We start from the raw sequence: 144179 nt of genomic DNA on the forward strand, positions 1-144179 counted from the left end.
AATACATTTAAAAAAAAAAAAAAACCTTTATGAAAAAACCATTACATGGGACCAATTTTTCTAATCGCCCGTAAAAAGGAATACTACTAGACTACCTAAAACAGTGAGGGGGAAGTCACTCGCAAATATATAAAAAAAATTATACCGTAAAAACATGGAGGTGATATATTATTGGCCGGTACTGTATACATAGTTGTGTAGAAATCTAGAAATAATACCATCATAATACGACATCGGTACTGCAATATACTGGGACTTTTTTTATGAATCTTATACAATATTTAAATAATTCATAAATATTTATTTCAATTCAAATCATTTAATATTTAATTCGTAGAAACATATGCATATATGTTTAGTTAATACTACAGTTTGCAACTATTTAGTTACGATCAATGTATTTCTGTGACTGTTTCTGTTTTATCTCCTTAATAAATTAATTTTGTGACTAGCCACTTTTTGTGACTTGAAATCACAGACAAGATTAAATACGTGTCGAAAATAATATTAATATTTAGCAGCTTAAGCTTAGTGAGGGATATAAAAACAAAGATAAGTTTCTGTTAACAGTTAGATAGACATGAGTCCCCGGCAAGCTCGGCCGAATTGCATCTTCCCATACAAACGTAGTTCCGCTCTCATTTTAAAATTACGTGTTGGATTGTAATGAAACTTTGCACATACAATGACATGAGGTATATCTAGGTCTGTAATTAGTTTATATAGCTCCAGTTTATAAAACTAACGAAATAGAGCAAAAGCAAGTTTTGTATGAAAAACTTAAATACGCTGTATTTTTTTAACTATGGTATCTGAAGCTACATAAACTTCTAGAGAAAATCCAAAAGGCCTTTTTGAGATTTCTGTACAAAAAAAGATATGGGTACTACCCCTTTTTGTACCCAACAAAATTCTTACTAGGCTGCCTTGGATATAATTCTCTAGAGGTAAGGCGCAACAACATCTTGCTGACTACGGCTTGTCGCATATTGCGCGGTGACTCGGACTGCCCGGAACTGGTAGCTGGAGTCTTGAGGTTGTACGTCCCGGATATTCCTCGAGTCTGCTTGAGGCCGCGAACGCGTCCACTATTGGCTGTGCCGGCAGCGCACAGTATCGCACAGAAACTCGCCACTCCTCCGCGCGTTATCGCTGCTCAATGCACTCCTGACATCAGCACCAGAGTGCGACTTGTTTGCGTGGAGATGGGCGAATGTGTGCCAGGAGTGTCTGAGGTTTTGTGAGATGAAGGATGATAGGCTTTCCAGCACTTGCATTTGACTTGACTATTTGTATTTTACTTTATATATATTTTGTATTTGTAATTTGTATACCTGTAACTAGTTTAATTATTCGGTGTATTGGCCTATGCTGTGATGCCGTGTAAATAATTTAAATAAATAATAAACTAATTACAGACATAGATATACCTTATGCTATTGTAAGTACAAAGTTTCAGAGCAATCTAGCTAGTCGTTATAAAATGAGAGCGGAACTACGTTTGTATGGAGAACCGAGCTTGCCGGGGACCCTTAACATAAGGACCAATTTTTCCTGGCCTGTTTTATCTATAAATAAAAAGCCTGTAGTATATTGCAGTCTCAACAAGCACCTTCCCGAGACGCTACTATATAACACGAACTAACACCTGCTAAAGCCACATTACAACAACAATACACCGCGTTCACGTTAAATTAAACTTCTTAGTTTTAACTAAAGGCACCCTTGAATATAATATAGACGTGGGTGCATGATATAAACTCAGCTGTAAAAAATGCATGGCCACTTTATAAATGAATTCCATTCTTTACCCATCACGAAAAATGATGCGGAGCTGAAGCCAATGTAAGAGGAACACCAAGCGGATGCTGCCCTTGCCCGTGTCATGGGATGCACGCAGAGGCAGCACAGGCTATTGAGTGGCGGGTTTTAGTGTCACGCGGACCGTCCGTGCGGATCGCTCCGCACCGCCAAATTGTATGAGACAGTTGTCCACACGGACGTTCGTCCGCGTGAACCACTATAAAACGCTTCCTGAACTTAACACATATTGGTCCGGTGCGGAGCAATTCACACGGACGGTCCGCGTGACACTAAAACTCGCCCAAAAAAGCGATGGGCTAAATACTAAGTTAAATTTTTGTTCTTATTATTATGGACATTATTGTGTCCATGCACTTTTGCAGCGGGGCGATAAACGTCAGGTTACGATGGGCAGGGTGCAGATACTGACATTCTAAGTTTGAGTAGCCTTGACCCTCTTTGATTATATTTCGTCATCTATAACCAATGGGCATGGTAAAAATATTGAAATGGATTGTTAAGACAATGATTATATCGATTGATGATCGAGATTTTTTTCGGTATAAAGTTTGTCACGCATTTGTGACAAACGATCCTCGACTTTATTAAGTACAAGAATAAGTATAAAACTAAAAACGCACAAGTATCAACAGAGAATTGCGTTCCAATTTATACTTATAATCAGGGTGCCCAGTTCAAAAAACTAGACAGTAAGATCGTGAACCACAAACGCATATAAACAGAACTCTACAACAAAGATGGCGGCAGACAACGCCGGTAAACGGTGCGCGTACAAATTTGATATGACACTGTAAATTCGTCACTTACGGAACTCCCATAGGCTCTTGATACGATATAAAAAATATGCGATAGGAATGTTGGCAAAGGTTCAGCACATCTGACTGTTTGATTGAACAATCCGACCAAAAAATGCGTAGAAAAAAAGGTTATTTACGCCTGTCGTCTTCGTTGACATTTTGTTGTGTTGGGATCAGCGACACTTAAATACAGATGTAGTGCATAATTTTCTTCCATTGTATTTTCTCAGAAACGTTCGTATTTGTCATGCTGCTTCAGTCAACCTCAGTAGTTTTTGTACCGAGACTGAGTGAAATAGCAAGACACGTTCGTACGTTTCCGTGGACGATGGAAAATAATTATGCACTACATCTATACATAATAAGATTTAAAAAAAGTTGGATATGTATCAACTCGTTTCTATCTCGAAATAAAAGAAAGGAAAAAGGATTTTTTTTCAATCATTTTCAATCTCAAATAATACGTCAAATATATTATGCTGTAGAAGTACCGATTTTGAACATTTACAACAGGGAAGAGAGAAATAATTAGACGAGTACAGTAAAAGTACTGTGTTCGAAATTGACACGTAAAGTCAGAGATGATGAACCTTTTTCACCAACTATACCTGTAATAACATTTGTGACGTACCACATTGTCGCTTGTCGATAAGGTTGATTTCAAATTGAAGCTTTATGGAAATAGCTCCTTATTGACAACCGACAATAAGTACCCTTTTGGTTGAGAATGGCACATATACCTACATTAGAATGCCTGACACAAACACATTTAACATTTGTCGATTTATTTCCACCTAATTTTTTAATGCAATACTGTAATGCACTTTATAAAAAAATATTATATATCAGTATAAATAAATAATTGAATTAGCCTCATGCATGAAGTTTATATTTGAACGAAATATGTTTTATTCGCATGTTTGTTACCGTTATATCATGTTACAAATGCATTTCCGTTTTTAAATTACCATTTAATTACTTAAAATTATAAATAAAAAGTACAAAAATTTGCCCGCGAAAAGCTAGCGAGCGAAACGCTCGAAACGCCACGTGACGTCACGCGTTCGACAGATTAGTGTCATTAGTAGCAAACGTCAGTTGGGCCGCCCAACGTGTGACGTCATCACGCTCTGTCGAATTCGCGCCAAAATGTATGAGCGTTTCAACCGCTCAAAAATTTTCAACATTTTAAATATTTTTTAATAAAATAATGTTAAGGTTTACAAAAGTATTTTTATCTTTTCCGGTGTTCCAACGATATAAATTTTGAATCCAAAAATAAAAATAAATTCATGCATGGAGCTAATTAATTGAATTGAAAACAATAAATTGATAATTATTTCTTACAAGTCAAATCAAAAATAAATCTAGAGTATTAAGTGCATTTTATTAGTCTGATGGCGATTTCGCAAACTAAAATACTTTTAGGCTGCATCAAACCATTAAAATTATTAGTCTAAAAAGCTTTCAAAAAGTACAGCACATAATTTCTTATAAAGATTATATATTGCAAACAATTCACTTATAAACTACATTATTTAACAAAATGTCAACGAAATCGATATCATGAATACAACAAGTCGCTCAATAAAAGCTAAAGAAATGGCGTTTGAAAAATCACTCAGTAATTTTACATAATACAAAAATATTCATTTATTAGTTTACTAGGGTCAATTGATTGTCTTACGACCTTTTAATATTAAAACGACAGACAATAAATCTATTTTAGAACCAAATATGGAATTTGTTCAAAACTACTTGAGCACTTATCAGTGCCAATATAATCTCATTTCACGAACCTAAAAATGCATTGATTGTATAAGATGACCAAAGTATAAGAAAAAGAGAGTTTGACAGCTAAAATAAATGGCGCTGTATGGTTCCATCTTGTAACTGAATTGACAACCGTCAACTATTGACATATAGGGACCGTGCGCGTTGGAGGGTCTGCCATCTTGTGGCCTGAATCGGAACCATAAACATGTACATCACATGTACATTGGCACTTCACGCCAAAGCAAGTGCTGCCATTTTGTGGGCTACTTTGGAAGCATAAACTACGTATTTACGCCTCGCGCCAAAAATCTGACGTCTCCTGTGCTGCCCCCTACAGTTTATGCACGCTCCCTATAGTAACCGATAATGTAGGGAGCCGTTCAAGGGAGCGCCATCAACATTAGCTGTTAAATTCTAAATACGAATTTGCCTTAGGCGTTACTCATCATACAATCAATAAATCTAAGGATCTAAAATAATATATCAAAATAATCTGACGCAATTATATAACTATAAAAGCAACCTCAGCCCGTCATCACATTTGTGTCGTTTAACTTCAAACTCGGGTAAATCTATACCTCTTAGGAAATTATTACCCTATTACCTTTTCTTAACCTTTTGGACAATGACGGATATATCCGCACCGTAGGTCCAACGCCAAAGACGGATTAATCCGTTACGAACCACAGAGCAACATAGACCTACGTGCATATGCATAAAATTCAGTTTCAGTTTTAACACTTCGGTGACGTGGCGTCCGAGTGACAGCTTTTGTGTTTGACACGGCGTCGAAAAGGTTAATACCAAAATGGCATAATCTGACAGTTGGATTTACCCGAGTTTGACGTTAAGCGACTCATTTTCTCTTGAATATAAAAGATACAACATAAAAAATATGCATAGTTAGATTTCATTAGCAAGCCCTGGTAAAAAAACTTTACTTATCTTTTAGAAAGAAAGCTTAAAACCTAAGTAGCTGCGAGTGTACAATCAATCGACCTAACTATACAACTATGTGTAAAGATTTAGGCTCTGATGTGGGATTTTACAACACAGATTTATATACTCTCTATACACATAACATGTACGTACATTCGTTTAGCGACTTATCTACGTATAGAACGAATTATCTCAAATGATTTTTTCGCCCAAACCCTAAGCTGTTTAACAAAAGGCAAAGGAAACGTCCGTTTAAAAGGCAATTTTAGCGTTCTACATTTAAGGTTCAAATTCAGATAACAGCATTCGGAGTTAACACGTTTTGGGTAATGTAGGAAGAATATTCGGAGATAGCAAAAAGCTGTTACATAAATTTGAGCCCTATGTGTAGCACGCTAAAATTGCCTTTGAAACGGGCGTGATCCTTTTCACTAATGTGAAATGAGGTAGCCACCGCGGTGCACAAAAGAAACGATGCTTTTTGTTTAACGGCGTAGGGTTTAGGCGAAAAAATCATTTGAGATAATTCATACTATATGAGCTGAACAATAGTTTTTTTTTAATAATATAAGGGGAATTGCGAGTGCGTCACCGGCCTTTAAGGTGGGAGTACGCTTTTTTCTTGAAGTTTTGGAGGTCGTATCGGTCCGGAAATACCGCAAGCGACAGTCAACTATTGGTGTAAGTTGACAGGCTATAAAAAATAGGCTTATATCTTTGACATTTTTGGTGTGAAATTCGCTTTGCACATTGACCACTCGTACAACTGGTTTTTCATGCAATTTTGAATAATCATAAAATTTATAATAATATGAATTGCTAGGCGGACACGTATAGATGCATTTTTTACTATAATTCCACTAGTAGGCCCATATCACCAGATAAATGCTTGTCGAAAATGTAAGGACAGTTTTCTTTTGTTATTAGGACGGAAATACACGTGAAAACGGTGATCAGTTTAAATTTCGTGCAGATTTGAACGGCATGAACGTGCCGAGAGCTTTTAACCAGATCTGGACGCACCTTTATGAAGCAACATGTTGAAAAGTATGGGCAGTGCAAGAAGCCGATATGTTACTTTTTAAGACATTCAAACTCAGTAACTTAAAGTTACCTTAATAAGTCACTATACGAATGTATGGAATCGACGCTAAATGTGCTAAGCACATTCCTATATAGAATCTGAAGTGCAAATACAACTACATACTTAACCACATCGAGATCATTTCTTCTTAACAGTCGAGCTACTTGTACAAGTACTCGAGCGAGTCTGCACTCCATCTTTCTTTAGAAGACTCACCCCAAACGCGGGACATTTCTTTCTTAATGCTTTGATTTTGTATAGTTTATTCCCTTGGGAGTTGGTAGTCTCTTCGAAATTTTCAGGAGTGACATCGGCAGTTATAATAGAATTCGAAATGCAGTCCATAGGTTCTGGACTGCTGGATTTATCCCGTTTTCGCCTAAACCTGAAAGGAGTTTCCAAGGAATCGGCAGATATGTTGGTGACATTCGTATCACTGGAAGACAGGTCTTGCGTGGACTCCAAACTGCTTTTACCCACATTATTCTTCGGCAGTTTTTTCCTTGAACTAGAATTCGAGCGCAAGATTAATTTCTTTCTCGAATTCACGTTAGTTGGCGTCGTTTTGGCGGCAACAGCTTTAAGATTCGGTTCTGATGGTAAGCGATTTTTGCCGTTCAAATGACAATTCTCTGTTAAAGCGGATAAGGTTGAAGTTACATTGCTGAGTGTGTTTACAACTGTGGCTTCGTTATTGGTTATTTTTGTGACAGTTTTTCTTGTGAATGTTTTTAGGGGGCTCGTTCCATGAGCGTAGCCTGTCGGTCGCGCGAGGTTGGCTCGCTGGCCGTGGAAGCTGCTTTTGCCAGTGAATTGGGCTTTGACACCGGAGATTTTAGCTTGAGAATTGGCACTTCTGCTTGGCGGGAAAGTTGAAGTTTTAGCTGCGTAGTGGGACTTGAGGGTGGAGTTGAGTATCCTTGGCTGTGCTGTCTTTAGGTTAGTGTTAGCCGCGTTCCTGATATTGTTAGTGGGAAGCATGTAGTTCATTTTGGGCGTGAAGACGGTCTTAGTGGGCAGCATGGCGGTGGCGGTAGTCTTGTATTTGCCGATTACCGCTGTGACGTTGTTTTCGGAGTCTGTTTCATTTGCGTTGAGGGCGTTTGCGTTATCGAGCTGAAAATAAAGAAATATAATGTCACTATTTGTTTATGAGACATTGAATTTTTGAAGTTATAATTTACTGTAAATAAGGCCGTTTGTAGACTTTTATTAAGTGATTGAATTGAAAAAAAAATCGGTAACACTGTAAACAGGGACATTAGACAGTTGATATAGATGGCGCTGTACGGCTCCATACAATATGCGGTAATCCGGGTTGGTATAAGTTGACGATTCCATATGGCGCCGCGATCTAATTCAGCTGTCAATCACTAGGCATTTTTCTTAGTCAATATAACTCTTCTGAAATCAATAACTGTTCACTGCGTATGTATAATACGTACTACTCCCCAAAATCTTCTACCTAAAGTCATCAGTATATCAAAAGTAGCTACAGTCACCAAAAAACGCTTTTTTATTTTTCGACGTTTCCTTAGTTCACCGCAGACCGTTCGTTAAATCCCAGGTAGCAAAGTGACGTCAGCGCCGTCATAATGACGTAATTATGGCGTCATAATGACGTATAAATGCTGTTAGGGATGTGAAGTTGCCCTTGTAACGTGAATTTCCTTACCTTGTTATTGGTATTGTTATTATGCAGAATAGTCTGTAGGGAGACCGGTTTCTCCTCGGGCGGCAGGTCGCAGTAGACGCCGCGCGTGTAGACGGGGCACGCTGCGACGTGATGCCGGCGACGATACGCCTCGCCCTCGGCGTGCATTCGGGGTTGGACGCTGGAAATGGGTTGTAAATTATGTTGCGAAATCTAGTTGATGACATCCAGTTTACTCTAGGACCCCACTGGAGCAGAGTTGCCTAGGACAGGCAGCACTGAAAGGAGTTGGAAGAGGCCTATGCCAACAGGCACACCGCACCACACTAAACAATTAAATATCTAAATTTGTATTTACAAGTGCCTCTTATATGGTATAGAGGCTTATTTAATTTAATTTAATCTTAGTAGTTTCAAAATCAGAACTAAGACAATATTTTCAGTAGATTTTGCATAAGTCTGTAATGCGATGTTATATTTTAGTAGATGCGCGTTAACGATATAATTCGCCATTGGAGTGCGCGCAGCGAAAATAATCAAGAAGTGGGCAGGATTTTTACTCAAAGGCATCCCATATGTAACAAACTAACACCCCCAAAAAAGTTGTCTGTTGCCAACAAGATATGCCTTTGCAATAAGGTTAACGAATTGGCATTTAACAAAGTGGACGATGGTACTCACTTCTCGAGGAACCACTGTTGGTGGCCGATGACGGAGCCCGGGCGACACACCCGCAGCCACGCGATGGCTTCCCGGGCTGTAAAGCCATGATGCTTCATCATGTAGCATGCTATCAAGGTTCCCGTCCGACCTAAGCCCGCTGTAAAAGAAAAAAAAATGAAAAATATAAAACTCCGAGGTCACCAACTCTTCTGTAAGTTTGATTTAATCCTAGATTGCTGAAAACTAACCTCTAGACCCTACAGCAATATCGCATTTAAGAGACGAGACTTGAAGGCTTTGGCATTTTAATGTTCTGGGAGTCGAGGGTATAATTCGCTCAATACAATTGAAATAAATACGAATAGGACATACATTAGTAAATTGACCACAATCAACTTTAACACCAGCAATAACGCAAAACCTTTCATCATGATAACACTTAATGAGAGCCAGTATAAAATAGCGTCACGAATTACACTTATATGTTAATTTAATGTCATTCCTTCAAATCACAAGCATTTGCAGTAAAAACTTTTTGTTCAGTAGCACAATAGTAATAGTTCCTATAGAATTGTCTATTTTTAGAATACCTAAAACTAACCTTTACAGTGCACAGCAACAGCACCTTTCGCAGCTTCAGATATCCGTATAAACCGATTCACAATGAGATCTGAAGGCACAGATCCATCCACAAAAAACAGCTCTCTATGCTCAAAACCATGCGCCGTGAATTGCCGCGCATCGTACGACTTCTTATTCAGTCGCACGATCGTCGTGACGTTGTGACGACGGAAGTAGTCGTGGTAGTGCTCGGGGCTGTGGAGGGGGTAGCCGCGGTCGAGCCGTGAGCGGTGGTTGGGGCCGGAGAACGCGAGCATCTTGCCGGGGACTATCCAGTTTAGGTCGCCGTTTTCCACTTTCTGGAAATGGAGTTTATATTATTTTATTTTATTTTCTTTATTGAAAAAAAAAAAACCGATACAGGCCAGTAACAATACACAGATAAGATTATGAAATGATAATTTTAGCATGCATCCTAACACAATTCCCACTAGGAGTTCAGACATTAATTTTAGGACAGCGTTGTATACGGAACTTAAACCATTTCGTACATACATACATACATACATATAATGACGCCTATTTCCCGGAGGGGTAGGCAGAGATCACGGATTTCCACTTGCTACGATCCTGGCATACCTCTTTCGCTTCCTTCACTTTCATAACATTCCTCATACACGCATGCCGGTTTAGGGTGCTCTTGACCTGGCTTTTCTTCAGGATTTCCCCGATCTGATCAGAGAAAGTCCGCCGAGGTCTGCCCCTTACAACTCCCGTTTCTACCTCTCCCTTATACACTCTCTTTGTCAGCCTTCTTTCACTCATTCTTTCCACGTGTCCAAACCATCTCAACATACCTTTCTCAATTTTTGTCACTACATCTTCGTTCAGTCCACACTTTTCCCTTATCACACTGTTCCTAATTCTATCTTGTAATCTCACACCAAACACACTTCTCAACGCTCTCATTTCCACTGCATTCACTTGGCTCTGATGCCTCTTCTGCCATACCCAACTTTCGCTACCATACATAAGTGTAGGCACCAACACCCCTCTATGCACAGCCAACCGTGCTTTTTGCGATACCTTCTGGCTGCTCATAAAAACGTTAAGTGCCCCATTCACGCGATTTCCAGCATTCACTCTCCTTTCAATGTCTTTATCATGCTTACCGTCCCTAGTGAACAAGGTTCCCAGATACACAAACTCTTTCACTTGTTCTACTCTTTCTTGACCAATCAAAATTTCACAATTTGTCATATATTCTTCCTTTTCAATTGTAGTATCTATAACTAGAGATTCAGCTCATAACATACCAGGAAAATTAGCAAGATTTTGCTAAATTAACATTCTAAACTATGACTCACTCGCTCTAATAACTCGAAGTATTTAATCTCCGCGTCTAAATCCGCCGCATTATCTCAGGTAGGTATTCTAACCATTTTCATACAAAGGAGAGCTTAGTTACAATATGTTGACAACATTCAAATTGAAACATTCTTGTTCTATATTCAGTGCTTAAGGCCCAGTAAATTTGCGTTCTTCTCTCACTCTCACTGAACGTAAGCGATCTGGATGTGTGTGCCCGGGAACGCGCATATCATGTTTTTTTAATTTAGATTTTTTGTATAACATTTATATAAAATAAAAACCTACAAGTGCGAGTCGGACCCGCCCACCGAGGGTTCCGTACATTTTAGTATTTGTTGTCATAGCGGCAACAGAAATACATCATCTGTGACAACTGTCTAGCTACCACGGTTCATGAGATACAACTTGGTGTCAGACAGACAGACGGACGGACAGTGGAGTCTTGGTAATAGGGTCCCGTTTTTACCCTTTGGGTACGGAACCCTAAAAAGGTAATCGATAAGTTCCCTCAAACATAAATGATATTGCCGATTTTTTTAAGCAAATTTCATATTTTTAGCTTTTGTACAAAATTTGTTACCAATTTTTAAAGTGTATTTTGGACCTATGTTCGTGATTTTTTCTATCGAGCGGCAAAAACTCAGGATTTGAATTGATAAAATCACTTGAGATTGGCCTCAAGATTGCTTATTAAATTTTTGGCAGCAGTATTGTGATTTAAAATAGCGCTACAACTTTTCTAAAACTGCTCTCTGAACCAACGGCACCTTAAACGAAATAAGAAGGCAATCTAGGGCATGCATGTGCAATACAGCACGCACCTAATATGCGGCCTCCAAAACATGCACTACTTTTATATCCCAATTATCAAATATCAAGTGTTTCAAGACGATTTTATGTTTCCCTTGCTTGACTAGAAGGATATAACCAAACGGGATAGCCATTACCAGGGAAAATAGTCGGCCAATGGTCATACACAATGTATGGACTGACGTTTATCTGACATGGCTATTTTTACGTTACGTATACATTTGACGTTCCCCTCCCCCGCAAAAATCGGAAGACTTTTTTGTACAGAAAATTACAGTCTCCGTCTCCGTTTGGTTATATCCCCCTAGCTTGACTAGGTAAACTAGGTTATATCAACTAGTCTCAACTAAGACCTTAAAACGTTAACGTTAACTCACCTCATAGAATAAATACTGGTCCGCATCGAAATGATCAAAATGGAAGAACCCAGCGTCATGGGCCACCTTTATGCCGTGAAGGACGTCCACCAGTGATATGTCGAAGAGTGGAGGGCCTCCGGAAGCGTCACGGAAGTTCAGTAGGGACCATTCTGATCCGTCCGTTAGCTGCTTGTAGACTGCACCGGGGGACCCGTTTTGGTATATTATCTGGGAATTATAAAGATAGTTTTACATTAAAAAATAATCTTTAAAAAAAAGTAAAACCGACTTCAAACGGGAAAAAATAAAATATTATCTCGTTTTATATGCGCTAGCAAACTGATACGTTTGAAGTCGGTGCCAAGTCAAATCTTAAAAGCGTCAAGTTACCTTCAAACCGAATGCCAACCCTGGTATAGTTTGATAAGAACAAAAGAACCAGTATTGTAACTATATAGCTGGGCCCCGACTTCAAACGTATCAGTTTGCTAACGCATATAAAACGAGATAATATTTTATTTTTTCCCGTTTGAAGTAGGTTTTACTTTTTTTTTAAAGATTAATTTTATTTATCCATTTTTAGTGTTTCATCTGTCTGGCCAAACTGTCACTAAACATTTTTGCAGTTTGGGTAAGTTTCAAGTTTCAAGGTCTGGATCTAAGCTGTCAAGATTTGAGGAGTTGGGCCTCATGGAACCCATCATCAGAACTAGACCTTAACACAAATGCTCCTTTAGAACTTACTGGTGCTTAACAAATATAACCTGTAAGCCCGCAGGAGATTTTCACAAATAAAACAATAACGAAGAGGACTTAAATCGCCAAAATTTAAATATGCGTTGTTAAAGAGGCCCGTTCTGGTCATCATCAGTTCCACTTCATCAAATGGTACTGTTTTGGATGAAAGTGCTTGGTTTGTTGATGAAAATACTAACACCGATATATGTATGCCTATGAGACTTGAGGAGTTCCCTGGATTACTAATGGATCCCATCATCAGAACTGGGTTTTGACAAAAACGGGACCAACTTGGGACTATACAAATTCAAACAAAAAAACAAGTTTCCAAATCGGTTCATCAATGACGGAGTTATGAGGTAACATACATACAAAAAAAATATATACGGTCGAATTGATAACCTCCTCCTTTTTTGAAGTCGGTTAAAAAAAATAAACAAGAGTTCGCCTTCAAAACAAACTAAAGTCTATGCAAAAAGTACCAAATAAAACGGCACTTTTACATACTTGGAATGGGTCACAAAATATATAACAGGTTACCGGCGAATATAATTGCATGTAAAGACAAGAATAATGTTTTTAAAAAAAACCTAAAAGCTTTTCTTACCGAGAAAGCATATTACTCTATTATAGAATTTTTGACTGAATTACCTAATTAAGATTTACTGCATGACATAACCCTGTTTTGACTATTATTGTTTTTCTGTGATATTATGATTAGCGTGTATTTTTATTGAATTTGTATGCCAATAGGCACGACATAGTGATACTGAAATATGTATTTAACATTTTGTAACTTACCTATGTTGAACAAATAAATCTTTGAATCTTTGAAAAAAAAAAAACAAAAAAAAAAAAGATGTTATTAAGGTTAATTGGGGTCCAGACTGTAATATTACCAGTGTAATTGTATACAATCTTAGACTCTAGCTAACCAAACCATTTATTTGTGCTTCTTTAATGAATCCAATACGGAATGTCTCTATTTAGCTAGCAAATTTTCTTAAATACATGTACCTGGTAGGCGCCACAGCTGCGCACATAGCGAACATTGAAATTAATATATCTGTGTATATATTCCGACCAATCCAAAGATTGAGAATGAATGTTCATCAAATCAAACAGAATTTCTCTTCCCGTCTAACCACCCAACCCAGTAGTTATAATAATGCTTTATTACAAAGTGCCTATTATTCTCATACCCTTTCATCATAAATCACAGACTAAAACATTGAAATTAATATATCTGTGTATATATTCCGACCAATCCAAAGATTGAGAATGAATGTTCATCAAATCAAACAGAATTTCTCTTCCCGTCTAACCACCCAACCCAGTAGTTATAATAATGCTTTATTACAAAGTGCCTATTATTCTCATACCCTTTCATCATAAATCACAGACTAATAAATAGCTCTTGAAAATAACAACTGTAATTAATAACAAGTGTGGTGTGTGTAGTTGTAGCTGTGTGTTGTTGTGTAATCACATAAAACGTACACCAATTAGCACGCATATATTACTTCCTAAATTGCACATTAGGGCAATCAAGGAACGACCCATTTAAACAAACGCGTCCATACATCTACCCCGTACTGAAACGCATAGCATTTTAATTGATAAATTTCTTATACGTTAAAGCCAAAACAGAACCGACCTTGGACGAGAATTTCAATTACAAAAGGACGTATGTTTATAGCAAAAACTGATCCTTTTCGACATTTGTCTAATGTGAATGTAATTGTCTACGAACAATGCATTCCCACGCGCCACCATTATCCAATAAACAGCGAATAGAGAGAAACGAGACGGTATAGGTAACGCTCGTGACATCCATGAAAACCAATCGAGTCTACACCCTACTTAGTTACTTTAAAGCTGAATTTTGATTGGACTTGGATATAAGCCTGCTACTCGATCCGATTAATACCTTGCGTCGTTTGGTTTAAAGTGTAATTTACTTTGGCGATAGGTTTTTAAATATTTATTGGAACTAATACTAACGTTGACATGTCGCCGTCACGGCCTGTTTTTCGATCAGATCTGCCTGATCGGGCCTCTAGAGTCTAGATGAATATAAAATGTATGCATGTATGGTATACATATGTCATGTGTAAGTACCTGATAGCTCCCAATAAGGTACGCGGCGTTGAGCCTAAGCGTCTCATTGTTGCTCGTATAAAACACGATTTTTTTCTTTGGGTTCTTCTCCAGTTCCTCGGTGAGCTTGTTGCAAAACTGGTACAAATGGCACAGGTGATAAGGTCCAAAGTCGAAGTAGAAGTTCTCGTACTGGATGTCATCTTCTATGTGGAAGTACTTGCTGTTTCTGGTGGGCTTGGGTTTGTAGCCCGTTTTTAGGGTTGCGAAGTAGAGTCTATCTGGAACGAAAGATGTTGGGTTAGTGTATGAGAAATTAGTGTTCATGCCAAGAAGAATAACATCAAATGTATAGTACTGTATTGTATACAGGCTTTTTTTTTATAGTAACTTATCGAGCTTACGTTTAAAAGAGAAGTCTACTGCCCCAGGATTCATCACAACGCTGCGATTCGGTGCAGTTCTATCAGTTTTTGGATATAATGTAACAGACGGTTATTGAACATGGTGGGGCAGGGGGCAGTCTATAGGTACTGTCAGAACGGTATTATTCCACACTTTTTGTAGCTAGGAGCTTAAAATCCTTATGTAGCCTAAAGTACACGAACGAACGAAGGATTAAAGGATGACGCATTATCCGTACTGAATCAAATGCCCAGCTCGCTTATCTAAAGTATAAACTAACTTAATATTGTGTCAGTAACGTCTTTGAGCCATCATCATGATAATTTTAAGAGCCTGGCTCTTGTCGGGGAGTAATCGCCATTCCGTTCTTCCGTTTGCCACTGTTTTGAGTTCCTGATACGTCATTACTTTGACTTTCTCTTTAGCTTGATCCAAAAACGCACGTCTCGGTCTTCCTCTGCCTCTATTTTTTTCTATTCCCCCTTCAATTATAGTGGACCTAACAATATGTGGACTTATGTCTGTAATAAATAAATTCATTCATTCATCCACAGTCTTTATGTAAGCATCGTGCCGTACCAGGTGCCGCAAACATATTTCCTCTTCTGTTTTAAATAATTTCCAGCTCATACCTATCAAACCTACCGTTCTTTTCCATATCCATGTATTTGATAATCTACATTTAGATAATGATAACTTTGCCATGTACCAAAGTGGGGTACAGACTCAAAAGTATGACTGTGACAAATTACTATAGCATGTATTATACAGCCAATGAAAAACACGCCAAGCCAAGCGTACATAATCCTACTACGGTCTGCTCACATCAGCGTTAATAATACAATACGGATTACAAGCTGAACAGCTTCAGTTCACTAGTTTTGAGTTATTAGACCTAGTTACATAATAAATTGTTATTTACGGCCCGGGCGAGGGGCGAGGTTTGCTCAAGGTTTGCTGAAATAATAAGGCTTTCCTGATTCGTAAATGACTATTCAGCCTTGAAGTACGGTAAGGTAGGCAGTGTTGATTTTGAGTTCACAGCGTTGGTAATGTCCGTTGGTAACTTTGCACCGACTTTTAGTTATTTGATATGTTTCCGATATGATACTGATCTGTCAGTGTCAAAGGTGACATTTCTTCAACCAAAAACGTCAGTTTTGACACTGACAGATCAGTATCATATCGGAAACATATCAAATAACAAAAACTCAAATTAGCCTGACAATGGAAGTACGACGATAACTTTGTATTGTCCTAACAAAAATGTATGAAATTTAGTAAGGATCTTAGGAATCTGTTCAGGACTATCCCTCCCAAATTTTACGAGTTTTTGTCAACGTTTTAAAAAGTTTACAATAAAAACAGAACATTTTTATGTCCAACCACAAATACAGTGTGACAGTGCCATTATAAAGTCATCATATTTTTATAGTAATTTTGCTTTTAGGGTAATACTTTCACACTTTTTAATTGCAAATTCTGTACAGGGTTAGCTTAGCTGGATATTGTCAGATATATGCAATACACACAAATTGATGTAACTATAACAAATCACGTTTAATACAGAATCTTAAAGAAAAAAATAAAGCATTCAAGTTATTGAATAGCTGTTGGATGTCTGGGGCCAATTTCTCGAACGATAATAGTCTAATATTATTAGTGTTGTCATGGCAACCCATACGATTTGACAGTTCGTGGACTAATAATATAAGTCTAATACCATTTAATAACCTAGTATCGGAGGCCAAGATCCACTTCGGGTCGCTGAGCCAGCGAAGTAAGTAAGTAAGTAGTAAGTAATACCATAGAGTAACTTATACTAGAGTGGTAGTGGTACTGTCATAGTAAATTTTGTAACCCCAGTAAATTCACTGCCATCTGTCGACACACTTTGAAACTAAAAATGAAGATTTATAAAAATACGATAAAATGTATTTAAATATAGATAAATGATATTTTTATTTGCATTAATTATTTTTATGATTTTGACCCATGTTCTGTCACTGATATGCGTTAAAATTGTTAAATAACAAACGAAACCGTCAACGCCATCTATACGACAGATGGCCAAAACTAGTAGCGCCCTCTGAACGAGAATCAAATTTTCTTGATTTTCGAGGCACGTTTTTTCCTTAGACTGTATCCATCTATTACGGAGTTATATCTATCTTTGGTAATACCGTTTGAGAAATGGGCCCCTGGAAAAGGTTGATAGCGATTTTCTGTTAATTAATCCCTCAGTTATGGATTTGCGCTAACTAGACTTAATTGTGTAACAGTTTAATAACTAAAATTAGACTAAATGGACTAAAAACAGTTAATCGACATCGGACAAAAATATTTTTGTCGAGATTCAAGACTACTCCAAACTCTCAATTCACCTATTTTAATTATCTGTAGAAGTGTAAGAGCTCCAAGATATCTACACAAAGCTGTGTATTTCTTTATGAGCTCATTAACAGTTGTATTTTCACCTTCTTCAGTATATTTTATGCCGTCGAGTGTGCCTTGCTTGCTTGCATAGAAATCCGATTATCAGTAATATATCAAATTGAATATCGAAATTTATAAGAACTTTAAGCCAAATTTTTTTTTAATTTTCAACCCGACCCAGACGATAACCACGTAAACGGCATTTTGAAAGCAGACGGCCGAAGAAAAATTCCTTATGGAGCATAAAATATATGCAAATACTCGCATAATATTGCAATAGCTAGGACAGTCACCTTCCTTTACTACATATTCTATAGGTTTTCCATGCCTGCTTTATACTTTTATAGTAGTATCTTTTCATACTGATATTGAAATCAAATTATTTTATTATTTCATATTTATTCAACATTACATGTCATGTGCATTACAAAAGATGTTAGTTACAGGTATTTGGTATCTAAAGACATAAGATTTTGTTGACGCATAAAGCCTAGACCGTTAAATGAAACTAAAACTTAATTATTGTTGGTGTAAAATCAAAATCAATAGCTGATGCAAGCGAAATCACTGCAATTCTGCTTTTTATTACACTGTTTCTCGTGAAATAATAGTATTGAAGAAATAAAATCTTGTACGGTCGTATCTTCTTTACTGCAAATAGTGTAGGATTTTATTCTGTGAAAACAAGTTTATATCCACATATAAGGCCTTACTGTTTTTTAAAGTGTTTTTACAGAAATAAAACGAATGCATCATATAAAAAAAAGGTTTGGAGATAAGAATTCGAAATATAAAATGACGATGACAGTTTTCTGTTTATTATATTAGGATTTAAAATCTAATATTCAAATTTATCTCTTGTAGGTAGGTATAACCCGATTCATTACTTTTCATTTCATGTACATTAAATTGGATTATGTTTCGCACAGGGACCGGACAACCCTTTCCGCGATAAAACCCTTTCAATGGGCGACACTTAAACACGGCTAACACATTGAAAGACTTTCCCTTTTGAACTGCAAGCCCATTCATACCCTTACCTTTGACTAACCCTTACCAAAAAGCTAACCAAAAATAAGGCTAGCCCTTAATAAGGGTTACCCTTATCTTTAAGCGCTTTTTATAAAGGTTTCCCTTTGCGTGAAAGAGACAGGATTAGTATATATCTACGGTAGTGTATGAAAAGGAAAGAAAATACGTGCCTAGTCAAAGAACGCCGCCGTCGCCGCCGACGATCGCTCGGATTCGTAATGTGTGCTTTATGAACAAGGTAGACGACTTAAATTAGCACGCTTATATACTAAAAGGGAAGCCCTTTATAAGGCTAACCCTTATAAGCAATATGCAAGGTGTTGGTGAGCGGATGATAAGGGTTTTGTAAGGGTATTGGGCTACCGATTACTCAAATGTGGTAGTTTTATATAAGGGTTTTTAAAAGCAAAACAAAGGGTTTCGTCTGGAAAAGGGTATGGTGAGTTAAGCCTTATGCAATACCCTTATAAAACCCCGATAAGGGATAGCGGGCCGGTCCCTGGTTTCGCATGCCACAAGGCTGTTATCCTTTTTAATACACGTTTGCAATCCTAAAGTGATTTATCGTTATTGGATTATATTTACGACAAGACCTAACTCGGGTCTGGATATTTTAGTAATAAATATTTAGATAGGATGCTAGTTAGAGGATATTGTCGGAAAGTTAGGAGCATTGAGGCCGTTGGATAGTGTAAGGTCTGACCAGCAGCCATAAGCGAGAAGCGAGTAGCGGTAATTATTGCGTAAATATGTATCTTTTTCTATCTGAAAATCTTTATTAATACAACAAAATACATTATTTATTTATATAAAAATAATTCCGGGGTACATGGCCATAAAGGGGTCCACTGACTATCAGTCCGCCGGACGATATCGGCCTGTCAGTTAGAACAAAAATTTGACAGTTCCGAACAGCTGAAAGGCCGATATCGTCCGGCGGACTGATAGTCAGTGGACCCCTTTAGATAAGGGCCTACCTGTTATCTATTATCGTGGTCTAGTATACCCTACACAAGCCTTAGTGAACTTACTGTAGGGCTAGGTCGATTAAAGATTTTCCCATGATATGTTTATATTATTTATTCATTTACTATTACATATTTAAAGTTTTTAGACAAGGGGCCCGTTCATCAAAAGCTTGTAGCTTGTAATACAAGTGGAAGTCCCTTTTTGACAGTTTTAATTAGAAAGGGACTTCCACTTGTATTACAAGCTACAAGCTTTTGAGAAACGGGCCCTAGATCTACATCACGTGCGTTTTCTGCGCTAATAAGGAAATAAACGATGGCTACTCGCTGTATCGCCGCCAGTTAGACAACAGCCTGAAAGTTAGCAGCACTCGGTAAACTTATAACAAGCTGCGGTAAACAATAACTGTAGATGCATCAACACGAAACTGTGTTTTTAACGAAGTTTGAAGAGGGAGATTGCTTTTATACGATTTGAAATAAACATGAGATTCAAATTAAAACACAGCAAAGAAAATTGCGCATTACTAACAGACGTAAATAAAATCCAGGGGCTTGAGAGGTGTCAACGTAAACAACTTTATATCATTTAATGTACCCGCGCTCAAATAACTTACCTACTTATAACTATTTATAGCAATTAGTTTAATGTTTTACCATCTTACTGCTGTTACACGACCTTCATTTTGTTTCGACATCGAATTTAGACGAACTTTAGCCCCTAAGGCACAGGTCCTTACCTAGTTTAGGGGTCAAAAGTCTGACCTCTCCATACTGTCATGTTTGTACCTCTGTCATGCTTAGATACCCTTGTGTACTTGTTTATTATGTAACGTGCTCTTTATGTACAATAAAAATATTTATTTAGTTATTAATGCTACTTACATCCGCGGTGGCAGCATGGTTCCATTTTTATCGCCTATTACTATGCCTGCCACTTTCGCACTTACATACTTGATAGAACGAGACAGGCATGGTGACAGGTGATAAAAATGCGACTGTGCTACGGCCGCTGAATCATGTTGTTCAAGTCAGATAAGTAAGATAAGTTACACGATCTACATGCAGTCATAAATGTTCTCAAATAATAATATAAGTAATAATATTTCAGCCTATATACGCCCCACTGCTGGGCACAGCACAGGCCTCCTCTCACGCACGAGAGGGATTGGGCTATAGTCCCCACGCTAGCCCAATGCGGTTGGGGACTTCGCATACACCTTTGAATTTCTCAATATTTTTGGGGTTCCGTACCCAAAGGGTAAAAACGGGACCCTATTACTAAGACTCCGCTGTCCGTCTGTCTGTCTGTCACCAGGCTGTATCTCATGAACCGTGATAGCTAGACAGTTGAAATTTTCACAGATGATGTATTTCTGTTACCGCTATAACAACAAATACTAAAAAGTACAGAACCCTCGGTGCGACTCGCACTTGGCCGGTTTCTTTTTTATTTGCTTTCACATGTTTCACATGCCTGCGTCTTCTTTTTTAGTAGTTCGCATTTATCTAAACATTACCTCACTTGAATATCAATTAAAACAAAATTCTAGGGGGAAAAAAATACCATCAACATATTACTACATAGTATAAAACAAAGTCGCTTCCTGCTGTCTGTCTGTCCCTATGTATGCTTAGATCTTTAAAACTACGCAACGGATTTTGATGCGTTTTCTTTCAATCAATCAATCAATCAAATATATTTATTTGTATAAATAAGGGTACAAAACAGGTGGTATACAAAGTTTTCATTATCATTCCTTATTTTACCATAGTCGGGCGTACAAATATTCAATACCTAAATTTAACTTAACTATTACCCATAGAGCTATGTGTACATACATGCATTGTTATAATCTATATGGCACAATTTTAAACATTTAAAAATTATTGAAAATGAAATTGATAATTAATGTCCTACTTGGTAATATTATGAATTTAAAATTATTAATTTAATTATAAATAAATACGATTATCATGCTTACAAGTCACAATTTTCCAAAAACTCATCAATAGAATAATAGCAATTTTCCATTAAATGTCTATACAATTTCCTTTTAAATAAATTAATTGGTAGTTCCTTAAAACTATCAAGTAAGACAATTAAATATTTGTATTGCCATTCCTTAGACATTCTTCTTAGGAAGTGAAAGATTTGTTGTCGGCATGAAAAGTTTATTCCTATAAGCACCTCGTTTTGATGTCATAGTAATTGTTTTAAAGCAAGACAGGTTTTCCCTAACCAAAATACAAATTTCGTATATGTACATGGCGGGTAATGCTTTAAATAGATAGAGTGATTCAAGAGGAAGGTTTATATGTATAATACATCAGCATTGCACCCGTGCGAAGCCGGGGCGGGTCGTACTTCATAATATAAAAAAACAAATAGATATTCGTGCCCAGCACACAGCGCCCAATGTTAAGTTAAGGGCAAAAAGTAAGTAAGTAAATAGTTCTTTATTTCACCAATATCAATACATCTTACATGTAAAATTACAACGGAAAAAAAGGAAAAGTGGACTACGACTGATTGCGACCACTATAACTAATCATAAATGATTGTAGGACAGGGTCAACTAAGTCCTTGAGGGCCCGTCCCAGTATCCCAATTAACATGTAAACACAGGTGGGGTATCTGTGTATGTATATGAGTTATAATTGTATGTTTTACTAGTATTTTACAAGCTTTTATTTACCTGCAATGTATGTGTTTCGGGTCAAATCTTACAAGCTAAATTAGACCCACTTCCCATTATTCGAATGAGTTGAAACTTCACATACATACATATATGTAAGTTGAGAGAATAATTACATTACATAATTAATACAAAATTAAATAACTAACCTATAAAACTTAAAAACTAAAAATAAATAAAACTAATTTTAAAATAAATAACTAAAAATTATTCCCCTTGGTGCCGTAGATGCTGGCAGCATTTCCTCGCTGTATCGCAATGCTAACTCTTTGTGCGAGGAAGCTGCCAGCTCTACGATCACCGGTGACGTCTACTGTTCTTTTGGACAATTCCTTAAATAGTGTAGACGCGTTCGGACCCCAATAGTTGAGAGACAATGTAATATTATGAGACCATAAGACCGGGCCGGCCGGCCGAAGACCTGATCACCCTGAGCGACGAAGCCAATAAAGTCGCTAACTGATCTTTGTGTACATCTTTAATTACTTAAATGATTATGTATGCCATACGATTAAATAAATGAGACCATAGAGCTAGGCTAATGATAGACACAGTATGTGGCTATAGGCACTAGTTATTTATATCATTAGTCGCCTGTTGAAAGAAAAAAACAGGCAGCGATAAAAGCTCGTATCAAAAATATCATTTTCGACAAAATATATTTATTTTCTGTTACTTCGATTTTTGCTTTACCAAGTTCCTAGAGATCCGGTAGAAATCGCTTATAAGCGATAAGGTGGCCGGTTGTTTAACGATAAAACACTTTCCATTTTTGGATTTAATTTAGTGAAAATGTAAGAAAACGGATATATGGAAAATTTAATACGAATGATCAGTTTTAACTTTTTACTGCTCTTGAGTATATTTGGGCTGTTATAAAGCAACAGCTGCATAAATTTCCATATTTAAATTAACATTAGTTATAAAATTTGCATGTCTTTTTTCATACATTTTCTTAGATACCTTAGATTTCTCGGCACTGAATGACTTGAATACCATATTCAAGTAAATTCAAGTGCATACACTATACACTTACATATCGCGTGAAGTGCATGAACTATCCAACTTATCGCGCGAAAATGTACAATAGGTGTCTTTCAGAAGGCCAAGGCCGCCTATCCAAGTATAACTTGTGTTAGAATACTTAGAATAGTAACTTATCCGCGTGAAATGCCCAACACCAGAGACAGATAAAAAATAGATTGCTGGTCTCTTGAATTCAATGAATAATAAATGTGCCATTTTCAATCAAAAGGGTACTTATTGTCGGTTGTCAATAAAGCGCTATTTCCATACAGCTTCAATTTGAAATCAACCTTACTGACAAGCGACAATGTGGTACCTTTTGGTTGAAAATGTCACAAATACGCACAAACATCGGTAAGCTTTTTCACGAACTAATGATCAGTCCGTAGCGTAACTGCCGGTTGAGGACTCTCTTTTATTATAAAATCTTGCAGATATATTTATTGTAACTAACTTTAGTCCACCAAAAATCAAGTAGCAAATACCAGGGTGCCTAGCCAAGATACCAATCGTGTACGCCCCGTAGCGAACGAAACGCTAATGTCTCTGTCGCACTAATATGGAAGAGTGATAGAGAGAGATTACCGTTTCGTTCTCTACGGAGCGAACAATTGGCATCTTGGCTTGGCACCCAGATGATAATCCGTAATCTGTACGACCTAGGGAACAGGGCTCGGAACCGGTTTCTTTGAAAAACCCGAAATAGCAAAATAATTTTAATTATTTTATGCTCTTTCTCTTTACGTAGGACTGAATCATGTATTTAGGTACCTAACAACTTCGTTGTTCAGTTAAAAATCAAATAATAAACCAAAGAACGAAATAGAACGTAATAATACTGGTATTTTTTGTATGAAGAAAAAACCGGTTACGAGCCTTGCTAGGGAATGAGTGTCGCGATGTGCGCTATTACTAATGAAGTGATGTAATTATATTGGTAGTCTTTATTATACAATCGTCCGTGGACTTACGAGTTACGACTGAAATAGAACAAACCGCCCACGCGATAAGGGCGGTCCGGCCATAAGGCTTGCATGTTGTGTGATGTAATACGTTGTGATGTTAGGTACAAATGGTTTAAATGTCTTGGGGTTCAAACTTTTTACTTTGTTTCGCTCCGCTTTTGTAGACACATTTTAATATGAGCATATTAAATACAATAGTTTGTAACAATAAAAAAGAGACGAAGTTAGGAGAGAAGTGGTATGAATTCGAGTGTCGAATTTAAATTTAAAAGAGAAAGAGTTAAACTTGACTCGGTTAATACTCGTAAGTCCTAAATATTTCCAATACTTACATAATTCTGAAGCTTGGATCAAATTAATTTCACTCCAACCCAAACTAAGACTGCTATGAATTTTAATGTCTCTAATAGGTATTTTTATCTAAATGAGAGAAGAAAATCTTCGGATTCATACAATTCTTTATAAATTTTACATTTAGAAAATATGGTGTTGACCGTATACAATTGTGGCAAGGAACGATGCAATGCTTGCATGTAGTAAAAGGGGTATATATAAAGCTATAAATGCCCTCTATTCCGCACTTGCTACGGTGTAGCTTTAGCGCCTTGGGCCAAGTAGGAGCACACCAGCGATTTTCTAACAACCATCTCACTGTTAAACATATTGACTGTATAATAAAAGCCCCTACTTATATATCGCATACTAAATCTGCCACTACTCTTAGAAAACCTCCACAAAGCAACCTCACCATCACGAACCGTCACACTTAAAGGAATGTCTCATATCACGAAGGCGGGGTACATGCGGAATCTAGACTAACACCCTATAATAACAAACATGATTGCCGACGTCGTGAAATAAAATATACCTATATAAACTTGAAAAATTATATATAAGATAAGATTAAGGGTAAATAAGAGCGATTACAGCAGCAGCTAAGCCTTAGGGAGCTTGGTTCGCTGTCATAATTTTTAGAATGTATATACTTTGTGTTAATAAATAAATGAAAAAAAAAAAAAAACATTTTCTTTATAGATAGACCCATATTACACATAAATCTATTTTCCAAAAGTTATTATTGAATGGGCTACACCTGATACAAATTACATCCCCAAACTCAAATCCCCATATCAATCACATTTTGGCCATGATCACCTTTAGTCACGCATGGATTCGGTTTGTCATTCATCGATGAACTCGTATCAAATCAAAACCGATTCGAATCACCGTAAATCCGCACTAAAACCATAAACTATGGGATTAGTTCTATAGGTCTTCCGTGTAACTGAGGCGGATGGTACGAATAAGAAGTTAAGACGAACGAAAGAGAAGGATTCGTGCGAAATCGCCGTTTCATGTAATAAACCTAGTCCTCATTTTCCTTTCTGGATATTGACATTATTATTGAAAATATTTTGCCACAATTTGATGTATATCAGCCACCAGCTACGTTTGATTTTTTTCGAATGGAAAAGGAAAATGGGGACTACGTATGTATGTAATAATGCGTATAAACCAGTTTTAGTACCAAAGTTCGGCTACATTCTACTACAAAATCAACGCGCAACTTCTTTCTCAACCGCCTGAGATACGTGATAGACCTTTACGTAACAGCAACACTTAACATATTCAGTGCCAGTGACCCGCTAGGCGGGTTCTCTGCTCGTAGGCGCTTTTCGCTACATATGGGTTTCCCCGTGTTATCGACTACGGATGTAGCGCGTAGCTCGCGCTGGTAGTGAATGCATTAACAGTTTCGACAACAGACAACTAGTAGAGAGAATCTCTGTAGGTTACGTACTGTACTACTACTCTGTCAGAGATTAGCTGGCGCAAGGTCATTAAGGTTTAAGGTGTTTACTTATTGTGGACATAACGTAATAAAAAGACATCAGATATATTGCGCACTAAAACTATCAAGGACAGAAAGATATAGTGGAGTAGGTCATTTTAATAGCCACCTTTAATTAATTATTTTTACGTCCTGTTTTTATTTTCTAGATGAACAGCAAATGACTATTTTTCTTAATGAAGCAATAGGTAATTTTGATTGGTGTTTTTTTAGCGTTTGTGAACTATTTTTAAGTGACTTCGAAGAAAAAATATGTTCCTTGATTTCTCGAAGATGACTGGATCGAATTGGAAAACTCTTTTGTTTGAAAACATACAGATGTAGTCATTGTCTTCCATCGTATTTTCTGGGAAACGTTCGTATTTGTAATGCTAGTTCAGTCAATGTCAGTACTTTTTGTAACGAGACTGACTGAAATAGCAAGACACGTTCGTATGTTTCCGTGAAAATACGATGGAAAATTATTATGCACTACATCTGTACATCACTTCGGTTCATTTCACATGACGTCCGGTGTGGCTTGGCCTAAATTTGTTAGAACGCAACGTTAGCGTCAGTCCATATGTCCTCGGATTCCTTTCAAATCACGACGCCGACGGTTGCGACTTGAACCAGACTGCTTGTCTAGTACGTTCAACGCGTGGGTTTACAATTTACATCTTAAATGTCATGGGCACGTTAAAATTTAACAAATTTATTTATTAACTACTAATATTTGCCTGCGTCCTCGCCCTGCGCCCACGACAGAAGCCGGTGAACTGCCCCTTACCGTACCTACTCGTAAAAACTAACTTTAACAATAATTTACTCACATTAGATGGGAGTAGCAAAACGGGCTCTATCGCTCTTGCATATTCGAGCGATAGAAATGCGAATAGGGAAATTCGATTTTCGTTTTCTCTGCTATTACTACTCTAATTTCTGATGACTATTCAGGTTCACCCCTAGCCGAACGAGCAGTGCCATTTGCGAGATGCGTTATCGTTAATCCTATACAGTTAAGTATGTACAAAAATATTTAATCAGGCCCAACGCCGTGGCAAATGTACAGATACGTATAATACAAATAACTGAAAAGCTATAATGGGTGGCATTAAAAGCCGCACGCCCATCGCCCGCCCTTGCGCCACACCTCACTTTGCATGTTGGTATTGTTATGTATTCTTAACCGAGGCGCGAGGCCAAAAGTTTTGGGTAAACCATAGTAAAATGAGATTGTAGTTTGTAGGAAATATCGAAGTTAGTCAATAACAGTAAAGCCGGGAATCCAGGCTGTTCTTGCTTTAAATATACAATTATAAATGAGTAATAATGCAATATGAATGACATTTAACCAAAGTTTTTGTTTATTATCATAATTTATTTAGCAATTTCCTAGTTCAATAATGTATTATCGGGGCTGTCCACGGATAGTGCAGTTCTATGTCTTAAGCACACGGTCAGGTATTATACAGATAGGAAAACCGCCATTACGCCTGTTTCCTCGATTTGTCCAAGGCATTTGATCGAGTCAATTATGATCTGCTTTGGCAAAAACTAAGTGAGACAGGTATACCGAGGGAGTGTGTGGGACTGTTTAGGCACTGGTACAGCAATCAGATAAACCAGGTCAGGTGGGCGAGCAGTTTATCCAGTGAGTATAGGCTTGAATGTGGGGTAAGACAGGGCGGTATCACCTCACCGAAGCTCTTCAACCTATACATCAACGAGCTGATAGTCGGGCTGAGTGGCATGCATGCTGGGTGCTATGTGGGTGGCACTTGTGTCAACAGCCTAAGTTATGCCGATGACATGGTGCTACTGAGCCCGTCTGTCAGTGCACTGGAGCAGCTGCTTGCCCACTGCGAAGCCTACGCCTTGACCCATGGACTAGAGTACAACACCAAAAAGAGTGAGGTGATGATATTTAAGGCGGGTAAAATCAAGCCATACTATGTACCACCTATTTTGTTGAACTCTAGCCCATTGCAAGTTGTGGACAAGGTTAAATACCTGGGACACGTTCTCACGAGCGACCTAAAGGATGATTTAGACTTAGAAAGGGAGCGCAGGGCGTTGGCGGTTCGGAGTAATATGATTACCCGCAGGTTTGCTCGTTGCTCACATGATGTAAAAATCACACTATTTAAATCATACTGTCAATCCTTGTACACGAGCAGCCTGTGGGTCCGGTACACGAAACGAGCATACAACGCCTTGCGCGTACAGTACAACAATTCTTTTAGAATGCTGATGGGACTGCCCAGCAGGTGCTCTGCATCGGGCATGTTTGTGGCAGCTCGCACGGATGGTTTTGAGACTATATTACGTAAAAATATAGTCTCATTACTAAGTCGTGTGAGATGTAGTCCCAACAGCATTCTAAGAGAAATTGCCGATAGGTTTGATTGTCCGATCCTCAAGCACTGGACCGAGCAAATTAAAAGTGTATTTCAATTTATAATATAAGTAGGTACCTATTGTATTAAATACTAACACTAGGTTAAGATTTCGCTTGTAGTACTAACACTCTATGGATGCATTTGTCCGAAATAAAGAAAATTTATTATTATTATTTGTAAATAGTTCAGTACCTAGTATTAAGATTGTTGCAGTACCCTAACGGGGTATCATGTACCTACTTCAAAATGTTTTGTACCATCCTCTGTAATGAACATGATCGCAATAAAGATATATGAAATATATATGAAATAAATTTTATTATTTTATATTTAAAAGCATTGTAAGTACATGATCTTAATTTAATAATAAAGTCTCTTAATACTTTGAACTAAGCTACACAGGCTACACAGCCATCATAGATATTGGAGCGGGTAAGGTATAATCTCCAACAAATAGATAGTGACGCACAAAGTTGGAAGAAGATTTGGAACACATTCTTATTTCTGTGGTTACGAGGTTACCGTCATTATCTATTTGTTGCTGACTGTACTTAAAAAATTGGAACAGATCTCTATTGCTTAGCTATTAATCCCGCCGTTGCTCGGTAAAGGAGTGGAATAATGCCGGTTACGAAGCCTCAAGGCCACGCTGACACTCGGCCGTGCCCCATCGCATGTGTAAATTAATCGCTCTTTACTGCAGCTCAGTTTAAAATTTGTTATTTGCTTCAGCCTTACTTAGCATGTCTAAACTAATTACTCTTTACTGTACTTCAGTTTAAAGTTCCGTTTGCCTCGAGCCTTCAGGCCCTTGCTCGATAAAGGAGTATAACAACTTTAGTTACGTAATCTCAATGCCACGCTGACACTCGGCCGTGCCCCATCGCATGCCTAAACTAATTACTCTTTACTGCACTTCACTTTAAAGTTCCGTTCGCCTTGAGCCTTCAGGCCGCGGACTGGACGCAAGCGACCGGCGGCGCGGCAAGCGTCTTCGACTTCCGAAACATATTCATTATTCATTCAAGTCTTTTGATCGTGCCGCTCGAATGCACGGATAGCATGGTCGCGTTTTAATTGCCTGTAGTTTCATATATACGTTACTTAAGTTACTTTCGCACTTACACACTTGATAGAACCTGACAGGCATGGTGACATACAAAACAGAGGCGACCATGTTAATTCTTAGCCATACTGGTGGTTCGCAAGAGCGGGGCGGCGGGCGACTGTCGCGGGCGTACAGTCCGCGGCCTCAGACCCATGCTTGGTAAGGAAGAATCACTTTGGTTACGTAACTCAACGCTGACACTCAGCCGCGCCAGTGGTCAATGCCAATAGATTCCCAATTTCTATCGCTCGTATTTCTAAAATTACCATTTCGTTGTTTTCCACCGATTTTCGAGTGGCGAAATCGAGCGATCGAAATTCAAAAATCGCCCTCCTGGTAAACCGGGGTGACTTTGCAATGCATGGGGCGACTTTGAAATTTCAGTTTTTAAGCCTGTTATTTATAATAACATGTTATTTTTATATAGGATTTTTGGTAGTATTTAAGGAATAATTCATAATAATCCAACTTGTTACACGAAAAGTTTGAGAGAATAATGCACAATGTTTAGTGGCAGTTTCAAAAAATAACCCCTAAATTTCCTAAAGTCATACCGTTTTACGGTACCTACTAAGTGCTCAATAGCCAAGTACCTATACTCATAATCGCCGCTAACAAAACAGACGACTAGGTACTGCAAAGTGCAAACAGATCAAGGTTTGGGCTTAAAAGGCGAGCTGAAGTACCGCTCAGAACGAAGCGACACTGTCAGAATCGAGCCAATTTTTTTTACAAAAAAGCGTCAAACTAGGGAACAAATCAAATTTTTATTTTTTATTTTTTTAGGACGTTAGCCGCGTAAGTTGAAGACGGGGGTTCGATTCTCGCCTCGGCCACAGATGGACTTGGTCACTTTTTCTTTAGTGTATGATATTGATATCTATTTAATTCAGTTTATAAAAATTAAGCGTCTACTTCACAAAACATGCATTATTTTAAGTTTTTTATATTGCACTTCATGAAATAGTGCTAATGCTAAATAATAAAATTGGTCTCTTCTGACGTTATGATATTGGGACCAAATTTTTAACCAAGTTTCACCGCAGCGCACGCACTAAATAACCCCGCCATTAAAACTTAGCGAACATTTTAAATGAACACCGATCGTAAGCACGGATAAGGTTCCGTCATTAAATTTACGACTCCTGAAACTGTTGTTGAAACCGCAGAGTATCTTGACAGAGGACGCAGTTGCAATTTTAAACGCCTACGCTTGAGCGGTCTCAATCGCTCGCCAAATATAGTCTGCCGGTCACTAGCAACAGTAGCAACCTACGTGTATTCAATGGTTTGGAATAAAGAAATGGACAAAAGATGATGTATGGTATACGTCATCTTTCTGACTTAAAACATGTAAAACATGTTATGGCGGTCAAAGAATCTGTATACATATACTCGTACATAGCTAACAGCCATTATACACGTGCATTGGGGTAACTCCGAAAGCGGGTTAATTTTGGAAATGGAAAATATCTATAAAATCAGTAGCACTTCATACTTTAGCAAAACTTTGCTACTGCAACGCTTACCAAGGCATCTTGCTTACTGTTGCTACAGTAGTAGATAAGTGCTTTAAGCTTAGAAGATATTGGTCATTTTCAAAACTACTCCGCCTTCGTAGCTACCTCAATGCACCTTAAAGAGTTCCCGAAACATTATAAATTTAACGACTGCTATATTACACATGCAAGCTTATTTGGTGTAGATACCTATCCTGTAACTATATTAATTATTAAATAAAGATTATGACTTTCAAAATCCTTGCGAGTTAAAACTTACGAACCATTGAACTGCATTTAATCGCTTATTATTAAAGTGAACCTTCTTGAATTTTCATGCCCTGAAACTGATACGCTATCGCTAACTTATTCTCCAAGACAGATAGAGACAAAAGATATTTAGGTGATAGGGGCTGAGGTATCAAGTTTTTCACGCAACCTATCCAAACTTAATCAATCGTCTACAGACATGTAATTTCAAAGTTTTTGTACGAAACGGCCTGTTCAAACGGAACGGTGGGAGCTTTCGTCGAATTGCCTACGTTTTATCTCAACTGAAGCAATATGAAATGTGGAAGTTTACCAATTCTGTTGTTCGCAACATCTGGTCTAACTTTTTATGAAAATTGGCAATAAGTTGCCGAAAATATACTTTGTTCCTGCGATTCCAAGTCTTCGTTTCGTATTACGAAATCATTCCTTTAAGGGGCCCACCGACTATCAGTCCTGCGGACGATATCGGCCTGTCAGTTAGAACAAAAATATGACAGTTCCGAACGACTGACAGGCCGATATCGTCCGGCGGACTGATAGTCAAGGGGCCCTTCAGAATTAGATATCTATTTTTACCTGACTGCGGAAAGACCCAACCCCAACATAAACTGCGGCCGGCCGCCTTTCTGACACAGCGGGGGTGCGTAATTATTATTATTAATTCTTTATTTCAGATAATTATTTTATCCATAGAATTGTTAGTTTGGCTTATGACTACGTTAACCTTCTTGAATGCATGCAGTAATGCATCACAGCCATAATGTAACATGTACATATATGCTAGTTTTAAGGTATTTATCTATGGACCACTATTTAGTTGTTGTTGACAGCATTGCCAACATTAAGACTGAAATCAGTGATACTGTCTGTGGTACGCGTGCGGACCACACATTGTTTGTAACTTTTAGGATAATCTGTGCCCTCTATCTTTCTCTCAGTACGAATCGAGCGCGGTTGTATTAAAAATATAAAAAATGTGAAAGCTAATACACGATGAAGAAAGTGAACCAACAACTATAATTTATAGTCCATTAAAACATAGGTACCCAAATCAACAGTTGTCTGAAAATAAAGAGGATGCATTTTTTCAGGACTTACAGAAAAAGCAAGTCAAATAACGCCCGACAATGGATTGACGTCACGTCACTGCTACATATTCCCTGTATTTAATTCCACGTGGAGAAACCTACATTATTTTATTTAAAATAAAATCAAGCTCATAACAAAGTTAAAATAAATTGAATCGAGAGAGAATCTACCAACATAGCAAATAACATTACGGTGTAGCTATATGTAGGTATAGGTGTAGATGTATTGTTTACGGTAACACTCAAATTGCAGAGCTTTTATAAGCTCTTAGTGCTCGTCGGTATACGGAGTATTACTGTGTAAGTCTACCCTATACCTACTCTCGACGACTTTTAATATCAAAGAAGTTGTTGTATCGGAAAACGCTTTGTGGTGTACGTTTTGGGCTAAATAGTGCTACTTTCAACTTATTGATTGACATGGATCTATTTTTATTCATACACCGTGTGCAGCAGTATCGATGACAACGAAATAAACGCGGTCACATTCCAAGAAATTTACTGTGTACTTTGTGTTGATGAAAAGAAAATAGGGTCACCACCTTTAAGACGACCTAACAGTTTTACGATAGCGTAAATCATAACACTCATAACGTCCGTAACTTAAGCTAACCTTTTTCTATATTTCTTCCATAAAAAACATGCTGTAAACATTACACAGCACAATGCGGAGCCTTTCTGACGTATTCTATGACTACCGTGCTAACCTAAAAAGTCATATCTACATACGAGTTTCATAATGACATTCGGTTTTTGGCTTACGACGGCAGAATACTTAAATACGCTTACATCACTTTTGTTTTTAGCTCACATTCGCATAGGAAATAAGGCAATATTTATTCGTGTTTCGTTCGCGGTTATATGTGGTCTAAATGGTCTTGTTTATAATTCGGTTTTATGGTAAAATAACGAAGGTTTCGTTGGTACGAGTGCTCGGGTAATGAATGTAATGTTCGTAGTCAAGGTAAAAAGTCCTGAAATTCGATATCTTATGGCGGTTTTGCGTTATATAAACAAGGTTATCAGTAAGGGAACAACCCTACAACCCTACCCCCCCCCCCCCTACCCTACAATTACATACATACATACATATAATCACGCCTATTTCCCGGAGGGGTAGGCAGAGACCACGGATTTCCACTTGCTACGATTACCTCTTTCGCTTCCTTCACTTTCATAACATTCCTCATACACGCTCGCCGGTTACCCTACAATTAAATATATTAAAAACGGGTCTCTCGCGTATTTTAAGTAGAAAAACGCTCGACATGTTTCACTCCGTACCGAGTAGTGTCGTTAGGAGCTCGCGTTGGCAGACCGGAGCAGAGTGACCCGTTTTTAATATATTTAATATGTCTGTGTCTCACGGAAGTCTTGTTATGAAAACCCTACCCTTAATTAAATAACAAAGATCCCATAATTATGTTACAAATCTAAACAAGGTATGCAAAGGCAATTTCACACTGGATCAGGCTCAAGTGAACCGTGAAGGTCGGATCGCGACCATCTTATACATACAGTTAGAAACTGCAACATCGATCGTACACTCCTACAAAACTATATGAGACAAAGTTACTGGTATACTTGGCTGGGTGAAAAAACTAAGTTTGTAATTGGAACCCTGTATGATGAAGGAGGACTGTAAGTCGATGGAACTGGGTTCATAATTGATTGGCAGGCTGATTGATGAATGAGTGCTAGGTCGGCACTTGTTTTTGACACCTACACTAGCTGTGGCATTTCTGCGCGAATACTGAGATTGTGGTCAGAAGGGCGAAAGTCAGGTGGTATGATTAGGCATTAAAAAGGAGCCTTATTTTTAAAGAAGATTATATGTGGCATTTTATGCCTAAAGGGTCCTTATGCTCCATGCGCATAAGGACCCTCCTCTAACGGAAAGCCACAAATAGTTGCAATAAAGAAAATATATATGTGACTTGCGAGTCAGAATCAGGAAGTGAACTAGAAACATAATATAATTGTAATTGTAATAGTATTAGCTCCTTACTATGTGTACTATTGTACTATATGTATCTTTTTTTGGCGCCTATTTTTTTATTCTTGACGACTCTAATTGATAAGCCATTAGAGGTTTTCTTTACGTTGGACATTTCAATTTAAACAACCTAATTTGCTTAAACCCCAAAAGGGGTTCTCAATTTTAAGTAGGTACAGTCAAGGGCATAAATATATATACATTCCCAAAGTTTCAAAAATATGTGTACGCTTTTACACCTTAGACAATAAAGTCGTGTTCACGTATTTTTGAGCCATTGGTCTGGATCGATATTTTTGCCTTCGACTGTACACGGTATATGGAAATTATCCATCTTGTAATGCAATCGTTGCATGCTGCCAAAAGAAGATTCTAGAGGTATATAAATCAGTTCTGAAAATTCGTTTGTATAGGTATTCTGTTAATTATCTCACCTTAACCTGAAATATTTATTACTTATGACATATATGTATATATATATACCCACATGCAATACGTGATTTTATGTGACATGACTAAGTGCCGAACAGAGAAAAATTGCATCACCATACCGATTCAACAGAATTTGCTAAAGAACGTTTAATATTGCATTTTATTGTTAAAACTGCTGCATAATACTTGTATCAAAGACCTATATAACTGCGTATAAGATGAATAAAGTCTAAGGAAAAAACGTGCCTTGGAAATCATCATCATCATCATCATGTCAGCCGATAGACGTCCACTGCTGGACATAGGCCTCCCCCAAGGCTCGCCACTCCGACCGATCCTGTGCCGCTCGCAACCACCGAATTCCCGCGACCTTCACCAGGTCGTCGCTCCATCTCGTTGGAGGCCTACCGGCAGTTCGTCTTCCGGTACGCGGACGCCACTCCAATATGCAATGGAGAGAGCTATGCTCGGGGTTTCTCTGCGTGATAGAGTCAGAAATGATGATATCCGCAGTAGAACTAGGGTCACCGACATAGCTCGCAGAATTGCAAACCTTAAGTGGCAGTGGGCGGGGCACATTGCTCGCGGAACTGATGGCCGGTGGGGCCGGAAGGAATAAAATAAAAAAAATATTCTCGCATAGATGGCGCTACCACCAATACCAACCTTTGGCCTATTCTCGTTTAGATGGCGTTGAGGGATTCGTTTGTTATTTAATAATTTTAACACATATCAGTGAAAGAACATGGGTCAAAATCATATAAATGTAATAAATACAAATAGAAACATCATTTAACATTTAAAACTTTCGCGGTTTAAACACATATTAAATCACATTTAGAAACAGGTCTATCGCGAATTTCGAAAATTCGCGATAGACCCGTTTCTAAATGTGATTTAATATGAGAAACATCATTTATCCATAAATATACATTTTTTGGTATTTTTATTTTTAGTTTTAACCATATGTCAATAGATGGCAGTAAATTTTCTGTGACTACAAAATTTACTATGACAGTACCCCTGTATCCTATATATTCTCTTTGCTTGTATAAATATTATTGTTTTGGTTAGAAACATGTTAGAAAACTGCAGAACACTCATTCTTCTGAAAGGTAATTAAAACAATCCATACTAATTACAAAGAGGATATAATAAGATAGAGCGGTACTGTCATAGTAAATTCGATCAATTCTATCGACCAACTTTAAAACTAAAAATAAAGATTTATAAAAATACGTTAAAATGTATTTAAATATGGATAAATTATTTTTTTATTTGCATTAACTATTTTTATATGATTTTGACCCATTTTCTTTCACTGGATGCGTTAAAATTATAAATAACAAACGAAACCGTCAACGCCCTCTTTACGAGAGTAGGCCAAAGCTAGCGGCACCATCTGTTCGTGATTTTCGAGGCACGATTTTCCTTAAACTGAATCCATCTATTACGGAGTTATATCTATCTTTGCTAATTACTAACTCTAATACTAATAACTATATTATACTAATAAATATACTATACTAATAAATAATATTACGAATGTGAAAATGTGTCTGTCTGTCTATAACCACTTCACGCTTAAGGCGCTGAACCAATTTAGTTGAAATCTATACATCTTATAAAACAATGCCCCCCACCGCGTCTGTCTGTATGTATGTATGTTCGCGATAAACTCAAAAAACTACTGAACGGATTCGGACGAACGAAAATCGCGGGCAAAAGCTAGTAGGTAATATTGCTTTGCTAATTTTTGATATAAATAACGTGCTATAGTTGATTTTCTGTTATTATATCTGCTTGAACCTCAATCTGTTAAACAAAAAAAGCCCATTTAATAAGCAATTTTACCCTCCAATGTTTATGGTTCAAATTAATATAACAGCTCATTTGGAGATAACCTGTTTTGTTATCTCCGAATATTTTTACCTGAATGTGAGTGGTTAATCGACACATTACTCAAACGATCTGATTAAACCAAGAGAGCCTTCTACCTTGTTTAGACTTATTTTAATAAATAAATAATAGTAAGTTACCTTTTATAATTTCCGTAGATGATATAATGACATCGCTTTCATCCATTCTCACTTTGTAGCACAGGAATGCTGCTGTTTTCCTTATCTTGATGGTTTTCAATCAGTCAGCCGACATTGCTTCAATTCTCTTGATTTTGTAAAATATTATGTTAAACTTGATTGCTTGATTGATTTTATCTGGAAAGGATGATAAACTTATGTTACTATAATTTTTAAAAAAACCAGACAAGTGTGAATCGGACTCGCCCACTGAGGGTTCCGTACTTTTTAGTGTTCTTTGTTATAGCGGCAACAGAAATACATCATGTGAAAATTTCAACTGTAGCTATCACGGTTGATGCGATACAGCCTAGTGACAGACAGACAGACGGATGAAACGGACAGCGCAGTCTTAGTAATCCCTAAAAACCCTAAAAATCAACTCTTCAGGTGACATGCCTACCTCATTTCTGAGTTTTTGGAAAGATAACTTTTTGTTGATTAACAAAACCTCAAATCACTGATTTAAACTTTCACGATTTTTACTCATTATTATTTACAACGACGGGACTTAATCGCGTAAAATAAGTTTTAAATTTACCTCCGACGTTTCGAGGACGGCGTTGTCCCCGTGGTCTCGGAGAAGACTGGCTAAAGTTGACATCAACATCTTTTAGGCGCGCGAGTTTTTCGAACTACCCACACTTGGTCTTGTTTATTAACTTGAACGTTTTGCGCACTAGGGATGTTACCGGGTCGACACACAACACTCACAATATTCGATTTTTCAACTTTCGATATTTGGTTTCGCTTACACTTACTAATGACTGGGTTCCATGTGGATGAGATCTTAAAACCTTCGTCTCAATTGAAATTTCTATGTTTCTTGATTTCAATGGCTTCACGGATTTTTCTACTATAAAACGCACGATCTGTAGAAAGTATTCTAGGGTTGTGAAGCTCAATCCAGTGGTTTGGCCCTGACTCTAGTAAATGCTCAGCAACGGCAGACTTGTTCACCTGACGGTTCTACTCTGCTCATCCACATGGAACCCAGTCATTAGTAAGTGTAAGCGAAACCAAATATTGAAAGTTGAAAAATCGAATATTGACCCTATTACTAAGACTTCGCTGTCCGTCTGTCTGTCTGTCTGTCACCAGGCTGTATCTCTTGAACCATGATAGCTAGACAGTTGAAATTTTCACAGATGATGTAATACTGTTGCCGCTACACCAACAAATACTAAAAAGTACGGAACCCTCGGTGGGCGAGTCCGACTCGCACTTGGCCGGTTTTTATTAATGGTATCAATCAATCAGGATTATTTTTAGGATCAAATGTCTATATGGGACCCATTGCATACAATACAAAAGTCAGAAATGATAGTCAAAGCCCGACAGTCGTACTTCACTCACAAACCACTTCTAACAAAATGATAAGTGAACGTGACGTCAAGTTCACTGAGAGCCCATTTTGAATGTATAGACAAAATAAGAAAATTGCGTTTTTGTCGGTGAAATATTGCGTTTATTTATATAGGTACCCTTACTTTTTTTCTCTTTGGAAGTTGAAAAATTACTTAAATTTTGAAACTTTCGAGTCCTGTATTTTTGTATTATTTCCATATATTATTTTAATATCTACATTATTGTGATAAATTGCTCATTTGCTATCTATGTTACTAGATTTTGTTATAAAATTCAACATGTGTCATCATCCCTATTGTATGTTTCAATAGAAAATCAAGCTCTATACAGTTTACCTATAGACCAGGCACATGTGAGCTGCATGTGAGTGGATTTGTAACATACAGTCATGTTTCCTTAAAAGATAACTAGTTAGAAAGTTTCGTTTTTTGCGATTGAATATTGAGCAATCAATGTAAACATACAACTTAAGTTTTTAGTTAGAAAAACAAATAAATTAGATTTTTTAAAGTAGTGTTTAAGCGAAAACTGTAGGCCAATTAACAAGAAAGATATAAATATATTTGTTCTTACCAAAATATTCTTAATAGATAAATCCGGGACTTCGGCAAATAACCTTGATTGTTGACACTAAACAACTCTTCTTCACGACGATTTCGAACAGCCGAGGCGGCGATTTAAGACCGATTAACACTTTAACTTACAATATAACATACACGGAAAACTATAAACAATAGCTGGAGTAGTTATTTCGTCCACGTTTCTGGTCCATTGTAAGGATATACGAATCAGTTGCCATCAGAGGCTCCGCGTAGGAGTCGGTTTATTAAGGCGTGGGCCGATCTCTACTCAAACAAAAGGCCAGTTTAACGCGCAAATCCGCGGAACCTTCAATACACTTAAATCTTTAATAACACTAGCTTCACATCCTATTCAGAATCCAATAAAACACTCGCGAGATCGAGCGGCGTAACGCTACAAGTATACAACGAATGATAAAATTGATAACATGTAAACAGAAGCACCGGTTGTAACGAAGAATGACAACAACACAATTGATTATAACGACGCAAGGTCATGGATTCACTATGTTCGCAGCGATCGCAATTTATTTCTTCGCCATTACAGCATGACGTTTGTACACCGCAGCCGTTGGAAAAACTCGCTTTGTTTGACATGTCAAAGTCAAATTCGTCTTAGCAACTAGCGCCCTCTGGCTACTTCGTGATTGGTTGATATTTCGAAGGTATTAATCGCGACCCAAAGTTTGTCTATGGTCAAATAAATTTTTCTTCGAAGGACAGAACTAGATGGCGTGCTTATCAATATCTAACAAATCTTCAAAACGTATCGATAGATGGCGCTGAAATTAAACTAGAAATAACTTATGTTGTTGTACGTTCGGTGACGCTAGCAGCCGCCTTAACATAGATTTTTATTGCTATAAAAATAAAATACATGTTTAATTTAGCTTTGCTGCTCTTTCGGTTAAACTAAGTTATACTGTGCCCTGTGCCTCATATATTTCATGCACAAAAGTACATACATTTTTAGCACCGGCAGAACATCCCGAAGCTGGGTTGTGTTAGAAAAAATAATTAAAAAACAGTGCGTGGTCCCTCCGCGCGGAAGAAGTGAAACTTCGTAATGTGGAAATGAAAATAGGAAGGGGTAGAAATTGATTTTTAGTGAACTCATATTGTTTCTTTAAGACAAACTTTATTAGTTTTTTTATTAGCTATATTTAATATAAATTGATATAACTTTCTAAACCTCCTTCGCTTGGTACCACCTTGGTACCTTGTATTGCGTTCGAGTCCGCTTGGTCGGCGCCGTGCGTCCCCTATAATAGTCAATAGAAGGCCAACTGTGAATAACATATACTCCTGTTGGTTCTTTATGTTCGCCTGGTACATGTATGTATATTCAAACAAGTATGCAGAGAGAGAGAGAGAGAGAGAGATAAGAGACACCGTGCTGGTCGAACAAAAGTTAACTTTAGTGAGTTAATAATTGAGTATAAAATTAAATTATCTATGGTAGCGTTAAACGTTTAACGCAACTGTCAGTTGGAAGTCCCATAAGAAGTTTCACTTCAATAAGTGTTCAACAAAATAAAATATATTTCTGTATATTCGTCACAAAAATCAGATCGTTTTACTCCTACGCGACTCTATACAATTAACAAATTAGCTTAATTATCAATTTATATTTTATTCAACAAGTCCAACGAGAATTTTTTTTTTTTACATTTGGCTCAAAGGAAAGGCTCATTTTGGCACATCTTTAATAACAGTTCCTAATTGTTCAGCTGTTGGTTGACTACTTTACATCTATCGGTGGCTGCCTTCACTGCGCCGATAACGGCTGATCGGAAACCTGAAAGCAGACGAATAATATTTTAGTAAACATAGATGAATTTTGATAAACATAGTTAATTTAATAGTATGCATGTCGATAAGATTCTGGTTATGCAATATTAAGAAGCTAGTTGTTTGGTGCGATATGCCCGATGCGGAACATTTAACTACTCGTAAAAATCACACGACACGTTGCTTGTTGCCGTCACAGACACCCGCAACTATCCATACAGCGACTCTATCCATCAATATGTGTAAAGACTTAAGTCTATTTTTATGAGTACCTATGCCAACAGCGGCTGTGCCCAGAGCGGTTTGTACTTCCAAACCCCATATGCAAACAGCGGCTGTGCCCAGAGCGGTCTGTACTTCCAAACCCCATATGCAAACAGCGGCTGTGCCCAGAGCGGTTTGTACTTCCAAACCCCATATGCAAACAGCGGCTGTGCCCAGAGCGGTCTGTACTTCCAAACCCCATATGCAAACAGCGGCTGTGCTCAGAGCGGTTTGTACTTCCAAACCCCATATGCAAACAGCGGCTGTGCCCAGAGCGGTCTGTACTTCCAAACCCCATATGCAAACAGCGGCTGTGCCCAGAGCGGTTTGTACTTCCAAACCCCATATGCAAACAGCGGCTGTGCCCAGAGCGGTCTGTACTTCCAAACCCCATACCTACTTAATTTCTTCCATGCCGTATCTTTAAAGCGGCCTTCAGACACCCGTCACATTTTATCAATTCGTTGGTACATTTAATGGCATTAAATAGTTATTCCAGCTTTACGAGCATGTAAATCAAGAGGAACTTACCATTCTGTTCCAAGTGATAAGTCCCGTCAGCAGTAGATCCAGCCGGGCTGGTCACGTTATCTTTCAACTGCGCAGGATGTCCACCATTGCGGACCATAGCGGCCCCACCCAGGGTAGTTTGTGCGGCCAGACGGAGCGCCAGGTCACGGGGGAGACCGCAGCGCACGCCGCCGTCGGCTAATGATTCTATTAACATGTACACCTGGAAATAAGGTGTGATTGATAAGTGTCAATGTTGGTAAGAATCTTGAAAGGCGATATATGTTTACGAAATCTAGTTCACCTATGCACGTGCTTTTTTGGGTTGATAATGTTGTGCTATATTTTTTTTGTTAGTGCTTGTAAATCGAGATAGGAAAAACAAAAATCCCTAATAAGTACTTAATTCTATGCTGTGTTCTCGTATTTGTCGACAACTTTCAGCAGCTGCATATTGCTTCATCATCATCATCATCATCATGTCAGCCGATAGACGTCCACTGCTGGACATAGGCCTCCCCAAGGCTCGCCACTCCGACCATCCATATTGCTTGTCACCAGGGAAACGGTTCTCAAAGTTCTCATACATGCAATTCGCTTTTAGCTGATGTAGTTATTTTGCGCGATTGTTATGTGGCGGCCAGCGGGCTTAGCACGGTAGCATATTCATCACCTGTCACCATGCCTGTCACGTTCTAACAACTATGTAAGTGCGAGTGACAGGCATAGTGACAGGTGACAAAAATGCAACCATGCTGACACCGCTGGTCTATCTGGCTTTTTGGCCACACGTCTATGGTTTGAGCTGAAGCGTGACATTCGAAAACAATCGCTGACTTTCCGTGTCATTTGAATGTTATTGTATTTATTTACTAATTAATAATCTTATGGCGTTATGCGATACCTGCTACATCTCGCCGTGTGGAATCTCGGTAAGTAAAAATTCTAAACATGGTCAACCTACAGCACAACAATTCTAAACTACTAATTATATTACTATTATTTACTAATTATAACGGGAAGTTTTATTCGACTCTACCAGTAGGTCTTCTATATAGAGCTGGTAAAAGTCATTGCGATAATCGAATTTAAACTGTTGTGAGACATACTTACATTAAATAATTTTACGGTTTAGACTTACATAAGCAGGTCCGCTGCCGCTCAGCGCCGTGACTGCATCCATCTGGTACTCCGGGACCTCGTCGCAGCTCCCCACGGCCCTGAACAGCTGGGCAGCTAACTTCGCGTCTTCAGCTGTGGCCTTGGCTCCGCGGCTGAGCGCGGCGGCACCCTCTTTGACAAGGGCGGGTGTGTTCGGCATGACGCGGATCACGCGAGCCTCTGCTGGAAGGTTCTGGAAGTGAGATGTTTATGATAGAATGCAGGAACGTAGATAAATTAACATCTTCGAGCCCATAAGCGGCCCTCTGTTATGTTATATTAATAGTTGCCACGAAAATGGATCAATTCCTGTAGGACCAAAACATTAAAGCTCATCATTATCATCTGACAAATTTACTCTCTTTATGATGATGATATAGTATGATGTTTGGACTGCCAAAAAGAGTTTTTCCCCTCACTAGCTCGGAAAGTTGTCGTTTATCCTTCAATACAAGCGGGGAAAAACGCGTTTTATCCACTAGTGGGGAAAGTAATTTGACCTTGGATGGAGCGTGTTTAAGTAGCTTGACAGATAACAAAACGTAGAACGCTCATGATAATGGTTCGTTCGATATTAATTATCATTAAATAAATGGTTTGAGAATCTAATAAAAAATACCAAATTTAGCTTTATTTAATGATTTTAAGTCATAAACCTTAAAATTCCATAAGAAACGTTAGATTTTTTATAATGATGTTAAATATAATTCTGAACGCACAAGTTGAGTCGATGCAATTTCAAAACGCATCGTTGACATTTCATACGTCAGAACAGAAATGTCAACATTGTCAACAAAATTTTTACTGTTCTTCTCACCGACTCACGTAAAAATCAGAATTTCTAGTGTTTTCTGTTATAATATCGTAAAAAAATTAGTGATTCCAGTGATGAAGATGATCTAACGCCTGTGGATGTTGCACTTTCCTCGCTATAGTGAGGGGAAAAGTTTTGTGTTACACACGGGTGCAAATGTATTTTACTTCTCGTGTGTTGAAACACTCGCTACGCTCAGGATTCTATTTTAGAACCACTCGCTTCGCTCGTGGTTCAACTATAGAATCCTTTCGCTTGCTCATGTTTCAATTCCACACTCGCGGGTAAAATACAACTTTGCACCCTTGTATAACAAATAACTATTATATTCAACTCCATCAAAATTGAGGTTAGTAAATTCTACAGCTGTAAACGCCAGTGGAATTATTATAAAAATTTTGATCTTCGAAGTGTCCAGTTACGAGCATGCCAAAGGACCAGCCTAATCATTCGCCTCTTCTGGGCGCTTTATCCGCGGCTTACTCTCGAAGATATCAATCAATTAACGATGGATACATAAATATCCCAATTCACCTTCTCAATAGTACCCGTAGACACGCCCATGGCCACTGAAATGAACAGCTTTCCTTTCGAAGCGGGCAGGTCACGGACCTCGCGCAGCGCCGGCCCCACGACTTCTGGCTTCACGGACACTATCACCACTTCTGAGCGCTCTACCACTGGCTTGTTCTCGAAGATGGCTGTGGCTCCCAGGCCCTGGAATTAAAGTGAAGGTTGAAAAGTAGGTAATGTCAAATTTATTATGACTTAAAATTGAAGCGCTTTGGTAATATAGAGATGCTCTTTAGTCGCGCCTATATACAGTGTCAGTAAACCAATATAGTTTCTGGAAACCAATAGCTACGACTAGCGACATGCTTTTATTACCTACTAGCGACCCGCCCCGGCTTCGCACGGGTAGTTCAACTAATTATTACACAAAACCTTTACAAATTATACATATAAACCTTCCTCTTGAATTACTCTATCTATTTAAAAAAATGCATGAAATTCCGTTGTCTGGTTTTACAGATCTAAGCATACATAGGGACAGACATACATACAGAGCGTAAAACGACGTTTTATACTATGTAGTATCTACTTAGGTAGGTATATTATTTAAAAATATCGTCCTACTTACGATTTGTTTATTGATAATGATTTTGTAATATGTAGGTACATATTACATAAATCGTGTTTCAATATGTTTCAATCATAAGTTGTTTCGTAGCTTTTTTCAATTCACGATCTTATCTTTGTTTACCTATTTAGTTATTTTGCTCTATTTTCGTTTGATAAGCCGTGCACGTGTTTTAAAACCGTAGCTTCGTGTGATGATTCGGATTATATCTGTATCTGGATTGACAATGTGCAAGTTGCGGAACATACACAAAAATGCAGGAACATTCTCGGAAGTTTCTCGGAAACACGAGAATTTAAAGCAAGTTTCTGTCTTTTTTCTTTAGATTTCTAGCAATCAGGAAATTAAACAATTGAAAAAAAAAAACGTTTAGCATGAAACCTAGTTCAACTGGATAGATATTTACAATAATTATCTCCGTACTCGTAAATTACATGACTCATACAAAGTGCGTATAGACCAGTATAGAATACTTCTAATGATACTAGGTATTTGTATTGTACTGAACAGTGTTACAGCCATTCAGCGAACGATATCAAATGTGCGATAACCTTCCTTTAACTCTTTAATTAATACGCACTTGTACTAAAAGAGACTTGTTCGATATAATATTTACCTACTTATACTATCTTGTACCTATGAAAGGGACCGATGTAAGAATATAAACACAAGTAGCACTTAATATATGTGGATACTGACACTTGTGTAACAAAGCTTGAATTAAAGACGTAAATGTAGACTTGCAAGTAATATCTGACTTAAGGGATTAATATTTTATTGTCTGTGTTAGCGGTAAGAGCGTGCGACTTGCAATCCGGAGGTCGCGGGTTCAAACCCCGGCTCGTACCAATGAGTTTTTCGGAACTTATGTACGAAATATCATTTGATATTTACCAGTCGCTTTTCGGTGAAGGAAAACATCGTGAGGAAACCGGACTAATCCCGACAAGGCCTAGTTTCCCCCCTGGGTTGGACGGTCAGATGGCAGTCGCTTTCGTAAAAACTAGTGCCTACGCCAATTCTTGGGATTAGTTGCCAAGCGGACCCCAGGCTCCCATGGAGCCGTGGCAAAATGCTGGGACAACGCGAGGAAGATGATGATGTCTGTGTTGTTTATTTATTTAAAACACTTCTTGTACGTCAGAGGTACGTGTACCTATACCTACGTGTTTTATCACGTGAGGTACACAACACAAAATAGTTATATAGGTATTATCTTAAGGCTTACTTAACAAACACTATAAAATCACGTATGCACCTACGTAGGTAGAGTGTGCCTTTTTAAACATACAAATCATACAATGCACTTTAATAAATCGTATTTTTTAATTTTTGTTATGCTATAGGTATTTGATTGGTTGTTTTGCAGGTACCTAGTCTTACGCTACGCTCACGACTCTACTGCCATACTGCCTATCTGCGCAAAACGGCGCCTGCGAGGCCGTTAGATTAAGAATTAGATTTATTTATTTCAGGATAAAAATTACACTATAAATTTGCATCAATGTCAAAATTATGCTTATCTTCTTATTATGATCGTCAAACATTACATACTAAAAAACACAAAATAAATTAAAATAATTTTCTCTCCCAATAAGGATCGTCATATAAGTATGTATAAACAAATACATTTAAAAAATTTATGTCAATCTTAGCAATTTAGAAATATCATTAAATGTCAAACAAAATAAAATATCACAAAAGAAGTAAATGTCATTTTTAAAATACAATAAATCATTTGAATCATAAATAAAATTACATATATCATTACAAATTCAATTCCATGAAGTCACTTATAGAGTACAGAGGGTTATCCAACAATAGGTTTCCAAACCGGACTAATCCCGACAAGGCCTAGTTTCCCCTCTGGGTTGGACGGTCAGATGGCAGTCGCTTTCGTAAAAACTAGTGCCTACGCCAATTCTTGGGATTAGTTGCCAAGCGGACCCCAGGCTCCCATGGAGCCGTGGCAAAATGCCGGGACAACGCGAGGAAGATGATGATGAGGTTTCCAAAGGTTTTCTGTTTTAGGGCACATAAGTTATTTAACGGAAAACATGCTTGTATTTCCTATGATATGATAACATCATAAATATATGTATTATGATTACCTTAAACGCTTCAGCACTGGCGGTATCAGCAGGGTGAACGCTAGCCGTAATTTCTTCAGGCTTCGCCAGCCCTGAAAGTTTTAAATAAAATGAAGTAGTGATTTTATCTACTCACTTTAATGTGTCGTTGATAGCAGTGTTCAAACAGTAAACTTTCTACTATAATAGACACGATACAGTGGTCTAATGTCGGCATGTTATCAATATACTCGTATTTTATACTTTACGGTTCAGCTTCATCAAACTTCTACACTCCCTTGTTATGTGACAGTTGCATAATAGTTATTTGTTATACAAGGGTGCAAAGTTGTATTTTACCCGCGAGTGTTTCAACACACGAGAAGTAAAATACATTTGCACCCGTGTGTAACACAAAACTTTTCCCCTCACTATAGCGAGGAAAGTGCAACATCCACAGGCGTTAGATCATCTTCATCACTGGAATCACTAATTTTTTTACGATATTATAACAAAAAACACTAGAAATTATGATTCTTACGTGAGTCGGTGAGTTCAGTTCAGTTCAGTTTTTGGTTCTTATGGCATCTGTCCATTGGGAAAATTTTGCCAGCATCAAGGTTGTAGGAGCAGAATTTCAGAAGAACAGTAAAAATTTTGTTGACAATGTTGACATTTCTGTTCTGACGTATGAAATGTCAACGATGCGTTTTGAAATTGCATCGACTCAACTTGTGCGTTCAGAATTATATTTAACATTATTACAAAAAATCTAACGTTTCTTATGGAATTTGAAGGTTTATGACTTAAAATTATTAAATAAAGCTAAATTTGGTATTTTTATTAGATTTTCAAACCATTTATTTAATGATAATTAATATCGAACGAACCATTATCATGAGCGTTTTACGTTTTGTTATCTGTCAAGCTACTTAAACACGCTCCATCCAAGGTCAAATTACTTTCCCCACTAGTGGATAAAATGCGTTTTCCCAGCTTGTTTTAAAGGATAATAGACGGCTTTCCGAGCTAGTGAGGGGAAAAATACTATTTTGACATAACAGAAAGCGAATTGAAGTAACTTAAATTAACTAGTGGCTCTGTGAGCTATTTATAGACCTCGTAAAATCCCCATGGATCCACCATATATTTAAAAAACCCGAAACCGAATCAACAAAAAATCAACTGTAAAGAACATCCGAACTAATACGAAAGCATTTTCCCAAGCTAAAATGGAGACTTTCGGTTTACTCGGTGCAAACAAACTGAATTTAATTATTTTTAGTTTACTTCCGATAGCTTGTAAATCTGTGTAGTTTTAGAATTTTTAGTCCTAGTTAAACTAACATTAAGTAAAATTGTCAACCGGTTATAACACTCTTTGTTACAACTACCTACTGTTTTTGGTCCCCGCGATACAGGCGCGCCTAGTGCGGGTACCAAAGTTAATCTTACACGAATTGTAAACTCTTAGTTAATAAATATTTTTCATTTTTTTTTTTTTAATTACTCAATAGAATATAAGTTACAAGATGTTGGTGATTTTTTGTGTTATTCGTTAATGATTAAGTACTTAGATATTTGGAATCTTTGAGTTTACCTGCAGAAATAAACCCGTTGGCCAGAGCGAAGGCCAGGCGGCCGCCCCCGATGAACCCGATCTTCATGGCTTCAGACACTGAAACTGGAGCAAACAGACACAATAATTATGACCTACATAGAGTTAAGTTGTTAAGCACAGAATACGCAACGAACACAGTAGGTATAATAAAGATGCAACGAATGAACAGTATCTTGCGATAATGTAAAGTACAATTTTATATGTAAATATTTTTTATCAGCGCAACGCAAAACGGAGACTATAGTCCCAGTTACTTTTTTTTCATGATAGGCAATATCATGATTGATTTTTAAACGTGTAAAAATTAAACGACTTAAAATTTTGCGTTACATACACGGTGTTAACGTGGAACCCTAAAGATTATAACCACGCTTTTCAAAAATACCGCTAGGTACCGCTGAAGAGACGAAGTGCAGAAAGACCTCAGCGAACTCGGCGCCGTCGACTGGACAGAAACGGCTTTGGACAGAGTAGCATGGCGGTCTTTGGTGTCGGAGGCCAAGATCCACTTAGGGTCGTCGCGCCACAGCAGTAAGTAAGTATATAAGTAAGTTTCCAAAAATTGCAATTCATTTCTGCGTCGTTTAGGCATTAAGGTACAAGGTAGGTAGGGGTTTTATTTATACATTTACTGTGTTGGAAACAAACAAAAACCTTTCTAACGGAGATATTATGAGTTTCAGAAACTTACAATAAACGCGGCAACTGAAGACTGCTCACAACTCCGTTGTGTGGACGACTGTTGTGTTATCTCCGATTCTTATCTCTTACACAATACACTTCTTTGAGATGGAGTCGTTACGGACCGTGACCTACGGTTCAATTATTTAACAGATTGTCAGATAAAAACCGTGAAAAACAAACTGACAGTTCGTTTTGAAGCGAGCCCATGTTCCACATATCGTTGTTTAACGCGAGTGTTATTCTTATTAACCCCCGACGCAAAAAGAGGGGTGTTCGATGATAATGTCTGTCTGTCTGTCTGTGGTATCGTAGCTCTCAAACGGATGGACCGATTTCGATGGGGTTTTTTTAAACGTGAAAGCTAGTTTCCTTGCGGTGGTTCTTAGCTATGTTTGATAAAAATCGAACCAGCAGAGTATGAAAAGTATCAGCTCTTTTGCAAAATGATGTAACACATTTTGGGCAATTTTGGCATAAAATGATTTTTTTTGGCATAATGCGTTTGGCATAATTTGACCGAGTTAAAACGGACGCTTTGGGTTAGCGAAGGTCTTCGTTTTAACTCGGGCAGAAGAGAGAGTAAGCGATGTTGTAAGTATAATTATATACACGTAGACGTAGTTATATGCTGTTTGGTTGTATGGAGCTTGAAATGAGCTTAACAGCCTGTACATAATTAATTATAATTACCGACTAGGCTAAGCTCCTACTTCATAACTGTGAGCAATATCTCCTTTTCACATAATAGCTGATGACGAACTCGGATAACACTGCCAACATGATGCCATATATTTTCTCGATTCATAATATATAATATCTACTAGTGGCAGCGCATTATACAGGATGGAAAAAATTAATGGGCCCTGGAGGGAAAGTGCCTTAAAACCTTGTTAGCTCATTTTAGTAAGGAAACATTCTTTTATTTCTAAAAAGAAACAAAACTGCATTCAAACATTTTTTTTTTTTCAATTTCTCTTGTCAAAAATATTTTGTACAACAGACGAGTGTAAGACCTAATGTTTTTTGGAGAACTAGTAGAATAAAACAGCGAGTGTTTATTGTTTGGAATTTTTAGTCGATTCGATTCCCGGGCGAGACAAGCGATTAAAAAAAATCTTTGAATGCAGTTTTGATTCTTTAAAAAAAAATAAAAGAATGTTTCCTTTACGTAAAATGTTCTAACTTAAGGTTTTAAGGCACTTTCCCTCCAGGGCCATAATTTTTTTTCCACACTGTATAGGTAACTGTTAGGTAAACCAGGAGTAATATGACAAGCTTTTTCTTATGTAGATATCCATAAGTTAAGGTGCTCAATTTCCTCAAATTAGGTCCCAGGTAGCAAAGTGACTTCACGTTATAATGACGTCGCTGACGTCATAATGACGTATAAATGCTGTTAGGGGTAGAGTGCTACGTACTTACGGACACTTCTGCATTATTAATAGTAGGTACTTAAATCATTATATACAAAAAAAATCGTTGATATATATCGTAAGGCTTGATATCTAAACTAATAATACATTTATTTACATGCAAGATATATACAGTGGTACTACTGAACGAAATTAATAACTAGCTTTTAAATCTAAAATAGGCCCTTGAGGCATTGTACCAAAGATGCTGGCGGCATTTCCCCGCTGAATCACAATGCTGTTGGTCACTATTACGTCAACCAGACGCTTCGCGATTTCTGCAAACAATTTGTGCGCGCTGGGACCCCATGGACCTAGAGTTTCAACTCCAAGACTTGATTGGATTCAATTTATTTGCACAGCCTTGGCAGTCGGCCTCAATGAATGCTAATAAAACGTGCTAACGTTGGCTGCACTTGCACGATGCACTTGTGATGCATTTAAACAAGTTCTCAACATACTACATTGACATGATGACATGACGTACCAATGTGAACCGTGAAGCTATTAACAGTACAGTACTTATATAAAATTATCTACTTATAGGTACTATGATGAGCCATTCATAAATTCCTAAGCATTTACCATGTGTTATTTTAAGTTCAATTGTATATTGTGTGATAAATAAATCATATCATATCATTTAAAGACAGTTTTTAGGGTTCCGTACCCAAAGGGTAAAAACGGGACCCTATTACTAAGACTCCGCTGTCCGTCTGTCCGTCTGTTCGTCTGTCTGTCTGTCACCAGGCTGTATCTCATGAACCGTGATAGCTAGAGAGTGGAAATTTTCACAGATAATGTATTTCTGTTGCCGTAACTACAAATAATAAAAAGTACGGAACCCTCGGTGGTGAGTCCGACTCGCTTTTACTTATAACTCTTATAAGTACATTAAAAAAATACTCTACGTCCACAAAAACTGATGAGAAATAATACAAGTTTTGAATTATTCCCTATAAGTATATAATTTAAGTGATGATCATAATGATAGATATTTAATAGCGTTCATTTGGATTTGAATAAGTACTAATGTTTTTTGGTTTGTATTTTCCTCCGTATAGGTATCTTTCGCTTGCTCGGGTATCAATATTAGCACAAGAAGTTAAACAAACGTAAAGCCTATATATAGATGAGAGTGCAGCATATTCTACTAAAATTATTGGTATCTTAGCAACGTCTTTCAAAAATAATTACGTCTATAGAAATAAAACTATGAAAACGGATTATATCGCGTGTATTGAATTCAAATACATCCTGACGTTTCGAACCCTTTACAGCGTCAACGGGTGACTGAGGAGAAACAACAAAGTGCAAAAATACCCACATACTAAAAATAATGAACCATCATAGACTATAAACTTTTTATACATACAAAATCGGTTCATAAGGCTAGTTATACACTATAATTATTTTCAAGTAACGATATATATATAGCCTTATGAACCGATTATATATATACGCGATAAAAACTACGCCGGCTCCAACCCGGCCGGACCCGAGAAGATTTTTATTTCATGAGTAAATATCGCGGTAACCGAAGATAATATTAATTACGTCTATAGCTTTGTGTAATGAGCCTCTATAGAGTTCACCAGTCATATAAATCATTACCCTGCAGCCTACATGATCACTTTACAATTTTATTAACACAGTGCGTCATTGCTGTCATTACATTGCGTTATTAGCTTTTAAGTATCAGTTTACCAATCAAGCCTGGATAAAGTATATCAAGCATATATGTGCTATAAATAGACCAAAGGGTTTATCCATACGCGGTTATCCATTCATGATTAACCCCTTTCGTACAGTTGCCATCAGATGGGTGGATGGATGGGATGGGCACGGATGTATAATTTTCGTACAGTTGCCATCAGTTGCATTCAAATGGGAGAACATATAATACATACTTACAAAAAATATACAATATTCAAATAAGATTACTAAAAACCATTGTTCCTTTAAAAATAAAACTTCAATATAAAAATAATTATCATAAATTGTTTAAATACTGTAGAATATTTAGTGTATATGATAAAGCAAAACTAGCTGTGATATTAGAATATAAACACTTGTTGGGGCAGCTGGACAGGTATAAGAGACCATCCCACTTCGGTCATCCCGGTTCTAGAGGCACGGATGTATAATTGAATGTAAATAGTTAATTGTAATTTTAATTCTAATTTTAATTCTAATATTAATTCTAATTTTAATCCTAATTTTAATTCTAATTTCAATACTAATTTTTATTTTTATTCTTATTTTAATTTTAATTTAATAATAAAACTTCCGTGAGACACAGACATATTAAATATATGAATAACGGGTCACTCACGTATTTTAAGTCGAAAACGCTCGACATATGTTTCACTCCGTACCGTGTGTTAAAATACGTGAGTGACCCGTTATTAATATATTTAATTTTAATTTAATTTAATTTTTAATGAATTGTATTGTAATGTAATATTAATCTATTATATTCATTTTTAAGTTAAATTTTCAATTTTTGTTTTAATGTGCTGTTAATGTAATATTTTTATTTATGGATATATTTTTATGACTGATATAAACATTCGGATTAATTGATATGACTATATAAAACGGGCAACTGCTCTCATTTATACAACAAGCAACTGAAACAGACGTGTATACCATACTCACAAACTACTAAGATATCTACAATGTAGATATCATAGCGTATGGTATGTATAGTTTACTATTGGACCTTGATCGTGTTGACATACCGACACCGCGACTTGTTTATATTCTAATTAAGTGTTATTATGCATATGCCTAGTGCATTCTAGGTAATAAAACAATAACTAATAAAACCTCTGTTAGCTGTAGATCTCGCAAACCTCCATGTCTCCGCTATTTTGAAAGAAAAAAACCGAAAAGTAAATCGGCCCAAAAAATCTTTATAATTTTATTATCGAATCAAAGTTCCAAGAAAATCATAATTGAGTAATACGACATGTAGTATACGAAAGCAATAATTTATTTTTGTCCAAGCTAGAACTCGCTTCGCTTCTAATTTAAAACTAATACGGGATTTAATCGCGTACAAACTTACGTTTATTTATGGCCTGACGTTTCGAACGTGACGTTACGTTCGTCGTCACAGGCAGACTGGCGAGGAATTGTATCAACATCTTCTTGCCGCTTGTTGCTTCGCTTCGTTCGGTCATTAAGTATTTACATTATTTAGGTTTAGGTATGTTTTCTACAGGAGAACAAATTCAGCTACTGAAGTTTATTCAAATTTTTAAAACAATTTCTCGCGAACGTTAGTTAACCCTAGTATAAATTGACCTCCAGATACATCACATAAGCTCGTAATCAAAGTTCAGCTTTAATTTTTAGCCTTGCGATGTGAGTAGCAGAAGTTGTGTTTTATTTGAACGTACTATATGTATATCTGTTCATTAAACTAATACAAATATTTAACTTCAACACGAGTCACATTGGTACCTAAAAATATAAGCCACAAAACAATTAAATTGTATGTATGTTCAGTATGTTTGGTTGTATTTAAACAGTATCATAAATTTAACATAAGCCCCTGTCAGAAAAGCAAGGATAGTTTGAGGTTATTGGACGAAATGCGCGATATACTATCTAAGGTAAGTTACCTATGTGATAAGATAACCAACCTATAGGAAGACGAACGAAACTTGAACTGTTTTTTTTCCATTTACTTTTATGGTTTCACGTTAGATAATGTCAATTTAGGTATTACAGAACATAGAGGTACGTACTTAATAAAATACATACGTTACTTTACCCATGTATCCTGTAGGATTTTCAGGGAAAAAATATCAACGGGACTTACGGGACTTACCAGAAATATGCATGTTTATTTTTGCTTAATATTCACTTAAGTAAAATTTAAATGTATTTTTTAATTAAATCCTAATTCAAAAGTAAAAAGTTCGTTCAGAATATTCGTATGTTTCGCAAGCAGTTCAAATCATACATAATATTTTAGACTAAATCACTGTTAATGCTTCTCCAATACACTACGTAAGTCTCGGTTCATACTAACCAAAGATAGATATAACTCCGTAATAGATGTTTACAGTCTAAGGAAAAAACGTGCCTCGAAAATCAAGAAAATTTTATTCTCGTTCAGAGGGCGCCACTAGTTTTGGCGCACTGTCGTATAGATGGCGTTGACTGTTTCGTTTGTTATTTAACAATTTTAACGCATATCAGTGAAAGAACATGGGTCAAAATCATAAAAATAATTAATGCATAAAAAAAAAAATCATTTATCTATATTTAAATACATTTTATCGTATTTTTATAAATCTTAATTTTTAGTTTTAAAGTGTGTCGACAGATGGCAGTGAATTTACTGGGGTTACAAAATTTACCATGACAGTACCGCTCTAGTATAAGTTACTCTATGATACTAACTAACATCCCTGTATCTAGATCTTATATACTGGTATAGTTCATCAAAGCTCAAGCTTTGGGCATGCGCAACTTTCACCCGAAATATCCCGTGTTATTGTGAAATAATGTGGAAATAGTCTAATAAGACTCAATAATGGAAGAACACAAAAAAAATCGAAAAATGCACTTATTAATATATATACTGCCTCACAAAAACAATGTATCTGACATACGTGTTAATAGTGAGATAGGTCTAATACTTACGTCTGTACTGTTAAACCTTACAAAGCTTTCATATGTTTTTAATAAGCTTGGTTGGATTCATAGAAGTTGTACTTTAGGACGGGATACATATTTACATAAACACACTTAGAAACTAACTTCAAAATTTAAAGACAACTTAGTGTATATAATGTATATAATTACTGATACTTTTACTCACATTTAATCATTTTCGAATTTTTTATTTTACACAATCACAACACCATAACACAAATACCAGGTTTAAACTAAATTAACTTATGAACTGTTTAACTAATGACACAGTTAATGTACTAATCGAGGTAGTGGACGGACTGGCATTGCCATGCAAACTAAACGCATGCTGATACACTGATACCTCTGTCTGTGGTACTGCTGAGTCACAAATTGTTATGCGGTAAATGTTTAATCGCTATATATAATTATTTGTAATAAATAAAGATTGTAAACAAAAAATATGTAGGTATGTGACTGGAAATATCTTGTTTTGAAACTACAAACTTTTTTAAATTAGTATTTGTGTTAGTATTTGTACTTATACTTGCACTTACTCCAGTGCTTTGAAATTAGTGTAAGGTGGATGCAATGTGAATTGTAGATGTACTTACTAGTATATCTACTCAAATGAAATATACTTTTTAGCAAGAGTCGGCAACGTGAACATGTGATTGTGAAACATGCAAAAGTCCATAAGCTACTGACCACGGCGGTCCGTACGGTCGTTTGCCACCAGCATGCAGCATTACAATCCTTCGTTCTGTAAAGGGTCAAAGAAAGCAATTCGCTTGCGACTGTACGCTAATGAATGTACTGATAAAACGCGTTATCTGTCCAGTTGGACGGGAAATGTGTTTGGACCCAGTCCATAGGTCGCTCTAGGTGCAGTACCGGCCAATATATCACCTTTGAGTGTTTTTGTATGAGCTTGTATAAAGTAAACAATATAGGTCATTGGATATTTTACTAGTCATTTTATACAAATATATGATGAATACTGCAATGAAATACTGGGAATTACAATACTCAGCTTATTACTAAAAAAACCCTAGTAAAAAAAAGAAATTGACAATACATTTAAAAAAAAATAACTTCTATGAAAAAACCGTTACATGAGACCAATTTTTTTCATCGCCCGTACAAAGGAATACTACTCTACTACCTAAAGCAGTGAGGTGGAAGTCACTCACAAATAAATAAATAAATAAAGGTTATACCGTAAAAACAGAGGTGATATATAGGTATTATTGGCCGGTACTGTATGTATGTAATCTCTTACATAGAACATATTTAAAACAAACATTGTCTAGATTCCATAAACTAAAAAACTTCCTTTCTAATTCATCTTGTACAGTCAAGTGTAAAAATATGGGTGCATATAACCAAAGATAGATATAACTCCGTTATTATATCCTCTTTGATATAACTTGCTCAAAATACGTTATATAATTTTTAATACGCTGACATAAGAGCAGACATGTTTTTGAGTATGATGTGTGCATCCATATTTTTACACTTGACTGCACTATTTGCAAGCTTTTGTGGTGTTTTCACCGTAAACATAAACTTACAATGATGGGGTATATGTATGGGTTTTTCATGAGGGGTAAGACAATAAACCATCCGTATGCCGAATCATTACGGGCGACTTTTCATCCTACCCCTCATGAAAAACCCTTTCAATCTTACCCCAACGCACCTTACTAATCTATATATACTAGACTTTAAGAATTGAAATAAATATTAAAGTAATTTCGCCTCTTATAACAAGTCTTCGGTAGTATAGTGGTAAGTATCCCCGCCTGTCACGCGGGAGACCGGGGTTCGATTCCCCGCCGGAGAGGACACTTTTTTTGACTTGTTTTTTTATTTATGTATTTTTATTCATGTCAACTCTCAACCCTCAATCGGTGAACTTTTTTTTATATGAATTTGAAACTTAAAAATGGTAAAAGGATTATTTTTCATTGATGATTATTTTTAACACCAAAACAAATTTAGCATTTTTACTTTAAAAATACTATACTTTGTCTATGGTATGGGGTCGCGAATAATACTGCTCCTTAACACAATTTATTTTATTAAAAATAATATTTGTTTCATTTTTCTCATAAATCGGGAATTGTTCGAACTTATGCTCTTACAAATTAATTATACTAGGATTAATTAGTTATTGTAAATCATTTTCGCAACAAATTAAAAACAAATAATATCTATGGAACTATGGACATGCATTCTTGTCAATGTCAAATTAATAAAAGCGCGGAAATTTAATTGGTTGGTTGTATTTCTTATTATGTTTAATTAATATAAGGTATTAGTCCTATAGGAATTACTTTATACCTACTTAGACTGAGGTTTGCCCTAGTTTTACTTACATGTATTATGTTGTGACTGTAACAATTCGTGTCAGACAATAAGTTTTTTGTCAAAATGTGTAAGTTACCATTTGTAAGGGAATCGATTTCTTTCTCATCGCATTACGTACTACTGATAATACTAATACTGAGTTACGCTACGGATTTATTTTGCATTCATAAAACAAACTTGATTTGGTGCTGAGGTTGGTGCGTATTTTATTTTGCTTTACTTTTTTCATTATATTTTCTCTCTTTCATACTGTTACTCCATTTCACTCATGTGTGCATTAGTATGTTTCTTTCGCACACTCGTACTCTCTCGCACTCGCACCCAATGCGTTTCACTGCGTCGCGTTGTGACGGACGAACGGCGACGTGCGGACGTTTGTCTATGGAACAGTCGCTCGCGGCACGACAAGCTCGTATTGAATTTGTGAGAAACTATTTCATGTGTAGTGAAATAAGAGAAATTATCACATTTCTCGCATGAGAGTGAATAAAATAACCGTTTGAACATGGCGTTGGAGGGTGTTAAAAGTGAAAAAAGTGAGGAAAACAACGGGAACGTCCCGGAAAAGGCGAACGGGGTCGACAACAAAAGTAAACAGGTACTAATAGAAGGCATTTTCCGCGATATTCGCACGTTTTCCTCAATGATTTCTATCAAAATACAGTCATTTATGACTTAGGAAAATGTATGTTTCTTTATTATATTTTTTTGGGTGTGTTACTTTAAGTATTTAATAAAAGAAAGGCTGCAGTCTTTAGGGTTTTTCGCGCAGCTCTTCGGTCGGTCTAATCAGGGATGTGACCTATTTTGGGCGTATGCGGTATTATATTATAGCCAAGCTCCACTAAACCATACTGACCAATATATAAATAAAGAATTTTATGATGCTACAGCAATTTTTAGTTGTGCGTCATCTTAACATATTTACGAGAGCGAAAAGCGAGGCAAACCAATTGATTGAAATCATTGATAGGCAAATTGTTAAATTAAATCCACATTGAATCACATGAATAGACATCACATGCTCTGTTATAGTTGTAGATTGTTATGTTATCTTTTGTTTGGCCTTGGCAGATAATGGTTATGCAGATATTATGATACAATACGTAATTTAATACAGGTGAAGGTTTCTAGGCGTGAAGGTGAAATAAACTTTGTATACGGCTTGTTTGTTTGATTACTTATTATTTACCTGTATTATTGTATTGTAGGTATTAAATGTCTTATCACAGTTTCTTACCAATTTAAAGATTTTGAATCTAAAAGATTTGACATATCTTGCTTGCTAGCTAATTAAACAAATATAAATAAAATAAAGTAAAAAGCTTTTTTAAAGCAGTGTACCCATAGTGCATACAAAAATAATTTAAACTAAATAGAGACTGTAAAGCAGTGCCACTCATTTTTAGGATTCCGTACCCAAAGAGTAAAAACGGGACCCTATTACTAAGACTCCACTGTCTGTATGTCTCTCTGTCACCAGGTTGTATCTCAGGAACTGTGATAGCTAGACAGTTGAAATTTTCATAGATGATACAATACAATACAAATCTTCTTTATTGCTCACCAATATAAAAATAAACAAATAAATAAATTGAGATTATGTATTTCTGTTGCCGCTAGACGAACAAAATTAATACTAAAAAGTATGGAACCCTCATGGGCGATTCTGACTTGCACCGGGAGTCGCACTTGCCCGGTTTTAAATTATAATTATTTTATTTTAAAATTTTATTCTGGCAACAAGGCCCATATTACATATACCTTATATACTAACATACATATAAATTTCATAAACTTAAAAACTAAACACTATTTTGGCGACAGAATGGCGTGGCTAAGTTGAATTGTCTGCTCTTAATCGTATCATATCATATAATTAGTACAGTGCATGTTAAGTGCAAAGTAATTTTCAAAACAATTATTATTTAAGTCATTTTCTTAAAATAATCTATGCATGTTTATTTTTAGGCATGAAACTAGAAATCTTTTCAAGATTAGAATCCAGTTAGAAGGCAGGTGGCAATCTAGGGAAACCACAGAAAATGTTCGTCTGTGAGAGAAACAAATCATAGGATTAAGAAGAAAACAACAAGTTTAGTTTGAAATTATATTAAATTGAAGAAATTTTTAGATCGCTATTGATCAAAGTTAGGTCACAGGTTATCACAAACATATACTTTTTCAATAACTTACTCATACGGGAAACTGATAATTTCTGACCCTTTAAGATAAGTTTTTCTGCTAATTGAATTGATAAGAAACTATATAATTATACCTAAGCCTGTTGAGAAAAGTAGAGCTCTTTATATTCACTCGAGATATTTTAATATTTTGACAAAACCAAAATATTAAACACTTGTTTATTAGTTGTTTCAATGCAAATTTTAGACATTCATGTGGCTTTCAGCTTTTGATGATAAATTATTTTGATTTAAACCTAACAAGTTTTAATGTAGTTAAACTGAAAATTGCATCACAATAAAGTTAAATGAGAAAAACGACGATATAAATGAATTGTATTTATAGATTATCAATGTCTTTTTTAGGGTTCAGTACCCAAAGGGTAAAAACGGAACCCTATTACTAAGACTCCGCTGTCCGTCTGTCTGTCTGTCACCAGGCTGTATCTCATGAATCGTGATAGCTAGACAGTTGAAATATTCACAGATGATGTATTTCAGTTGCCGCTATAACAACAAATACTAAAAAGTGCGGAATCCTCGGTGCGCGAGTCCGACTCGCACTCGGCCGGTTTTTTTTATAAGCAAAAAAACCGAGATAGTAAGTTAGCGTATTATTTGTAAATATAGGTAATTTCAGTGGCAGTCAATTTATATATGTACAGTTTCACAAAATTTCGCAAATTGAACTTAATATAAAATATATTAAGAGCCCAAGATCATTATGTCATCCTCCTAATTAAAGCATACGTTTACTGTCTCAATTAATATTAGATACCTTAGATAACTGTTTTCACAGCAAACCCACTTAGATAACTGTTTTCACAGCAAACCCATTAATATGCTCACATTGACAAGTGTCAGGAAACTAAGTGTTGCCTGATGTGACATGATGGCAGGCGGAGAAGAGGCCAGTTTAATTGACCTGGTCTAGTGACCTAATTAGACTTCAGCACTCTTTTAATGGCATGTCCACTTGTCAGTCTCGGGACATTCAGGGTCATGGATGTATATTATGTAATGGATCAATTGAATCATAACTTGTCTCTTGATAATTGCTCGAATTATTTACTGAAAACTGTACTCAACAGAAATGATAATGGGTATGTTTTGTAGTGTAGTGTTAACACTCTTTTTGCCAGTTTTCATTGCTTTTCTTTATATAGAAATAAACAGTTGTTATTAACTTAATTGTAGATGTCATGTGCTGATTGATAGGTAGTGTAAAGATAAGAATAAGAATAACTAAGAGTAATTACTAAGTAATAACTAATCAATAATTATCCTGGATAAAAAAGAACTGTGTGAAGAAGAAAACTGTGTTCCACTAGACTTATATTGACCGGGATATAGACTATGATTACCTTTTGTATTGTTTTGTATATCCCGGTCAATATAAGTCTAGTGAAACTAACCGTGATTCATTCAAAACAAAAACTGTGTTTGTTGTGATAACAATAAAAAGTAAAGTTTTGTATTGAGTATTTCATTACGTAAAAAGTATATTACCTTTTACTCAACGTGAACAGAAACAATAAACAGATTTATTGAAAATGTACTAAAAACGGGATAAGTAGTAACTTTAATGTCAGATAAAGCGTGCCCAGAGCCATGGGTAAGTGTCCCCACCTATTATAATTGTTGTTACTGTTCTTAGGCTGATTTGAAACACTTTCCATTCGCGTTTTTCCCAGTTGCTCACCTGACCAATTAGTATGATTAATCGACCATTCATGTTAAACAAACTGATAACCCTTACACAAACTGTACTCTCAGACACCCTGATGTGACAGGCCAGAAGGTCAAATGGTTAATCAAAACGTGCACACTTGCGAGTGAGGACAGGCTTTATTACGCTATGACATCACTACAGCCTTGCGAACTGCGAATAAACAGCTTCACCAGAGGGCCTACTACCCAGTTTTACGATGCCATTGTACCTACGTTCAGTACAATCTATTCTTTTAAAGGACTTTTGCAGTGGATATGTGGGAGTCAGGAACTCGGGACTTAAAATCGTAAGTAGTCAAGGCAGTGCCATTTTACTGGTAGTTTCCTATCACTATTGGAATTCACACTTCATCATGGGTTGGTTCAGTTGATTGAAACTCTAAAAGCTTTTATGTGCTAGTTAAATAAATAAATAAATGCCTAGTTTCTGATGTTTTGTCTAATCGTACTATATACAATATATACATGCGCTTAAATGCGCTGTTCAATGAAAAAAATCCATTAAAAATAAAATAATTACAAATATTTATTCTTGATGCAGTGGTCTTCATGAGTCCTATATCTGTATCTCTGTCAGAATACCAATACAGCTAGTGATAGAGATGACATGAAAATAAAATAGGCGATATTCGAATATGCTCGCAATAGTCCCTAAAAGTTTCTTGGTTCATGTGCGGGGCAAACGTGGGTGATATTTTAAGTGAAAGGGGCAAATAACAACGGTAACAATAGGTACACAATTTCGTTCTTCGTGAAAGTTCTATAGAGTAGAGAAAACATTGTTGTATTAACTTTATCCATAGAATATGAACTGCGGCATAACTGCGGTACCTACTGCGGTTTTTCGAGCACATCACCTAACATAACTCTTATACAATCTGTGGCCTAACCTGAACAAGCTAGGCTAGGCTAGGCTATGAGGTAGCCTCATATTGTGACCAGGACCGGAACTTTATATGCTCGTAAATATCTAAACAAAGATGTTGAAAATACGTGATATAATATACTTCTCTCTTATTTCCTCACAGTCGATGGACGTGACGTGTGACGTGACCAACTATTTTTCCGTAGTGAAATTTTAAAACGTGGTTGAAACTTAGTAATTACATTTCTTGAATTCTAATACCTATCAATGTCGTTGGCGACGTTGGCTAAGTAAGATTCATAAAAAATCGAAAATGCTAAAGAAATATACATACTTACCCGACATCTAACATTCCTTCGCCAGACGTGTAAAAATAAGGGTATTCAATAGAACGTTGAGTGCATTCTTACCTCGTACCGCTATGATTGGAAAATTCTCTCAAGAAACCATCCTTACCGTGCCCTCCACTGCGAACTTTCCAAGGGTCTGTGAAGTGTCTTTGTTAGGTCTTCGTTTTTTTTAGGATTTCGCAGTTAAACCAGGCCCTTGTGCTTTCGCCATGTCATGTTATTAAGAAATTATTACAACTACCTACCTATATGTTGTTCAATTTTGATATAGGTTTCAGTGTGTTTAGTTAGAGCATTGTTTCTTAACCTGAGAAAATGTACCCCCCCCCTCCCTCCCCCTGGGGATAAAACAGCTATTCTATGATTTCTATGGGGATAGCGATTTGGACTTTGGTACCTAACAAGTACAGCCATATGTTGAAAAAGTTAGGAACCACTGGTTTAGAGTATAGTTGTGAATGTTGTGATAATATATACTCGTATTTTTGCCGCAAGTAAATAAGATACAAAAACACCAGTAGTTTTCATCAATTTTGTACTCTGACATTAGGTATGTTTACGTTTGTGACCTCAGTTACTACGAACGCGTCACTCGGAATCACCTCAAATCGCATTTAACTAGTCAGATTAGGATCACCACAATGCAAAACGGCCTTGCCATTTGCCTCTTTCCTGTCACACTTACCTATTTAGCATTTTTTACCGCATACGTGTACGGGCGTTGCGTCTATAATTTGCCTTAACCCTTAAATGCATGATTTTTTGTATAACTTTTTAATAAATTGAAATAGATGTGTCATGCTGTATAAAAGTAATAAATGTGATTTTGGATAGCTGCATATTGAGCCACGGACCATCAAATATACGATGCATATATACATCATTATGCATTTAAGGGTTAATATCATGATCATCTTCTTCGCGTTATCCTTTGGCAACCAATCCCGAGAATTGGCTTAGGCAATCGACTGCCATTTGACCTTATTGGGATTTGTCCGGTTTCCTCACGATGTTTTCCTTCACCGAAAAGCGACTGGTATGGATATCTCGTACATTAGTTTCGAAAAACTCAATGGTACGAGCCAGGGTTTGAACCGGACTTTAAATCCGGAGGTCGCCTCCGGATTTAAAGTCGCACGCTCTTACCGCTAAGCCGCCAGCCGCCTAAAATCTGCTTAAATTATAAATGTTAATTCATATAGAGACATTTCGGTGTTTATTTTTCTCCCTATCCCGTTAAGGACAGGATATGTATTTGTGTGCAAGATATCCATACTATCAAATATCGACAACTGCTACAAGCTACAGTCCAAAACAGTTATAATTGCTTTGAGTTCATTGTCTATCTTTTGGGAACCGAATAAGATTTTAAGTCCGTATGAGCCTAAACACATTTGCTTAAAGTTTTGAGCAACATAGTTGCACGAAAGGGAAATTATATATTAATGCAATGAATGTAGTATGTACATTATAAAATATCGTAGGTAATTCGCGCTGTGTCGTTCACACCTGCTTATGTAACGTACTCAAAATCTTAATCAGATTATATTATAATATAAAATCCATTACAAAACTGGTATTCAACATAATGCACCAAGTAATGCCAGTAAAACAGAATCAGTGGAAGTTTTAGCCAGGAAGTGCATCACGAGACAGTGATTGCAGACATTTTGGACGCATCAATTGCCGCGACGAGGGGTCGCTGGTCCAACGCGGTTAGCCAAACTGACTGTATCCTCAATAGCGATTTGCACGGAACGGTTCGGATTGCATAAAGAGCTCCTTACTTAAAATAATCAACGTAACCAATACGAGCACAAGTGTTGATCGGTCAACGAAACTGACAGACAAAATGATAATTCACCTCCACACCTTTCACACGCAAAACGTTGCCAAAATTTTCGTTGAAGTCTTGCATTATCAATTGTTTGTCATAAAACGTACCTAACTTACCTTGTGTACTGTGTTCTGGTGCTTTAGAGCTGCTGTTTTGTTGTGTGTGTTAGTGCTTGTGTGTACAGGTGAATAACATCATCATCATCATTTTAGCCTCCAGTCACTCAGTGCTGAGCATATTAGGCCTCTCTTCGTGTATGCCACTTCTCTCGGTCCTGAGCTAGTCTTATCCACCCAACGAGCCAACGGACGCTGGCGCTTCTTTCATAGGAAACCGGGCCACCAATCCGTCAACATTTACGAAGAAAGAAATGAGAAGAAATGTTTTATCTCGTAGACTTGCTTACATTGTTTAATCTTAAGCGAAAAGTCGGTTTGGAATAGGATTACCAACGAAATTCTGATAATTTCCGGCTACTGGTGCGGGCAGGGTCAAGGCTGTGGCTGTTGACGCTGTGGCGAGGCGTGGTCGGCCCACCTTGCGTTTGTATTATGGATAAAATCGTAATTTTGTTTGAATCGTGATTTGTTTGCGACTTACGGACCTATATTAAATTATTTAGTATGCAATGTATATGCATGGAGTGGCCAGTTGCCCCTATAAAAAAATAACCAAATCACTACGCTAGCGGCTAACAAAACCTGAAATACAAAAGTGCAAAATACAAGTTTCCTTTTTATACATTTTTAAATCAATGTTCAAATTCAAAGGACAATCCATTTACGGTATAACAATTACTTCGAAATTGTCTGTGAACTCTAGTTTATCATATTAATAGCGTCGCCTGAGGCCACATGAATAGGGCGCAGTTCCATTTTGTCACCAATTAATTTACTCTATCACGCTCACGAAATATGAAGTCACTGTAGTACGTCCATCGTAGTTTTCTCAGAAACCCGTGACCTTGGCACATGACGTCAATCCCAAAGGGATCGAACGAAGGGGCGGCCAAATTACGAAGAGCCATGGAAATTGAATGGAAACAGCGCTTTTCCTGTTCCCTCATTCGCGCGACTAAGGCAGGGGAGATCTTATTTAATTGGTGCCTTGGAGAGTCTGAGGGGAGAAGATTAATGCTATGTTGGTACCTATGTGGTAGTATTTAAGTAGGTAGGTGGATAAAATAAATAAATACTACTTAGACCCAAACTAAGCAAAACTCGTACTTATGATTACTAGGCGACGATATACATATATACATATACATAGAAAACACCCATGACTCAGGAACAAATAATTATCTGTTTCATCACACAAATAAATGCCCTTACCGGGATTCGTACCCAGAACCTTCGGCTTCATAGGCAGGGTCACTAACCACTAGGCCAGACCAGTCGTCGTAAAAAAGAATGTCAATAAAACTAATCATAATTGTACTTGTTTAAATTATGTCATGTGGCGTAACTTAATTGATAATTAATCGAAAATTGCAGATCTCCGCAAAGATTCGTTTTACACTATCTGACACTGTTCGCATGACTATACTTTTTTCGCATTATGACGATCAGATACTTAAATATGGCCAACTACAATCCACGTGCTTCCATTATCTGATCAAATCGGTCCGATATCGATTCGCTAGTATGTTGATATTGGAGATGGCTCACTAGCAAACCATATCGTCCGATAAAATAGGAGCTCAGACATCTCCGATAACGAGTACCCGTCGGAGTAAGGTAAAGATTTGAACAGCAGGTACTTATCTACATATTTCGCAATGCCCTGCCCCGATGCCTTCATCGTTTCAACTCTTGACATCGCACTGAATAATGTAAAAGGGCTCTTTCACGGTGCTCAAGTTAGATTATTCCGCCGGTTCAAGGTTAGTAACGGAGTCAAGTCATTTAGCGGCAAATTGGTTTAACCACCCTAATTAGTGCTCGAGCTCTTGCTAAAGTGGTTTAAAGTGTAGTTTCGCAATCGCCATGTGATTTAATTTGATAACCTTGGGCTGTGTAATAGATGCTGCAAAATTTGACAAAAAATTACTGGTAAATGACTGTTGTGAACTGCTAAGTACCATCCGTATGTTACCACCTTACAATGGAACAATGTTATACGGGTCTCTATTGTTTGACATAATTATTGAAAGTCATAATGTAATGATTGTCATATTATCATTAGTCATAATTTGGTTTTTCTCAAAACGCGTAACTTTTCAGGATTGCCATGAAACAAACCTAACCTATCTATAGGATAACCCGAGGAAAATCCTGAAAAGTTAACGGTTTCGGAATTATGAATAATGATAATATGACAATCATTACATTATGACTTTCAATAATTATGTCAAACTCAGGGACCCCATGTTGTACACAATGTACACTATTACCTTACTGAAGACAACCTGGCCGAGCTGCGGTACTGTCATTGTCATTTGTAATTCTTCAGCAAGATGATTGTTCAAACCATGTTCAAGCAAAGTAACTTGTTTACACATTTCGTATCCCAGTGCCCTTAAAGGACAAAATGTACCTAAATACATTATTATTTCACATATCTATGTAAGTAACTTGCGTGGTATGCAAAAATGCATCCTTTTAGATACGTGTACTCCATTGCTCGCTAGTAACTCATTTTGGTACATTTGTGATAGGGAGTTGGAAGGGGCAGACCTCGGCGGACTTTCTCTGATCAGATCGGGGAAATCCTGAAGAAAGGCCAGGTCAAGAGCACCCTAAACCGGCAAGCGTGTATGAGGAATGTTATGAAAGTGAAGGAAGCGAAAGAGGTATGTCAGGATCGTAGCAAGTGGAAATCCGTGGTCTCTGCCTACCCCTCCGGGAAATAGGCATGAGTATATGTATGTATGATTGTGATAGGTATAAGGAAGATGTTAATTTTACTCCTTACTAGCAATATTTCTTCCAAAAATAACCAAGAAACTTAGCCATAAAGTGAACTTCACATGTTACCATATTTGTATGCCACAATCAGAAAAATATATGCTAGTGAGATCACATTAGCGGCATTCTTCTCAATCGAAACGTAACGCATGCATCAAACAACGCGTTTTACGTTTAGTAGAGAGCCGTTATGCATGTCAATTGATTCATTGAGGCGTCGGCGCGTACGCACGCTTATCGATAGGTCGACAATTTGTATCTACTTGTAGATCGCACGCGCTTCGGTATAAATCTTAATCAATTAACGACATGTCAAAACATTTGTCTGATGGTGTTTATTGATTTAGGGCCGATTTCACTAAACCGTCTGTAACCGTAATAACGCTAAACATTTCTATGGGAACTTTCATAATTCTCTACTGAGTTACGTTAATGACGTTTATCAGTCCGTCGATAGTGTTTGGTGCAACCGACCCTTAGAAAACTTGCTATCCCTAATAAATAAATAAAACACCTATAATTAGGGTTCCGGTGTAGGAATATCTTCTTGTATAACTAGAGGCCTTTTTTGATGTTTTTAGTCTGCTAAAAACTATTATTCTATCTAATGATGAATAGGTACCATTGTAATAATGTTTAATTTAAAAGTTATCAAAGTTTAACACAATAAGTAACTGCAGTCACAAAAGGAAAAAAAGCTACATACATTTTTATTTCACTAACTTGGAATTGTACACGATGTTTTCATTTCAATTCGTATGCTTTAGGATGCGACACGGCGCCTTGTCAACAAAGTTAATGAATGAATAACAAATGAAGTTTCACCTTAATTAAATTAATGCATACCTATTTATAATACCTATAGGTACATATTCAAATGTCTTAATAACTAATTGTCTCTATATTAACATAATTAAACATGCAGTTATTCACATTTGTTTTCAATTGTGTAGCATATATAGCTATAATCTCTTGTACTACATACTACAGTGCTACACAATGCATACAAACATTGAATTCTTTTTGTTTTGTTCCGTGCCGTTAGCTTTCTCATGTTACGAACCCGGATTGGATAACCGGGTATAATACTGGAACAAATTGGTTTGCCAGTGGCTTATTTACATTTTTGTTCGTGGAAGTGGTTAGCTGCTTTATTTTTGGTAAGTAGAGTAAATAATATTTAATTGGCAGAGAACATGAGATTTCAATGTATTTTAAGCCGTGAATCAAAAGGACTCCTATGATAAAGAACTCGTCATCAATTTTGAAGGTTATATCTAAATAAATTATGTTGAGTAGTTAAGTTAGTTTCTAAATGAATTCTCTACAAATGATTAAAGTTTTTACAGAAAACATAGGTATCCGGCAAGGAAGTAGGTAGGTCGAGGTAGGAATGACAAGAGTGAAAACTAAGTCGAAACTTTAATATGAGGACACCAAAAAGACTCGAATCCACCAACAAATACTACAGTCGTAACTGGGATCCTTGACCGCGCTACATAGAGGAACATTATGATTGGTCACGACCCTAAGGGCCAGTTGCACAAACCACAATTAACAGACTGATCAACGTCAAGCAGCAGAGAACTATGAAACTTTCCATACAATAAAATTTAACGAACGCTAAAACGGTGACAGACGGTTTGGTGCAACCCGACCTTCGTCGAAGGGAAAGATGTAAAACTGAAGAAATTCAAAAATGAGTGTCGATCAGTGACAAAAAAGCTCTCAAAACATTGTGACTTCGAAAACCGATCCATATGACTGACGTTTATCTGACACATCTCACTAAAAGTTATCTCTTCTTCGTAAATACACCCCGCCCTCAGCAATACACAGTATACCATAAAAAAAAGTTGTGATTGGTCAATGAGTTTTGATTGGCTAATAAAATAAAATTTTATATGTCAAACCTTTTGCGTGGCAGAATTTGACGTTCTCGACATGCGCGCTGTAAGTACAGTCAAAGATAGATATAACTCCGTAATAGATAGATACAGTCTAAGGAAAAAACATGCCTCGAAAATCACGAAAATTTGATTCTCGATCAGATGGCGCCACTACCTTTGGCCTACTCTCGTATAGAGGGCGTTGACGGTTTTGTTTGTTATTTAACAATTTTAACGCATATCAGTGAAAGAACGGGTCAAAATCATATAAAAATAATAAATGCAAATAAAAAAAAACATTTATCCATATTTAAATACATTTTATCGTTAATCTTCATTTTTATTATTAAAGTGTGTCGATAGATGGCAGTGAATTTACTGTGGTTACAAAATTTACTATGACAGTACCGCTCTATCCTATTATATCCTCTTTGGTACAGTTGAGTCGATCGCGGCACAATTCCCGTACGGTCATTTATGAGCTTAACACATTCGCTGACACGAAAGCTAAGCAGACGCGTAGTTTTTTGTTACCTTTGGCCTATGACACATGACGTCACTAGGCGTCCGCGAACGTTTTAAGTTTAGTCAGACTTCTATATATACTTATACTAGTTCGTTGTTAAAGCTACATATAAATACCTGTAACCTTTGCCCTTGAATCGATCGTTGAAAGCCACGCCTGTACAACAGGTGGTTTATTTTGGTTCTAGTTATCTAAACAAGCTGCGTAGATAAACGGAGTGGCGAGGCGATAGAATTTGATTCCCAATAGGTTTGCTTATATGAAACAATAAGCCCCTTGAGAAGATGTACACATTCGAAGCAAGGATGATAACATAGTGCACCTGGTACGGTAAGCTGCAGGGCAGAGTACGTTGAATTTTATCTGGAAGATGTGTGGTGACTACGATCCGGACATCGCATGTGTAGAGAAACCTCCAAAGAGGTGGACTGTCTCTTTGGTTTCACGAGTAGAGACGGAGTGAGTTATAATTTTAAATAAAGTGCCGATTATTTGTCCAAAATTACAACCGCTGGATCAGGACTAGAAGGGTTTTGTTCAGGCTGTGATATAATTTCAAATTTGTGGCCGATTTAATCATGATGATAAGCCCCATACCTCGACTCGCTTCCTTACAGATGGTCTACACTCAATAGCAATAAAACGAGTCTCTATATGGTGTTTTCCACACAAAGTGACCCGTTTTTATTGCGCTCAAGTGTACATTTAAGCTCACATAACATAACACCCGAAATACCTTATTAAAATACCGGATCCATTCCAGTATTTCCAGTGAGTGAATATGGATCCTTTCTTTAATTTCCGTGAAACGGAATTGCACGCCGGATAACGCTTTATCGGGGAATCCGCTCAACATTCATTTACATACTAGAATGGTCGTTTTTACATACGAGGTGTCAATATTATTATTTGTATCTCCGTTACAAACTCTCGGGTTTTCAGGCCCGGTCATTTATAAGGCGTAGGTGGGGATATAGATCCAACACGTAGAGGCCGTTTGGAGAGTTTTGATGTCATGTAGAACGCCTGCTGGAACCCATTCACGGGTACATAAATAGATACCCGTAAACCGGTTTCAGGAGGCATTGGGAGCTATTATAGAAAAGTGGAAAGAGTCCTGGTCTATGGCTTAAATTTAGGTGGAATATAATACTGGGCTATTGCTAAGAGTTCCGGACACCTGCCATAACATTGTGCTATACAGTGCTATCGAGGCAGGCGGTGACTCGCCACTCGCAAGATGGGCACCTGATGCGCCATCGTAAAGACGGCCAGGCGCAACACCGGCGTGAGCGGCTCAGGGGTGTCGAGAGGTGTGCTGCGCTTTCTCCGAAGTTACTTGCGGCGTTATGCCCTTTAACACTTCCACCCCTGGAGCATATAGCTCTTACGACTCCCCTCTGGACGGCCAATGAAGGCAAGCCAGAGCTGAGAGTCCTGCGGGTCCCCTTGGGGTCCACTCCGACCGACGAAGACACGCCAGAGACGGAGACCCTGACCGACTCTCTGGAGCACTCGGGTCCGTGGGGTCGTCACTCCCCAACAGCTCGCCACTAGCTGCCCTGCGGGTTATTATATTATTATTTAAATATGTTATTGTTATTATTATTATTATTCAGAGCCCACTGTGTCCCACTGCTGGGCAAAGGCCTCCCCCCTCTTTTTCCATTTGTCTCTGTTTAATGCTATATCCGGCCAGCCTGTCAAGAAGGAGTCCAAGTTATCCCGCCATCGCCGACGAGGTCTGCCGATGTATGTATTTTATTAAAATTTGATTTTCAATTTTTTTACTGTGGGGTTTATTCCCGTTTGAAAAATTACGTCCTTTTTTACCTCATAAATTTGTCCCTTTTTCGGAAAAGCTTTTTCCATGCCGATAACGACTTCAAAAAGGGTTCACGGCATTTGAAGGGTAAGGTATTTGAGGTTAAGGGGAGGGGTATTGAGATTCGATTGAAAAAGTTTGCAAAACACTCGGACATGGAACATTGTAAATACGGTGACGGAATAGCGTGACAATGGGAGCATAGCGTGACCACAACATAACCTCGCTCGTATTCATACAAGTCTCAAAAATCATCCGCCATAGATTACATGAGATGACATTCTATTAGACACGACACTCAATTAAAGCAAACACGGATTTCTTATAGTGCTTATGATGTCAAATTGTGGATGTTGTTTAATTTGCTATGATGCAGATGCTGACATTCTTGATTCCTGGTTTATCTAAGTGACTCTTGCCAGTCTTTCCCCTGTCTTTAGTTAGATTGAATACTCAGTATCGAAATCTGGGCTATAACCGCGAAAATCGAAGTTCTCAAATTGCGGGCAACTTTCTCTGTCACTCTAATTACTATTTACTCCTTCATTAAAGTAAAAGAGAAAGATTCCCGCAATTTGCGAATTTCGGTTGTCGTGGTAGGCCCTCTGATCTAATTCGAACTTGTCAGAAATTTGAGCCAACTCTGGCGAAGACATGAAATTTCTTCAAAATGTAAAGCTCATTGTCTTCACACCCTCACATACCTAATCGACAAGCACTTCTTACTTTTTACCCATATTGGGTCATCTGTGCCTCAGTGACCTCAGCTGATGGAAGTGTCCGTAATTTACTTTCAAGTTCTTACTCCGGCCGCCGACAGGGCCTAATGGTGTTCGGCTAATTTCGTTTTTTTTATGAGTGAGCACTTGGTTTACAATTTGGGATCAAGATAATGGTTGTCTGTCTTTTGATTAACTTGTAATCACTTTCACGATTATTAACTTTGTCTGTAATGTCATATAACATGTAGATTGTAGATGCTTTTTATAACGGCGTTTTATTAAGGCGGGGTTATAAACATGGAACTAGACATGAGGTGAGATTCGGTTGTCAATCAATTCTGGTGTAATTCATGTGTTAACCTTTTTGACTTCAGCAAAACACATACGAACAGTCACTATATGAAAAAGCGATAGGGATTTGAATTGTAAGTCGATGACAATGGAATTTTGGATCACAAAATGTATCACGAAAGCTTTACAATACATATAATGTACTAGCTTCTGCTTTCGACTTTGTCTATGTGGCATGATAATTTCCGCGATAAACTATCCCGCTCCCCATGTCTCAAACTAACTCCATGCCAAATTTCATCTAAATCAGTTCAGCGGTTTACGCATAAAGCCAATACACAGTTATTTTCGCATTTATCTTTAGGGATTCTTAAGATTCAACTTCATGTCTGACGATGACATTTCAATAGTATTATGGCATGGCATCCAAAGCCTCAGAAAAAGTTCTACCTGCATTACAACACGGAGGCCTTAAAAGCCAGTTTGCGATCGAGATTTCATGTATTCGAGGTTCCACACATCCTGACTGTAGATAAAATATCTACCTACTATGAAATGTCCTATATGTTCTATGTTGCAAACATATCTGTTGGCTAAAAATAAACGTGTTACAAGATTACTAATTTTATTTAATCCTTGTATTCAAAATGCAGATTAAGCTAGGGTGATAATTTACAGCTTGAATACTCGAACGCAAATGCCTAATATAATATGTTTATATTTCGCTAGCTCACAACAGTACTTACCAATAGTAAGTGATTTAATTTTATATAAATAAGATTTAAAAACTCCGCGCATGTTATACTTCTTGCTTGTTTATAGATGGCAATAATGAATATAGTTCGGTACGGTGTCGGTATTTCCCGCCAATGTGATTTAACGTCTCACACCCAAGAGATCATGACATGTAATGTAACCCGAGTCGCGAAAGAATGTATCCGCGGAGACGTGTTTTTGACGAAATCTTCATGTGTTATGACAGCTTGGTTGGAACTGGCGTTGGATGTAGATACCTACCTACGGTTTCAAATATCAGAAGTGTTCCTTTATCTGGTGAGGTTACGGAATTGATGGATTGTCAGCGACCAGACAATTCAATTTCAACTTTTTTCCAATTACAACTCTAACTTATCTGTTAAACATTTTCTGCGAATTGGCGAAGTTTATCTTCAGAAACTGGTTAAATCCAATAGGAATGTTGACGATTTAATATAAATTATTTCACACCATGCATATAATAAAGCACCAGAAAATTATTAGAAAAACATAGACAATGTAGTTATTTTTAGACACAATTTTTATATATTAAATCGAGGTAACTCGACCGTGTCACGTCTCTTGTTCTTAGTTTGTTTCAAATAAATTCCATAGTGGTTATAGTTTTGACAGTTCGAAAGAAGAATCTGACTTGATTGGTCAGGCTAGTACCCTATTGATAAAAGCGTTAGAATAAGCACAATAATAAGCCATAGGAATGACAGAAATGACGGAATGTCCCTGTCTCTTAGTAAAAGTTCGAGCATATTTTCTTTTTATCTGTTATAACCGTTAGCGTAAGATAATGCACTGTTTCAAATATCTGAAGTATCAGTTTTGGTATCACGATGAGGTGTCATATTGTCAACGACCTGAGCGTTTAAGTATCTGATTGTAATTTGTTTCACTTTTTCTGCGAAGCTTATTCGGTTCCTGCGAACAGGTTTAGCCGACTTAAATCCAATATAAAAGCTGCCCAAGCAAGCTTGAGCGACATTACAGAGTACAAAACAATAATTGCTACAACATTTCTTCGGAATTGTTATAGGCAATTGAAAGCCTATGGATAATTACTAATGTGCATGTAGACGGACAAGTTTTTTGTTTCTAAGCAACCGCAGCGATGCGGTTTCTCTAATTCACAAAGTCATTGTTTTTACTATGAGCTTTTCTCTAGTGTAATTTGGCCTGAAGATCATAGTAGCCAAGCTTCTTATGAAGTTAAATCTATTCTGGTTTGTCTATGGCTCTGCATTCTGGAAGCAATTTAAAGAACAGCACCCCGGCGATGTTCTATGCGCAGGCGCAATCGAATCGAGTTCTCAGTTATACCAGTGTAAGTTGACTTTGAGATCCGTTTTTTGTACTATACGATGCAAAAAATCGTAATCCCTCCTGGTGGTTAGTGTACAACGCAGCCAATGGACGCTTAGGACTGCCGTGGTGTCTCATCTCGTTGACGACTCTATATATTATATAGTTACTGGTGTACAATGTGTTGACAGGTTAAGGGACATGTTCAGCATCAACACTAACACAGAACACAGCACATCTTTGCAGCTCTGGCATGGCAACCTTACTCACCAATACATACTCGTAACTAGTTAACTACCTCCAGACAACAAGTAGCCTTAGACGGTGTATCCTTATACGGTGTAGTTGTTATGCCTGTGGTTTTCTGTAAACTGGAGGGAGGTATATCCTTAGTTGCATACTTTTTGCTGTTCCTATAGGTAAATTCATACGAGCTTGCGTGAGATTTGTACTGAACTGTCAACATTTTCATAGAAAATCCGCGCCAAATCGTGAATCGAGTATCGACCTATACCCCTCTTAAAACTATGCGCAATCACTGTTAGGTCATCAGATTTTACTGGTGCGCTGCATGGACTCTTCGCTTCTGCCGTGCCCGATGAACAATTGGAATACCAGGTTCACTTGTTCCTCCATCGGGAGGTGGCGGGGCGTGACGTCATCAGATGGGCACCCGAGTGTGAACAGAACAATGGCATGCAACTCGCCGGCCCCACAACTTCGGCTGTTTTGTTTATGCTTGTTAGCGAACGGGCTAATTTTATGTTCTGGTTATAAGATTAAATAACATTCTTACATAAAACTTACACTTATGTGTAATCACTGAATGTACGGAGATCCGTTATTAGATGATAATATTACGATCATAAAATGCGTTTCAATATTATGCCATTTTATTGGATTAGCTTTCCTGAGTGTTTGCTATCTTCACAAGATCGTCGATTCTTTGTGGCGGGGGACTCACTGAGGTTACTTACGCTACCTTCGTGCTAACGTTTAATAAATTAGAAATATGACAAGCTTGGTGGTGGCCAACCCTGATGAATCTGTGCAGTACCCGTTTTGGCAGTAGTTTCTTTACACAATCAATGTGTGTCAATCAATACACTCTTAGAGGAGTTCACCAACTCGAATTCTAGGGTTTTTTTTGTACCTTTTACCATGAAATACCATTCTTGTGGCTTTTATATCAACCGAATATCATGAGAATGATAAGTTTCAAGCTGTAACAGTTTAAAATTGCTGTACTGTACAGCAGGCTTTCTTTTCAAGTAATTCAACAAAATGCTCGCCTCTCTCCGACTCAACAATGCGGGCGAGAAGGAAAATGTAAGTACAAGCCAGCCATTACGCAAGAGGTCAGCCCGAGCCTTCGGAGAATATAAAAAATGAAAGTCGGCTGTTAATGAAATTACGGAAAAATGCGGGGCATAACAATGAAGAAGGCCAATCGAGGTATTTATTGCCAGTATAATATTAGTATCTGCATGCACTAAATAAAAACGTGGAAACTTGACCTTCATAGTTTGACGATCTAGATTTCTAATTCGTGGAATGATTTTGCTGACATTTAATGTTATCTATCTCTACTTGATAGTACCTATCAGTCTTTGTCTTCATCGAGTGAAAATGTAGAAACTTGGCCTTCATACTTTTCGATTTGGGTTTTCGTGAATTCTCCAGATACCCATTAGCAGCGATAATACGCTTTTTGTATTATCTCTTTGAAACGACATGTAGAAACGATGCGAAGATTTATTATTTATGGAGTTTTACAGTTGAAAACGAACACGAGAACAGTAAAGACGTAACGTTGACTGGAAAATCCCTTGAGAGGATAATATGTTCGCCTCTGTTGATAAGATCTTTGTACATTTTACGACTTATGACGACATCAAATGCCGTTTATTCCGCCTAACTTAAAAATCAAAAATCCTAAAAACATCTATTCCGTGTAAATTCGAACACAAAGAACGCTGTCCACGCCATAAATATCCAAGTATAAGTACAAAAAGGTACATCTATCAGCGGCAAATCTTCGGCACGCACGCAAAGGGCGTGTCCACGTCGGTGTGGACTAATTTACTTCAAACCTAGCGTTATTAAATGATGTAATGCATTGTCAACCGGCCCCTAGAGCACCAGTACTGCGAATCCGTACGAAAATAACTTTATGGATGGCTTTAAAATTGCCATAAAATCCTTCTGTACGATGTTATCGTTGCGGGCTTAGCAGCTTAGATGTGAAGTGTTAAGAGCTCTAAAATTATTTTGGATAAAACGACGGAGACAGGTTTATGATTTGTATAAGTTTTACCAGGTGTCTGAAGATAAAATATTAAATAACACATATTTAATGCAGGATTTTTCTTGCAACGCAAAGATAAACCCTAGTTTGATGATTTTGCGTGAATGTTTGAATTGGAATTACCTAACTACAATTGCTAAGACTAACATGAAGACGAAGCTTCTATTGAATTTTAAATCAAGATTTTCCCTTCATGAATTGAATAGGGTAGCATCCATCAAGCCCAGTAGGGCAGCATCACAACGGTATAAAATAGCCGGAAGGCATTACGTGACCGGTAGCGCGGTGCACTCCGAGACTTGAGACACGCTATTTATGCTAGATGTAACACGACTCTCACTCAGTGCCCGTTATAGGTCTCTGGGCGGTTTGAGGATAGATTTATTTTTCCACAGCCTCATATGATTTACTAAAGTATTAAGCCACGAAGTACCTATACCGAAATAAAAAATAAATAAATAAATTTGCTGACACGGTATTGCGTCTATGGGAAGCGAGCGAATAGGAATTAATAAAAGTGTCGTCTCCACTTCAAGTGGAATATCATGAAATTTAGCCAATCAGATTAAAAGTCCAGTTATTTTATCCAGGAGTTCTACCAGGCTTTTCTTCTCGAGCCCTCCGCGAAGGCATTATTCTTCTCTAAAAAAAAGGAAATTCAATGACTTAGCTTTGGGAGCGTTCAAATATTATGTAACGCAATTTTCGAAGATTTTTGACCTCCCCTCCCCCCCGTGTAACGCGCCGTAACGTTTTCCTGTACCCCCCCCCCCCCTACCTAAAAGTTACGTAACACCAAAGTGACCATTTTTACCTAAAAGTCACAATTATGTTTAGGAAAGTATAATCATAAAATTGAAGAAATGAGCGACCGTGTATGAGGAATGTTATAGCATGAAAGTAAAGGAAGCGAAAGAGGTATGTCAGGATCGTAGCAAGTCGAAATCCGTGGTCTCAGCCTACCCCTCCGTAGGCGTGATTATAATGATATTTATTTAAAAAAACATGTTACGTAACGCCTTGTTCCAACCACCCCCCCCCCCCCTCCCACCCTGTAACGCATCGTAACGTTTTACAAGACCCCCCCCCTCTCCACCCAATTACGTTACGTAATATTTGAACGCCCCCTTTTAAGGTTTTCAGTGCCCCACTTGCTGTCTAGCAGTCCACCGGTTAAACTAGAATTAATTCAATAAATAAAATCGTTCCTAATATTGAACAGGCCTCCCAGATGTGACAATAAATAAACCAAGAAGGTCGAAACCTTTGATCGATGCTCTTTCTTATAATGCTTAACTAACTTGATCCAAATTAAATAGGCTATAAACTATAAATGAATGCCGCCGTATTGGGCTTGCTTGTGTATTCTCTCTCACTGCGCAAGCGCAGAGTTCAAGTAATTTAGGAATCCAGTGAAGTATGACCTCCATATCTATAACAACTACGTAAATCAAAGAGCGCTCTTATACTGGTTATACGTGGTCTTATTCGTGCTTTGCTAGCAATTATAATAACACCTTTGATCCCCATCGTGACTCTGCATGAGATGGGCCGTTTATACTATAAGGGTGTGGAGCATTGTATGGCGTTTCTCACGCACGCCACGATTATTCACAAATACCCATTGTCTCCGGCTTACCTAGTATAACGTGACACGGAGATTCGAAATGCGGTATTTAACTAAATACTATGAATACTATGATATTTCCACCTTACTCGGTTTTCTTTGAATATCAAGAAGTATAGTTTTTAGGTTAACAGAATGATACTTAAAAGCTCTTTCTTCAACTCGTACCTACATCTTAAAAAATTCGAACTATAATAGTTTGGCAAGTCACTTATCACTCGAGCATAGGCAGAGAGAATCTTATAGGTATACTACCTTTTGCTTTCACTAGTATTATCACACCAAGTAAATTTAAGTAGAATTCAATTGCCTCATAACGAATTCGAATCAATATTCATTCATAAATAAAGTGCAACATTTGTTTTAAATCTGCAAGTGGAATTTGAATGCAGTTTTATAACGACTGCTTAGAGATTGAATTACAAATTCGCCGGCTGCGAGCGAGCTGCATGAAATATTTAAAAGTATTTTAATAGAGTGAAAAAGGGGAGGCAGTTATTTCGAAATGTTAAACCAATTTACTCGACTAACGAAAAATGGGGGTTTTTACTACCTCATTCGATCAAAATTGCAGATAACACTCGTGCACGATTTGTCTCTTAATTTTTCCAAATTAGAATCTTAATAGGTGCTAGACGAGAGGCTAAAAACTTAAAAGGAACGGGTACACTTTTTGGGCTGATGCTAAAAGGGCACCAAAGTATGCCAGGACACTGTATTAAGAGGCCTCTACTTTTGTATAGCTCGCCGCAGGATTCCACATTTTATGTATCTCTTAACTCTATGGCCTCAAAACTATGCAATTCAAGAAACTAGTGATTTTTCTGCAGTTGGCTATTTTTGTTGGCCAACCCCTGATAAAAGTTATTATATGAATGCGGCCTTATCATATCTTTAACTTTAGTTGCAATTGCATAATATACTCGGGAAAAGACCGGATATGACTGTATATTCTAGGAATACACTTTAAATTGCCCCAGTTAAATCCACTTGATATGAATTCAACCGGAAATTGACGAAAACTATTTCGGTGGGTGGATAATAGCCTCGTGTGAATATAAGCCATAAAACTGGGGAGGTTATTATGTGTGTTTTGTGTATTAAATGGAAGTGGAGACCGAAACAAAGGCGTGCGACAACTACGTCAACTACTGACGTGCCGACGGAAATTTTCCAAAATTGAGATCATGCAGTCGAAATATGTATATAACCTTTTTTAAAAGCGTTCTCTACATTTTCGGAACCATTCTGCAGCAACCTGCACGTCTGAAGAGATAATATGAACAACAGCAAGTACGTAGGGTGAACTACCAATAACTGTCCAGTGTCTTTTTAAGAAAATGTCATTATGCTTGCCTATCCAGGCCCTGGATTTAAACCTTGGTCAATCTTTAATCTTAGACAGGCCAAATATATTTCAACCATATTTGTAGAGGTCCCCTACTCCTGTAAAACAATCAAAAATACTATCAAAATGACACTAAATCAGAAGCGTGTCCAAAGAAATTAGGCGGACAAAAGCTACTTAGCGAATCAGCCTTGTTATCGGGGACGACCATCGACCATAGATGATTTACTTCACTTAAATAGAAAGTTTATTGATGTATTATAAACGACGTCTGGTCTAATTAGAGACGAAGGCTCGAAGTGAAAATACAACGAGTTTCGCTGCCCGCTGTCAATTAGGCCAGGATCAGATTTCACTAATCACGATGATACGATCCGATCCGTGTTGGATCCGACCTCTCGGAAAATATAAATGTAAACCTTTGGTCTTTAAGGTATGCCTTATGCTGCCGAAGCAGCTCAAAGACTGCTTCCGGAAGGCTGCCTAAGGTACGCCTTACGCTGCCAATGCTTCCGGAAGACTGCCTAAGTTACGCCTTACGCTGCCAAAGCAACCCGAAGACTGCCATGGCATCCTTAGACATGCCTAAGCTACCGAGCCGTCCGAGCCGTGCCGTGCCTTGCTTGTATTAAAACTTTATTTTTAAGGTCCCCGCAAGTACCTACCTACCGTAAAAGCTAGGATCTTTTCTTAGACGACCAGTCCCTTGTCTGTAAATACCCTTTTTCTCAGAAACTCGTGGAGGTATAAAATTGAAATTAATATAAAATAGTCATGTCTGCATGTCTGCAACCCTTGTAAAAAGCCAACTTTGTGATTGTTAACAAAGTTAAATGTCGCCCTGCGCGCAGCGACAGTACCCCCAGTTTGTAATTAGTATGTGAATAGAATATTTACGCACTGAAAAGGTTTAAGATACAACGTTAATTTGACTACGCTAGTGACGCGCGTAAGCTTAATCTGATGCGTTAATCCATCGTGAAGGCGAAATCGGTACGGCAAAAGGTCACATAATAGGGTAGTATAAATGTTATCTCGGTTACTATTTACTAAGCCGGTTTTGTCTTTATGTACGTCAACGTCAAGACAGCTTCTCACAGGCCAATTCGAACGTCCACCTGACATCAAACCGATATTTGAATCATGTTGGAATCATATCAGTTAGCTGTAATTTGAGCGTTCCTTTCGCTCTGAATTGTCCGTACATGTATTAGTGGGAGCGAGACTCCCGCGAGTATCGATGCCGGTGTTCTTACAAGTTTGGTGAAGTGCACGTTTAAATTGGCATGAATGTCATGTTAGTCACAGAGGATTTCGGCTATGTCAGATCTGAAAATAAACTTGTGTTGCAATCACGATCGAAAATAATACGTGCATATTGTTGTTGTCGATACAGATCGAGATTAAGTATACTTACTCGATGACATGTCATGATTAATATTCGCTTCGTTATTGGACATTTTTTAAGGTTTTAACGCCATTAAATTAGTGAAAAAAACTGACAGTTAAAGCTAGAAAGTAAAAACCTTAATTAAATAGCGTGCGGTTACTTTGAATGATAAGCAATAACGCTAAAAATGTATGTAGGTTTAAGACAATCGTTGATTGTTGAATCGCTGATTTGCTTAACTGCGTATCTGTGGATGTGTATTCTGTATGATATCTACCTACCATCATCATCATCTTCCGGGAGGGTTTAGTATAGATAGATTAGGATAAGAGCTAAGAAGATTACGGAAGCGTGAATGCCGGCTAAGGAACTTCTTTACCCGCCACTACGCTAAATAACTTCAGTTTTAATAGAATCCATCAATTATTTTGTAGCTAGTTTGCAAATCTTGTGCAAAGGTAGATTAAATTCTTTCTTTAGTTCACGTGACTGGTGCGTAAGAAATTTAGTGATTGCAGGATGTTATTATTGCCACCGGGCATAGCTAATTTTACTTCTATAGCAACTATGACGGGTTGGTAATCGCTGCATGGGAGTTCTCATTCATTCGGATTATGTAGGTCATACACATGTAGATAAATATTTAAATTAATTCGTATTTTTTGTTACAGGTACTATACAAAATACAAACCACAACTGCGGAATCCGGCAACCATATCGTACACAAGTGTACCTACAGTCCAGACGGGCGGATCAGACCATCGTATTATGCAACTTTAAAAATAATAATTGGTAATATAACATGATACTTACATGCCTGGCCTGGTAATAATAGGGTATATGACAAGATAAAATATGATAATGGTAAAAATTATAATATAAAAAAACCGCATACAATATAAACTTGAATTGATATCTATAGTTCTTGGACCATTTTGTACCTTTGAAGGACGAAGGACCTTAAGACCTAAATATATGACCTGGAAATAGATGACAACAATTATACTAATGTTAAGATCAGTTGAAAGGGCAGACAAGGAGAGCTGACCCAAAATATTGAGATAAGAGGCTAAGAACAACAGGCGGTCTAGCATAAGTTGCGTTCTCGCGCGCGAGTCCATACTTGAAGTCGCGGTAGATGTATGGAGTCGCGCGCGAGAACGCAACTCATGCTAGCAGGTCAGAAAGTTTCAACTTAACGACCACTATCCAACCTAACTGAAAGTCGAATATCAAGCCCGTTTCTTAGGGTTTTTATACTTTTTATAAGATTCATTGAATTCCTTAAGTAAATGCGAGACAGTAAACATCTTCCATTTATTTGCGCTTTGACTCGGTGCTAGACGAGGATTTGAATAAATTAAGATAAGTGGCAAGGTCGCCCACACTGTTTCTAACCGGCAGGTATTTAGGCTTCACTCTTTTGCTAGTTACAATTATTTTGCAATATTGAAAGAATACAGTATCCCATACACTAAACTTGGGTATAGAATATAAAAACTGCGTAATGTGCACAAAAACAGTCTAATTTTAAGTTGACAGCCGAGTGTGTAAACGAACACATTTAGAGAATAGAAGCAAAAGTATCAGGGTGTCGATCGACGAACCAGTAGGTAAGGTTGACATCGGGTTTCGGTACCCTGGGACATGTCCCAGTGAGTTAGTTAAAATATTTAATAGTCCTGATCGAGGTTCGTATTTTTAGCAACTCTCTGGGGGCTAATCTTTTACCAAGTTTAACGCTGACACGCCCTACGTTGTAAGCTCACCGATCCCTTATAGCGTTAAACTAATTCGACTCATTCGAGTCACCGGCCAGCAGCAATAAGAATACCCGGCATGAGGTCACCTAATGGATGAAGGCCTAAACCAGCCAAATTGATTCCCCAAACAAAACAGGTGCGCAAAGTTAGTACATACAACAGGTGCATAGACGCTCTATGGTTTCCTCACTGGCATTGTTGAAAAGTGTAGGGTACGTGATGCACCACGTACCCTACACTTTTCAACTGTTTTACCACTTCTGATAAACCGAAATAAATATCATATACAAAGGAGAAAATTACCAAAGCCGCCAGTATCCAGAGCTGGAATCGAGAATCGATAAATCTGTTGTGACAAAGTAAAGGATGCTCTTCTTACTAATTCCCCCATTCATCTTCATAAACCCGCATTCCTGGACATTGTTATATAATATAATTGGTAGATTTTGATGGCATTTCCCATTTATTTGCTGGAGGTCCTCTATGATCTGATCTACTACCAGATACCGAAAACGCGATCTTAATCCACAATCCACAGCCACAAAAGTAATTTGGAATAAAATCCCAAATCATTTAGCACACGTCACAATTTTTATCCTACTGCCTTCCTTCCTCTTCCTTGCCGCATCCGGCAATGGCGACCCCATTAACAATTCTTATCCGGATTATGAAATGCCCTATTGTGCAAAACCAAGCTTTGTCTTGAAGATGCCACTGCCAGCCTGTATACGGCCGCCAGCAGAGTCTACTGATCCTTCGTGAACCTTAATGCACCGAGTTAAGGGCTATGCTCAGTTAAATACGTTACTGTTAGTAAAGTTCGATATAAAAGTAACTATGTTGAGACTGGAACCTGTATGAGATGCGAAGCTAGGTTAGGATTGATTCAATTACTAGGACCGGTTCCTTTCAGTGTCGACGGACGGAGATATGTATGTGCAGTATTTACACTAAGGATATTTACAAGATATACTGGTAGTGTAGTGTGTGCTGGTACTACTAAACTAAATTAATAACTAGCTTAAATCTAAAATAAGCCCTTGAGGCGTTGTATCAAGGATGCTGGCGGCATTTCCTCGCTGTATCGCAATGCTGATACGTTGGGCGAGGAAGCCGCCAGCTCTTCGGTCACCAGTTACGTCAACTAAACGGTTCGCGATTTCTGCAAACAACGTGTGCGCTGTGACCCCATGGACCTAGAGTTTCAACTCCAAATAGCACAAAATAGTACTCTCTACCGAGGCTCCTATATTTATTACTTTTTCGAATTTCGGCGCTTTCCGCCGCTCCGCCCGCTTTTACATTAGTCCGTTGGAGGTGGGACGGTGCCAGTGTGTCTACGGATACTTTTGTCGGAAGATTATATTTTAGGTGTAGAGAAGTTAAAATTATTGAAATACGTTTCTAAATTATAATATACCTACAACAGTCAGTTACGGTACGAAAATTGTAGAAGGAAAGTAGATAAGGTATAATACACATTTATAATACTCGGAATTTAGAACTCATAGAGCCCACACGTATGTCAGAAAGTATCGGAGGTTGCTACAGTACCTTTAGGTAGGTAAGTATGTAGTTCCAGTCGTACAACTGCAGGCCATAGGCTTTCTCTCATTGTACAAGCGGGTAAAGGCAATTTAAGGTTTATCTGTAAAAAAAGTACTACGCTATCTGTTAACTCTGCCATTTCATGTGATGTTGAATAAAAATGTTCTATGTCGATGTCTAAAGTGGCTTCACTATTGTCCCCAAGTTACCCCAATGGATTGTGGCTTCTATAAATTCTAATCCCTGTTTATATATCCCAGATGCTAAAATAACAATTTAATGATTAAAATTTGTTCAATTTACCGGTCTTTTTAGTACAAGAGCAGGTTGGTTAGGTAAATCGGCCAATCGCACTTTCGTTATAGTATTAATCAAGGATATGAAAACACGGCTTAGTAGCCGTATCGTAGACACATGACATCACGTTTATGAGTCAAATAGACCCCTAATTTTCTGTACAATTACAATTTATTTACCCAAAAAACATCATAATGTGGAACGTTGTTACTGTTCTTAGATACTTTTTATAGAATTATCTTATTAGACGGGGCTCTGGTCTGGTAACAAGCGATTGAGCAATACAATGACACGTGCATTGGACCGTGACGACATAAACAGACCGATATTCCATTCTTTTGTGACAAAGATGCAGCTGTCGTGCACCAGTTGTTTACTGACTACGTGAAATTTACAATTGTCTATGCTCTACTTCGTGTTCCGATGAATTCTGATTTATAGTTTGTCAAAGGTCTGTCACATTTCAAACGTAGACAGAGAGAATCGTACCATCTTTGTCTTACACTAGTACTAGCGCCCGAAAGAAAGGGATGAATGTGATTTTCCTGGTTGTTACTGACTGACAAATTGGTTTGACCAACTATAGTTTACCATATTCTCTTACTTGTGGCGACTGGCGGGAGCATGCACAAAGCCGTGACGAGTGGCGGAAGACAGGGGAGGCCTTTGCCCACCAGTGGGACACAATAAAGGCTATTTCAAAAAACTCATCATTAACAAAATGGATCGAGGATCTGGTTAAGATCGCAGAGAACCCCTGATTGCAAATTAAAGGCAGTTCATGATAGGTTGTCGGCCTACCTAAGGCAGTAGACCTCTTTCGGCTCATATAATGATGATTCTGATGATATCACACATCGAAATAGTAAGAATTTGAATATCAATAACTTTATAAATTAACTTTAATAGAATAGGAATATTTCCTGTAGATACTATCGGCAGATATTATGGCCATCAACAAAAACGCGTTGTTTAAACACGACAGTTATTTTTAAATTGCACTTTTCTGCTCCAAAAGTCCAACGCTCGTTAACTTTTAAATATAGACCAAAAGATTACGTTTATTTGACGTGTATCAGAAACCTTAACGACTTAAACACACGAGAGCAACCAATATAACCTTTTGTATAAAACTTCGATACAAACTTACTTGTTTTTAATAAATAGCTCTTGTGTGTATTATATTCTTAGCTTCAGCAAAACTCTATTAAATAATACACATTATTTAAAAGCGTCACGGTAATTAAATATTGGCAAATTGTATGATCATTTTAAACCACCTTATAATGTCGATGAAGATCCGATGACTTCCCAATAAGTCCCTAGCGATAGCGGACGCTTTGCGACAAGAAATTGGCTGCTATTTTCAACAATTTCCAACCGCATAGCGTCATTATAACCAGTATAGCGTGACCCCGACATTCTTGACTACTATGGCTAATTGAAGACCATGCTTATAGTGGTCAATTTGGTTAGGGAATAATAGAAAAGCTCCCAATTTGTCACAGCTCTAATCGGGATAAACAGGATCGTGACAAGCAGACGAAACGAAACAAAATACTTTTTTATTTTATTTTCATTTAGCTTGTTTGGAAACTCGCGATATTTATGGAGGAAGTGTTGGAATTTTTTATCTTAAGGCGTAGCGAGTATGATAAGCTTTTGATCTGAGAATAATTTTTTGCTGAATTATTTGTATTCTATTATGCTATTCAGATGCAGAGTTACAGTGAAGCTTTAGGCAGAAGTTTTTTCTTGCCAAGACTAAATCTGAATGAACTGTTTTCTATCTGTGAAACTTACCAGTCTCTGATATAAACAAATTAAGATCACACCTTTTAAAGCAAAGGTGAGGTTTACCTCCAAGTCCGCGCCAACACGCTAATGTATGAATAAATAATTTATGGAAGCAGGCTTATCTCATTCTCGTAATAGTTTATTTTACCATACTAAATGTGGCGTCGTGTCATAACGGCCGGCAGTGACCGTGGAACCGGTTATTTAGAGAATTCACATCATCTTAATACATAAATTTATAATATGCATTAACGTTTGGCACAGACGCCTGCTGGTAAATATTGGGTAACGTAATTGTACAAAATTACAGTGTTTACTCACAGTGTGCATATATTGCAATTTGTTGGTTTTAAAGAAATTTATTACCATACAACCGTTATCACGTAATATGAGTTATATCGAGGGCGGTAATCTGAAAAATGTCGTGTTAACAATTCGTGCACGAAGTTCCAGTACAGTCAGCATCAATAGTAGCGGATAAAATAACGCGCCAAATGTATCTGCCACCCTGCGAACTGGGCCTGCCACCCATAAATATGTTGAAATGCGGTTAGTTGTATATGGAATTCTAATAAATAAAAAATAGGGAAAACACAACCAATCTATTAAGGAAGCCAGGCCAGCGATTCTTAAGGGGCCCACCCATTACGAGTCCGCCGGACGATATCAGCCTGTCAGGTAGAAAAAAAATTACAGTTCTGGACAACTGACAGGCCGATATCGTCCGGCGGACTGGTAATGGGTGGACCCCTTTACGCACGGTTAGCACTCAGCAGAGCGACAATGAACGCCAATCGTGCCATGGAAGAGTTTACTAAAATAGCTCCTACTTTTGCTGTCCTACTTCATCTCTGTATACATTTCCCAGGTGAAATAATCGGTATAGCGCCCTTTAGCAATATCGTGACGTAAATATTAATTTCGGACTGTTGATTTTTTCGCAGTGGACTAGGGACGTTTTGCCACTTTGTCTCTTTTGGACGCCGTGGAGACTATCAGACACTGGTTATTTGACAGTTGTGTATGTTCGATTGTTCGCATATCGGTAATTAGGTTGTAATTTAGACTCTTTTTTTTATACCACGTCGGTGGCAATCAAGCATTTACTCAACATAATTTGCGAAACTTATCTACCCTTATCAAAATTTCAGTCTCATATGTATACTCTACACCTCTAAAGCTGCTAGAAGCATTTGGCCAATAGGCTAAAAAGGTGACTAGTTTCGAACATTTATCGCTAACACAGCAGTCTTCTAATCAAGTAACCAAATTGTAAGACTATTTAGAATACCATCTAGTGGGAAGCCTGGGAAGGTTTGTTCTTCACACAATTGTCTATGAATAAGTTAAGTGTGATGTCATCCTATTGTCGTTGTTATATTGAGAGGTATACGTAATTACAATTAGTCTCTCCTATTCAAGTCTCACTGCAAAAATAACAACTCAGGGTGCATGAACTTTGGCATTTTCTTAATAAGGATACTGTGATCCCGTATGTTTCTAATAGTGCAATATCCTGCAACGTACGGTTGTGGGGTGGTGAACCTTGTATTATTTTTATTAGCTTACTCTGGAGACTGACGTAACGAAACATGTGTTTGTTACTACAGTTGCTTTCTTTTGTTTTGTTTATTGTATTTCTTTCTTAATCAAAAGCGCTTGGCAAGTTGGCAATCTGATACCAATAAGATTTAGCCGACGCCCTAATTTGTAGGAAAGAGATTGCTCTTTATGTCTTAACCCCGAGAGGAAACTTTGTTTTCCTTCTCCGATTAAAATATATTCCGTCCGTGAGTTTCTCGTTCGAATTTTAAACTTGGAACCGACGTTCAATCACAGAATAAATAATAGTATTTTCGTACAGAAATGACACTTCCTACAAAACCGAAGTTTGACAGCGATTCAGGGACGAATCAGGTCGTCCCTTTCTAATGTATGGCAGTATGCCACTATCCGTTTCGACTATTTAGGGTTGTCAAATTTTAAGTAATTATCTTATCAGTGGTTCGATCTGCACGCAAAGGAACGTCAAGATTTGCCAACCCTAATATTGCTCGTAGCAACACTGAGCCGAACGGAGCCAAGAGTGCCGAGTATCACCCCACTGGTTCCATTAGAAAATGGCGCGCCTTATCCACTCAACAACCCCAGCATATATATTAAGATAGACTGGAGAAAATTAAACGGCCTAGATAGAGTCCTATCTCGAGCTCTGTGAGTGACAGATGAACTGACTGATGCGAGATACAAACACAAACGGGCTCTCTCGATTGTTCTAAAAGCGGCTTAAAATTTTTATTTAACTTACTGGCCACTTCGATTTTAGCTTTTAGTGAACAACGGTAACATAATTTTGCCGTCAGATGCAAAATAATAGTAGTTTATGTGGCTGCTACATAATGAAATCCAGTTACATACACTACTTTATCTACTCACATATATTATAAACTTTCTATTATATATTCACTAACCTCATATGTCAGCCGACATGGGGCATCGTTGCTCTCTGGCGGAACTCGCGGGTTGAGGTGGCGTCTCCGAAATATCTTTATCGCTCATTTTACACAAAACTTTTGCTTTAAGTTTGTTTAAAAACCACAAAACATATTAATTTTATCCTTAAAACAAATTAAATCAGTGAGTCAGTCAGCGTCAATAGTAACGGACTAACGGATGACACAACGCGCCAACAGTATCTACATCTGCAACCCTCTAAATCTCTACAATTCTCATTCAATATTATTTGCTACAGTCTATTTTTGTTAAGCTATTAGAGAATGTTACAGTAAACCATTGATGCTCTCTGTATACCCTCTCACACTATCAATAACTATTTGTTCCGAACCAAATATCAATGATATTGGACGTGGACAGCTTTATTTATATCAATCATACGCAAGAGAACCGCTTCCCTGATGCGCCGCGTGCAGGAGAGTACCAACAGTCTCCTGAATCTGGTGTCACAGTGCCCGGCTAGTGCAGTCTGGAGGCACTGGAATTCTATTCACATAGAGTCAAGAGGTACTGTATATAACGTATTTTAAGTACTGTAAGTTGCTAACGTAGAAAATAAGTTTTGTTTGTTACTAACATTTCTATGGACTAATTATGTCTGATACAAATAAACTGAATTGAATATTTGGATATAAATATCAAACCGTGTAGAGTCAAAGCTTTGTTCAGTATGTTGGTACTACTGTTTCATTGTATATGTATATTTTGCTTTAGATTTGTTTCAAATATCGGGCACGTTTTGTTTTGTCTATGGTCGTATTATAATCTGAACAATGTGTAACGTTTTAAATTGATTGATTGATCAATTGATGTACGAGTATTTATTAGTTTCGAATGCCTGGCTAGTGGAATATCGGTTGTTTGAAATTGGAATATAAATCGGTTTCGATTGAAATATTCTTTAAACGATAAAATAATGTGGCCTTCCCAATTCTATCTACAGCAGATCAGGATCGAATGAACTTGTTGTAAAACAGATGTTGAATTGATTGTAGGTATTGATGCTTAATAGTTTTTTGTGCAACAAGAGAGGAAAGTTGGTTTTTCTTGCGAGTGTTTATTTTGAGTCCCGAGAAAGCGAAAGACTCAAAAACACGAGATGTAAAATAACTTTGCTCTCGTGTTGCACACATAATTTTTCACCTCAGTAGTGAGAACATATTTAAGGTTAAAATGTATTTCGAATTACACAGAAGAAACAGAAAAATAAGTTTTATAATATGTACCATACGATACGATACGATACGATACGATACCATACCATACCATACCATACCATACCATACCAAACCATACCATACCATACCATAAAAAAAATGTAATAAAAGTATGAAGTTCATGGCCTTCACTAAATTAAAAAGCTACATTGTTTCACTCCCTGGAGTGAGGAGTCGCACTTTCCTCACTCCAGGGAGTGACGAAAGTCGCACTTTCCTCACTCAAGGGAGTGACGAAAGTAGGCCTGTTCGAGCTGCTGAGGTGAAAAGAAATATATATAGGTATAGTTCTTTTCGCAAGCTTTTACCCAGAAATTATAACAATTATGTATTCTTATTTATTTAATTATTCATTGCAACATCGCTGCAGCCATGGTCGAAGTCGAAAAGTGCAACCACTTAGTTTTACCGTACATGAAGTCTTCGGAAGAACGCTTAGGTCCGGGAAAGAACATAAGAGTAGGATAGTTTTTATCAATCATCATCGTCATTCCACGCAGACGAAGTTGCAGGCCTAAGCTAGTTCTGTATAGTATAAGCCTTTAGTGACAAGAACAATGCCCATACTTCCAAGTCAACCTCCAGATCTGAATAGACTTATTTGCTCTACTCATTTTCATATTGTTTGTAACTGTACTTGACAGTTTTATACTAACAGATTATCTCATTAAATCCGCTTGGCTAGTAAATTGTTAAAGCCTATACTAACAGATTATCTCATTAAATCCGCTTGGCTAGTAAATTGTTAAAGCCTATACTAACAGATTATCTCATTAAATCCGCTTGGCTAGTAAATTGTTAAAGCCTATACTAACAGATTATCTCATTAAATCCGCTTGGCTAGTAAATTGTTAAAGCCTATACTAACAGATTATCTCATTAAATCCGCTTGGCTAGTAAATTGTTAAAGCCTTGTAAAACAGATAGTTTAGTATATGGCACTGCGAAGTGTTATCCGCCACGGTTTTAAACTCATTAGCAAACGTTAGTATCGTTTATGTGTTCCGTTCTTGTATCTCATTAAGATATTTTGCTTCGAGGAACGGGTAGATATGGCGCGTTTTATCGTGCGCATATGTAAATTGAATGCAAGCGTACAATTTATTGTTAAAAACTCGATAAAATTGAATTAGTTTCGCGTAGCCACTTGCATATCTTCTCAACAACTGGGCCTTGTTGGAATTCGTTTGGTTTCCTTCTGACGTTTTTTTTTCCTTTACCAAAGAGCTACCGGTAAATATCAAACGGTTTATCGTAGGTTTATAGGAGTTCCAACTGGTTACCAATGTTTCTTGAATCGAAAGATGCAATGTGTGTTTTGTCGATACGTCGTACACAGCCATTAGATTAGGTTTATGTCTCCTCCGTGAAGTTTAATAAAGCCGATTTTTCTGATTAAATCCTCATCCGCACAATACGATACCTTTTTTATAAATTTGTATAACATTATTTATTACTATTATCCATAGGAGTCTAACAATTGTTTTAAAACCTGTGTTAGGAATGTAAGACCCATAATGACGCTCCACTTTGTCGATATTTATGTACATTGTATGTGCAAAAACGGTGGTCGTAATAAAATGTTTGCATTAGGCCATTACGGAAGGCTATGCGGGTGGCACTTGATACAAATGTATGAGACAGACGCCTCGGTGGGGCTCCTGCATACAGATGAGACTGTGGAGAAATTATTTAACTTCTACTGTATAAATACGGCAAGAAAATGCGTTTTTCCTTAACATTTTTGTTCGTAAAGTAACGGTTATAAGAATCTGTGTTTGTTTTAATAGGAAATAGTCACAGTGTAAAACAACACCGATGAAAATATGCAATTCGAATAAATACCACAGAATATATAATAGTACCAGGTACAGAAGATTCACTCCTTAACAAAACGCGTCTACTACGCGCAAGGCGGCGCAAGCGCGTGCAGGCGTGCGTTCCGTGTCGGTGCGCGGCAATTACTATGGAAAAACCTCAAAATTGAGGCGGCCGCAGGTACTTGTAGGGACGCGACGAAATCGCGGAGTGAGACACGCCTGGAAATACTAGGTACTATTCTTGGACATGTAAGGAGTGGAAAACTGTCATCGTGTTGGTGATTACTTAAATCGTAACTCTACAATTAATACATATTTAAGGCTAATTTTCAAATTCAATTCAATTCAATTCATTAATTAAATAAAGATAACAATGATCTTAATTTTTGTTAGTATATTCTTAAAAATAATGTCTTGAATACTTTAATTTATATATTTTGTACCCCGATTAGCTTTCAGAATGAAAAAGAGACGTATAAATTGCGAACCCAACCAAACATTGACAAAGATTTCTACAGAACTAATGCTAGTGAAAATCCAATATCCAATGTTAGTTTAATCTAACGCAATAAATTGCTGTGAAACTTCAGCTGTCGAATCGTATTATGGCTGGGAGACGATCACGAAGTTTAGTCACAGATTACCGACTTAATTATTTAGATACACCGTCTTCAATACAAACAGGCTTATAAAAATACTAGCTTTTACCCGTGACTTCGTCTGCGTGGAATCAGTAACAGCAGCTAGAGTACCTAAGTTTAGCGCCTGGATAAAGTGTAATAGCAATCATTCAATTTGAGCATAAGCTTAATTGCTTGACATCAATTATCAGGCAATACATTAAATCTCCTAATTTCACCCCCCTTTTCACTCTCTTTAGGGATGATTTCCGACATAAAAACTATCCGATGTCCTTCCCCGGGACTCAAACTATGTCTATGCCAAATTTCAACTAAATCGGTTAAGCGTAAAGAGGTAACACATAGACATACAGACTTTCGCATTTTAATATTTATATGGATTAAATATTACCGCGCGTTCGTGCAAGACCCTATCAATGCCACTTTTTATCAAGACTCATACTTATACTTTCAGTAGGTATATCTATTGAAGTAAAAATTCCAAGCCAACAGTTTTTTTTTATGATATAGGAGGCAAATGAGCGGATGAATCGCCTGATGGTAAGACCTTTGGCCAATGACACCTGCAACATCAGAGGGGTTGTGAGTGCGTTGCCGACCTTTAAGATGGGAGTACACTCTTTTCTTGAAGGTTTGAAGGTCGTATCGGTCCAGAAATACCGCGGGCGACAGTTCATTCCACAGTTTAGCTGTGCGAGGCACGTAGTTTCTGGTGAGGCTCGTATTTGAGGACTGCCACAGCCATCTAATACATAGTGTTCAAGATGTAAAATGTTGTCGCATACTACGGTAGGACTTATTAGGCCAAACGATTATGGTTTGAAAAAACAAATGTGACAAATATGAAACCCGTATCTAAGACATTTCATCTTATCTTATCAACCTCTCGGGAAATGATCAGTTTGATAGACTGTCTGGCCGTATGATACTATGATGATAAGTATGATAACGCTTGACTGAAAGTTTAGAACATAGGTTAAATATATGTGATTTTCTAAACGTCTAGCTAGAGAAAAGTATATTTTTCTGCGAAAGCGGTGTCTCTAATATTATGTTATCTGCGTTTTAGTGCAAGACGAATACGATTAGAACTGTGCTTTCTACGGAACCCTATCTTTCATTAACTGCAAAGAGTCGGCATCAGATAGAGATGATAAATTGTTATTGCGAACTCGCACGTTGCTATCTGTATCCTTTCTCCTCGGATTTAGCTTAATGGGAATACAAATTAATCAGAATAGCTCTTTGAAAGGTCAACTAGATTGTGTTGTACGAGTAATGGCAATTGTACTATCGTGCACACTTATAATTTCATATTGCAAAGACATAACGTATACACAGATAGTCAGTTTCACAGTGTTGCTGTTAAAGCATGCAGTATCAGATTATTGACGACGACGAACGGGAAGGGTGCTTAGGAATATCTGAACACGTCTCAGAGGCCCTGCCGAAATTTCGTTGTCTTACTCTCTATCATTCGAATATACAAGAGTGGTAGAGAAGACAGATAACGAAATTTCGATTTTCGAATGTCGCGGCCGTCTACAGTCAATATTTAGGATTATTTATTTATTTATTTATTTATTTAATCTTTATTGCACAAAAGAAAACCTTACAGTACAAAAGGCGGACTTAATGCCATAAGGCATTCTCTACCAGTCAACCTTAAGGCTAAGCAGAGAAATTGTGGGCGGTGCTACAAATACAACAGCAAAAATAAAATAAAAACAACATATAATCACATATATATACAAATATAATATACATATATAATATATATATAAATAACGACGAGACTCATTATGAAACTAATAAAAATACACTAAGAAACTTTCTTTCCGCTAGCATAGAAAGCACGTAAGGATTTTTTGAACGCGAACTTATTTGGCGCATTTTTTATGTTAAAAGGAAGTCCGTTCCAAAGGCGCGCCACCTGCACAGTGAACGAATACGACATGAACCCGGTTCGGTGAAAAGGGATGGACAGAGACATATTGCCAGAAGAGCGAAGTTGGCGGTCGCGAGAAATGCCGTAGTATTGAAATAAGGATTTGAGGTACTCAGGAGAGTGTGGATCGTTAAGCACAGAAAAGAGAGTGGAAAGCAAGCGAATATTGCGACGTTGTCGAATTGGAAGCCAGCCAAGCTGAGAGCGAAAGGAAGAAATGTGATCATATTTGCGGAGGCAAAAAATGAAGCGAATGCAGTTATTCATCAGGCGATTATATTGCTAACGGATATATAGTGCTCATTAGGTACTTCTCACATTTTTGTGCGGTAAACGAAATATCTCAAAAAGGAAACTTAATTAAGTTCATTTCATTGTTAAATTTTTCATAATAATTTGAGAACTATTACAACTTTTTGGAAACGTGCCAACACTTGTGCATCTATATCTGTGCTGTGTTTGTGTATGTGACTGTGTGTAAGTATCTTTAAAAGCAAGTGTGATAAAAAAAGTACTAGGATGTTGATGTGGGGTAAGAGAAACAGTATGATCATAGAGTAACTTATACTAGAGCGGTACTGTCATAGTAAATTTTGTAACCACAATAAATTCACTGCCATCTATCGACACACTTTAAAACTAAAAATGAAGATTTATAAAAATACGATAAAATGTATTTAAATATGGATAAACGATTTTTTATTTGCATTAAATATTTTTAAGATTTTGACCCATGTTCTTTCACTGATATGCGTTAAAATTGTTAAATAACAAACGAAACCGTCAACGCCATCTATACGACAGTGGGCCAAAGCTAGTAGCGCCCTCTGAGCGAGAATAAAATTTTCTTGATTTTCGAGGCACGTTTTTTCATTAGACTGTATCCATCTATTACGGAGTTATATCTATCTTTGGTATGATGAATATGAGGATTCTCTACAAGTGTTTCTCTTGCTTTTTTTTATGAAATAGGAGGCAAACGAGCAGACGGATCACCTGATGGTAAGCGATTACCGCCGCCCATGGACACCCGCAACCCCAGAGGGGTTGTAAGTGCATTGCCGGCCTTTAAGATGGGAATACTCACTTTTCTTGAAGGTCATATCGGTCCGGAAATACCGCAGGCGACAGTTGCTCTAATGTTTCTCTTATCCTATCTAACCTATTTACATGTATTAACTCGGAGAATATAGACCATAGTTAGGTTACCCAACTACTTAATTCCGTCCCAGAAGAAAACAACCGCACGCCCATAAATTTTAGCCATAAAATAAAGCAAAACTACCGTGAAGAACGCAGTGAACGTACCAGAAAACAGAAAAACTCGGTTCAAATTGAGATTTCTTGAATATACGGAAGCGTCATGGGTAGAAGGAATAATTCTGAACTACGGAATGATATTAAAAGAAGCTCAGTTAGTTAATAATATTATAATACTTTCCTCGATAAAGAGTAATGTAAAACGGGAGAATGTGCTGTTTAAAAAGAAGTTAGATGTTCGTAAGCGCTTCAAAAATTTTATAACTCGTAGGCAGTGTTGGCCGAACGCTAATGCCATTAACCATTAAAAATTAACAATTAAAAAGGTTAATGGCCATTAACCATTAGCCATTTAATTCGGATTAAAGTTAATTCGGATTAAAGTTAATTCGGATTAAATTTTTGAGACGTTAATGGCCATTGAAGTTAATTCGGATTAACTTTAATTCGGATTAACTTCAATGGCCATTAAAGTTTCAAAAAATTTATTAGAATTACTCTCAATTGCATCAACGTCTAATAAAATTACATTCGTGATATTTTAAAATGAGACAGCAAAATGACCCTGACTGAACCCTGGCAGTAGTAGCAGTACCTACCTACTACCTAGTAGAATTCTGGTTTGGTGCAACACAGACATACGCGGTTTTGGTCATTTAAATCGTCTTGATGAGCACTTCGGAGAGCCGTACCCACGATAGAGCTGATGCTGAACCCTGGCAGTACCTAATGGATCTAAGGTTTGGTGCAACATAGGCACACGCTGTTTTAGTCATCCGACTCGTCTTGATGAGCACTTCGGAGAGCCATACCCATGATAGAGCTGATGCTGAACCCTGGCAGTACCTAATGGATCTAAGGTTTGGTGCAACATAGGCACACGCTGTTTTAGTCACCCGACTCGTCTTGATGAGCACTTAGGAGAGCAGTACCCATAATGGAGGTGATGCTGAACCCTGGCAGTACCTAGCGGAACTAAGGTTTGGTGCAACATAGGCACACGCTGTTTTAGTCATCCGACTCGTCTTGATGAGCACTTAGGAGAGCAGTACCCATGATAGAGCTGATGCTGAACCCTGGCACTACCTAGTGGATCTAAGGTTTGGTGCAACATAGGCACACGCTGTTTTAGTCACCCGACTCGTCTTGATGAGCACTTAGGAGAGCGGTACCCATGATAGAGCTGATGCTGAACCCTAGCAGTACCTAGTGGATCTAAGGTTTGGTGCAACATAGGCACACGCTGTTTTAGTCACCCGACTCGTCTTGATGAGCACTTAGGAGAGCAGTACCCATAATGGAGCTGATGCTGAACCCTGGCAGTACCTAGTGGATCTAAGGTTTGGTGCAACATAGGCACACGCTGTTTTAGTCACCAGACTCGTCTTGATGAGCACTTAGGAGAGCAGTACCCATGATAGAGCTGATGCTGAACCCTGGCAGTACCTAGTGGATCTAAGGTTTGGTGCAACATAGGCACACGCTGTTTTAGTCACCCGACTCGTCTTGATGAGCACTTAGGAGAGCGGTACCCATGATAGAGCTGATGCTGAACCCTGGCAGTACCTAGTAGATCTAAGGTTTGGTGCAACATAGGCACACGCTGTTTTAGTCACCCGACTCGTCTTGATGAGCACTTAGGAGAGCAGTACCCATGATAGAGCTGATGCTGAACCCTGGCACTACCTAGTGGATCTAAGGTTTGGTGCAACATAGGCACACGCTGTTTTAGTCATCCGACTCGTCTTGATGAGCACTTAGGAGAGCAGTACCCATGATAGAGCTGATGCTGAACCCTGGCAGTACCTAGTGGATCTAATGTTTGGTGCAACATAGGCACACGCTGTTTTAGTCACCCGACTCGTCTTGATGAGTACTTAGGAGAGCGGTACCCATGATAGAGCTGATGCTGAACCCTGGCAGTACCTAGTGGATCTAAGGTTTGGTGCAACATAGGCACGCGCTGTTTCGGTCATCTGACTCGTCTTGATGAGCACTTAGGAGAGCGGTACCCATGATAGAGCTGATGCTGCACCCTGGCAGTACCTAGTGGATCTAAGGTTTGGGGCAACATAGGCACGCGCTGTTTAGGTCATCCGACTCGTCTTGATGAGCACTTAGAAGAGCAGTACCCATGATAGAGCTGATGCTGAACCCTGGCAGTACCTAGTGGGTCTAAGGTTTGGTGCAACATAGGCACACGCTGTTTTAGTCATCCGACTCGTCTTGATGAGCACTTAGGAGAGCAGTACCCATGATAGAGCTGATGCTGAACCCTGGCAGTACCTAGTGGATCTAAGGTTTGGTGCAACATAGGCACACGCTGTTTTAGTCACCCGACTCGTCTTGATGAGCACTTAGTAGAGCGGTACCCATGATAGAGCTGATGCTGAACCCTGGCAGTACCTAGTGGATCTAAGGTTTGGTGCAACATAGGCACGCGCTGTTTAGGTCGTCCGACTCGTCTTGATGAGCACTTAGGAGAGCAGTACCCATGATAGAGCTGATGCTGCACCCTGGCAGTACCTAGTGGATCTAAGGTTTGGTGCAACATAGGCACGCGCTGTTTTGGTCATCTGACTCGTCTTGATGAGCACTTAGGAGAGCGGTACCCACGATAGAGCTGATGCTGAACCCTGGCAGTACCTAGTGGATCTAAGGTTTGGTGCAACATAGGCACGCGCTGTTTTGGTCATCTGACTCGTCTTGATGAGCACTTAGTAGAGCGGTACCCATGATAGAGCTGATGCTGAACCCTGGCAGTACATAGTGGAAGTAAGGTTTGGTGCAACATAGGCACGCGCTGTTTTGGTCATCCGACTCGTCTTGAGGAGCACTTAGAAGAGCAGTAACCATGATAGAGCTGATGCTGAACCCTGGCACTACCTAGTGGATCTAAGGTTTGGTGCAACATAGGCACACGCTGTTTTAGTCACCCGACTCGTCTTGATGAGCACTTAGGAGAGCAGTACCCATAATAGAGCTGATGCTGAACCCTGGCAGTACCTAGCGGAACTAAGGATTAGTGCAACATAGGCACACGCTGTTTTAGTCATCCGACTCGTCTTGATGAGCACTTAGAAGAGCAGTACCCATGATAGAGCTGATGCTGAACCCTGGCAGTACCTAGTGGGTCTAAGGTTTGGTGCAACATAGGCACACGCTGTTTTAGTCATCCGACTCGTCTTGATGAGCACTTAGGAGAGCAGTACCCATGATAGAGCTGATGCTGAACCCTGGCAGTACCTAGTGGATCTAAGGTTTGGTGCAACATAGGCACACGCTGTTTTAGTCACCCGACTCGTCTTGATGAGCACTTAGTAGAGCAGTACCCATGATAGAGCTGATGCTGAACCCTGGCAGTACCTAGTGGATCTAGGGTTTGGTGCAACATAGGCACACGCTGTTTTAGTCATCCGACTCGTCTTGATGAGCACTTAGGAGTGCAGTACCCATGATAGAGCTGATGCTGAACCCTGGCAGTACCTAGTGGATCCAGGGTTTGGTGCAACATAGGCACACGCTGTTTTAGTCATCCGACTCGTCTTGATGAGCACTTAGGAGAGCAGTACCCATGATAGAGCTGATGCTGAACCCTGGCAGTACCTAGTGGATCTAAGGTTTGGTACAACATAGGCACACGCTGTTTTAGTCACCCGACTCGTCTTGATGAGCACTTAGGAGAGCAGTAACCATGATAGAGCTGATGCTGAACCCTGGCAGTACCTAGCGGAACTAAGGTTTGGTGCAACATAGGCACACGCTGTTTTAGTCATCCGACTCGTCTTGATGAGCACTTAGGAGAGCAGTACCCATGATAGAGCTGATGCTGAACCCTGGCACTACCTAGTGGATCTAAGGTTTGGTGCAACATAGGCACACGCTGTTTTAGTCATCCGACTCGTCTTGATGAGCACTTAGGAGAGCAGTAACCATGATAGAGCTGATGCTGAACCCTGGCAGTACCTAATGGATCTAAGGTTTGGTGCGACATAGGCACACGCTGTTTTAGTCATCCGACTCGTCTTGATGAGCACTTATGAGAGCAGTACCCATAATGGAGCTGATGCTGAACCCTGGCAGTACCTAGCGGAACTAAGGTTTGGTGCAACGTAGGCACACGCTGTTTTAGTCATCCGACTCGTCTTGATGAGCACTTAGGAGAGCAGTACCCATGATAGAGCTGATGCTGAACCCTGGCAGTACCTAGTGGATCTAAGGTTTGGTGCATCATAGGGACACGCTGTTTTAGTCACCCGACTCGTCTTGATAAGCACTTAGGAGAACGGTACCCATGATAGAGCTGATGCTGAACCCTGGCAGTACCTAGTGGATCTAGGGTTTGGTGCAACATAGGCACACGCTGTTTTAGTCACCCGACTCGTCTTGATGAGCACTTAGGAGAGCAGTACCCATAATGGAGCTGATGCTGAACCCTGGCAGTACATAGTGGATCTAAGGTTTGGTGCAACATAGGCACGCGCTGTTTAGGTCATCCGACTCGTCTTGATGAGCACTTAGAAGAGCAGTACCCATGATAGAGCTGATGCTGAACCCTGGCAGTACCTAGTGGATCTAAGGTTTGGTGCAACATAGGCACACGCTGTTTTAGTCACCCGACTCGTCTTGATGAGCACTTAGGAGAGCGGTACCCATGATAGAGCCTTACCACCTACCTTAGATCCACTAGGTATTGCCAGGGTTCAGCATCAGCTCTATCATGGGTACTGCTCTCCTAAGTGCTCATCAAGACGAGTCGGATGACCAAAACAGCGCGTGCCTATGTTGCACCAAACCTTAGTTCCACTATGTACTGCCAGGGTTCAGCATCAGCTCCATTATGGGTACTGCTCTCCTAAGTGCTCATCAAGACGAGTCGGGTGACTAAAACAGCGTGTGCCTATGTTGCACCAAACCCTAGATCCACTAGGTACTGCCAGGGTTCAGCATCAGCTCTATCATGGGTACCGCTCTCCTACGTGCTTATCAAGACGAGTCGGGTGACTAAAACAGCGTGTCCCTATGATGCACCAAACCTTAGATCCACTAGGTACTGCCAGGGTTCAGCATCAGCTCTATCATGGGTACTGCTCTCCTAAGTGCTCATCAAGACGAGTCGGATGACTAAAACAGCGTGTGCCTACGTTGCACCAAACCTTAGTTCCGCTAGGTACTGCCAGGGTTCAGCATCAGCTCCATTATGGGTACTGCTCTCATAAGTGCTCATCAAGACGAGTCGGATGACTAAAACAGCGTGTGCCTATGTCGCACCAAACCTTAGATCCATTAGGTACTGCCAGGGTTCAGCATCAGCTCTATCATGGGTACTGCTCTCCTAAGTGCTCATCAAGACGAGTCGGATGACTAAAACAGCGTGTGCCTATGTTGCACCAAACCTTAGATCCATTAGGTACTGCCAGGGTTCAGCATCAGCTCTATCATGGGTACTGCTCTCCTAAGTGCTCATCAAGACGAGTCGGATGACTAAAACAGCGTGTGCCTATGTTGCACCAAACCTTAGACCCACTAGGTACTGCCAGGGTTCAGCATCAGCTCTATCATGGGTACTGCTCTTCTAAGTGCTCATCAAGACGAGTCGGATGACCTAAACAGCGCGTGCCTATGTTGCACCAAACCTTAGATCCACTAGGTATTGCCAGGGTTCAGCATCAGCTCTATCATGGGTACTGCTCTCCTAAGTGCTCATCAAGACGAGTCGGATGACCAAAACAGCGCGTGCCTATGTTGCACCAAACCTTAGTTCCACTATGTACTGCCAGGGTTCAGCATCAGCTCCATTATGGGTACTGCTCTCCTAAGTGCTCATCAAGACGAGTCGGGTGACTAAAACAGCGTGTGCCTATGTTGCACCAAACCCTAGATCCACTAGGTACTGCCAGGGTTCAGCATCAGCTCTATCATGGGTACCGCTCTCCTAAGTGCTGATCAAGACGAGTCGGGTGACTAAAACAGCGTGTCCCTATGATGCACCAAACCTTAGATCCACTAGGTACTGCCAGGGTTCAGCATCAGCTACATTATGAGTACTGCTCTCATAAGTGCTCATCAAGACGAGTCGGATGACTAAAACAGCGTGTGCCTACGTTGCACCAAACCTTAGTTCCGCTAGGTACTGCCAGGGTTCAGCATCAGCTCCATTATGGGTACTGCTCTCATAAGTGCTCATCAAGACGAGTCGGATGACTAAAACAGCGTGTGCCTATGTCGCACCAAACCTTAGATCCATTAGGTACTGCCAGGGTTCAGCATCAGCTACATTATGAGTACTGCTCTCCTAAGTGCTCATCAAGACGAGTCGGGTGACTAAAACAGCGTGTGCCTATATTGCACCAAACCTTAGATCCACTAGGTACTGCCAGGGTCCAGCATCAGCTCTATCTTGGGTACTGCTCTTCCAAGTGCTCATCAAGACGAGTCGGATGACTAAAACAGCGTGTGCCTATGTTGCACCAAACCTTAGTTCCGCTAGGTACTGCCAGGGTTCAGCATCAGCTACATTATGAGTACTGCTCTCCTAAGTGCTCATCAAGACGAGTCGGGTGACTAAAACAGCGTGTGCCTATATTGCACCAAACCTTAGATCCACTAGGTACTGCCAGGGTTCAGCATCAGCTCTATCATGGGTACTGCTCTCCTAAGTGCTCATCAAGACGAGTCGGATGACTAAAACAGCGTGTGCCTACGTTGCACCAAACCTTAGTTCCGCTAGGTACTGCCAGGGTTCAGCATCAGCTCCATTATGGGTACTGCTCTCATAAGTGCTCATCAAGACGAGTCGGATGACTAAAACAGCGTGTGCCTATGTTGCACCAAACCTTAGATCCATTAGGTACTGCCAGGGTTCAGCATCAGCTCTATCATGGGTACTGCTCTCCTAAGTGCTCATCAAGACGAGTCGGATGACTAAAACAGCGTGTGCCTATGTTGCACCAAACCTTAGATCCATTAGGTACTGCCAGGGTTCAGCATCAGCTCTATCATGGGTACTGCACTCCTAAGTGCTCATCAAGACGAGTCGGATGACTAAAACAGCGTGTGCCTATGTTGCACCAAACCTTAGTTCCGCTAGGTACTGCCAGGGTTCAGCATCAGCTCCATTATGGGTACTGCTCTCCTAAGTGCTCATCAAGACGAGTCAGGTGACTAAAACAGCGTGTGCCTATGTTGCACCAAACCTTAGATCCACTAGGTAGTTCCAGGGTTCAGCATCAGCTCTATCATGGGTACTGCTCTCCTAAGTGCTCATCAAGACGAATCGGATGACTAAAACAGCGTGTGCCTATGTTGCACCAAACCTTAGTTCCGCGAGGTACTGCCAGGGTTCAGCATCAGCTCCATTATGGGTACTGCTCTCCTAAGTGCTCATCAAGACGAGTCGGGTGACTAAAACAGCGTGTGCCTATGTTGCACCAAACCTTAGATCCACTAGGTACTGCCAGGGTTCAGCATCAGCTCTATCATGGGTACTGCTCTCCTAAGTGCTCATCAAGACGAGTCGGGTGACTAAAACAGCGTGTGCCTATGTTGCACCAAACCTTAGATCCACTAGGTACTGCCAGGGTTCAGCATCAGCTCTATCATGGGTACCGCTCTCCTAAGTGCTCATCAAGACGAGTCGGGTGACTAAAACAGCGTGTGCCTATATTGCACCAAACCTTAGATCCACTAGGTACTGCCAGGGTTCAGCATCAGCTCTATCATGGGTACCGCTCTCCTAAGTGCTTATCAAGACGAGTCGGGTGACTAAAACAGCGTGTCCCTATGATGCACCAAACCTTAGATCCACTAGCTACTGCCAGGGTTCAGCATCAGCTCTATCATGGGTACTGCTCTCATAAGTGCTCATCAAGACGAGTCGGATGACTAAAACAGCGTGTGCCTATGTCGCACCAAACCTTAGATCCATTAGGTACTGCCAGGGTTCAGCATCAGCTACATTATGAGTACTGCTCTCCTAAGTGCTCATCAAGACGAGTCGGGTGACTAAAACAGCGTGTGCCTATATTGCACCAAACCTTAGATCCACTAGGTACTGCCAGGGTCCAGCATCAGCTCTATCTTGGGTACTGCTCTTCCAAGTGCTCATCAAGACGAGTCGGATGACTAAAACAGCGTGTGCCTATGTTGCACCAAACCTTAGTTCCGCTAGGTACTGCCAGGGTTCAGCATCAGCTACATTATGAGTACTGCTCTCCTAAGTGCTCATCAAGACGAGTCGGGTGACTAAAACAGCGTGTGCCTATATTGCACCAAACCTTAGATCCACTAGGTACTGCCAGGGTTCAGCATCAGCTCTATCATGGGTACTGCTCTCCTAAGTGCTCATCAAGACGAGTCGGATGACTAAAACAGCGTGTGCCTACGTTGCACCAAACCTTAGTTCCGCTAGGTACTGCCAGGGTTCAGCATCAGCTCCATTATGGGTACTGCTCTCATAAGTGCTCATCAAGACGAGTCGGATGACTAAAACAGCGTGTGCCTATGTTGCACCAAACCTTAGATCCATTAGGTACTGCCAGGGTTCAGCATCAGCTCTATCATGGGTACTGCTCTCCTAAGTGCTCATCAAGACGAGTCGGATGACTAAAACAGCGTGTGCCTATGTTGCACCAAACCTTAGATCCATTAGGTACTGCCAGGGTTCAGCATCAGCTCTATCATGGGTACTGCACTCCTAAGTGCTCATCAAGACGAGTCGGATGACTAAAACAGCGTGTGCCTATGTTGCACCAAACCTTAGTTCCGCTAGGTACTGCCAGGGTTCAGCATCAGCTCCATTATGGGTACTGCTCTCCTAAGTGCTCATCAAGACGAGTCAGGTGACTAAAACAGCGTGTGCCTATGTTGCACCAAACCTTAGATCCACTAGGTAGTTCCAGGGTTCAGCATCAGCTCTATCATGGGTACTGCTCTCCTAAGTGCTCATCAAGACGAATCGGATGACTAAAACAGCGTGTGCCTATGTTGCACCAAACCTTAGTTCCGCGAGGTACTGCCAGGGTTCAGCATCAGCTCCATTATGGGTACTGCTCTCCTAAGTGCTCATCAAGACGAGTCGGGTGACTAAAACAGCGTGTGCCTATGTTGCACCAAACCTTAGATCCACTAGGTACTGCCAGGGTTCAGCATCAGCTCTATCATGGGTACTGCTCTCCTAAGTGCTCATCAAGACGAGTCGGGTGACTAAAACAGCGTGTGCCTATGTTGCACCAAACCTTAGATCCACTAGGTACTGCCAGGGTTCAGCATCAGCTCTATCATGGGTACCGCTCTCCTAAGTGCTCATCAAGACGAGTCGGGTGACTAAAACAGCGTGTGCCTATATTGCACCAAACCTTAGATCCACTAGGTACTGCCAGGGTTCAGCATCAGCTCTATCATGGGTACCGCTCTCCTAAGTGCTTATCAAGACGAGTCGGGTGACTAAAACAGCGTGTCCCTATGATGCACCAAACCTTAGATCCACTAGGTACTGCCAGGGTTCAGCATCAGCTCTATCATGGGTACTGCTCTCCTAAGTGCTCATCAAGACGAGTCGGATGACTAAAACAGCGTGTGCCTACGTTGCACCAAATCTTAGTTCCGCTAGGTACTGCCAGGGTTCAGCATCAGCTCCATTATGGGTACTGCTCTCATAAGTGCTCATCAAGACGAGTCGGATGACTAAAACAGCGTGTGCCTATGTTGCACCAAACCTTAGATCCATTAGGTACTGCCAGGGTTCAGCATCAGCTCTATCATGGGTATGGCTCTCCGAAGTGCTCATCAAGACGAGTCGGATGACTAAAACAGCCTGTGCCTATGTTGCACCAAACCTTAGATCCATTAGGTACTGCCAGGGTTCAGCATCAGCTCTATCATGGGTATGGCTCTCCGAAGTGCTCATCAAGACGAGTCGGATGACTAAAACAGCCTGTGCCTATGTTGCACCAAACCTTAGATCCATTAGGTACTGCCAGGGTTCAGCATCAGCTCTATCATGGGTACGGCTCTCCGAAGTGCTCATCAAGACGATTTAAATGACCAAAACCGCGTATGTCTGTGTTGCACCAAACCAGAATTCTACTAGGTAGTAGGTAGGTACTGCTACTACTGCCAGGGTTCAGTCAGGGTCATTTTGCTCTCTCATTTTAAAATATCACGAATGTAATTTTATTAGACGTTAATCCAAATTGAGAGTAATTCGGATTAATTATTTGACTTTCATGCCCATTGAAGTTAATCCGAATTAAAGTTAATCCGAATTAACTTCAATGGCCATTAACGTCTCAAAAATTTAATCCGAATTAACTTTAATCCGAATTAACTTTAATGCAATTGGTTAATGGCGGAACTAATGGTTAATAAAATTGATCAATGGTTAATTAAAATTAACAATTACGGCCAACACTGCTCGTAGGTACATTGTTTATTTTCATTTTCACAAAAAGATGCCAGAGATATTTCGTTTGAATTATTTCAACTCAACTGACTGCCTAAGGCTGCTTGTATACCTGTCGGTCCGTTGTTTTCACAAGCGACGATGGAGAAATGAACATCCAGGAAATGACCTCTTGCCGAAACATGATTTTTAAGGCGAAACCTACGGAAACTGAAACTACAGTCGGACACTATTAAAACACAAAAAAACCGGTCAAGTGCGAGTCGGACTCGCGCACCGAGGGTTCCGTACATTACACAATTTAAACAATGTATTTACTAGATCTCGTTCAAACCAATTTTCGGTGGAAGTTTGCATGGTAATGTACATCATATATTTTTTTTTTGTTTTATTATTCTCTTATTTTAGAAGTTACAGGGGGAGGGGACACACATTTTACCACTTTGGAAGTGTCTCTCGCGCAAACTATTCAGTTTAGAAAACCTATCCATAGATACCCCTCACGTATGGGTTTGATGAAAATTTTTTTTTGAGTTTCAGTTCTAAGTATGGGGACCCCCAATTTTTTTTGTTTTTTTTTTCTATTTTTGTGTGAAAATCTTAATGCGGTTCACAGAATACATCTACTTACCAAGTTTCAACAGTATAGTTCTTATAGTTTCGGAAAAAAGTGGCTGTGTCATACGGACGGACAGACAGCCATGACGAATCCATAAAGGTTCCGTTTTATGCCATTTGGCTACGGAACCCTAAAAAGCTTCTAATACTTAGGGGTCTTAGGGCGGTTTCAGACTAGCCTATTTTTCTGCGCGCATACGCGGTCGTTTCGGCGTTACGAGCTTACACGACTACATTTGGTTTTTACGAGCTGAAACCGCTTATTAGGCCTTTGATTAGAAACGTAAACAAAAATACAAAAGTGCAACAAAAACATCTTTGTTTAAACAGAGCAACGTTCTCAATCAAAGTCAAAGAACATGTTACTCAGAGAATAATGGACAAGCACTTTCGATGACCAAACACTTTCATTTTCCTAAGCGGCTAATGCGTAGATCACCTCCTATAGATTCCACACCAATGTTTGGTCCCACAGGTCCCACTCCCACTGGTCTGATGAAACAAAGCTAAATATTGTTGTTTGTTGCCGAGTTCACGTATTGGGACAACGTAGGCCAATTTCAGGGACGCAGCGCATCAGCTATAGGGTGCAATGAAATAGCAAAATACTGCTTCCTCTTAGCCTTATCCCTTGGATTGGCCATGTGTACTCGGCACGTAATATAACTAATAGACGACTTTTATTTTACCATCGGATGAGTAATCTGAAACACCAATTTTTCTTTTGCGATTTCAGGGTCAATCATGGACCAATATAGGCGCTACCATACCTAGACTAGAAAATATGAAGCCGCAGTTGCGTCTCACACCAAATATTTACATAGATTTTAGATTTATATTCAGACCTATTTTTTTCCTGATAAGTATTTATTATATAGCCAAGGTATGGTTGGACCGGACCGATACAGGGACTGACTGTTATGTTACAAGTACGATGCTTACTTTATATAAATAATTTTTAATTTAAGCGTTATGTTGTATCTTCTTGCTTGTTGTATTTAACTATTTGTTCATTGTATGTTATTTTATGTATCTTTTCTTCTTGTCTGTTACCTTCCGTGATTCTTCTCACCTGATGGTCTCATCGGAAGATCAGCGCTGGAAGTCACCAGCAACATGCTGAGACGAGGCCATTTCGTGGCACTTTAATCTTATTTTATGTTTTCTTTTGTATTATGTAATGTTTGTTTGTGCTTACGAATAAAATCTCATTCTATTCTATTTTATTCTATTCTATATTTTGTTTTACGCGCTACACACTGAGCGTCGCACAGATAAAAAGATAGAATGACATCGCCTTTGCGATTTGCCTCATATGCTTCATCTACTCATTAATTATCTGTGGCATAATAGCACCGAAGTGACCCACTTCATTGAACACATGACCATTTTAACCTGACCCTCCTTTGCATCTCCGCGTGTTCACTAAAGGGGATATTACATCTATCTGTCGCCAGATAATGTCTGGGAGAAACAGAGATAGGTACATGTTATTTCTCTGTCCCTCTTAGCAGAAAGTGTCCGGTGACCGGATAGATGTAATAATAATAACCCCATACTAGGGTCTTCCGGGCGTCAACGTCTAGTCGAAACTATGGCTGCTGTTCGACGCAACGTTGGCGCAACTGCGCAGCGACACCATTTTCCATAGCGCTGACTTAACTTATCACCGACGCTCAAAAGACGACGCTAGTTAAGAGTCCCCGGCAAGCTCGGTTCTCAATACAAACGTAGTTACGCTCTCATTTTAAAACGAGTAGCTAGTTTGCTCTGAAACTTTATACTTACAATAGGATAAGGTATATCTGTGTCTGTAATTAGTTTATGTAGCTTCAGATACCATAGTTAAAAAAGTACAACGAATTTAAGTTTTTCATACAAAAACTTGTTTTTGCTCTATTTCGTCTGTTTTATATACTAGAGCTACATATATAAACTAATTACGGACCTACATATACCTCATGTCATTGTATGTGCATTACAATCCAACACGTAGTTTTTAAATGAAAACGAAACTCCGTTTGTATGGGAAGGTGAAATTCGGCCGAGCTCACCGGGGACTCTTAAGTGTGAGGTGTGGGGGTCTCTCTTACCTAAGCAAAGGGAGATTATTATTCATAGAGGTCGCTTCAAAGTGGCCGGCGTTGTAATTTCAATGGCGCTAGAAAGCCGGTAATGACCGCAGTTATTTAGTAGCTGATGTATGAGAGCTATAATTATAACTTCCAATTTAGAATTCGCAGTGCCCTGGTTCCCTTGTAAATCTTACCGGTCTTATTTATCCACTTGACGGTGCATAGATAATTGCTGTAAGTGTATATTGCGATGGCTATTAATATAACCTGTTTGGTTGACATGATTCTGACGATTATAGATGTAGTCAAAAGCAGGAGTTAAACGAAGGAGATTTTCAAAATTATTTTAATAGAAAATGTATTCTTAAAGAGCGTGTGTAGATCATTTTTAGGGTTCCGTACCCAAAGGGTAAAAACGGGACCCTATTACTAAGACTCCGCTGTCCGTCTGTCTGTCACCAGGCTGTATCCCATGAACCGTGATAGCTAGACAGTTGAAACTTTCACAGATGATGTATTTCTGTTGCCGCTATAACAACAAATACTAAAAAGTACGGAACCCTCGGTGCGCGAGTCCGACTCGCACTTGGCCGTTTTTATTATTATTATTTTTAACATCCTCGCTCACCTAAACACCCACCTATTATGGACACGCATGCACTGGACAAGATTATTCAAAACTGCAACAATTTAAAGTGTCGTTTGAATAGTGAAATTGGAAAGAATGTGATTATTTGATTGATTTACTTATTTTAAATCCCCAGTACTTTTCGTGTTTTCAGTCTAAATTACTTAGAATCGTATATTATGTTGCATTCAAGCGGGTTTGTGGATTAAATGGGTTGACATTATTTACCTACGTTTCTACTACTCGTCAGACTTTATATAGGTAGTTTCTTCTGTTCTGTCCTATAAGGAATAAATATGTTGCAAAGATAAATTGTACAGTTACTGTGATTTAATAAGTTTATAAATTATTCAATACACGGCCCGTCAATGGCACCTTGAAGCGACTCATTGCAGAATTATACCAACATCCAATGTATCTCTACAGGTATACTCCGTATGGCTTTCTTTTACACTGAAGATGTTACTCCAAACGCGTACCCTAAGCAAACGCTCAGAGCGAACACCGGTTCATAACATAACTAAAATTATATTCAGAGAGGCTATGATGGCTCTTTAAGGTGACGTTCGGATGTCAGCTGCGTTACTGTTGCGGCATCGTTGCTGCCAGCTGATTTTCTTGAACAGCGGCAGCTGTTTGTGGCTGATAAAACAAAAAGGTTCAAAAACTGCCCACGAGTTATGTGGCTGGCGTGGATTCCAGGCGGGTTTCGAGTTTCGAATAGCCAACGCTCGGCTGGCAGTCGGAATACACGACCGGGGCGAGTTGATGAAAAGGCAAGGCATTAGATACAGTTACGAGTAAAGACATGGCAATGATAAAGACTGACAAATTATATCAAAAGTAGATAACCCTAGCGACGTCAATTTAGCACTCTTATTTTTACGGTGTTAAGACCAATCCTTCCTTCCACTTCTGTGTGGATACTAGGTTAGTACTTATAGGCACGCCAATTATTTCCGTTGTAAAAAAATGCGAATCACTCAAAGTACCTATGTCAGATGGGGCCAGACTGGCCGTCAGTATTATTTTGACCGCCAGAGACACACTGGGGCAAGGGGAACATTTTATGGACTATTATACCTTTTTCGCCATCTGACCTTATAGGATTAAACGTGATCAATTCTTCACGCCTACATTTTCCATTTTTTGTGACGGGACCAAGACCATATTGTGTTAACTTCACGCCTACATTTTTTTATTTTTTGTGACGGGACCAAAACCATACTGTGTTAACTTCACGTCTACATTTTTTATATTTTGTGACGTGACCATATTGTGTTAAAATACTGGTCTCTGGTCCGGAGTGACAGTTCTAACAGAACCGTAGGGCTCGAAACATGACGTTTCCTCTACCTTTGTGAGCCATAGACAGTATGTGTGTCTGTTTACGAGAGTACGAAAATCGTGACACCATTCATTTACACGTTACCTTTATTTACTAGCTTTTACCTTTATTTACTAGGTTAAAATTGTATGTATTTCTCCATATCCCAAACTATCAGCATATTTCTCAAATTTTATTTATAGGGTCATGAGCTTTCGTTGTTTTTAATTTCGTACTACTTCACCTATTTCAACAATAGTTCGGTGCCTAAAAAATTTCATTGTACTTTCTGTCTGTAACAGCTTTCAGCCAAGTCCAATTTTACGTAAGTTACCAAAAATTACTATTTAAGGTGACAATACTGACATTTTATCATGTACACAAACCTGAACTGCAAAAATAGTAAGAGTGCCCCCAATAACAATATGATAAAGCACGCAACTTTGAATGGAGTCTTCAATATTTACCAGCTTCTGTTAATGTGGTTGTATTTAATTTGACAGTTCATATTAATGAAGCTTTTTTTACTGAATCAAAGCTATTAAGAGTGAAAGTCGACTTGCGATTGTCTAAAAGTTACATTATCTGGTATTAAGCCGTCATTCAAGCTAAATGGTTAGACGACTAAGATTGATCGCTTGGTTTTCTCTACCATGATTATGATTATACTTTATTATATTCATCTGTGGTTTAATGACGTCATTCAATGCGGTCATATGCGTTAGCTTGCCATATGTGATGCCCATGTTTGTACATGAATACAGTAATGAAGGCAAACTTCTTTTTTATACGATAGAAACTAAGACAGCGCGAGGTAGTATAGGGTCGCCGAAACTCGGCTTATGGACACTTGCAACTCCAAAGGGCTTAGCCAAGATTATAATCCTTGATTGAAAAGACTAATTGAAACTTGAAGTACCTATAAATGGAAATAGTCACGTTGCTTTTCGTGGAGTCTGTCATGCCAATACATTTTTCTTTTCGTTTGTTGTTTGTCGAGTCGACAAACGATAAATTGTGAATGTACGATGTTCATCTTGGCTAGGCTCCCAGAGATGTCACATTCGGGTTGCTGGTCGTTGAAACACATAATAGTCTTATAAACCTCATCCGTTTAAGAAACGACAATCGGGAATCCATTTATTAGACGGAGCTTTCGTTGTCGAATTTTGAAGCTATATGGGATAGCTATAGGGAGAGTGGAGCAAACTAGGTTTCATTTAAGAACCGAAAAAGTAATAAAATTCTCATCACAGAGCGCTTTGATTATATTAAAAGAGCAATAAAAGGGATCTCATTATCACCCCAGTGTGAGATTGGGATTTAGAGGCCCTCGTTAAAGGAAAGCACGCATTACGTACCTTACAATTCTCACAAATAAAGTGAGTCGAACACTTCAGAAAACCAGAAAGCCTAACACAAAAATAGAAATATCGTTATCTGCCTTTCTATCGCGTATTAGTTTGATAGATAGATAGCGAAATTTCGATTTACGCGGTAGGCTCTCAGGACAGATATCGCGACGATCGAAGATAGTGTAAAGATAGTGTGTCCATTTCCTGCGTTGGCTACCTACATTTGAGTGACAGGGACGAAGCAACTTGGCTCCGGTCTACCTAGCCACCTAGGTACCTACTTCCTAACAAGTCAAGTCAGCTACTCTTATAATCAGTCATCGTAAACTGCGAGCCAAATCCATTGAAATGACGTGTGACAACCAGTTACACCCCTAGTACTTCAATGGATTTCGCTCGCAGTTTACGATGCTTGCTTATAATAGTTACGCATCATAGTCTATGAGTACGTTTTTAGAGTTTCACTCGTCTATCCCTTAACCATTTTGAACGACCTCTTTGATGGTCCACATTCGTGTGTTAATTTGACTCAAAATGGAACCATTACGCTCGTGACCCTTTCATTGTCAAGGACCATCCTGTCATCAACTCACCGCTTCGTCTCCCTAACTGCAACACGTTTAACTGATTTTTAATAGACCTTATCTCGTCTCAATAAGGTTGACGATCGGACAGACAAATGTGTCAATGTTGTTACATCGATCCATCTCCCTGTCAATTTAGCGCCAGACGGGTAACACACAACTCGCGTGTTTTTGTTTTGTTTTTAAAATTATGGGGCATGTGTCGCACAAGCAAAATGCTTGTCGTGTTTTGTTTTTTTTTTCATTGTTAGGTTTGTGCCACGTAAGCAAATAAATGAAAAACAGAAGGGTCTCGAAGAATACAGGAGTACCGCAAATGTTTGTTTTGTTTTAGCAATACCTTTATGAGGGTTTATGATTTTATATTAACGTGTCTTTATTAATAAGGTAGTTATGATTCTGTATTATTATTTACCAATTAATATTTATGGAAGGCAAACTTTTATACTTATACCTATGCAAAACTGCCGTAAAATTATTGTTGCTGACACAGCGGTAAAAGTAATTAATGTCAGTACTCTAAAGTTTTTAGAATTCTAAGTTCCTACTAGGCTTCCGATTTCGAGCGCCCACTTGATAGTTAGCCTCGTGTCCACAACTTTGGGAACAAATCAAATTATTTTATTAAATAGTTGGTCAAAGACGCCTAGTCTTACTAAGATGGCATATAGAAATATTTAATGAAATAATTTGATTTGTTCCCAAAGTTATAGTTCCCAAGAGTATAGATGGCAGCACCAGTCTCTCTCGCTATATCGTAATTCCGTAAGGACTTCGTATAGGAGGTGCAAGCGTTACTGCTTGCCCTTAGAGTTGGTCAAAGACGCCTAGTCTTACTAAGAGGGCATATAGTCGAGAAATTCTGACGGGCACCGCCGTGGCGGGGTGGCCTAGGGGTTCATGGCGTTAGCCGCGATAGCTAAAGACGCCGGTTCGAATCCGGCCTTCACCACTGGAGGGCTTCGTCACTTTTTCTTTAATATATGACATCTATTACAGTTTATAAGTTAGCCTCGTGATTAATTCCTTGGTTTTTTGCTCATGAATAGTTTAAAGTGTAATATCGATAGCTTATTATACAGTAAACTAATGTCGTAGTGTGCAGTGAATGGAGAATTAATCTTGAAGCTAATTTAACCACCATTTTGGACTTCGGTTACCGCGATAGTTACTCGATAGTCGAACTTCGAAACGTCGAGATGTATTATAAATTCAATATACGCGATATAATCCGTGTTCATAGTTTTATTTCATGAGTCCGAACCCTTTACAGCGTTCGTGGTCAACGGGTGACTGAAGAAAAGCCCAATGTGCAAAAATATTACCCACATACAAAAATAAACGTCGGGATGTATTATAAATTCAATATACCTACGCGATATAATCCGTTTTCATAGTTTTATTTCACCATTTTGGAGTCAACGGCCGGTAACCCGCGTGCTTCTTGTAAAGTGCAGCTATCGTTTTACAAGAGCTAATAAAATCACCGTACACTGTCTTGTACTAACCGTACAATTTTTTAACCTACCTAGTTAAAGCTCCTAAGACCTTGATACTGGCGAAATAGTCCCACTGGACTGAAGCCATAATTTTAAAAGAATGAATGAATGAAAAGTACCTACTATATTTTATCTGTCTAAAAATACTGCGCAAAAAATACACGTCCATTTTTCCACCCTGTCTTAATTGGTTTCCGGAAATTGCTTAAACCTACCGTCCTTAAGTGATTCCATTGGATCTAGATTTAATAGCCGAATCTTTTTTTTGCCTAGCCGAATGTTTGTTCATTTTATTTATTTTTATTGTCTCTTTTCTATAATAGTTGTTTAGAATGGCTGATGTTGACAAATAATGTGTAAGCTGTCTCTCTAATGGTAGACCCTGACCACGCTAATTTTGCACAAAATTGACAGTAACACCTATGACCTATTGGTTTTGTTTGTACAAACAATGAGGATATAACAAGATAGAGCGGTACTGTCATAGTAAATTTTGTAACCACTGTAAATTCACTGCCATCTATCGACATACTTTAAAACTAAAAATGAAGATTTAAAAAAATACGTTAAAATGTATTTAAATATGGATAAATTATTTTTTTATTTGCATTAATTATTTTTATATGATTTTGACCCATGTTCTTTCACTGGTATGCGTTAAAATTATAAATAACAAACGAAACAGTCAACGCCCTCTATACGAGTGTAGGCCAAAACTAGTGGCGCCATCTGATCGAGAGTCAAATTTTCGTGATTTTCGAGGCACGTTTTTTCCTTAGACTGTATCCATCTATTACGGAGTTATATCTATCTTTGGTACAAATAAAGAGTTGCAACTACCTGAAAAACGTTTTCGTAGTGCTACGCTCGTAGCCTATCCCAGCGTTTCCCGCTTTGTAGAGGAAAGCAACTACAAACAGAACCCGCCGAGGGGGTTCTGGCACTCGATGTGATAACAATTTAGCTAGTTGTGCAAAATGACCAGACTAACTAAGGTTCAAAGATGCAAATAGAGCAAGTTAATGCAAAGCAGTTTCTGCCATCATGTCGCCGTAGTTTATGCTAATTTTAGATAAACAGCATCGTCTGCACTCGAGACCAGTGAATATACGGGTCAGTTTTTATGGAAATTGTGTAAATGTGCCATTTTCAACCAAAATGGTACTTATTGTCGCTTGACAGTAAGGCGCTATTTCCATATAGCTTCAATTAGATATCATCCTTATCAACAACCGACAATGTGGTACCTTTTGGTTGAAAACGTCACAAATAGTGACCATTAATTGCTCTTTAGTGTTTTTTTTCTCGTGTTACGTTACGACAATCAAGTTTGAGGTGTGATCGTTTTTCTGCACATTTTCGCATTTAGCTTCTTGTTGCATTTGTATTTATATAGAATGTATTATTGTGTATGTTGATTTTATAGAGATGTATAATCGTAGTTAATCAATTCTTTTATGGATAAATTATCATTATAAATTTACAGCAAGTGTTTCTTTCTGAGAATATTTAACGCGACTGATTTATTCGGTAATAGAAATTTTTAAATATATTAATAACGGGTTAATCATGTATTTTAAGTCGAAAAACGTTTCATTCCGTACCGAGTCTGCGCCGGTCCGTCACCGTCAACGCAAGCTCCTGATGATACTCCTCGGTATGGACTTCTGTTCAGAATGTTCCTACCAACTTTGCAGCGACAATGTACACACAGCTGCAAAAGTCTATATGAATGGAATTCATTCATAAAGTGGGTATGTACTTTTGCAGCTCGCTGTACGTATGCATATCGTCTTCTCGATTTATTTCCTTAGTAATCTCTAACTTACGTAAATAAGTTGTAAGTTTTTTAATTAATTATAACTACATATGTTTTGATTACAGGTAATAAAGGCAGCAGAGGACCATGTTAAACCCAAATCCGGTGTAAGTTTAGTTAACAAATTAGATAAATCGACGGTTTAATAGTTACTAAAATGCTCGTGTATTAACGAACAGGTCTAACCAACCCAACGACAAAAGTTGTAAAACAAAACACTGTTCTTTGTACTTACGTCATTTTAGTTCCAAAGTTTTGACACGACCATGCGTGGGCATACGAGTCTACCAACCCCGTAGACTATCTCGGTTGAAAAGGGCATAAGCGCCATTGAATATTTAATGCACTTACGCTCTATGTAGATTTAAGTTGTAAAGTGACTCAGCGAGTCGAATCGAATCCTAATCAACTAAGTAACCTCCAACATGTTATAGAAGTGATCTTTACTCTTTAGTCTAAAGTCGTTCAAGTCGTTCGTGGCCGCATTGCTGCCACGATTAGAATGATGTCACTGCCAATTTCATTGATAAAATCGCGACAGTAATGCAGCAACAAATGTCACTAATTTTTTCAAGGAAATTGAGTGACAGCGCGTGCGTCGACGACGCGATAGTGATGCTTCAAAGGTAACCGCAGCTTCAGTTGACATCAAACGTCACCTTTAAGCAAATTCATCTTGTGGAGCTACAAGGCAAAACCGTCTTTATGGATCTCATAAAAAGAAGGTTGAGTGTGGCTGCTATAGACTAACTTTATTAGGTAACAGGACGAGCTAAAACAAGGTGGTCGTTAAAGTTAATGTGCCGTTAAAACCTTTTGCGGAGGTTCGACAGTGGTTCGAAATTCGAATTGGTTAAGAATGTTGGTTCGGAGGGCAGAACCGGTTTTAAGCGGGAATCGGGATGCATCGAAATTCAACGCGTGCGTTTATGTTGACTTAGTGTTAGTAAGACTTCAGACTTCGTTTTGACAGTCACGAAGGACTACTCTTTTTTTTAATCTAGTAGTCTTAGGTCTTTTGGTTATAGCATAGAGTAACTTATACTAGGGCGGTACTGTCATAGTAAATTTTGTAACCCCAGTAAATTCACTGCCATCTGTCGACACACTTTAAAACTAAAAATGAAGATTTATAAAAGTACGATAAAATGTATTTAAATATGGATAAATGATTTTTTTATTTGCATTAATTATTTTTATATGATTTTGACCCATGTTCTTTCACTGATACGCGATAAAATTATAAATAACAAACGAAACCGTCAACGCCCTCTATACGAGAGTAGGCCAAAACTAGTGGCGCCATCTGATCGAGAATCAAATTTTCGTGATTTTCGAGGCACGTTTTTTCCTTAGACTGTATCCATCTATTACGGAGTTATATCTATCTTTGGTTATAGGTTTAGCTCTAGTACACGCCACGTGGGCCTTTAGGTTATAATATCCTTATTATAACCTAAAGGCCAGTGGACAAAATTTATTTAACTAGAACCGTCAACTGGTTGGAAGTAAATAGCTATGAGAAATATAGTCAAGAAAGGTTATTTCTGTGTATGCTCGCGGACCAATTCAGGTGATTCAGGGGTCCCCAGTCCTTTACTGCTAAAGGTAATATCGAAACTTGAATTCTTATAAACTTTTCAAAAACTTAAATCTTTTGTAGAACAGAGTCCTTTATATAAATAAATTCAAAAGAAGATAAACAACGAAATAGCGACTATCTACATCTTACTGACTGAGTGGACGGACTCGAGTACTTTCGAGGCCCCAAAAAACTCGAAATCTCAGCTCACGAGTCTTATTCAGAATCAGTCACGACTCAAAAGATTCTGAAGTCTTTAGCGCAGTTTTGAAAACTGAGTCGAAACCAGAAAACCACCCAAACCCAACCAACCCAGAAACCAGACCAAATGATTAATACCAACTCTAATCTAATGTTGACTTGTATCTTGTGTTGTTTTGGAATAGCACTCACTTACACGATCGCTTCTTGACGTGTTGTTTAAACCGAAAGCCTCAGTAACAGCCACTCAGGAAGCAACTGCTACAACATTTGTCTACACTTACATAGACACATCACATCACATCACACATAAGAACGTTGTTAAACAAAGAAACATTGTTAGTGTGTACAATGAAATCTTTTTACAAAGTTAAGTTACTCTTGGCAAAGTAAGCGGGGTGTATTCTGGTGGTTTCGGACTGGCGACTAATACCGATAATGGACTCTCAGAATGAAATAATATGTGATTTTCGGAATTAGCTGACATGCCTAACCTAAGTGATTCACAATTACCCGAACACACGTTATGCTGAAATTTTCCCAATACGCCAATTTTCCCTAAAATTCTTCTGATTAGCTTTGGTGAGTTATTTGGATCAACACTGTTACTCGTACTCAATAATAACTAGTAGTTTTGATTACAAACCAGTATTATCCTCGTAAGATCCAGGGCAATTTTTGCGCTTTTGAATTTGGAACTCTTTTAGTTCAAAACTCGAATTGTACTTGTACAAGTAGGTACGCGGGGACACTGATAAAATCTAGAAAGCGCCAGTTTCACATAGAAACCCTAGATTCTGTTTAGGTTACTTGCCTTATTTAGCAAAACTAGACGCGTCTTCCTTTCCGTTACCATTTGATACACATAGCATCGAGTTTCATAACAGGATTGTAACATTTGTAACTGTGTTTTTAGTAATACAACAAATTACTATAGGATCTGTAGTCAATCTAGGATTTTTTTGTACGACACGACAATAATTATCTCATCTCCTACACTTAAAGGGCTGAACGGAAAATCTAACTTGAAGACTTTGGTCGCCAGGAAGCTTCCTCCTTAATACCCGTACTCAAATTACGAGTAATTAAATTAATGAGGTAACCAAATTAATTATCCGATTCGAAGGATCGCGGATGCGAGAGGTTTAATTATTTCATGCAATTAAACTGCTTCTTACATAGGTATTTACATTTCATTATGCGTATATTTTATGACTGTCAACATACAGTACCTACGTAAGTCAATCCTAGGACATGTTTCCTAATGCAATTTAATATATCATATAATAATAGGTATAGCTGGATATTCTACAAATATAAACGTTTTTCGATATACCAGATTGTTTTGTTTATTCGAACTTCAGCTAGACAACAAATTCTATCGCATTTTCAAGTTAAAAAAAATCTTTTCAGTTCTCAATGTCATCTTCACAAATCCTAAACCAAATACGTATATCTTTACCCCAATCCCAATGGTTCATTAGTAGATAATTCACAGAGGTATGAAATCCTCTATTTGTATATTCCAGTATTATGCAAGTCCGATATAGTTTAAAAAATTAATCTTCCACGCCTTTAAAAGCGGTCATTAATTCCCTAATTGCAGTAAACTTTCGAGCAATTAATGAAACTCAAAGCCCACATCCCACATTATTGTCGTGGGTGGAATAACTTTACCGCGACAAAAGAAATGCCTCGGAGCACTTTTTTAATCCTTTAGCGAGACCTGTTGCAAGAGACAATGGCTCTTTCAATCCGGTTTTTTAAGAGTTAAATTACTCTTTTTCTTAAATTAACAACAAGTATAATAACAATAAGCTAGCCAGTTATCTATCTATTTAATGTATTGCTCGCTTTCGTTTAAAATAGTAGATTGTACAACAAGGGCATAAAGCGATCCATTTTTACCCGAGGCAATTTATTGGTCCGAGCGCAGCGAAGACCAATATAGTCGAGGATAAAAATGGACATTTATGCCTGATTTATACACTCTACTTTTCACTTCGATTGTGAGGAAAATATACAAAAATATCCAATAGGTATTGTAGGTTATTTTACCGTATTTATTCAAGACTAAAGACAATTTGTACTCGGGCCGGTCGGGGGCGCGGGGCACGCCGGTCGGGGTCGGGAGCGCGCCGGTCGGCGGAGCGCCGGCAGGGCTGGCAGTTTGTAATTGTATGGCAGTTTTTGGACTTTATTACTAAGTCAATAAGGGTCGTAATAGATGATTTTACTTTATGCTCTAGAGTCTAGAACATTACTTTACGAGCATGAGAAGTGAAAATAGATATTTTCAATGTTTATCACAAAATACATTGAAAACCAAGTAGAGTCGGCTTAAGCTAAATATGCACATATTTTGTAGTGACGTCAAATTCTTATGAAAATATGACGTTTGTAGTGGAATTTTTTCACCTCGTCACTAAGTCGATGCCAACTTATCTTTAGATCAAGGCTAGTCTTTTCTACCTATCTACAGTACCTACTAAACCTTTTTTTTTTTTTTTTGCTTTCCTCTCGTATAGGTATGTAAATGCAAGATTGATGCGTGATACAGCAGGTAGACGATAAAAGTGTTACAACCATATCGGTACTGGGTTTTATGATATTATCTTTTTTACTTCCAGTACATCAACTGTTGACATAGTGCGAGTAGAAATTGTTTACATTGTTTGTTCATCTTATTTTATGTGTGTGATACTTTACAAACCCATAAACTATTGCTATTGCTATATTGTAAAGTTGAATCAAAACACAAATCGTTAACACTCTTCTTATGTTTCCTTTGCTGGTTTCTGCAGTTTTTTTACAACATTTGCTTCTAACGTGGCTTTAATCTGGTGCAAAACTAGCCAGCCTTTATTTATTTCACGGCGGATGGCCAGTGTTAAGAGTTACAGAAATCCCGGGCCACGTAAAACTTCTTTAATCCTCTGATATAAGCCGCGGTAGCCCACAACGTTCTGCCCGCTAAAGCCACCAATCTACTAAATACCTACTATTTAAGCACTAAAAAGCAAAAAATGCTTTTCTAATCCTAAAATAACTGTAATGTGTTTTTGGTTTCTTCGGTTTTCTTTGAAGCATGTACTTCTAAAGTGGCTTGAAACTGGTGCAAAACTAGCCAACCTTTATGTTTACTTCATGATGGATGGCCAGAGTTGAGTTACACAAATCCCGGGCGACGTAAAACTTCGTCAAACCCCGGATAAAAGCTGCGGTAGCCCACAACGTTCGGTTTAGTGAAACCGCAAATGTTTGCTACTATACTTTCACGCTACTGCTGCTGACTGTACCTAATTTATATACTGTATTTAATTTACTGTTTTCGTTTGTATATAATTTAAAAGGTTCTCTGCCTTTTCGCCGAAAATTGTATTGCAGAATTTCACTTGGCAACCAACTTTTCGCCAAAGTTTCATTTGGCCGAATTTCATTTCCCAACTTTACATAATCCAACCTAACCTAACCCAACCTAGTACTTCATTTTCATTTCCCAACTATGGGGTTGGGAAATGAAATGGTTGTGAAATAATTATTTGGTAACGATTGGTTTGTCAAATGAAACTTTGGCGAAAAATTGGTTGCCAAGTGAAATTCGGCAATACAATTTTCGCCAAAAAGGGAGTACAGCAATTTGAAATTCGGAAACCTTAATGCTAAGATTCACCAATGGTTAATTAGTGAGTGCTGCTGTTACTATATTTTAAGAAGTTGTTGATTATATCAGTAGTAGAGAGGCAGTCCAAGAAAAAAAGAGCCCCTAATTTGACAGCTAAAATACATGTCGCTGTACTGCGCCAAATTCTTTGTGGTCAATGAATTGTCAAACATCATTTTTTACACAATCAATGAATCTTTGCTAATACGTATTGTCCGCGGTAGCAAAATACTTAGCAGCCCACATGGTTCAGTCTAGTAAAGGCACAAACGTTGCTACTCGTACTAAATGTCTTGCAGTACCTAATCTATGTACATATTGTCCTGCCTAACGTGCCAGAGCAAAATCATGAAATTCATGAAGCGTCGCGCGGTTGTCATCCGTTGATTTTGACAAATAGATTACGTAAAGCGACAATAACTGTTTTTGAGTTTGAATTCGCTAATGTTCAGTTAAAACTGAATAAGTAAATACGCTTAAAAAGACCTTTAGAACTTAAAAGGTCTTTTTAAGCGTATTTACTTTTTAAGAAATTACATTAATCTCAAGACAAGCAGGGTAATCTAAAGCTTCTATGATTTGAAATGCATGACATGCCATCTCAAGTAAAATACAATACGCAAAACGTTAAACATGTCTCAAATCAAAAACAGACCTTTCCAAAGTCCCGCTTCCTATATAAGCCTAACAAAGCTGCATGGAGCCATTGTCCTAAAAAGAACTTTTGTTGAGCAAACGCAGCTGTTTGTTGGCCCGGGCCATAAAACGAGAAACTAGGCCGCATCGTAATTTTTATTTGGAGCAGATTGCTCGTGCATCCTGCTCTGTGCTGCTGCAAGTGCTAATCTATTAAACCGATACGTAAACCCAGTTTTTAATTCCCATATATTGAAAGTACAGGAAATGTCATCATTTCATGGCGCATGTTTTACATTAATGCGTAATTGGCGTAACTTCGAAAACGGGCAAATATCTTCTAAGCACTCTTATTGTAGTAACAATAAGCAAGATGCCTTGGTAAGCGTTGCAGTAATTGCTTCTGGTTTTTTGATACTTGCCCTTTTCAAAATTACCCCGTTTTCGAAATCACTACAACCGTAGCGTAGGTTCTTAGCCACCACATAATACAAGCAATCGCTGTCAGGGAGCTTTTCCGACTGTGGCTCTCTTCTCAGCATATTTGCGTCCACTGCTGAACATATGCCTCTTTCATGGATTTCCATGTTGTTCTGAATGCAGCGGTTCTGTGCCAGGTCGGCCCTGCCGTATTTTTAATGTCGTCCGACCATCTGGCTCGTGGTTTTCCGTCTCTTCGGCTTCCCAGTCTAGGTCTCCAGAACAGTACTCGCTGGCCCCATCGGTCGTCATCCCTGCGACAGATATGGCCGGCTTATTCCCACTTCCGTTGCGCAATTCTTGGCGAATGTCCTCATTCCGAATTCTGTCTCGCAGGGAGATCCCGAGCATCGCGCGCTCCATAGCTCTCTATCCCACTTTTAGCTGGCGGACCTTTCCGACGGTCAACGTCCATGTCTCGCATGCGTATGCCGACTGTAAATGAAAATATGACGTTTATATTCCGCAAATAAACGTCACCGTTTTTAAATGAAAACACTTCCCTGTTCTGGTTCTGTTTAAGTCGGTGCAAAGGTCAAGTCCAGTTATGCATTATTTTCGCACTTATAAATACATACGTACTTACTTGTTAGAATGTAACAGTCACTGTGACAGACGACAAAGGAGCGAACATCTTAGTCCGTCTGAATACTATTCTGCAATCGCGGTGTAATAAATTAATAATACACGGGGCGTCAACTCAATCTACTAAAATGTCTGACATATAACAAGTATAACATAAACAACAACACGTTTGTGCTTCAACATTATGTCACCGCAAGTTAGGATAGCCGGCAACTGTGGGCAGACCAACGTAGCTTAGGTAGGCGTTGGCATTGTGCGCTGCCTTTTGTTTTCAAGTTCAGTAAATACTGCTGACAAACACGCAAAATAGGCGCAATATATGACGTCGAGTTGCGGAAACCAAGCCCGCGAAAACCTATACTGCTGACAAATGGCTGAGTTGTTTTTGCGGAATATACGATGGATGGACATCGTGGCAATTGTGGCATGTAAAATAATTATGCTTAATGTGAAGTATTTAACGCTTTGCTTTCAATAAGGGAAGGGCTTATATTGGGAGCTCAAAAACAACACAAAAGGTAATCACGGTCTATATCCCGGTCAATTTACAATTAGGCTTTGCTTCCAGCTTTAAATTTAGCAGCCCACTATAACTTGCATCTTTTCAAATCGAGTGAATAGCATGCTCCTTCCTAGACCGCATCGGCACTTACTATCAGGTGAACAGATGATATTCTGGTCAAATGCTTATCATTACTTCTTTACCGAATTTTTCGGATATCTTCAGAAAAATTGAGCGACTGTCGTAATGCTCAGTACCTGGTATTTATGAACATGGTTTTTTAGTCTGCGCCAAGTTTCTTTGAAGTCATTTACGAATATTTCAAAAAGACAAAATGTATATCTATTATTCGAATCAATTGGAAATATTTATTTTGACATGCTTATTGAAAGCTTTGGAAACATGAAACTCGTTGAGATTGTACTGGTCACGGATGTAATGCATCATTTTAGCAATGACCTGGTTCTGCTCTAAGATTAGTAGATATAATTAGAGTGTACGTCAGAGGTTATTTATTGGTGACGCCATGGCTTGCACTTATTACCTGTATAAATACATTTGATTATGTACCAACTGAAGAAAGGAGAAGATGCAAAATGACATAATATGAACTAGTTTTCGGTCAATCTATTCATTATAATGGTCGCCTTATTGCGTATATCCATTACGAACGAACATCAATAAAACGAATGTCACCACAAAAAATGGTTTTGTTTTGACATTCAGACGATTACAAATCTATTTAAAGATAATTCTATGTTTGGATCAGCTCTATGGTTGTTTAATGGTGGATATAGCTACTGTTGACGTCAAATATATGTCATCAAATAATATATGTTAATATAGAGAGAGGTAAATGAGGACTAATGAAGAGGAGATCGCGGCCGTTCACTTTCATCTTAACTTTCGTATAATTATATGGGGCATTTTCTATGAAAAGGGATGTCGATGTCGATGTCAATGGCGCTTACGCCGCACAGCGTCGCGCGGCATTGTATTTATATCAGAGCATCGTCAATAATGGCGTAAGCGCCATCGACAATAAGGTCCCTTTTTATAGAAAATACCACATATATTGAGAATAGAGATGCAACTGCGCAACGCAACTCAAGAACACATATGAAATGAAAGGGTGTTTAAAATATCATAATCAATTTGATTTTAGGTAGAGCCATTAATGCATATTTTTATGGGCGCTTCTTTGTACAAGAAATAATTGCATCAGTCGACATCAAAGATAAGTTTACATTTTTTGCCTTATTACAAAGGAATAAGGTGCAAAAGTGTAAACATTTGACGTCCACTGTATCTTTGTAGTATGATATCTATCGCTATGCCTTATTGGGATTAGTCCGGTTTCCTCACGATGTTTTCCTTCACCGAAAAGCGAATAGTAGATAGGTATCAAATTATCTATCGTACATAAATTCCGAAAAACTCACCGGTATCAGCCGAGGTTTGAACCCACAACCTCCGGTTTACAAATCACACCCTCTTGCCGCCAGGCTATCAGCGCTCTCTCAATTTACTTTTAAATGCAAAAAAAAAAATTAAGCTCGTCTCCATACTTGAAACTTTGTGGCAATCAAGTCTAAAGAAATACCATCAAATATTGTTTCTTCGACATACTTCAATAACTCATAGATAGCAGGCATCCAATTAAATAACGAATGTCACTGCCAAGGTTGCGCAAGCGCTAATGTATCACTTACAGAGCCCATGCTAATCGAAGACACAACCAACCAGTATAATATGATCTCTGATTACACATAGTTGTTACGGACACCGATGTATATCTTGAAAAAAATCGACCAATAGAATGACATTAGAAGTAAGTATAGTAGATGCTCTACATTGTATAAAAATTAGAGAAAAAACGGCTACTATTTTTTTTTTATGATGAATAGGCAGGCGTTTGACCACGATCCCACCTGATGGTAAGTGATGATATGGTCTACGGTGGAGCACGCTTACTTATGAGATACCTATTAACTAATTAACCAAAACAGTTCCATAAAATGCATAAAATAAACTTTATTACTAAAATTATGCTAAAATACGATAGCGAATCATTTCTTAATGAGATAAACGTGTTTTTACTTGAAATTAGGCTCGATTGCGTCTGTTAGTCAAATTGTGCTTGTTACGCAGAGTTTAAAGACTTTAAAGTTACACACAATTGTGTCAGGAGCCTCTATAACCGCGAAAATCGAAGTTCGCAAATTGCGGGCATCTTTCTCTGTCACTCTAATTATATTACGCCTTCATTGTAGTAAAAGAGAAAGATCCCCACAATTTGCTAATTTCGGTTTTCACGGTCCCCTGAACATATTTCGAGTGCTCGTATTCTATCTAAATAATCCCATATCGGATCTCGGCCACGTTACACTGGTGCCCGAAAACCGCGCTTGCACATCAAATGGTGAATACCCGCCATTGCACAATCGCCGTAAGTCGTGAACAATGGTCTCGGCGACACGCAAGCGCACATAATGCACGTGGGCGGATCTCTTGCGAGTAATTGGACAGGTACTTCAATAAGCTGAGTGATTTTAATTGCCTTCTTTTAATGTTTAAGTCCCGTTTGTGCGATGTTTTGTTGTCTTAGGCCCACTTACACCATCCCACTAACCCGGGGTTAAACCGTTAACCCAGTGTCAAATTGTACTGGTAACCATGGTAACTCCAGGTTTAACTGGTTAACCCCGGGTTAGTGGAATGGTGTAAGTGGCGCTTCAAGTCTGATCAGATATAACTTTGATTCGATATTGTTTTACTCATACTGGTTGGCCAGTAAGTACGAGTAACACGAAGTAGTTGTCACAATATCTAAAACTAAAAATCGACAAATGCTTGATTGTGAAGAGATAGGTAAAGATAGGTGAGAAATCTTCCCTCGTTTTTCTCTTTATTGCTTGACCTCTTGTCTGTGTATGATAGGAATCCTGACCAAATCTTTAGTCATTTTGTTTTGCATTTTTTCTAGAACGATTTATTTCTAGAACAGCCAAGGTTCAAACCCACGATTTTTGACCACCACGCACAGATGAAAGGTTAAGATCCTGGAATCCACGAAAGGGTTTCAAAACTCTTATGGAATTCGGCATCTGTAGTGTATGGGATAGACACCTATCACTGATATGATGATATTATTTAATTAAGTACTAGTATAATCACTGTGTCTATGTATGTAGTGAGTAGTGAAAATTCTGATAATAACTGGGTAAAGAACCTGTCTCTTTCAATAGAGCGATTTCGTGTTGTCTATAACTGTTCACTATATGCCCGCTCCCTGCGACCAACTAGTGACCGAGTCCTCTTGACCGTCTACCATCCAAACTGCCGAATTAACTTTCCTAAGTTGTCTTTGCGTTTTATATTCTCAAAGTATTGATTTTGAATCTGAACTCACCTATTTCCTGAATCGGATCTGAAAATATACCTATATTAGCATTGGAAAATGAAACCGCGGACTAATTGCTTTCGTGGCATCCACTCGGAATATTAATGGAAACGCCAACGGCTCTAATATAATAATGCCTAGCTTTTTATTTTATTCATTTCATCCGTTATTTCATATTTCCACTTGCCTGAACACGATTTCGATTCCGTTATAGAAAACATCCCACCCAACATATTGTTAAAGTGGGTTTCTAATTGCTGTTGTATTTAACCTTCAAGAAAAGAAGCGTACTTCCATCTTAAATGTCGGTAACGCACTTGCAACCTGCGGTGTCAGCATAGTTGCATTTTTATCACCTGTCACTATGCCTGTCACTTTCGCACTTACATACTTGTTAGAACGTGACAGGCATGGTGACAGGCGATAAAAATGCTACCGTGCTAAGCCCGCTGGTGTTGCTGGTGTCAAGTGGCGACGGTAATTGCTTCTAGAAATCGTCGGGCGATTGGTCTGCTCGTTTGCCTCCTGTACCACAAAAGAAAACGTAACGATGACATAACCAGTAATTGGAAAAAATGGGATGGTATGGGCTCAACATCGAGAAAAATAGCGTGTTGATGAGATGTGGGGACCCAAGCCTACAAACCCAAGGGTGACAAAAAAGGGTTTGAGAAGCGGTGGTCCTCCCTGTAACCTAGTGGTGGAGAATGATTTTGTATTTCTTTATGTTCCAGGGTAATTGTCTAGATTTTAAGTAAATTAGATGCAGAGTAGAAGAAATTGGCAAAACTTTCAAAACTATTAAAAAAAGCTTGTAATATCAAACGCCCCATCCTAATACCATTAGTCCCCATCGCATGCTTGGTACTTATTAGCCTGTTACACTAATACTGGGATTACCGGCTACATGCGGTGAAATAATTAAACTGGTTTAATTAATTACACCTGAACCGTTCATTCACGCGTAACGTGACATATTACAGTGCTGCATACCATACAACCAACATCGCCCATGGCGATTGGCGAATTTGAATTGAAAATTAGATCAAAATGCAAGAGAGTAAAAATAATATATTATTTATATAGGTTATATTACTACAAAAACTCAACTAAATACGTTGAAATACGTATATAGGTAATAGGTATATGTAGTCCCTGTACATATAATAATATTCACGTCAAAGCGCGCAAAGATACACTGTAGAGCTAAGATGGTCGGTTTTTTATCATCTGTCATCATGCCTGTCACGTTCTAATAAGTAAGTGCGAAAGTGACGCATGACATGACAAGTGATAAAAATGCGACCATGATACCGCCGCTGAAAAATTGGATTGCTGGCACATGTTATAACGCTTGTTGTCGATAGGGTTGGCTATCTACTAGCACGATATACCGCACTGGGTGGCAATTGAAATGCCCTGAACAAGGAATGAGCCAGCACTTTGGTCACCAAGTCGTGTCCAACCCTCACTCGTATGTTAACTCTGTCGATAAATCGATAATGTTTGACCTTAATCTGCTTACATAAAAGATGCATTTCCTTCCACTTCGTCAAGACGCCGAAGTGCAACCTCCACATTGATATACGAATCAGCGCAACAACCGTCGAGGTTGCTTGACCTACTCGTACTTCGTCAGAGTAATTGATTACATGATCAATGTGAAATGCTTTACATGATGTTATATGTTTAAATCAAAGTTGTATTTATATCCACGAGTATATATTTATTATTTAAAGCCTGTCTGGTGCCCTACAGCTGTTTTGGCCCACCTCTGCGGCAGACATGGCTGGCCCAGTCCTATTTCAACGTCCACGTACCAAAAATATATCCACGCCAAAGCGCTCAAAATAATCAAATATTTCGCATAGGTTTTTGAGTTTTACCAACACTGGAACGCAAGTCCTGTTTGTGTTAGAGATACATAGGAAGTAAGTTCGATGCAGCTCTTGTATAATTGTATGTCTATTGTTTTTATTGTAATGGCAAACATTGAATGAGGCTGCTCGACTCGTAGTTATAAATCATTTGAACTAACAAAACATAAAATATAACTAAACTAATGTAATGTTCTGCTCTTTTTCAGGTATGAAATGAAACAATTTCCTTTGAAGACTTATCCATCGTGGCGGTGAGGTTAAAAAATATGCATATCCTTTGGCTCTCGTATCGTTACTACAAGTTATGTAGGGTACATATCTTTCACATAAACCCAAGGGCTAAATTCGTACTTTGTTGTCGAATATACCTACAGGAAAGAAAGCCTTGAGCAATTTAAAACTTTCGGGCATTGAAATAAAGTCGAAGAAATAGTACAGCCAAGTTTTACAGAGTAGAAAGCGAAAAACTTTGCTCTTCCGGACTATACAGTAACCATCAATAGTAGTAAATGTGACTAATACAATAGATTTAAGAAAGAGTACAAAAGAGATATCTCTTTATTATGTAAACAAATAGGAGTTGTGCAAATACTTATCGCGAATTAAACAGATAAATACCTACTTGTAAAACTATTATGGGATTGCAAATATTTTTGTCGGTTTGTTTTATCCACTATTATTGATGCTGAATTTACTTTGCCCTTGACCGGAGCAATAAAATGGGTGCGAAGTTATTGACAAAGCCAGGCGGGAGACAACGAGCAACGAGTGACATCCGTCCGCTACTTGACTGCCTGTGTTCCATTAATTTTGATATTTAAATAGTTTCCGGATTTGTATGAAACCTACGAATGCCACGACTATTTTATATGACACCACCTGGACCTTCTTGAGATGCGTGAAGGTTAATATTAAACGGCAATCGTGCGCATCTTAGGACATCTTTGGCGATCTAATAATATGATGACACTTCCACGACAGTTTCGCCTTCAAAATACTTTTTGTGTCTGTTTAGTACTGGTGGGCCTGAAATCGTTTATAAAGGCACTTATTATAATTATATATTTTTTAAGGCACATTTAAATACATGGTACATAAGAAAAGTGTCCTAAATTAAGAAGATTTGGCAGAATCCTAAAGCGCAAGCACGGGCAAGACTAGGCTGTACCTACCTTCAGCGTTCAGCGTTTAAAATAACCTTATATCATTCCTCTCAAGAATTCAGTTGCGTAACATTCAAGCGTAATATTCCTAATCAAGTACCTACGGTGCAAGTATGAATGAGTTAATACTGTTTTACCGCTTGAGAATTTATTTTCGGGCTTGATCGATTTCCGCAAGGCGTAATTCTCAGAACGCTAACACTAGATAGAGTGTATAGCCTCTAGACACCCAGAAGCCTAAATATAATATAAGGCCTTCCATCCAATTGTATCTTGATTTGAATCTTTATTTTCATGAATTATAAATGCATTTATTTCGGCAAGTTTTGATTTGTAGGTGGCTATAGGATAATATGGCAACATTTCATTTAACGAAGTAGCAGGTGCGACAACTCACTTTAAATGCGTTTTGTATGCAAGTTTATAACCTGTGGCCGTGTAAAAATATCTTTAGTGAATTAAAAATATATGTTGACCTAGCGATTACACCAGAGCCAATTCCTGTTTCGATCGAAATCGATTTTTGTTGACAAAATTTGCTTAACAAAATTGCCGGAAATCCTGTTTCTAATAGAGGTAACCTCTACTGGCCTCCTCACCACCCAGATTTATCCCCAATGGATTTTTCTTATCAGGGATATCTTAAAAGTATATTTTTGTCAGCCATCTAAGCTCAATCGAGGAATTAAGAAAAATATTTGCGAGGAAATGCGAACGAACGAATGCGAGTGATTGATGAGATGACGGGCGAGAGAGAGGTATGGAAGAAAAAAACATCCTGCGCCGACCCCAAATGAATGGGATAAGGGCAGGCGAATGATGATGATGATTTGCGAGGAAATGCAAGAATTTTCCCATCATGTTTTCAGGCTTAAATGAAAATTTTCAGAATCTGTTCTATAAATGCGGAATCTAAACAAAGTAATCTCTAAGGGCTTATTTTAACGATTCAATATTAATGGTAGGTGGTAGGTGGTACTTCTATTTTCAGTGCCTCTGTAAACACTGTTGATTACGTACACGTGTGCCTTATAGGGCTTGTTGTTGTTGTGGTTAGACTTAGGAACTTATTTAGATGCAAATAGGATGTCAGTTTATCTAGATTGTAGGGTAACCGTGAAACGTCGGGTTAAATACATTTTGCTTTGAAAGCTAGTCTTTGAAGACTCGGCTTGTAAAAAATGTTTCTTATTATTAGATTATTAATTTATTAGGTACCGTAAAACAGCGTAAAACCACCTAACTGTAGACCAATAAAGTATGGTCCACAAAATCAACATGTAATTAACACATTCGCTGCCATAGTTTTCGTAGCGCTACGCTCGCAACCGATCCCAGCGTTTTCCCGCTTTGTAGAGGAAAACTACTACGCACAGACAACCCGCCAGGCGCCTGGTTGCCCTGAAAACCAGCGCCATGGCTAAGTACGAGTATCTTAGTAATCGGCAAATGCTGAGTGGCATCCATTGTGGTGTTAGAATGTATTAGAAATATTAGAATAAGATGTATTTGTAGGTTAAGTTTTATATTGACACCAAATAAACTATTTCTACTCTATTCTAATCTTCTTTTTGGTGTTGCCTGAGTTTTTTCTTCTGTTTGCAAATATTTTGTCTCAAAACTGCGACATTCAAATATTATTCACACCTGAACGAAAGTATTCAATTAGTTTTGGACAATAGTTCGAAGCTTTTGGGCTATAGCTATAGGTGGTTTTACGATAAGCTTTTTATTTTTAAACATTATCTCTTAACTACAGTATAGTTACTTACCTACTAAGATATCTGCTTACTTGACATATCGAAATATTAAATTGTGAGGTGTTGTGTGAAGAAAAAAATGGTATTATGCCCTTGCTTGCAGGGTGTCACCCATGAAAACCTACGAACTTTTAACAGGCGTTCTCCTCTGTCGAAACTCTATGACCAATGGTCATACACGTTGTATGGCTGACGTTTATCTGACATGGCTATTTTTACGTTCCGTATACATTTGGCGTGCCCCTTCCCCGCAAAAATCTGCTGTACTCTTTTGTACAGAAAATTACAGACAAGGCGTCTCCATTTGGTTATATCCTCTAAGGTTTTATGACTAACGGCTTATAATTATTAAATTGTTCATACGTCTGTACCTATTGCAAACCAGTTATTAAAGTAACAAGTGGCGTGCTAAGACTTAGGTCAAGGAAGCCTGGTATTTTCTAGATAAGCCTATAAAAATTGCACTACATTTAAAACAGCTACTTTTTCCAAGCCAATGTTGTCTCATTATTTAAACTGAAATGGACTTTATTTCATGCATTTTTATTATTTATCCTGACGTTTCGAACATGACTTTACACTCTTTGTCGCAGGCAGGGTCTATTTTTTTCTTGCAAACACCAAATAAATAAAGTAATCTCTATATTTAAAGGCGGGATTTGAAATTGAAGAAGATTACAATAGCTGAATTGAAAGCTTTAGATAGAATGACGCGATAAATTGCCGATGAAAGTAACCCTCGTCTGCAGTGAATCAAGACCAGTATTGTCATTGCAGCGCGAGCGCGGGGGCAGAGAGCAAACCAATATCGAAAATTCTATATCTGCCTCTCCATCGCTCTTACATTTTCGAGCGAAAGAGAGGCTAATAACCAAAATTTCGACGTTCGCGGTAATTCAATTCAATTCAATTCAATCTTTATTTGCAACCAAGTAGATACAGTTTACACAAATACACATGCAACTTAATGCTAGGTAGGTACATACATAACTACTAGGACCCGGTAAGGGCTTAGCAAAGTATTAGGGTTTTTAAAATATTCCTTATCTAGATTTCTTTGGCTTTCATTCATTCTTTCTTCCAATTGGTACATAATTCATTAGTATTTACTACTTACTTATAATAAAATTTTCATTAAAAACAAAATAACAATAAAAAAATTAAAAATTGAAAGCTATGTCACAAATTTAACTCTTGGTAAGCTCTTGGGTGGCGAGTGAACAGTCGCCGTAAGAGCCAAATGGAGAGGAGAGCGGCACAACGCCAGAAATGTATCTGCGCGGCCACACACTCGAAGTAGTGAGGGAAGTATACAGGTCAGTATGGCAGCCGATGACGAGTACTGTGGCCACACTACGTCTCTGCCTACTTCCCATACCACTCGTCGAGTGTGTGGCCACGCAATAAAATACTTAATCGAGAAATTAGATATCTGATCGCTACTGCGTGGACGTCGAGTGCTAATGCTAAGGTCAGTCAGCGTAACACTACATCGAGATCCTTAAAGTGGTCTAAGGGTGTAAGGGTATACATGTAGCATTTCGATATAGACTGTCTACGCCAGGATTTAGCCCTGTCGACGATCTTTGTAATCGATCAAAGCATATGTCGAGTAACATTCCTCTTCATTTACGTATTTTGAACGCGCTTCGAGTACGATAACGCCAAATATTGCTCCAAAGAGCGAACTCACAATGTGAACGGGGACCATTTGAATATAAAACCTTATGGTGGTTGTATTGAGACTATGTGGTGAATATGCAGTGGAAATAACAGCACAGTCTGTGCATGCTCTGACCCAATTACAAATGCGAGGGGGCTTACTATTGCGTCTATGGTGTAAATAAACTATGTCTGAATGTATACTTGTTTCTTTTGATGGAAATATATAGACATAATAATATTTAAAATTAGTTTATTGAGTTATTTGGTAATATACGAAACCGGTGAGAACAACGAAATAATTCGTTGATAAAAAAACCTAGAAGAAAAGAGTCCCATACATTTCATGACTCTTCTCTTTCCGCACAGACTCTACTAATTTTATGGATCAATTTTTTTGTAATTAAATAATGGGTTCGGGTGCGGGTAAATCATTGACCACTCAATTACTTTGAAAAATAATTCTAAGCGGATTTCAACATGAATATAAAATGTTGTTTTTGATATTCCTCGGCGCCTTACAACCGTCTTAGTTGTTTCAGTTATTTGCCATCTAGTAATCAGCGTGTAAAGGATGTCAACTGTCAATACAACCAATTAATTACTGCTCAGTCATTTCCGCGATCGGTTGGAGCCGCGTTCATCAGTCATGTCACAGGAATTACAATCAATCATCAGGCTATCGAGAGATTGGATCTAGATCTCGATAGTTAAGGCACTATAAGATGTAATTCGTATGCATGATGTATATGTATAGAGCCAGACCAAGACAAGTCTGCAACCATTTTAATAGCACACGCAGTGCAAGTGTTATTTTAAACTTCTATGAAATTATGACGTATAAATAACACTTGCACTGCGTGTGCTATCATATCGTTGCAGACTTATCTTGGTCTTACTCTATTTGATATTATTGGTCAAAAGTGAATATAAACTTCTGAAGACACACGTACTGAGCTTAACCGCTAACAGACAGACGAAACTACAGGGGTTCCTAATAGTTGATAGGGATTTTTATTCATCGGCACTTCTTCCTTTCTTTTCTCCTTCTTTTAAACTTTTGTCTGTATTTGTTTTACTTAACCTAACCTAACCGAATTTTTCGGTCGTTTTTCGTTTTTTTTTCGGGAACGATTTTTTCTGCTTTATACGGCACGCCAAATGTTTTGTATTCATGTTCTTAGACCACCACGCACATTAGAAGGTTAAAAGCATCTGAATGTATACTTTACTTTAATAGATACTTTAATCGTTATCCTTTAAACTTAGCTAATAATTACTAGCTAGAGTGACTGCTATAGTTATTGGCCACTACATAGTAATTGGCCACTCCAATTCTCTATCTCCTTACGTGACGTGAGTCTTACATTAAATCTCATTTGCCTGTGAAACAAAGTACGCGGTTCCTTTATCCCCTACTTAACCTAGTTTCTTTTATTTGTTTTACTTCGCTGTCCGGTCGTTGTTGTCTAATGAAAGTTTCATGCAATCGATTGAGGAAGCACTTTGCTGGCGCTGGTGACAATCGACGTTCTGTTGTGATCATGAACTATAACTTGGGCTGTATCGGACACTATCATAATGAAATGTTGATCACTGAATAAGACGAACTACTGTATAGTAAAACTACTGTCGATTTTTAAACATATTTTTTGCTATTTTTAACCTAGTGCCATATTGTGCGAGTTATTTTTCAAACTGATTATTTCGATTATCACTTAGATAGGTCTACATTAACCGAGCAAGAATTCTAGATTAATACACTAACTTCCAATTAATAGTAAGTTTGTTAATGATAAAAAATACGAGTATCAATAGCCTAAAATTGTTTGTTTACAAACAGAACATAAACCGATAATTTTGACGTAGGCCCCTCGAACTTTCACTTTAATTATACTTTAACAGGCGATTGCAAGTATATTACGGTGTAATCTTGATTACATGATTTTCAATAAAAACCCTGAAGGTCGAATTATAGAGGCTTCGTCTTTTAGAAGGTTTTGACTTCTAGGTATTATATAGGTAGGGCCATTTCCAACGTAAAAAGATTTGTAAGTTTCTAAGCGTACCGATTGACGTATGATACTTCATTGGTATGACGTTTAATTTTATCGAAGGTTTTAGGAAAAACTTTTAATGACTTAATATTTTTATATTCCCTACTATTAAAAAAGGAAGGAAACAACTTTTTCAGATCTTCATCAGTGTTTCAATTTAAGGTGAAATACGAGTATCAATAGCCTAAAATTGTTTGTTTACAAACAGAACATAAACCGATAATTTTGACGTAGGCCCCTCGAACTTTCACTTTAATTATACTTTAACAGGCGATTGCAAGTATATTACGGTGTAATCTTGATTACATGATTTTCAATAAAAACCCTGAAGGTCGAATTATAGAGGCTTCGTCTTTTAGAAGGTTTTGACTTCTAGGTATTATATAGGTAGGGCCATTTCCAACGTAAAAAGATTTGTAAGTTTCTAAAAAAAAAAAACTAAGCGTACCGATTGACGTATGATACTTCATTGGTATGACGTTTAATTTTATCGAAGGTTTTAGGAAAGACTTTTAATGACTTAATATTTTTATATTCCCTACTATTAAGAAAGGAAGGAAACAACTTTTTCAGATCTTCATCAGTGTTTCAATTTAAGGTGAAATTCATAAAATGTGTTCAAGTATAAATATCGCCGTATTGCGACATTGTGGTGAGGTAATGGCCCGTATTTCACGAACGATCCCTCAGGAGAATGGCGCCTTTCACGCACAATAACAGTCCTTTAAGGAATTCATTGTAAAGGGACTTAGCAATTCAAATTACAAACAAGTAAAACATAGTTAATAATTTTAATAAATAATACGAGCGGCTGAAGTTCGAAGACAATGAAATGCGTAACGCCTTAGAATATATTTATAGCAAATAGACACACTCGCGTCGTAGCGTATCTGTAGTAATTAGGCGTGTAGAGTATTGTAGTAAAGGGCTATTTACAAACAATTTGGAACAATAATAATAGTTTTTGTTCACGTGTTAACACGTCAGGACGGTCTTGTTTATTGTTTGAGGCATTGACGTTTGCTACACCACCTGCTTCTCGCACGAAATCTTCCTGATATTTAAAAGTGTTAAGATAATAATTCGTAACTTTTCTAAAATCTTAATGGTCTTTACGAGCTTAACGAAAGCAATTAAAATGAACGAAATCGCGGTACACAGTAATGTTAGAAGGCAGGAATTAAGTGTTAAATCATGGGTCGTGGGCCCGGCGTCATCAAAAAGGGGTAATTAAGTAATTTAGCTCGTGAAACGCAGTGGGAGGCTGATTCGGTCCGGCGGTTTAGCTTATGAGTAGGTTATTGGACAATGTTTTAAAATGACGTAAAATAACATGTTTTTTCTGTACATATGCCTTTATAACTGAGTGATTTGAGTTTTGTTCGTCAGCTATTTTAGGTACATTGAGATTGAGAGTATTAAGACATCTCTTCAGTGAATAATAAGTACAATTTAAAATAGAACCAGTATCGGTTATAATGTTGTAAAACTTGTAAATGCCATCCGGGTCCGGGTGTGTTATACATATATTTTTAATCTTTTTTTTTAATACTACGTCGGTGGCAAACAAGCATACGCCCCGCCTGATGTTAAGCAGTCTCCATAGCCTATGTACGCCTGCAACTCCAGAGGAATCTACTCACAAAGCCCTTTCATTAAAAAAAAATGTATAGCCGACTTTATGACGTCACAGTTAGAACCCTTACCATTTTCGCGCTTGTCATCTCATACATTTGTATTCAAGACACTATAATCAATGCACTGAAACCAAATATACTTACATTCGAGAGGACTTGGACGGAAAATAACTTATAACCTTATTTACCGACCTACTAGCATAGCAACGGCGGGTGTTGACCGCCTGTAAACCGCGGTAATGAAATATAATAGGAATGTTGTTTATTCTCGGAGTTCAAGTACAAGGTGATTGTTCTTGAACCTCTAATAGGTGTTCTACACTTTCTAGTTTTTAGTCTTGGATACTTTAATTAGGCAAGTTAATTGTAAACTTCATGATGCTTATAACCCTTACAAAAGCAAAGGTACTCTGAAGACGATATGGCGTTACTTGTTGTAATTATCTTCAGGTTCATCTGAGAATAAGTCAGACGGAAGAAACGTAATTATTTAATGATTAGAATTAGATTAGAATATATTACAACTTTGGTAATTTAATTTTAGCTACTTACCTAATTACTTGCAGCCAGAAAAATAAACAAGTAACATTTATTTTACAATAATTCAATTTATTTTTAGGTTGTTGGAATCAAATACAAATTACTCATAATTATTAGCAAAATCTACGCAAATATATATATAATCTATTATGTTTGGCAAAACAAAATTCACGCGACGTTGCTAGCAAAACAGTGTTCATTTCCCGAGAGACAGACTCGAGTCAAGCGTTAGATAAATGAAAAATATACTTATTTATAATTTAGAAGACCCGCAGAATGATCTTGTTGATTGAAACAACGTTTTATTTTAATTTTAATGAATGTGGAAACTACTCCTGTGGCGAGACACTAAATAAAAATATACAAATAGAAAAACTTATATCCTGCTCTACAAAAACCTATTCTATTTTCTATTCTTTTTTCAATGAGATAAAATCAACCAATGTTCTCATAGGTTTGCCATCGTTTTTTCAAACATACGCTCAGTTGTAATCAGAGTACAAAAGCGTCAAACAGTATGTACAAGATTAACATTCTAAACCCATTTCTATTATAATTCTTACAATATTCTTACTCTACCGTGTGACTAGCTTTTCCGTTTCCACATAAATACTGCATTTTACCTTACAAATACAAAAGGTATTATGAACATGTGGATATCTTTAAATCTTAGCCCTTTTTTAGTTTAGAGGAAATAAAAGCACCTGCAGTTTCCACTGCAATGAGGCGTGGAAACAAATTGTTTTTAACTTTCGCAAACTCTCTTTGGTTTAATTACTTATGATTTATAATATTGTCTTCGGTTACCGCGATAGTTACTCATGAAATAAAACTATGAAAACGGATTATATCGCGTATATATATGTATATATCTTTACTTGAAAATAGCCTTATGAACCGATTTTGCATTTACAACCAGCCTTAAAGTTTATAGTCTATGATTGTTCATTATTTTAGTATGTGGGTATTTTTGCACTTTGTAATTTTTCCTCAGTCACCCGTTGACCACGAACGCTGTAAAGGGTTCGAAACGTCGGGATGTATTATAAATTCAATATACGCGATATAATCCGTTTTCATAGTTTTATTACTTATGATTTAGCAAAAACGGCTTTGTGGTTTTACCGTAGGTATATGAGTGAACCTATACCACTATAGGTACATTCTCTTATTATTTTTTACCTACATCACACCTACATACTTACTACGTAAGTTGAAATATAATAAGCGCAGGCGAACCAAAAGCTCATGCACCAGCCCAAATGTTTTTGCCGATTAGGCGTAATAAGTATTGATTATTTGTGAAGTGCGCGGTAATAGAGCTAAAAGCGACGATCGCACTCGATGTGGCAAAAACAATACTTTTTTCTTATTGTCGTTATCTTTTTCTATGGTTCCGTACCTCAAAAGGAAAAAACGGAACCGTGGTGCGTTCGATTTTGTATATTAAAAAAAAGTTTGAGACTGCAATCCAAATAGATCATCGGGGAAATCTGAAACTAAATAAGAATACCTACATGTTTTATGGAACAACAACCTTAAAATGTTCTATTCTCCAAAATCATGGTTTCTTAGCTTTTTTTTCCTCTTATACTTTCCTTCTTCCGTTTTGATTTTTCACCCTGTAGTCGCATTTCTGTATATTTTCAGCTTCATCGCGTCCTCCATCATGCTTTTACGTCATTATAAGCCATTTCTTACGGGACGAGGTTAGCCTTTGTGTCAAAGGACTCTGATATTTCCCTTGCCTTTTACCTACTCGGATTTCTTTTGGCTGTGGCTTACTACAGTATGTAATGTAAGTTACGCACTGTAGTATTATAGTTACCCAAGAATTAGAGCATTTTCACATTTTTTGATTGGATTTACTTTAGGATAATGAATCCCTGTATCTATATTAACTAGAAAGTCTAGGATAACTAGCTAGTCTTCTATTTTAATTAATTGGGATTTAAATTCTTAATATGGTTTACGGCGGTGTGGGATAACTATTGCCCGCACTAGTTCTCTTTATCATAAGTCATAAGAGGAAGCATTTACCTTGTAGTTAATTTGTAGTGTTGGTTGATTGACGTGATGAAGGAATAGGATTTGTGCATGTAGAATGAAAAATACACACATACACTTACATATACACATGACATATAGACATATGGTCGCCGACCTCCTGGACGGAGATGGTACGTGAAGAAGAAGAAGAATGCAAAATAACGGGTCCATAAAAGTCAGCGAGAAAAGCCGAAATTTACCTCAAGAGTGAAAATAATGAAATAAAACTATGAAAACGGATTATATCGCGTATATTGAATTTATAATACATCCCGACGTTTCGAACTCTTTACAGCGTTCGTGGTCAACGGGTGACTGAGGAAAAATTACAAAGTGCAAAAATACCCACATACTAAAATAATGAACAATCATAGACTACAAACTTTAAGGCTGGTTGTACATGCAAAATCGGTTCATAAGGCTAGTTATACACTATAATTATTTTTCAAGTAAAGATATATATATATACGCGATAAAAAAAAAAAAAAACCCAATACCCCTCTACAGACTGCAGGAGTGTACAGGCTGGACTGTGAGTGTGGCCTATCATATGTCGGGCAGACGAAACGGAGCATTTCCACTCGGGTGAAGGAACACATAGCTGATGTCAAGCACCGTCGACCTAGGTCTGCTGTCTGTGAGCATGTCATGGATGAAGCCAATCACTCAATCAAGTTTGATAAGCCTCTGGTTCTTGCCAAGGAGAAGCGTTACATACCCAGAATGCTGCGCGAGGCCATTGAGATTAAGAAATATCCAAACTTTAATAGGGAAGATGGCTTTTCTCTACCACCAGCTTGGGATCCTGTAGTCCACCTGATAAAGGAGCAAGCGAGACATAGACTGTGAGACCTTAGTGTTGGATGATGCTGGACATTCTGATGTTTTGAAAAGATGTGTCCCGCCGAGTTTGTTGCCGGTCCCATATTGGGATACCCTCCTACAATTTAGGAGGGAATTAAATCTTCTCGGGTCCGTGGTGTAGGGTTGGAGCCGGCATAGTTTTTTATCGCGTATATATATATATCTTTACTTGAAAAATAATTATAGTGTATAACTAGCCTTATGAACCGATTTTGCATGTACAACCAGCCTTAAAGTTTGTAGTCTATGATTGTTCATTATTTTAGTATGTGGGTATTTTTGCACTTTGTAATTTTTCCTCAGTCACCCGTTGACCACGAACGCTGTAAAGAGTTCGAAACGTCGGGATGTATTATAAATTCAATATACGCGATATAATCCGTTTTCATAGTTTTATTTCATGAGTAACTATCGCGGTAACCGAAGACAATATAGTGAAAATAATCCCTAAATTGTAAATGAATTGGGTGTCATAAATGAGGGTAATACTTCCTAAACATTCCCTGATCTCCCTTTAAATTAATAAACATGCGTAAATGACGATCATATTTGCAAGGCCTCGTCGCGAGTAGGTACACCCTGCCATAGATTAAATAACAATATTAAAAACACGCTTGTTTTCATTGCATTTGCTCATTGCTGTTAATTCAAAAACTGAAAGCATCAAAAGCTAAATGTCTTCGTATTTATTTAATCTCTTTTCGAAATGCTAAAGTTCTTTGCTTAATGTTCTCCATTCCTCGCTCATGAGTGCTCGCGATTAATATTCATTTGTTGTCTATTGTCGTTTATTGCATACATTACATGCATATGCCCGGCACGCGAATTGCCTGTGTGGCCACTATTGCGCTTGTCTATGGGGCACATTGGTTATTTAACAATTCACAGTTATCGAGAACATTGTATCCGACAAAAGTTCATATTTTTGCCACGTCTAGCGCGATAATCGCTTTTATTTTTCCCACTCAGCACTTCGCATTAATTAGCGAAGCGACGAGCGACAAAATTTCAGACGAAAGGAGTGCCTGGCGTCGGTTGGCTCGTTGGGTGGACGATATTCGGAAGACTGCGGGTCACTTCTGGATGAGATTGGCTCAGGACCGGGCTAAATAGCGTACTCGAAGAGAGGCCTATGCTGCCATAAAACGCTGACATGATGATGATGATGAGCGAAGCGAAATAAATAACGATAAATGATGGACATCCGCGTGAAAGTAATTCGTTAAGAGTCCCCAGAGTGGCGTATCTCTTATATATCTGTGACCCTGCGTGATGTAAATGATGTAATCCGACACGTCCTATATTTTAAACGCAAGGGCGAGGTTACTCGCACATTGTCTCATGCATTATTAATTAACTCGCATTTTCCATCTGGTCGGGAACATCCCATTGTTCCATTATTTCTGATGATACAGTGTAACTCTGCCGATAACGATTTCGTAATAATTAAATATTCATAATCGAAAATTACACTAATTACACTCTGAACACGAGCTCTTAGGTATTTGCAGAGGGGGGCCACACGCCCGCGCTTGATGCATCCGTTTCCTCGTACTTTGTACGCAAACTATATCAGTGGGTCAAAATCGATCTGCCGCTTTTGCCGGTTAATATGTATTATGGTTCTTGATTTCAGGTTCACCATACCTATTTCCATGTCTGTCACTGAAACGCGCCTGTCTTAGCACATTTTTTTTGCAGTGCTTGCAACATTATGGTTTTCCGACTCTACTTGAGCAAACCAGCTTTAATAATGTAGGGCATTTCCTCGCAGGGACCGGACAACCCTTTCCGCGATAAAACCCTTTCAATGGGTGACACTTAAACACGGCTAACACATTGAAAGACTTTCCCTTTTGAACTGCAAGCCTATTCATACCCTTACCTTTGACTAACCCTTACCGAAAAGCTAACCAAAAATAAGGCTAGCTCTTAATAAGGGTTACCCTTATCTTTAATAAGCTTTTTATAAAGGTTTCCCTTTGCGTGAAAGAGACAGGATTAGTATATATCTACGATAGTGTATGAAAAGGAAAGAAAATACGTGCCTAGTCAAAGAACGCCGCCGTCGCCGCTGACGATCACTCGGATTCGAAGTAATGTGTGCTTTATGAACAAGGTAGACAACTTAAATTAGCACGCTTATATGCTAAAAGGGAAGCCCTTTATAAGGCTAACCCTTATAAGCAATATGCAAGGTGTTGGTGAGCGGATGATAAGGGTTTTGTAAGGGTATTTGGGCTACCGATTACTCAAATGTGGTAGCTTTATATAAGGGTTTTTAAAACCAAAACAAAGGGTTTCGTCTGGCAAAGGGTATGGTGAGTTAAGCCTTATGCAATACCCTTATAAAACCCCGATAAGGGATAGCGGGCCGGTCCCTGTTTCCTCGCAATTGCAGGTGTAATATCGACCACCGGATACGCGCGGCGCTGCCACCGATACCCACGGGACGAAACCTGACCGCGGGTGGCGGCCCGTAACTTGGTAGCTTGGTACTGATCGAGGCTGTGGATTTTATATTACAATCATTAAAACAGATTTTTAAACACAGTTTTATGGTCTTCGTCAACTGCTTATTTTCAATTAAAGTTGCTAAATTACCCAAATAGTGTGCATATTTTTGAAGAGTTCTCTCGCTGTCTCCAGGGTTATTAGGTCCTCACCTGATTGATGACTATGGGACCAACTCTGAAGTAAACAAAAAATAAATTTTCTAAATAATTAGTCCTGTTGTCTTGGAGAAATCGGGAAATATAAAAAAACCTTGCCGACTACTTGAAAATCTCTTTGGAAATTATGAAGTTGGTTGAAAATAAACGACGGATGTTAATTGTTGATACTGAATACTACGTTTTTGCAAAAACGGTACCTAACGTCATATTTGACTCATATTGAACTCATATTTCGCATTGAACCTACCAATATCCGAGCGAAAGCTGAAGCTTCAGCAGAATATAAAAACAACGCTGTTGTATTTGATCAAGTCTCGAGCAGAAACAGCTCCACCTCTCAAGTGCTGTTTGTAGCAGCTCTAAGAGCTGGTATACAAATAAACCAGATTAATTAAAAGCCTTTGGAGTGGCATCGTTTAATTAATGACGAGCTGACGAGAGTTCTCTTTTACTGCAGTTCAAAGAAACTAAACAAAGTTAAAGCGCTACAAAGTTTTTCCATT

The 144179-nt window shown here is 38.2% G+C and overlaps 2 protein-coding genes and 1 non-coding gene across 4 annotated transcripts; 1 reads left to right on the forward strand and 2 right to left on the reverse strand.

The window, feature by feature from the left end:
• Positions 1 to 1168: 1168 nt before the first annotated feature.
• Positions 1169 to 39638, reverse strand: LOC134751403 (dual specificity protein phosphatase CDC14AB-like). Its single transcript, XM_063686797.1, has 8 exons — positions 38856 to 39638; positions 36876 to 37052; positions 14698 to 14957; positions 11857 to 12066; positions 9339 to 9657; positions 8756 to 8894; positions 8096 to 8255; positions 1169 to 7536 (listed from the first exon to the last, which is right to left on the reverse strand). Exons 2-8 carry the CDS (start codon positions 36919 to 36921, stop codon positions 6559 to 6561), a joined length of 2112 nt encoding a protein of 703 aa, XP_063542867.1. The 5' UTR covers positions 36922 to 37052; positions 38856 to 39638; the 3' UTR covers positions 1169 to 6558.
• A 749-nt stretch (positions 39639 to 40387) lies between these two features.
• On the reverse strand, positions 40388 to 55311 carry LOC134751469 (uncharacterized). 2 transcript variants are annotated; one of them, XM_063686871.1, is made up of 7 exons: positions 55171 to 55311; positions 48214 to 48297; positions 46656 to 46726; positions 43938 to 44120; positions 42570 to 42782; positions 41450 to 41651; positions 40388 to 40661 (listed from the first exon to the last, which is right to left on the reverse strand). In XM_063686871.1, the coding sequence occupies exons 1-7, from the start codon at positions 55178 to 55180 to the stop codon at positions 40582 to 40584; spliced, it is 843 nt and encodes a 280-aa protein (XP_063542941.1). In that variant the 5' UTR covers positions 55181 to 55311; the 3' UTR covers positions 40388 to 40581. The 2 variants fall into 2 exon arrangements, with proteins under 2 accessions (XP_063542941.1, XP_063542942.1); XM_063686872.1 differs by lacking the exon at positions 55171 to 55311 and adding an exon at positions 48926 to 49113.
• Positions 55312 to 56757: 1446 nt separating this feature from the next.
• Positions 56758 to 56829, forward strand: Trnad-guc (transfer RNA aspartic acid (anticodon GUC)). Its single transcript has one exon. It is a non-coding gene; the product is annotated as a tRNA-Asp (tRNA).
• The last annotated feature ends 87350 nt before the right edge of the window (positions 56830 to 144179 follow it).

Source organism: Cydia strobilella, chromosome 22, assembly GCF_947568885.1.
Source record: "Cydia strobilella chromosome 22, ilCydStro3.1, whole genome shotgun sequence".
Classification (NCBI taxonomy): domain Eukaryota; kingdom Metazoa; phylum Arthropoda; class Insecta; order Lepidoptera; family Tortricidae; genus Cydia; species Cydia strobilella.

Bases quoted from the DNA above. Each gene is read 5' to 3' on its own strand.
- LOC134751403 (XM_063686797.1), bottom strand. From the start codon at position 36,921: ATGGATGAAAGCGATGTCATTATATCATCTACGGAAATTATAAAAG. The intron at 12,067-14,697 runs GTACTTACACAT...TATAATTCCCAG, and splicing joins ACCTTATTGGGAGCTATCAG to ATAATATACCAAAACGGGTC. The intron at 8,256-8,755 runs GTGAGTACCATC...ACCCATTTCCAG, and splicing joins CAACAGTGGTTCCTCGAGAA to CGTCCAACCCCGAATGCACG.
- LOC134751469 (XM_063686871.1), bottom strand. The intron at 46,727-48,213 runs GTAAACTCAAAG...TAAAACTTTCAG, and splicing joins CAACGGGTTTATTTCTGCAG to GGCTGGCGAAGCCTGAAGAA. The intron at 40,662-41,449 runs GTAAGTTCCTCT...GTCTGCTTTCAG, and splicing joins TTATCACTTGGAACAGAATG to GTTTCCGATCAGCCGTTATC.